The 133,330-nt window shown below is 33.6% G+C and overlaps 2 protein-coding genes and 1 long non-coding RNA gene across 10 annotated transcripts; 2 read left to right on the forward strand and 1 right to left on the reverse strand.

Moving 5' to 3' along the window:
- The first annotated feature begins 3,627 nt into the window (after positions 1-3,627).
- LOC136269792 (uncharacterized) lies at positions 3,628-91,742 on the forward strand. 4 transcript variants are annotated; one of them, XM_066064988.1, is made up of 5 exons: positions 3,628-3,894; positions 6,975-7,142; positions 7,328-7,440; positions 7,542-7,560; positions 8,069-11,453. In XM_066064988.1, the coding sequence occupies exon 5, from the start codon at positions 8,610-8,612 to the stop codon at positions 10,860-10,862; it is 2,253 nt and encodes a 750-aa protein (XP_065921060.1). In that variant the 5' UTR covers positions 3,628-3,894; positions 6,975-7,142; positions 7,328-7,440; positions 7,542-7,560; positions 8,069-8,609; the 3' UTR covers positions 10,863-11,453. The 4 variants fall into 4 exon arrangements, with proteins under 4 accessions (XP_065921060.1, XP_065921061.1, XP_065921062.1 ...); XM_066064991.1 differs by lacking the exons at positions 6,975-7,142; positions 7,328-7,440; positions 7,542-7,560; positions 8,069-11,453 and adding exons at positions 46,955-47,099; positions 63,956-64,103; positions 83,536-83,558; positions 90,930-91,742 and having other exon boundaries at positions 3,702-3,894; XM_066064989.1 differs by lacking the exon at positions 7,328-7,440.
- On the reverse strand, positions 27,764-42,612 carry LOC105336415 (uncharacterized). Of its 4 annotated transcripts, XR_010707607.1 has the most exons (7): positions 42,545-42,612; positions 38,045-38,298; positions 37,816-37,954; positions 37,533-37,698; positions 37,048-37,112; positions 34,318-34,375; positions 27,764-28,844 (listed from the first exon to the last, which is right to left on the reverse strand). It is a non-coding gene; the product is annotated as an uncharacterized lncRNA (long non-coding RNA). The 4 variants fall into 4 exon arrangements; XR_010707606.1 differs by lacking the exon at positions 34,318-34,375; XR_010707609.1 differs by lacking the exons at positions 34,318-34,375; positions 42,545-42,612 and adding an exon at positions 42,265-42,524.
- A 17,648-nt stretch (positions 91,743-109,390) lies between the features above and the next one.
- LOC136270139 (uncharacterized) lies at positions 109,391-111,121 on the forward strand. Of its 2 annotated transcripts, none has more exons than XM_066066768.1 (2): positions 109,391-110,774; positions 110,942-111,121. In XM_066066768.1, exon 1 carries the CDS (start codon positions 109,412-109,414, stop codon positions 110,636-110,638), a length of 1,227 nt encoding a protein of 408 aa, XP_065922840.1. In that variant the 5' UTR covers positions 109,391-109,411; the 3' UTR covers positions 110,639-110,774; positions 110,942-111,121. The 2 variants fall into 2 exon arrangements, with proteins under 2 accessions (XP_065922840.1, XP_065922839.1); XM_066066767.1 differs by having other exon boundaries at positions 109,392-110,769.
- Positions 111,122-133,330: the final 22,209 nt, after the last annotated feature.

Genomic DNA, 133,330 nt, shown 5'->3' on the forward strand with positions numbered 1-133,330 from the left:
ACTCTGGAGATTTCCAATAAAAAAAACTAGTTTCGGTATTGCTCGATAACAAATTTGCAAACTACTACCGTGTAAGTGAAAACATTAACCGCATTTTCGTCACGATCTAGATAAGAAACAACATTCCTGATCTGATTGGGGTTTTTTTTTAGCTCACCTGGGCTAAAGCTAAAAACGGAGAAAACCTCGAAACTGTAGAAAAAGGGGGGTGCATTTTAAAAAATCTTCTTCTCAAGAACTACTGAGTCAAATTCAACGTAATTTTGCATAAATAATCCTAATGTAGAGGAAAATATAAATTGCAAATATTATCCGCGAATTCTGTTTCAAATTTGAGTAATTTACGAAAATAAAAATAAAGAGATAACCGCGGTCAATCAGTTTATAACTTCGGGTTCGGTATTCCATATCGCAAACGAAAGTTCTTTGTATAAAGCAGCCATGTTTGAATGTTGACGCATGACAAACGGGTCCAACTGACAAAGATAAGTTTGCCTGTTGTGCAACAGTTGACGTACGAAGAAATACTTGAAACATGCTTAATATATTTGTGCCGATTTCGTGAAGTGAATTGAGCTTAAATTTTTCAATGCGTTGACATTTTCACTCGTGACCGTGTTTTTTCGTTGTTTTGAATTTCGTTTATGCTTTATAGAAATATTGCCTGTATTTTGGAATTTTTACGTATCGAATATAGACTTAGGTAAATCAGACAGTTAATTGTTCACCTGTGCAAAATGAGCCAAATCTGATGCACTTACCAGATATTATATTATAAATACTATACATTCTATTGGTAATTCGGTACAATCTCTACGTTATAATTTGATTATAATAAAATGTGTTTTGTTAAGATGCTCTGCATTTTCAGTCTAAACGGAGATTGTTTTTGCTGATAGAAATATATAGGTATAAATATATTAGGAAAAATCAATTGTGCCCTTTCTTTGTTTTTAATTTAGTGCATGTTTCTTTTGTTTTAATTGTTTACAATTTTCTCTTTACTAACCATATTCAGCTGTGTCAAGTTTCGAATTATAAGCAAAATACAGAGCTTTGCTTACAGAACTGAGGCCATGCTTTTGTTCATTCTGAACAGGAAAAACCAAGTTATGTATCTTGCTTATAGTTCTACGATTGACGCTGAAATTTTGATTGATCAATAGATATGTCATGCCAAAAGGATGATATGCTGTAACTAATTTCTGGTGCACCTTCAACGATGAATTGCATTGTATCTACACAAAGAAGATTGGTGAATAAGGCGTGCAAAATGCCTATATAAGGAATGATTAGATACTGCAAAATTAAAACATCAATAAATCTAATAATTGTTTTAAAAATAATTAAAAACAATGTATATTTAACGTAACATCGGTTTGTAACACTTAAGTATTTTAAATACTTGTAATAGCTAGGTTGATTCAAACTGGCGTATGTGTCTCAAAACCTCCAAATAATGTCATTTTTATAACTTCAATGCCTTTTCTTTTATAGAGTGGGTCTGAGCTTCATAGTTTTGGTATAGTCTAAATGCGGTTTAATGGAATTTACACCATTTTAATCAACAAAAATGTGGAGAGATGACCCACTATACTTTAAAAATGTCATTTTGTAGCCCAACAATTTTACGTTTTAGAAAAATAATACAAGTCCGTAAATTCGTGGCCAACGTCTCATTAAGCATTTAAACAACACCAGACAGAGCACCAGACATTTGGTGACTTTATAGAACATAGGTTTTTAGGTTGTAGGTTCGATACCACCAAAACTTTAGGATTTATTTTTATTTTTTATCATTTTTTGAAAATTTCAAACTGAATATAGTTAGAAATTACCCTTTTGTAAACTTGTATCATAATAAATCAAATATATTTAATTGAAAAAAAATGTTAAATTTGAAGTTGTATTTTACGACTAAAGCAAATGGGCAGTTGTACCATCTTATTCCCCCATCTTCTTTTTGATAGTTTTTCCAACACAAGTATATGAAAACGACGCCTTTTAAAGAGTTTCCATAGTCCTGACACATTTATTTTATTATTATGAAAATAAAAGCATTATTGCTGTTCTTAAAAAATTATTGCAACGGAAAATCATTTTTGTTTGTAGACATTTGTTGTTTTTTAATAAAGATGAAAATAATGGGTGGGCCTAGGTACAATAGAGCGACATGCCTGCCAATACATTGATTCGAATTATAGCTCTTTTCCATATGTGACAACATTTTTCAGTTAAGTTTATTCTTCAATCAAGTGAGTAAGGATATGAAACCTAATACGAAATGAATTCATGCCTAGTAAATGACAATCGTTTATAATGGAGAAGGTCAATTAAATTTTTCAATGTTTTTAATTTGAGGATTTGAGCGCATTTTTTCTGGTGCATTGAAGTACATTTTTAAAGCGCTAAGCATAGCTCAGCGCTTTATTGTCGTTAGACTTCTATTTCCGGTGCAAGGAATAACTGCCCTCTATGAGCAGAAATATACATCATTTAAACTGGTAAGAGGTATAGGGAACCAGTTATCTGGGTGAAGGAAATGGCCGAGTAGATACGAATGGTTTGCGGGGCTTACGTACATCAGCACGGGATGCTACGCAGTGATGAAAAAATAAAGTGCGTATTCAGAAGCTAAAATATAGAAAAATAAAATCGATTCTTTGCAAGAAAATGTCAAAAACTGTGATAAATTACTGTTCAAAAGGTATAATTTGTGATTTTAACATATCTTTTTTCAGGCAAGTATCCATATACAAGTCGTGTTCAGCTTTAATTCACATCATCTTAAGAAAGTAACATATATTTAAAGAAATCTGGCCTTCGATACTTTAAATTGATATTCATTAAACATAAACCAAAATTTCAATAAGGCTCATTTCCGCCTACGCTTGCACACAGTAAATTTTCTTAGAACCAAGCTATGTTAGCGCTTTTCAGTACTTTCAGTACTTTGATTCTTCTTTCACATACTGTGAGGTAGCCCTCGCCCACAATTTACATCTTCAACGAAAACTAATTATAAAAGATTAAGTTTACCTACTTAAACTGAAAACTGACGCATCCATGAAATTACATCCCCACGAATAAGCATATCACCCACAATCCACGAAAATTGGCTCCACGAAATAAAATGATTCCACAGTATAGGATTTTTGAAAATGAAATACAATAACTAGTAAGTAGTGGAGGGAGAAAATGTACCTGTATGCTCTCATGTACATGTATTCAAATCTGTTTATAAAGTGATGGGGGAGCTAAATTAAAGGGAACTGAAAGTTATCCGTGAACACCAACTGAAAATTTAGTTTTTTATATTGCATATAATCTTATTTTCGGTAAAAATGGTATTCCATAAAGGTTAATATGTCAAAGATTAAGTATATGCTAAAATAAGTGTAAAATTCGGATATTCATTTTTGGTTAATCTACCGAGGGGCCACATTGCACAATATCCTTTGAACGACCATATAACGCCAGTGTTGCTTAGGTGAGCGATGTGGCCCATTGGGCCTCTTATTCAAATTGCGACGCAATTCATCATTGATCCCTTTCATATTATACAAAGCATAGCTTCTGAAACTCTGGAGATTTCCAATAAAAAAAACTAGTTTCGGTATTGCTCACTACCACATTTGCATAATATGGTAACTTTGTGTTATTAGAAACCAGTGTGAGTATTAAGAACAGTGGTTAAATATAGTGCAACTGCGACTACTTTTTAAACCCGAGGAAATTACTATTTTTGATTTCGCAAGGACGAGCTAGTTTCGATATTGTTCACTAAAAAATTACATAAAATATCCGCGCATGCGTAAACCTTTTATAGGCTTTAAAAGAATTTTAGTGAAGTCAATCTTAAGGCCCATCTGTTTAAAGTGACTGCGCTCAAAGGTAAGTCAAATTCAAATTATAACCCATTTATTGGCATATCTGGTATTTTTTTTATCGGATATTGGTATTATACATTTAATATTTACAATTCTGTATTAGCTCCCAAAACAAAGTCTTCTCTTACATTAAAAAATATAAAATCAGTTTAACTTATGTAAGAGCATAAATCCGTTTTTGAACAATGAAATAATATTTTAAATATGATAATGTACTTTAACGATCCATAAAATTTCATGGAATATCTCTTACATTATTACAAGTAATGGACTGAGTTTTGGTAAAAAAATTGAACCGTGGGTTTTGTTGTTGTTTTTTTTTTTGCTGAAAACTGCACTGACAAAATATCTATTGACATGTACATGTAGTTCAAATTCGTTGTGGAGATTTTAGGAGATCAAAATCTAACTGATCAAAATATGCCATTTTATCTTTAAACGATCCAATTTTCTTTTTTCTTTTTGAGGTTCGGTTAGGTGTTTAAGTGGTTTATGAGCATAAGCTGACGTTGTAAAACAATATCTAACTATTAATTTTCCCGAAATTTATCTTACAATAGCTAGAATGAATGTTTTTTAATTAGTTTAGAAGCCTTTAAGCAAAAGCGTTTATGTTCTAAATGTCGAACCTAATTTAAGTCATCCTTAAGTTGTATGCGTTAACCGATAAAGGTGACTTTACACATTCCTTATTGCGCGTTTAACTTCAGTTTTCTTTAAGTGAACAAGTAACAAGCTACAAGTTTTCATTTAAATTATAGTTATAATGTGATTTTCATAAAATTTCCCTCTTTTTGCATTTTGATTGGACAATATATAATGAAATAAACACACTGGTACAACTGTTCATAATGACTGATTTTTAGACGCGGTGACATGACCCCGTCTATTGGTTTACTGTCAGCCGAAGTCTCAAACCGGAAGGCACGCGTAGAACACATGAATTGAGTCTACGCGTAAAAAAATAGTGCAGAAAGTTTTCATGCATTTTAGTAAATATGTATTATAAAAACACGCATTAAATCTTTTTAAGTCCTCTGTGTATAAACAAAATTCTATTTAGAAAATAAACAAATAGTTTTATTGATCAAAATATTCTTGCTCGGGTTCAAATGTGAAATGAGTAACGTAACTGAATGCACAGCGCCGTTGACGATTCAGTTGGTGTACGAGCTCATTAATCAATAGAAGAGGTTGATGGTGGAATCGAAATTAAAGTTCCCAAACGCAATTTGCCATTTTTGAAAAGTTGTGAATTTTATTTTGAAAATCTTTCACCTTAATACTACCAAACTTCATGCGCAAGCCGAAGTTAAAATCGGGACGGTTTATACACAGATGTTTTACAAATTAAATAGGTGTTTCATTTGCTTCCAGTCTACTTGTGGCATGACTGCTGTTCGTCTCTAAAGGAATTTTGCACAAAGAAAAATAAAAACAAGTCTGAATTTGCCTTCTCGTTCGTTAGCTCTTTAGTTGATTAAACTGAATTTAAATTTTAAACAATGTATTGTAAGCAAAGTCTATAATAGATTATACATTTTGGAAGACTTATACATCATATAATATATACACTCTTATCGATTGAAGAACCAAGTTAAATGTTAATGTTCGTATTTTCCGCCTTAGTTGGAATCAGGCTTGGGGTGAATTACATTGTAAAATAATGCATTACATTACCATTACTTCATGAATTAGGGCATTTAAATTACCATTACTTAATTTCTTGAAGTAATGCATTACATTACCATTACATGAGTAAAGTAATGCATTACCATTACTTTGTGAAAAGTCAATACATTTTAAAAAAGTAATTTAAAAACTAAATAGAGAGTTTTGTAAATATTTCATAAATAAAACATGCTTAAAATATTTACAGGTTCATGTTCATGTTTACTATCAGGTTCAAATGTAATGACTTATACAAGATTGCTGTTGCACTTGTAGTTCTCAAAATAAGGTTGGTCCCGTAACATTTCACGCTAATGGCGGAGTTGACAATCTCTGTTATTTATGTCTCTAATTTTCGGAGTATGATTTTTAATGAAAGGAACGGTTGTATCGTAATTCGTGTAGGTGATGCACAATTTTACACAAAAAAGGAGCAAGTTGCGAACGGATTTATTTTTACCTATTAATGTTGCATGAATCGCAAATGAAGAAAATCGTGTCAGATAAGTCGGTCTTAAAAATCAAAATGGCGACCGTGACACATCTTTTTATTGTCAAAGTTCTTGGAATCTTATTGTAAAAAAATATTTCTAACGTCAGGTGCCTGTGTTTGTTATCGGTATACAAATGTTCACTTTGTTTGTTAACTCAGCAGTTTTAGAGTTTTCGGGGTTTTTATAAAACTTTTATTACAGATACCGTCCGACTTGTAGATTTTCCCTTGGATCACAAAATTGAATAAATCTAATGATTAAAATTATCTACTTTGATATAGTTGTTTGATATTCCCGGTTAGTAGTATTTTTTAAAAATTTTCTTTGGGGTCTTATTTTACATAATATACCGTTGTGTCAATTTTCTACAATTATGAAGGCCGGAATAGAGTAAAATTTAGATAAAGTATCAGACAATTGCAAAAAAGCCGAATTAACATAGGGCCTAACAAAAAATATTGTGTGTTTCGGGTAACCCAACCTAACCTACGAAAATGCCCCGATCCTACCATTTTTATAGGTGTCCGTTTTTATCCGATTGTGATTTTCAATTTTTTCTATAAAAAATCCGTTTTTATCAGAATATTAATTCTTGTTCTTAACGACGTCTTCAAAACGCTTAGTAAACGTATACAATAACAGTGATTACGATCAACTTACAAGCGTATTAATGACGGATCAGCATGGCAGGATGCTCAGTAGTTAACATTTGGTGCAAGAAATGTAAACACAGAGAAGGGACACGCATCATCAGCGCTGTGAGACATAAAGAAACTTTCGAAATGTTTGAGGCAAAGTTTAAATGTCTAAACTCCTTACTAAACATATCGTTAAGCTCGACAGAAAATGGCCCTTGGTCAGCCCTCGATGATGAAATTTTATCTGATTTGTATCAGGCATCTATGGGTGTTGTTTTTAGAACATTCCCCGACACAAAATACGTCAAACTTGAATGTATTGAAGAACCAGAAGAGGAAATACAGGACCAGGCGATTGGTGTAAACCCCCCAAATGCATTTCAAATATTGATGTCTAGTAGTGCTGGTGCGACAACCAAACCTCGAGTCCCTAGCAAAAAACGTTCCAGGTATGTGCATAAAACAAACTCCTATTAAGTGTTTAATGCATGTAAATCAAAATTTAACCATCAAATTCGAAAACGTTGTTTATTGTACATTACATCATGTGACATGTATCATTGTGTGCCAGCTACAGGAATTTCTAAATTTAAAAGATGGTACAGATTGAAACAAATAAATAAATTAATTATAGTTCCTGATGGTTTGTCGAGCAAAGATGAGTTATTTAATGATGTTATCATGTGGATGGAGAAGAGAAATTTACTATTTCTGAATGCAGATGTTGAAGGAAAATACTTTGCTCAGGTAAAGATGCATGTATAGATAACTATATAAGTTTTATATACAAAAAAATTGATGATAAAGAGTTTTTTTTTTTTTAAACTTTAATGGTTGAATATTTTTAGTGAGAATCCAGCAAGTCAGGTACAGTCAAATATATACAGTTGTGTATGAATTACCTTTATAATATTAATCATCTATGCATATAGTTCTCTATGCTTAAAAATGTGACACTGACTCTGGGTGGTATAGCTTTTAGTACACACAATTTCCTTTCACCTTTAATATCACTTTAATATAAACCTATTCCTGTCTTCATATAGAGAATTGTCTGCTTGCACGTTATAAAAATAGTAGTATCACCATAAATCATTCTATATTTCACTCTGTCGCTATAGCATTCATAGCATGAATACTTGGTATTGTGTGCTTGTGTTATATTTTTCTGATATTTAAGAGAAACAAAAATTGACTCCAAAGATGATGTTTTGAAGTTGAATATGTCTTTATAAAATATGTCTGGCATATGCTGAAATATGGTGCTTTTCGCATTAACTCTTGTTTATTCTAAAATCGGTGTGTTACCCTTTTTTCAATTGTTGCATGCTACGGCAAAGATACAAGAAAGTAAAAAAATCATAATTTTTTTTAGGTCTTGACAAATGCCTTGTGGTACATAACAAACCAACATGACACCATAAATGACAGAGCCAGAAGGGAGAAAGAAGTATTGGGAGTCCCACCAGAATTTGACAAGTTCAAGAACTACAATGACAGAAACTTGGAACCCTTGAAGCTACACTGATGAAGACACACTCAGAAATTTTATTGACTTTGTGTTGTAAGCTTTATATGAGAAGTTCACCTGCATGGGAACAAGCTTACCATGACATAAAACATTTGTCAGAGTGTATATTATCTTATAACACATACTTGAAAAAACAGAATGAGAAAGTTCAGTGTAATCAAAATTTAGACCATCCAGTTCGTCAGGTATCAGAAGATGTTAGTGTCAGGTGTATTTTGAAAAACATGATTGGAATCCGTGAAGAATACAAGCGTATTGACAAAGTTGTTTCCTTAGCAGATTTTAATGAGCCAGTATTTTTTGATGAAAGAGAACATTTATCAAGCCCTTTTCAAAGTTCAATGCAGAGACTTAGATTTTTTGAAAACTTTCTGTCAATGTTGACATGTACAAATACAGTCCTGGTGGAAGCATTGCTACAGTATACTGTTTGATTAAAGTTCAAAGTAACAGAATTGAGAGTGACAAATGCTCACAGATTGCATCTAACCTTCTGAAAATTAAGCCAAGATTTCCTGAATACCACACTAGAGAAATGAAAAGAAATTTTAAGGCAAGGGTGAGAAATGTTGCATGTGTCGAACCAGGTCTGTTAGATACCATATATAAAGAACTCACACTAGATGCATCCAATGAAGCACACCCAATTACCCTGCAGAGAATTCGCATGATATTTTTGGGAGAAACTGGACTATTACCTGATCTCAGAAAACTCAACCCAGGAAGACCATCAGGGCAGTATGATTTATTCTTTGAAAAGCTGGGAGAAATGATTGAGGAGTACACAGCGGCAGATGATAGGAGACACAACATCTCTCACATGTCAGAGATTTTGTCCATTAAAGATTTAATTAATCAGACCAAAGAACAATGCCCTCATGACACACTAATCCCATCTGCTGCAATGGTACGTTTACAGTTCTGCCCAAGAAATCCTTACTCTCATGCTGCCATGACCTTCACATCAAAAATTCCAGTTCAATATAAAATTCAAAGACGTCAATTACGTATTTCTCACCCTGACGACCATTACTGCAATGCTTTATTTAAATATGAAAGATCATTAGCAGTGGAGCTTGGAAAGGACTGTGTGCTATTTTTTTATGATGACAAAGCCAAAGTACAAATAGGAGAACCTGATGTTCCTATGTCAACTGGGGTACGTGGGAAGAAATCAGTAGCATTAAGTAGTACTACACTTGCTGCTACTGACCATGATTTGCACCACAAAGGCAGCTTAACACCTTCTGTATATATGCAATGCGATGTGCCAGAAAGCATTGATAAACCTTTTTACAGAGGAAAGGTCACTGTGGTAGTCAATGATTCAGTGTTTCAGTCATCAAACCCAATGAGACATGCTACAACCCTACTTAAACAAATTCAGATACTACAGGACAAACCAAAGGTTGTTCTTAAATTCAGTGATGGTGGAACAGATCATCGAACCAACTTTGAACATGTTAAAGTATCAGCTATCTGCCTGTTTAAGGAACTGGACTTGGATTTGTATGTAGCAGCCAGGTGTGCTCCTGGTCAATCCTGGACAAATCCTGCAGAAAGGGTCATGTCTATATTGAATATAGGGCTTCAGAACTGTGCTTTGTCAAGAGAGAAAGGGTCAACAGAACTGGAAAAAACACTTTCTAAATGCACATCAATGGAGAGCATCAGATCCAAACATCAGGAAATTGGAGAAGAATGGGAAGCTTCTATAGAGCCCGTACGAAGAACAATGGAGAATCGATTCAGAAAGCTAGCGTTAAAGGATCAACCTTTCCAGATCATGTGCCCAATGCAGGAAAATGAAATTGACTATTTGTCAAGGCACATTGATGTCATGTTTCCCAACATGGACAAGACAAAGCTTGTAAAAAGTCACACAAGTAAAGTTAAGGAATATAACGAGTGGGTGGATGTTCACTGTAGACTGAGACACTACAGTTTCCAGATTAGAAAGTGTGATGACATTGAGTGTTGTTCCCCATCACAGGCGAATCGTAATTGGCTACCTGATCCAGTTCTTGATGTCAATGGTAATCACTACAAAAGCTTTGAAAGTACATATGGAGTGGTGGAGACAACAGAGGATGACAGACCTACACTGATTAAAAAACCAGAAGAAGCAGGACCAGCTACCAGGAAAAAGGATCAAAAGAAAGATAAAAGAACAGACGTAATTACGAATTTAGTACCAGAGGACCAACTTTTACAGGGTGAAACAAGTGTTTTTACAGCACAAAATGCTAGATATACAACGATGTGTATCGAGTGCGACAAACCTAGATTAATATATGGCAAAAGTAAATTAACAGAGCGACAAAAAGTACAACTTGCTCTTCTTTTGTCTAGTTATGATTTCACATGTGGAAGTCCATTGACACCACCACAACACTCCTTGCATGGTAAACTTGTAACAAAAATGAACATCAACTGCGGAAGCCCAATGGAGATTGCATACTATAGTTCTTCAACTGGCAGTAGAGACATCTGTTATTACTGTGGCGCCACTGAAGCAGAGACAAACATGGAGCTAAAAAAAGAATTTAAAACAGTCCTACCACTATGTAAAACTTGCAAGGACATGGGACGACAAGTCACTACCTTACGACCCTATGGCAAAGAATCAAAAAAATAAAAACATTATTAGCTTATTTTTGCAAGCGATAGATAATATTTTGTAGAAAGAACAATTGGGACAAATTTCATATAAATGTTAATTTTTATTTCAAATGATTCAAGATATTGAAGTACATGTATTTTTAATAAAAAACAGAGATATGTTGAAATTGAATGTTTTTATATGTTAACACATGTTTTCATATATATAAAAATATCAAGGATTTGATATTGTGAATTTATGACACTGTCTAAATTTCAAGGAAGGATTTTTTAAAAAAAGAAGAAGAAGGATTTAAATTCTGAATGTCACATATTATTATAGAACTTTTGATTTGTAATGTTTGTATCTGCCATGTCATCTTCATAAGAACTTTGGAATAATACCATCATTTATATCAATAACTCTTTTGGAAAATAGTTCACTGTTTCTGTGATATAGAGATCTTTTGACATTGCTGAAAATGAGAGAAATGAAAAATTACAACAATATAGAACAATGTTAATTTTGTTGTCTGCTGTTTTTAAAATCCAAAAAAATTGGGATTATATGACACAAACATTCTTATGATTTTATATTTGTATATGTGTTCTCGCGCATAAAAAAAAAATAATAAAATAAAAAAAAATCCCTACCTACCTAACGTAATTTTCTCATCAGTGTTACCCTAAACACACAATTTTTTTTGTTAGGCCTAGATTGTAACAAATTATTTAAACTCATAAATTTTGGAAGCATATTCGAGGACACCCAGGACAATTACAAATTCAAACTTTGAAGACCCCGTCTTTCAGTACTCTCAGTACTTTGATTACAGTATCCCCTAATGAAATAAACTTGCATTAGTGGTCAAAATCCTGACCATTAATGATATGATTTTTTTTTCATTAACAAACTACCTCTCTGTAAATTTATGATTAAATTTCAAAATTACATCATTAAGGGTAAAAATTAACTTTCAATAATTATGTAAGAGAAAAACGCAAAATAATTACAATCAGTACATGTACGTCTCTCTCTCTCTCTCTCTCTCTCTCTCTCTCTCTCTCTCTCTCTCTCTCTCTCTGTAAATAAAACAAAATATTTGACCATAAACCAAATATATTCGTAAAACCCAAAGACCGAGGGTCACGCCATAGTCCGGTGGACTGCCACACCAAAGTCAGGTGTCATGGCCACGGTCATTGGTGACATCGCTGCTATCTATTCAAAGTCAACAACGAAATAAAGTGATAATGGTAAAGGTATTTTTTCTCCAATGTAATGGCCTTTTGTAAAACCAGACTGAGGTTCTGATATCAGATAATTTAAAACAGATTTGATTCTACAACTTAGACATCCTGATATCAAATAGTATAGTACATTCAACAAGGTAACTGGACGCCAATTTTGCATACATTGTCTGTAATTCCTAGCCTTTGTGATATAGGGAGCTCTTTTCTTAACAAAAATATGGTTAACAGCAGAAACAATGTAATGTTTAAAATCCTCCAAGAAAAAATGTTTTAAAACATTCAACAGTAAAACCATCGCTTCCTGGAGATTTTTTATTTTTCATGTCTTTCAACACATTATAAATCTTACTTTCCAATATGTCGCCTTCAAGGTAGAAGTAGATGCATCTCCTTCTTCTACCCAATTAGCCTGTGATCTTTTAATGACCTTGTATATTTTCCTTTCTAACTTTTTCAAGTTAAAACTGTTTGTTTCCTGCAAAAGCTCAAAATCAATATCAGACAGTGACTCAATATTCTTAATATCTTTCCATAAGATATTTTCATTTTTAGGCGGGGTCACGTGACCCCGTCTATTAGTTTACTGTCAGCCGAAGTCTCAAACTCGAAGGCACGCGTAGAACACATAAATTGAGTCTACTCGTAAGAAAATAGTGCAAAAACTTTTCATGCATTATATCAAATATATATTATAAAAACACGCATTAAATCGTTTCAGGCCTCTATGTATAAAGCAAATTCTAGAAAGAAAATAAACAAATATAGCTTTATTGATCAGAATATTCTTGCTCGGGTTCAATAGTGGTAGTGATTTGTGGAATGAGTTACGTAACTGAATGCACAACGCCGTAGACGATTCAGTTGGTGGACGAACTCATTGATCAATAGAAGAGGTTGAAGGTTGAATTGAAAGTAAAGTTCCCAAACGCAATGTGCCATTTTTGAAAGTTGTAAATTCTATTTTAACAATCTATCACCTAAAAAATACCGAACTTAATGCGCAAGCCGAGGTTAAAATCTGGACGGGTTATACACAGTGTCTCACATATTAATTAGATGTTTCATTGGCTTCGAGTCTATTTGCGGTATGACTGCTGTTCATCTCTAAATTTTGTACATACATAGAAAATAAAAACAAGTCTGAATTTGTCTTCTCGTTCATTGACTCTTTAGTTAATTAAACTGAATTTTAATTTTGAACGATGCATTGTTAGCAAAATCTATATAGACTATACATTTTGGGTGACCAATAGATCAAATAATATATACAATCTTATCGATTGAAGAACCAATTAAATCTTAATGTTCATGTTTTCCAGCTTAGTTGGAATATATAATCATGTAACTTTTTTAATGTTATGAGACATAAGTTTCCTTTTTTTTTATACTTTATAACGGACAAAACCAGTCATATTCATGATTTAAAAGAATTTTTCATCAATAACTTAATGTCTCTCATCAGAAACTCAGCTGATCTTTCTCCCATCGGTAAATATCTCGCACCAATATTAGACCTATGAATTCAGAGATAATGCATGGTTGTTGTGTTTTAGATTTTTAAATTACCGTGTGGTAGTACATGTAAAAAAAATAGTACTTATCTCAATTTTAAGAAGAAATAAAAACTGCAATTTTTTTCGTAGTTTAAAAAACTGATTTACAAATCCTTTATTGTAGCTTTTCGAAAAAATTAAATCGCTTTCGAAATTAAGTTCATTTTTTCAAAGACACGCAAAAAAATGTGCGCTTAATAGACGAGAGGGTATTGAAAGGACACAGATCCCTGAAATGACAATGTCCTACACCATTTGTTAATTTTGCTGTTAAAAGCGTTAACTTTGCATATTTTAGAAATTTTAAATCAAATAATTCTGAATTAATAGCTTAATTTCACAATTTACAATTATCATACAATAATTATTGCTTTATCAATTGTCATTTAAACAAATTACCACCATTTTTCCTAGACATGAAACGAATTCTCCTTCATTAGCACTAAGTAACCGATCTGGACATTTTCCTTATTTTTTTTTCTAACCAGCTGTCCTTTAACTGACTTATCTCTGTACATTAATCAGTTTAAGTCTTTTTTTATTCTGTTGCTTTATTTTTAATGACATATAACAGCCAGAAAAGGTCTAACCCAAAATATGACGTGATTCATTCACATTTTCTAGTTTTATCGATTTGAAAAGCAGTTGACTGAATTCGAAGTATGATTTTTAATGAAAGGAATGGTGTATGTAGTCCGTATTGATTATGCATGAGTTTACACAAAAAAGTTAGTCAGTGGCGAACGAATCTATTTTTACCTATTTATTTTATACGAATCGCTGCAAGAAAATCGTGACAGATAAGTCGGTCTAAAACAGAATGGCTACCGTGACGAACTTTTTTTTATTGTTATAGTAATTTGAATAATCTTTTTGTAAAAAGATATATTTCCAACGTCAGGTCCCTGTGTTTGTTATCGATATACAAATGTTAACTTTGTTCGGTTATTCAGCTGTTTGAGAGTTTTCGGAGTTCTCATAAACCTTGTATAACAGGTACCGTCGGACTTGTGTATTTTCCTTTGAATCACAAAATTAAATAAATCTAATTATTTGAACTACATGTATCTAGCTGAATATAGTTGTTTTGATTTTCCCGGTTAGCTGTAGTTTTTAAAAATTTTCCTTGGGGTCTAACCTTACATAAAATACCGTTGTGTCAATTTTCAACAATTATGAAGAACAGTCCCGGCCGGGATTTAGTAAAATTTAGACAAAAAATCAGACATTTTGCAAAAAGCCGAATTAAAACAAACTAGATTGAAACAACTAATTCAAACTCATAATTTTTGGAACATATTCGAGGAAAATGTGGACACTTTCAAGACCCCGTTTTTCAGTAGTCTCAGTCCTTTGATCTCTCTCTCTCTCTCTCTCTCTCTCTCTCTCTCTCTCTCTCTCTCTCTCTCTCTCTCTCTCTCTCTCTCTCTCTCTCATGAAGATTATGAAAAAGTAATGTTACATATCTCCATAAGTAAAACTTCAAGAAAAATACTATAGTTTATATAATCATCATGCATCTTTAAAAATAGTATGTTTAAACTTTTAAATTTAAGTTTTATCAGTCAGAGGACTGTTATTGAACTTCCAAAGCCAACGACCCCTAATAAATTTATAAAATTTTAACTCTGAAAGTACTGTAGAGTGATCTTCTTTAACCAAGTTTTATAGAAATTGTTTCTACCATATTTGACAAGTTTCAGATATAAATATATCATCAAATTAGCATTGTCTTAGAGGATTTCTTTTTCTCCAAGTAAATACTATTTTGCATAGATTTAGAATCCTAAAGTAATCTACTAATTGTTAATTCTTCATCAGTTCAAGAACCTTATGCCTTACTTTTGAATTATTGACATTGCTATAGTTTTCTGTATCCAACAGTGGATTTAAAGCAAGGTTAAAATCTACACACAGTATGAAATGGTCAATTCCTAGGTTCAAATATCTCAGGCTTTTTCGTAAAAACATGGATTGTCAAAATTTGGATCACAAATTTTAATTTTAGGAACTCGATTTTCCTCGATGGTTATGTCGATCGCTAAAAGATGTCCTTCATTATCTTTAATTACATTGTGTATTTCAAATTCAAACTTATTGTTAAAAAGGAGACAAACACCTCTTGAGTTTGACCTATATGAATTGAGTATACATTTATATCTTCACTGCGTTTCAATAAATGGTTCAATTTCTGGTGTATGCCTTGACAATTTACCGATGCTGTTTTTATCAAATCAGCCATTTATTTTTACATGAAAAGTAGCAAGATAACTTATGTAAACAACAGCATATCATAAATACCTTTTTTAATTATATTTAATTATTCTTTCACCCAAACTCACACATCGCAGTTTCACACACTTACAAACGCAAAAACAAAAGTTACAATATTTTATGTGCATTCAAGGACTAACAGGGTATTTTAGAGCTTAAAACTTGGTGTTAATAAATGTGTAATATGATCATGAATAAATACATGCCAAAGATCGTTTTTTCAAGCATTTAATTTTATAATTAAAAAAATATTTTTGTAAATCAAAATTGTAATTCTTTAATATCTTTTAAATCTATGGATAAAATTTAAAGAATAACGTGTAGTGACATAAAGTACTAACTAAACAATGATACCATTTTGCAAAGAAATTGATACAAAAATGCTAAATTTTCACAACAAAAAATGCCATTATTAATCATTAGATTATTAAATTTGAACCAATCCCGATTGAAAAAAAATGATCCCGATCAGAATTATTTTAAATTTGAAATTTCACAAAAATGCTGCAGTAATTGATATGAAATATATATTCATTAAATGCCAAAATCATTTTACAGCGTAAAACACTTGAACGTTTGGCAATAATTGTGATATATTCTACCTTTATATGATTTCGTTTGGGATCAGTTTAATTACAATCGGGATCGGTTCGATTTTAAGATTTTCCAAGTTTTCTTTAATTTCACAATTTCGTTTCAATTTCTTGTTGAAATATGATTGTACAGCAATTGTATAATACCAGTAACAGTTAAGTTGCAGGTTTTATTCATAGATTTAAAAAAGAAATCTGCTTTTCTTGTTTTTAATTTTTATAAATATTTTTAATTAAAATACTATAAAGCTTATATGACGGCCTTTGATATGTATTTACAGATTATTATATTGTGCATTAATTGATACCAAACTTTTAGCTCTAAGATATCCTGTTCGACGATACAAGGATGTTTCCAGTTTCTATCGAAAAATACCCCTCAAAAATTATATAGAATAATTTGAAGCCGATATCGGTGTCATTTTTGTATAAACTTTTCTCAAATATGTTTCTTTATCGATCCATCAAATAATGTATTGGTGTGGCGAGCCACCTTAATGTTCTTTTTTGGGGAATATTTTAGTTTTTGATCTGCCAGTTTTAAGGCATCTTAAGAAATTTCTCTTCAGAAACTAGTGTTTAAATACATGTAGTTCTTCATGTCCGTAGAAAGTACTACCACCAGTCTTGCGTCACTAGCAAACATTGCACATACATGTGCCTAAATAGTCTACACGAGTGCGGAAATATGTTGCAGGTTTTTCATAACTATTCCGTCATTTAAAAGAAAAGAAAAGATAAAACCCACTCTTATACAATATATAATAAAAAAAGACTGTGATAACTAACGAACAATAATCATGCAAGTAATAATATATTATATTTATTGTAATAATACATTTTAAGTAATATTCATCCGAAAAAATTGTCAATGAACAATGACCTATATTTTCGTAAAAAGGACTGAAGAAGCAGCTGGCGTAAAAATTTGAATACTTCTCATTTCGATTTCTTTTGGAAAAGCAATTTTTAAAAAAATTATGTTTATTTTATATATATATATATATATATATAATACTCATTGCATTTAATATGAGAAATTATGATAGTTCCGAATGTCAGCGAGTGAAAAACGTTGCTTGAGAAAGTGTTGAATTCTTCATTAATATGAATTAAATTTTTAGATGAAATGTATTTACAGCCTCAAAATGGTTTGTTATGAATGATTTGACTGTTATTTTCAATGCAGCTTCAATTATTTTCTCCAAAATCATTTCGGAGCGATTCTGCAATTTTTTGCTACATTACGGGTATATGGGAGGCATTTTAACTGTGGTATAGGCCTGTCCCAAGACACAGTTAGATTATTCTAACTAGCAGAGTGTAGTGAAATTAATAGCATTATTGTAGGCTTAAAGCTTTATTATGTGAATGGCAACAATACGGTGTGTCGATGTATGTATTTCGTAAATGTCCGATATCATATACAATGTCAACCCGTGCACGCCCGGGTCAAAGTCTAGTTTTTGCTATTATTTAACTCCCTGGATGAAATTTAATTATTAAAACCTTTTGCACATCTATAGGACAGCCCTTATCATATCCTAAGATATGATGTGTCTATTCATTAAACCATAAGAGGATCTAGGTTTTTTTAGGAGTGATAAACGTTAATTTTCTGCTACTATTTGACTCCTTGGATGAAATTTAAATTTTTTCAACCTTATTGCACATCTATAGGACGGCCCCAATCATATTCCAAGAGATGACGTAGCTACCCCAAAAGTTGTAAGAGGAGTTCTGTGAACCATACTTTTCTGCAAAAAAACGTCATACAGACTAAACTCTCTAAAATTACTATTATTGTGGAGGTGCTTAGCAGATGTTTTTTGTTGAACATAACTCAAAGCCTATTTTTGCAAGGGAAATCAGCTATCAGCTATTCTGATATTTTCAGTGACATCGATAGAATGATATTCGCTACAACTAAGTAATAATGTTTTCACAATCCTCTAAATTTGGAATTACCAGGTCAAAATAAGGACAGAAGACATTTGCATTTTCTACGGTGCTTGCCAGTGGCATCTGTTGACAATATCTGTACAACTACATGTACGCTGAGATTCCTTTGACACTAACGTCCGCTTTTAGATTGCACATACAATGATATATAGTATGCTCTGTTTGTGATTTATCAGAGAGTTTTCTTTTAATTTCTTTGGGCAAAAGAACGGTCTTTAAATAGATAATACTAGTATTCCTTATTTCAAGATTTTTTTTCAGTTTAGAGCAAAGATTTTTGATAACCTTAGACTGATATGTTTTGTAATTATTTTCAAAGGGAAAGAAAACAATACATAATTATATATTAAAACAATACAACCAATTTACAACTACTTTGATTATAGATGTTTTAAAAAAAACAACAAAAAACGCCTGCAACAAGAATAGAACAATGAAAGTCGATTGTTTATTTCAAATCCCCACCGCTTTAAGAATAGTCATTAATATCTGACGTCAATCTATCATTTCCGGGTTGTTTTTTTTTACGAACATAGCATTAGGATTACTAATTGTGATACTCGTTTTAAGATGACAAGTTCTTGAAAATGTGGAACAATATCTATATAGGACGGAAGCGTTTCGGGGCCGACACTTGTTGTGTAATAACATACATTGTCATACTTTTTATCGTCTTATCAACATATAAACTATTATGTTGTTTTAATTATGCAAATATTTTTCATCGTATTGAGGTGAGTTAACATAATTTAAATCACTCTTCTGTAATTGATCAGTTTTCGTGCTATCTGCTATATCGATTTAACATTGAGTTAAAATTGATAATGTTAGGGTACGTTTTAGTTAAATCGAGAAAGAAATGTTGCCATAGAACAATGTAAATGTATACATTATAGGTATATAGACATAAATATGTTTTCATTTCTTAGAATCATACGGCAAAAATATTGTTATTGAATGAATTTCGCGGGGGGCGAGAGTTCTGATGGTGACGTCACCTTCAGAACTCCCGCACCTGCGAAGTTCATTCGATAATATTTTTGCAATATATCCCCTAAAAATGAAAGCATATTGATATCGACATTCCTATAAAGCATTTATTTTATTGTTCTTTGTCTAATTTTCTATCTCAATATAATTAGTTCACATTCATAAATCAACATTTCAAACTTCATATTTTTTAAAGTCGATAACGCAGATAGCAATAAAACTGGTAAAATTCAATAAGATCATTTAGATTATAAAAAAATCACAAAATACAATTCAATTGATTTACATAAATAAGAGGTCACAATACTTTATATGTTGACAATATGATAAAACGTTGGACAATTTATGAGTTAAAACACGACAAGTGAAGGCCCCGATACATGTACGCTTCCGTAATATAGGACTCTCTTTCGCCTCTCACATTCCGCTAAATCAAAAATCAGTTGCATATAGCGCATGTGCACGCGTGTCTTATCTAAAAGCGGAGGGTTAGCATTTGTTAAGTGTCATATGAATCTCCGCGTAATTGTGGGAATTGTCAACAGAAATCAAGCATAATAGGAAATGTCTGTTCGGGAATTCGAATTTAGAGAATTGTGAGTGTTTTAACATATCCCGATTACATTAATCATACTCGCTCAGTTGTAGCGAAGAATTGTAACTTTGGTTAAAAATTTACATGGGGTCATATTTCAACAGTGAATATTGAAACCAAATGTATTGAATTAAGATCCTTAGAATCATTAGTTGTAAATTTTGTGGCATTGTGAATTGATTTCTTTAAACAAGTTCTGATATTAACAACATATAACAAACGCGTATAAATAAATATATATAGATGTAAGAAAATTCTCTCGATGGCTCGAATTTTTATTGCTCAAAGTAAGTCTAGGGTCCCGATTTTTTTTCCTGGTATAACTAAGCAAATTTACTCTTGATCTCTCGAAACCCTTAATCCCTCCCTCAAAGTCAAACTGTAGTCCCGCTGTTCATAATCTATAGTTTCTTACTCTCGATTCCTCGAAGTCGCTGTGTATCTCCAAGCGCTACACCTAATTATCACCTACTTGGTCATTTGAATGGCTCCAGGCGTTAGACGCGGGACCTGTGTTGTTTATTTGGGCAACACTTGTCCCGCAAGGTGATAATTGTTTGATGATTGACCATACCGATACCTAATCTATATATAATCAACACCAACCATTTTACGATAATTTGGAGAGGCAAGGAAAACGAGAAATTAATTTTTTATTCATTCATTCTTTATTCTTTAATTGAGACGAAACGATAATATTGATTCTTGGTCAAATTTTTAAATTATAAAACTGTAAAAATTATGGTTATCAGCATCATTGTCAATATAATGATTAATGCTGAAAAATGATTAATGCTGATTAATGCTGAAAAATGATTACTTGAGTAACAGAAATGCATACATCATCGTTTAATACAGAGCACTTTGTACATTTCCCAAGTAAAACGGAATAGATAGTATGATTAAAATTGAATTGTTGGTTTTTAAAACAAAAAAGTTCTACATCATGTCAGCAGAGGACTTCAATTTCTCTAACTTCAAACGTGCATTAAATTTAAAGTTCAATCATAGAGATTATCTTCAAACAGTACTCATTTAAACCACTCTATTAGCTTAAATGTAAAATTTCTAGGACTATCCTTTCCCTTCAATTGAATCATTGTTCCGGAGTATCTATTTTTAAAAATATGATCTACAAGTAGATGTTAACTAATTAATTTAGTGTATTGCATGTGTATTGGTTTTCCCCATTCTAACATATTTGCAAATTTATATAACGGTTTATCATCATTAATGCTACAATAAACATAAAAAAATAAAGATTGCATTGAAACATTCAGCCCTGTAGCAACCTCTAATGATACAACGTCCACTAATGATATAATGTTTCATTAGTGGTCAGGATGTTGACCACTAATGATATAATTTTATCATTAACGAACAACCTAACCGTCCGCTAATGATATAATTTCAGATTTGTATCATTAGCGGTCAAAAACCGTAACCTCTAATGATATGGAAAAAAACTGAGAAATAAGTACTACCTTGACCACTAATGATATACATTTGCACACATTTTCAATTGCATTAGTGGATGGATTTGAAACCTTTAATGATATAACATGATAAAAGATTATATATATATATATATATATATATATATATATATATATATATATATATATATATATATATATATATAGGTACTTGACATGGTTTGCGGGTCATGATCCATAAACATGGGTTGTGGGACCCTGCATTTGTGGTAGGCTTATTACAAAAGGAAACGCATTTTTAGGAATAGTTTTTGATGAAGAAGCCAAATATAAGATGAATATAAAGATTACTCATATTTGGTTTCAAAGTTATAGATAACGTTGTGGGTCACCACATTGTGGGTATACATACCCACAGTGATATATAGTAGATAATATATATATATCATACTTGTGGGTAGGAACCCACAAACCATGTCATGGCAATATATATATAGATTCTTTATGGGATATATCCCACAAACCATGTATGGGTGCTAAAACAATGATATATAGCATACAGCTGAATATGATTTGTATAGGAGCACAAAATACAAAATATCATTTTATCAGACTTATATATATATAGGCTTTTTTTAACCCTTTCGCTGCCACGTCAAAAAAGACGTTATTACGCTTCAGTGCCAAGCATGACGTTATCAAATTCATGTTTTGACGTAACAATCTGACACAACGCGCCGTACCATTTTTTAGCGTTGCGGGATGCAGTTTTGTGTTTAATCAATAATTTCTAATGTTATTATCGAAAACAATGGCTTTTTATCTTTTTCTCTGTCATTTCAAATAAGACGTTACGCCATTCTTTTTTTTTCTTTCTTTTTAAGCGTCGCCAAATGAAAAAGAAATGTAAAGAAAACCACGTCTTTCAAAAAATATGAATTACTTCATTAATGATGCATGTTCCCAATCTTTAACAAATACGTGCAGTTTTTAAAATAATCACGTTCTTATCCTGTCAATCTTAATTATAATCCACGCATACATGTGAATTTTTTATCATTGAAATTACATGTAGTTCTATAAGATATAATGCATATATCTCTTATTTCTTTGTTTGCACATATATGAGACATAAATTTCACGATAAAAAAGCTATCTTATTCCTGAGAGAGAGAGAGAGAGAGAGAGAGAGAGAGAGAGAGAGAGAGAGAGAGAGAGAGAGAGTTTAAGTAGGTTGACTTAAAAAAATCATAAATTATCGGATTTCTTTTTTGATAACCTAATGACATGCAATGCAAACTTAATCATGTTTTTCACACCAGAAATTTCCTCAAATTGTGAAAAATGGAACTGATGGGGCGGGATTATCACGAAAGTATATGGTCTAAATAGCAATAACTGAGTTTTTCCCACGAATAATTTGGACATTTATTTTTAAAACATCTTCATTCGGCCTCGCACCGTATGGGATTTACTGACCATGTACAAACCATATTAGATTAACATTAAACTATATGTGTAATTAAGCAAAGCACCAAATGTATTAAAGCGATTTTATATAACCAACTTACATTGTTTTAGAGCCTGTATGCATCATTAATACGATATTTTTGTAACAATCATTGTCATTAATAGCGGATAATTTTCAAAAACTAATTAATTAGTATAACGCAAATATGTTAGTGGTCAAGAGGCAGGTATTGCTGGCTGCAGCTGTAAAGGTTTATCATGATGCAGTTTAAGAAATTCGCAAAAGGAATTGGTTTTTACTGTGTGTTAGATATGCAGACAGACAGACAAAGAATGACAGTGCTAGATTGGTAAGCAATTCCTTGTTCGTTTTAATAATCATTTCTATGAAATCGCGCAAGCATAAACGTCCATCCAAGTTTATGCTCGTAAAGTCATTTGGGGGAAATTTCGAATCACCCCGCGTTCCGTGTTTTAGAAAGTGTGGTGTATCACACTGCAATGTACAAAACACGAACAAATGAAACTCTCCAACAGTCACCACCTGCAATGTAATTTACATAGGCGTCGGAATCGGAGGGGGGAGGGCTAAGGGGGGCTTAGCACCCACCCCACCATTTTTGCAAAGTTAGACCTAACCATTAGGCACATAGCATCATAGAAGGTTAGCCTCCCCCCCCCCCCCCACTCTTTCTCGCAGGAAACATATTTGTTCCTAAATTTACCTTGAAATGATTAAATTATTGAGAAGTTGAAGTCATAGGCATACTATTCCCCCCCCCCCCCCACCCCCACCCCCCCGGATTAGGAATTTCATGATGTGGGAATTTTTTTTATTTTGGTAGGTAAGATTTTTTTTGGAAGTATAGGTATAGTACTACCCCCCCCCCCCCCGGATTTTTTGGGAATTAGTTTTTTATCATTTTTTTTTTTGCTTGTCAATATTTTTTAGGATTAGTCTAGCCCCCCCCCCCCCACTCACTTTCAAATTGCTTCCAACGCCATGCAGTGATTTATATATAGAGAGTTTAAAGAAGAAATGACATACATTAATAAATTATTTTGTTATTAAAATATTCTCGCTAACCTCAGTAAAGAGAATTTATGTGTTGAAAACGCTGCTCAATATTCATTTCTCATTACACTGTATGCTATTGCTTTATTCAGCGAGAAAATTGATATATTGTATGTTTGTTACAGCATGCGCGGATCCAGAAAACATTTCCAGGGGGTGTCCGAGGGATAATTTTGTTTTCCAATGTTGGAGAGGGGTTTAGAGGCCTGTTTCGGGAATTTTGCTATAAAATCTTTTTAATTTGATTTCCCAAGAGGTGGAAGGAATAGTCCATGCACCCCCTTCTAGGTCCGCACATGAACGAGTATGATCTTTCTGTTGGACCAAAACAACGAACTGTATTAAACATGCGTATTTACACATATTTTACAATCAAGTTGAACAAAAACTGTTATTCAAAATACCCCAAATGACTTTAATGATTTCGTAAATAGAATAATATATAGGCTTATCGTGAAATTTTTAAAGCTGCTATGTTCGATTTTATACGATGGCTATGCTAAGTATGAGTATCATAATAGACATTGCAGTAGTTTTCCAGGTACATTAAGCCATATTTTATTGAAAAAGTGATGTACACAATTTATTTACAAAAACAAACGACATAAATTGTATTGATTTCTTTCGTCTCATAATAAAATTCGCTGCTGAGGTCAAGGCGGGTATGGTTGTATTACGACTTTGAAAAAAATTCAAATCAAAAATAAACGTCGGTACATTTTATTCACTAATATTTGGGGAAGTGTTTTGTATACATGTACAATCGATACATCACATGCGGGTTGAATAAACCCAATCATTCGGGAACAAAACCAAGCGGTTCCCGTTTCTAAACATTCCCAAGATGGAGTTGGTTTGTTTTGTTTTTTGTTTTCTCATACAGAAATTTTTTATGTACTTTAAATAATACAAACTTTGAAAGGAGACGGATTTTGTTTGTGTAAATAGGCATTTGTCTAATAAATTTGGTCTGTATAGAAAAATATTTGATACTCCCATAGCCAAAAAAAATCGGACTATGTAGCTTTAAATTATCTGTATGTTTTAAAATCTTCCTTTTCTCGGACAGGTGAACACTATCTTAATTTTTACATTTTATTCCATACAAAGTAAAAACTTTTACCACATCATACGTGTAAAATTGACAATCACGATCGTCAGTTGTAAACGTTTGAACTCTCGGAAAAAGATGTATAATTTTGTTCTTAATGTTCTCTAATATCTTAGCTTATTTATCGATACAACTACGATTGTGATTTATATTATAGTTCTAATATTCAAAGAATAAAAAACAATATAGACCTAAGAAAGTTAACGATTACACATAGTTCATCATCATACGATGAAATATAACAGTTATGAAATGCAAAACATTTACGATTCTATATCTCGATTAGATCTAAGAAGTTTTTTTTACCAACTTGTGGTCTTACAGTTTGTTTTAGTGATTAAATCCGCTTGACCAACTGAGTTGTCTAAAATATAATAATGATAAAATTTTGTGATTACATATTTTCATGAAGTATATTACAGTCCTAGAAATCTTTCCTTCTTTTACCGCTATATTTGCACCTTTACACAGAGTAGATGCTCTTTATGACCATAAAACAGGTAATGAAAGTCCGTGCGGTCAGAACCATCCATGTGAAAATTAAATGTCTATGATATACGGTATCCAATTTTAGAGACACGGTTGAAATTTAGTTTCAAGAAAAAATGTCTCTGTTTGAAATGCTCTGAAGAAGGAGACAGAAGATACGAAAAAGGTATCAATAGGACTTGAAGCGCGTACGCAGGGGGGATGGGGGGGTTGGGCACTAAAGTCTTAATCTCGAACACGGTCGAAGCATCACCATTATCTCCAAATAAGTTATTACATGCAGTTCTTGTTTTTCTGTCCAAAGATTCAGTATTGTTCTTTTACATGCATGAAAACTACAGTAAAATGTCACAAGATGGACTTTTTTTAAATGTTGATCATCTGGCTAAAATTTTGTTCTAGGATCATATCAAAGTAATTTTTTTCAGTGCCCCATTCCTCCTTATTTGGCATATCGCAGTTTATATTGCCGTTCATTAATTAACTCTGAATAAAAATAATACATATAAAGTACATGCTTCCTTTGGTGCTTAATATTCTCTCGATTTCTTGCAAATTATACAATACCAGAGAACGATGCTGTATGTAGTAGCTTTTTACCCGATTAAAAAAAAACCGCATTGATATTACCGATGTGTTTTATTTGATTTTTTTAATCAGCACTAACGGCAGCATAAAAATAAAAAAGTCGCGCACACTCGAATTATACTCGGCCTTCGGTGGTGGACTAAAGTATTAGCTCTCGCCATGTTAAAGTTGGACTTAAGACCTGTATTTTGACAGTATTTAAGATTATCCTATTAAGATATGACAAATTTATGAGCTATGGTGAGATCTTATGAAAAATATTTGGTCTTTTAAGATAGATTTTAGTCAAAAGTCGGTTATATGTTAAACGAGCCCAGGGTTTATATGGCAGAGTAGGAAAAAGTAAGATTGGTCGTGCTCTTGTGGGGGAGGGGGCATTTCCTTTGGTCCAGGTTGTGCATTAGGACAGATATTATTTTCCCGTTCTGACGGAAAAGTCCTGGGGATGTATTCACAAAAACCATACGCCAGCCATGGTAAAACGCAGACAACGAGTTTGCGCTGTGTGACGTAGTGACGTCATGATTATGATGTCATTTTTAACGTTGTGACGTTATCAGCAGTATTTCACTAAACACATAGATCATACGATGTATATTGATACAAATTTTAAAAAATTAATAATGAAAAACAGAACCTGAATATATTTAATATTTTTTTTTATTTTAATGTATATTTTTTCAAATTGCCATAGGCCAAAATAGGCCCTGTGGCACTTAACGTAGATATTCAAATAGGCCCAAATAGGCCCTGTGGCACAGAAATGGTTAAGGGAATTTGTTTTATAAAAGTAACCGAAGAATTACTAACGACTTGTCTCCTAATGGCAACAGTGCATAGTATGGGGCATTCCTGAAAAGGTGGCAGCCAGTGATGCACTGAAGAAATTTACTTTGTAAACCCCTTGAAATAAAAAGATATAGATACTGTGCTTATGAATCACAGACTTATGTAATTTAAGTCAGAAGCAGCATGCAAAGCATGCTTTGAAATGATCATATACTAGTATATGTTAATGCATCTCAGGAAGAAGTTTGGTCTGTGTACCCCTTTTGATAAGATGAACATAGATCAAAACATTGTCCTTAACCGGTGTCAAAGATAAAAAAAAAAATGTCTTCAAATACATTGTTTTCTAAGTTTGGTTTCTATAATTATCTTCAAAGAGAATATGGTAACAGACCAGAAAACCTCTTCACTAAAATCATTGACGACTAAAGTGTCAAATGCCATTGGTTTGAAACTACTTGTAAAAATTAAGGTGTGAACAACTTATCTCGGTTATAGCTTAGGCCACATCAAAATGTCCTATACGCTTTTCCTTGTGACTTTGTATTAGGGTAATACCCCAAATCATTATTTTCCTTGTCACCTTGTCCATGTACTACCACGTCTAGGTCATGACGAATCCCTACATGACCATGACCATCTCTGTGTCAAATAAAGGCAGCAGCAAATGCATAACCCCCACCAAAAATATTGCTATGGCATAGCAATCCATCCTCAACACTTGTAATGTAGACACAGATTAACAGACAGACAAGGTAAATCCTTTATACCATGATACCTTTATTTGCAGAGGTAAAACAATATTAATAAGGGAACACTTTTGTCAGTTAAAGATTATATATTCTATTTCTCAAAGTTAGAAAAATGTGTCATGCATGATTTCAAACACAAGACATGTATATATATGTGAACATTCTTGATAGCTGTAATAGTAGTAGCATTTGAAAATTGTTCACAGAGAGACAAACAGAAAGCTACACAAACAGATCATCGCATACACTCTTCTGGTCTATGGCCAGCAGAGCTAAAACCCACAGGTGTCATGAGAAATTGAACGTCACAGATGTCCTCTGCAAACATAAGGGGAAATATACACTACATGTAAATATTAGATATAAATATGATTGTCCTTTTTTAAAAACGTTAAGTATTCTAAATTACATTGTAATATACTTTTAAAATATATGCAATACATATTTCAATCATGTTCACTTGACCTTAAACATAAAAGTAACACATAAGAAATTACAACATCTTATTGCTGATATTAAGATTTTAAAACGAATAAAAACTAAACCATGAGGTTACACCACAGGTACACATGTTGCAGATGGGAAGCAGAGAGAGTAATACAGATATAACACATACACATTCAATCTTCAATCTAAAACATGAAGCATACAGACGACTCTTGTTTATAAATAAGTCCAGGGTATTTCATGAGGAGATTATCTTCCAATTACTGTTGAAATTTAAAGGGTTTATTACAGAATCATTTGTTACTGCAAGACCAAACGTCCTAAATTTGCATCCTCATCTTCCGCCATTACGTTTAACGGGGGCTCATTGGATCAGCTTTCGTATCTGCTGATTAAGTCTCAGCATATGTTGCATTTTACTCTTTTTCTGATGAATACTTCTATCAGCAAGAAATTTGCAATTGTTTTTTACTTTCAGTGGTTCTGCCTCTCTTGGTACACTTTAATCTTTAAAGTCCATATAAAATTCAAATGTCCTATTCCATTGTCCATTTTTTCTTTGATGGTAATGTGGTGCATGATGGTTTATCCACTGATTCTATACCACTTGGGACATTAATCCTTGTGTTCTTCAATAGAATCTGTGAATCAAATATAAGAAAGGTTCAGTGAATTAAATTCTACAATTGTACATGTAAGTTAAAATAATAGTGTACGCAACACATTTTCATAATATGCTAGTGCTTGGTATTCAATTTGTATACACACTATGCTGCAGTAAATTGTGACCACATCTTTCAAGTAATAATGCTTTAATGTTTAAAAACTAAAAAATTATCTGCGATCACATATCAATGTATATATTTAAGAAATAAACAACGTTATTTAGTGAACATGGCGTTATGAATAGCAATTGCTCTGTTGGCATATTCCATGATGCACGCTAGCACATCATGGAAAATATGCCAGCAGAGCAGTTGCTATTCATAACGCCATGTTCACTAAATAATTGTTGTTTATTACTTATATTGCATTTTACCACTCGCAAATACCCTGTATTAGCCTAGACCTTGACATTTAGCTATTACATCAAAAGTAAGCATTCAGACTGTAATGTATCTTTTTAATTCACATAGATTTGTTAACAGAATCAATGATATGTTATAACAGTAATTCCTTTAAAATGTTATCAAAAACATGTTTTAATATTACATATAAATACGTCAATTTTAATTGAGTTGGAGAAAAACACATGATGTATTGTATAGTGGTTTAAATCTATATATAACGTCATGGAAAAGTATATATAATGTTACACCTTTTTGACGTCATAGTATACAGACAGAGCAATTGCGATTATAGAGAAATAATTGCAGCTCCTCCGTATGGGCTTACAGTGGGAAAAAACAATGGAAATGCAAATATTTGCATATAAACATATGTCTAAACTTGCAATATATATATGTACGCATATGAACAGTCAAATATCTGACCTCAAAGACACAAAAAACTCATAAACAACCCACCGCAAAAATATTTGAGCAAACAATCTATGACAGTGACCAACATCCCATGTACCTGGTAATTATGTTTGCAAATAAACAGATAACTAAACTCAAAGACACAGTAATAAACTATAGGAAAAATGTTAGAACAAATAATCTCTGACAGTGACCTACAATTCATGAATAGACACAAACATTTATACATGAAAGAGATTCAAAAACCACAAGCATTCCAATACATATTTTTCATTGTACATATGTACAAACTCAATATGTATGGACGCATATATCCAGTATACAAATGTCAATTAAGTAAACTCAAAGACACAAAAACTCATGAACAATCAACTGAAAAATGTTAGAATAAGAAATATATGATGATAACCCACAATTCATGAACAGACACAAACAGGTATACATATACATGACAATGTCCCACAATCCATAAACAGACCCAAACATGTATATACAAGACAATGACCCACAATCCATGAACAGACACCAACATTTTTTTTTACAGTACAAATAGTTCATCAAACAAATTAGGTAAAATTTTCTCCAGCATTCTATCATACTAATATCAAAACTCGTGTGACAAAAATCAAATTAGAAATTACATGTTAATCATATATGTACTAAGTAATGGAAATAAAAGATTAATGTGAACAATTGAAGATCTTTATAGGAACATGGTTACAGTAACATTTTTTTCTAGACTAAATGCTCATAGTATTACATTTAATCATATGTACTAGAGTTTATAACTGCGTAAACATTACATGTAATTTGTATATAATTTGTTATTGTATGGATTTTACATGTTTATCAAAAACAACAGTTGAATTTTTATTGAACCTGTTATTTTCCACAGGATTCGATGTTGGGATGAGATGTTAGTAGTGTTTGGCTGGGATGTTCGGTAATGAAAAAAATGTAGAAATACAGATAATTTATTAATCATGTAAGCCAATAAGTCATTTTTGTATACCCTTTAGATGAAGCAGCTAGGATTAACAACTAGGCAATTGTTAATAAAAAGATTTCTGCGAGTATCTTAATTTGTACATTTTTTTATCAAACTATGCCATTAATTTATCACATTAATTTTGAAGATCATTTAGAGCTAATATTATATGTTTATCATGAACATCATTTATCCTTTCCTCTGGTGTATCATTCCTATCGTATCTTGCATGTACACTTTTCAATGTACATGTATAACATGCGTCAATCCTATCATATCGTGCGTGGTTTCTATCCTATCATTTTATTATCATGTTAAATTCATTGCGGGTACAGTATAACAGAGAACCAAAAATTAACATAAAGATCAAATATCTAACTCAAAGTCACAAGAAAAATGTTCGAGCAAACATTCTATGAGAGTGACCCACATCCCATGAACAGACAAAAACATTTATATATATGACAGCACTCCAAAAGCAATGAGCATTCACATATATATCTTTGAATTTACAAATGTCTGAACTCAATATGTATGAATGCATATACACAATTGACTAAACTTGAAGACACAAAAAACACATAAACAAATAACATGAAAAATGTTTAAACAAACAATATATGATAGTGACCCACAATCCATGAACACTGATACAAACATATATATATGGTACCCGCATCAATATTTTTTACAATCTTATACTATCATATCATTTATCAGACCTATTGATCAAGCATACAGATCTATCATCATGCACAAATCCAGTAGTACCGAGTGTTAATCCTAGAAAGTTTATCATTTAACTTCACGGTTTTTCTGTGTATCCTATTATGTTAATCATATCGTTCCTTTCCATAAGCAAGTCATTTTATTTGGAAGTTACATGTTGTTCAATACGCCGTTAAAGCAAATATTTATTGATCAGTAAACTCAAAAACATAAAAACTCATGAACAATCAACTGAAAAATGTTAAAATAAGAAATCTACAACAATGACCCACAATCCATGAACAGATCGACGCCAACATGTAACATATTTAAACAATAAAATGCTTTCTATAGTGATTCATTCGGGATATGAAGGTAGTGACATTGCAGGAAAAATACATAACCTGCTAAATAACCAGTGTTAGCGGGTTATGTAAATTTTTCCTGCAATGATCGCTACCTTCATAACCTGCATGAATCATCAAAGAAAGCATTTTATTGTTTATATTAACATCTTTCTTTAACTAATTAATAAATTGATTATGAAAAGTTAGTAAAATTTACTAAATTACTGTTAACGTACACATGTACGTTAGCTAAAAGAAACAGCCAAATCGTCTCCTGTGAGACTTTTAGTCTGACATCATCATGATTATTTCATGCAGTCCGTGATTTTACTTAGGTCGCTGTAGGTTCAGATCAATCGATAAACAGGGCGTGTTAATTTCAGTCCTGTCACTTTCAGCCGCTGTAGATTTCGACCAATAGTTAAATGGGGCGTGTAGATTTCAGTCTGGCTGTTTCTATAGAGCTATGAATTAACTATAACCTTTCGTAAGAAATTGAGGAAATTATACTTAAAGTTTGTAGATGTAAATATACGACAATGACCCACAATCCATGAACAGATACAAACATGTATATACATGACAATGACCCACAATCCATGAACAGACACAAACATGTATATACAGTTCAATAATTCATCAAACAAATTAGATACAATTTTCTCCAGCATTCTATCATACTAATATCAAAATGCTTGAGACCAAAATTAAATAAGAAATTACTTTGCTATGTAAACAAATCTTTTGTTTTAATTTTGAATGTTGAAGCAAAAATTCCAGTTATAGACCTAAAATGAATGTATTAAATGTTAGGAACTGTTTTTTTATTCTTAAAATGAATAAAATGATAGACAAATCAGCTTGAAAAAGACTTGTATATTGAACCTATGTAAATAAAAAAATAGGGCACAATCCTGGTTTACATGACAAAGAATTGTGAGCTCTGTATCTTGCTTGTAACTCAATGACTGACTCTCAAATTTCATTTGATCATTAGAAATATATCCTAAAGCATTGTAAATAATGAAAACAGAAAAACAAAATTTGACCAAAATCATGACAGTGCCCCTTTAAAATATTTGCATATATACAAATGTATAAACTCAAAGACACAAAAAAGTCATGAACAAACTACCTGGTACAGGAGAAATAATACAAAAATTAACCTACGATAGTGACCCACAATCCATGAACAGACACAAGCATGTATATATATGACAGTGATACACAATCCATGAACAGACACAAACATGTATATATGACAGTGAACCACAATCCATGAACAGACACAAACATGTATATATGACAGTGAACCACAATCCATGAACAGACACAAACATGTATATATGACAGTGAACCACAATCCATGAACAGACACAAACATGTATTAGTATAGCAACCTTAGAACTATAAGCATTCACATATATATACATATACATGCAAACACAAATAAAACTCAAAGAAATGGAACACCTCAACTGCCTTATGTAGATAATGCCCATAATATGCTGATAGTTCAACATTTCATGCTGATCATCAATCAACATTACATGCTGATACATCAAGTGAACTTTACATGCTGATACTTCTTCATTATATGATAATTTATCAATTATCATTACATGCTGATAGTATAACATTACATGCTGATAATTTTTTATTATATGATTATACCTATTCACTATATGCTTTCACTAATACATGCTGATATTTCATAAAATGATGGTATTACAGTATGCGGTGATTCTAAATTCGCTATAAGCAGCAGGATCGTGATTCGATAAAACTCAGGGATATTACTAAGGAGAGAATAGACTAAATTCAAGCTACATTGTACCCAACAATTTAAACAAGCTTCTTTTATGCTTATTTCCTTATATAAATATGGACACCCCATTGGTTATTATCAAAACTTATATTCCCAATACTAGGGCTTGTGCCATTCAGCTGAAACTGGATGCTGGAGGGAATGGGGGCACCATCACTTTTGATTACATTTGTTGGATCGAACTTGCGCCGAAATCTCTGTGTGTCAAACAACTCCATAGTCCCCTTATTGTAACTCGTCTTTGTTTAGGCGCCTTCAAACTGGATGCCAATTTTATGAGTACGTTTTATGTTGTAGGTTGATTGTTTTAATTCTGCAGGCAGGCGCCCTCAAATTTATTTTACCCCCTTTGGATTGGGCATTCTACGCCATTAAATAGCAATTTTACTTTCTGTCTTAAGGAAATCAGAGCATGAGCAATCATCCATTAGATCCCAGCGCTTCTCACAAACTATCTTTTATTTAAGGGGGGGGGGAGGGGGGGTGGTGGTGGTGGTGGCAGACCTACCCCTCAATCACAAGTCAACAAGTAAATATAAAATAGGGAATGGGGGGATCCCGTATTTTACAATATTTCATCTATTGATCTACATATGATCGAATTTCCATTTTCATAAAATTATTGTAAAACTACATACAAAGGATAGAGCATTGCGTCCTCCAGCTTGGAATATCTTACATGAAGTCAGATGCTAGGGACTACGTGCGCTGTTGAAACTGATTTTAGCAGTAACTGTACTGTTGAAAAAAATTAGTGCTTACATTGTCCACTCCTTTACGTGGATCTCCAGGGAAAGTCCACCCATAAATCTGATGTAACCTGAATGACAGAAGTCTTTGATTAGGTGCTATGAATACTTTTAGCGGTCCACTTTGACCAAGCGCCATAAACTTGGGTTCACTTCAGAATGCACATTTTTGGACAAAAAATCCCCTGGGGTACCTCGAACCCCCTGATTTGTATGCACTGATGGGGAGCGCCAATGGTTTTCCCAAGCAGGCTTTCTTTAAATATAAAATGACTCTGTTAAAGGACAACACATAATCAAGTGGTATTATTTGTTGAGTATCTTGATCTATTAAACTAGTCTCAGTGGACCTTAGTAATATCTGATCAATCTCCGAAACAGAGAAAAAGCCCAGTGTTAAAAACTTGTCAGGCATCAATGAGTTCTGAATTTTAGTGTATTTCAATCTCAAGATGACCCTTCCCTATTTTTAGAATCACCGCAGAGTGAAGTACCATCACATAATAAAGAAGTATCAGCATGTAACAAAGAACTATCATCATATAAAGACAAAGTATCAGCTTGTAATGTTAAAGTTTCAGCATGTGATGTTGAAGTATCATCATGTAAATTAATGTTGAAGTATCATCATCATCCACATAAGGTAGTTGAGGCGTTATGTACAAAGACACTAAAACCTCATGAACAAACAATCTGTTAGAATGACCCACATCCCATGAACAGACAAAAGCATGTATATATGACAGCAACCCAAAAATCATTAGCATTCACATATATATTTGCACTTACACAAATTTCTAAAGTCAAAGACACAAAATAGGCGTGAACAAACTACAGGAAAAATGTTAGAACAACCAATCCGTGACAGTGATCCACATCCCATGAACAGACACAAACATGTAGATATGAGAGCAACCCAAAAACCATGAGCATTCACATATATATCTTTGACTAAATATGTATGCATGCATATGCACAAATGTCTAAACTCAAAGACACAAAAACCCATGAACAATCCACAGAAAAAATTGCAGAACAAAAACTCTATGACAGTGACCCACAATCCATGAACAGACACAAACGTATATATATACGAGGGTTGTCCAAAAAGTTCGTGGACACATGTAATTTTATTCAAAATAGAAGCGCCATTTTCAGGAAAGTATTATAATATTGTAATAAACAGCATAATAATGTATATTTTTGTAATGGAGTTATGAATGTATATACATTGCCTATACAGGCCGCACAGCCCAGTATGACGTTAAATTATAATGACGTAGTACTGGGTTTATTGAGAGTAATATGCCGCATTCACCGTTTGGTCAGAAGGTACAATCGCATATTCCATCAACATATCACTTATGCCACTTGTGGATAAGTTTCCTTAATCATTTCATTCATTTCAGTTTTTTACTTCAGTTGACACAATTTTTTTATTGCCAGCGGTCAGATGAAGTTGCTTTTTCATGCGTTTTTAAAGACATATTCTTGCCGTAATATCTTTTAAATGTCCTCTGCTGGTTTGAAAATATTTTTAAATGATGTATGAAAATAATGTACACAATACAGACTACATCACAATAGAAGATTATGAAAACAGTAAATATACATATCTAAAAACTCAATTACAAAGTTTGGACAATTTTTGCGCTGGGACGTGCATACTTTCTGCGAGCCTTTGATACATTAAAATTTTACTTTATTTCTATAGAAAACAATAAAGACCACTTTGGTTTGATCTGAAATTTTATGACAAAGATTTAGATATATAATATGAATAAATTAACCCATTTAAAATGATAAAAATGCTATTGTCCACGAACATATTTGGACAACCCTGGTATATATAGTATATATATATGACAATGACCTACAATCCATGAACAGACACAAACATGTATGTGTGACAATGACCTGCATTTAATCCATGAACAGACACATATATGAAAATGACCCACAATCCATGAACAGACACAAACATGTATATATGACAATGACCCCCATTTAATCCACGAACAGACACAAACATATACCGGTATATATATATATTTATATATATATGACAATGACCCACAATCCATGAACAGACACAAACATATATATATATGACAATGACCCACGTTTAATCTATGAACAGACACAAATACATATATTTGACAGTGACCCAAAAACCATGAGCAATCACACAGTTATATGTTTGCATATACACAATGTCACAAAGACACAAAAAAAATCATGAACAATCTACAGGGAAAATGTCAGAACAAACAATTCCATTTCAGAGAAAAAGCTGTCATTGTCAAAGTTAAGGATAAAGGCTGATTAAAAAGTGGTGACAAAATATAACTAAAACAATAACGAAATTAAGAATCCTCGACACCCTGTGACTTCTACTTTTAAGACAATACGTCACATCATGGCAATTTCAACGCGATGTGAAACAGTTTATATCGCCAATAATTGGTGTTTTAACTATCTCTGTGCAGCTATGGGTTTACCCTCAGTCTACCAACCCACAGGTTCTGAGTGTGAATACTGGAGGAGCATTTATTTTAATGAAGAGAAATGAAATTTAAAGTCCCCCCTTTAAAAACTGATTATAAGGGGGTGGGGGGGGGGGGGTAATTTTTAAGTCAAAACACATGGTAAAAATCAATATCTTTAATTAAGAAAATGGGCTTGTATGCAGAACTTTTAACAGGTGTTGAGGACCCTCAAATAATGTACCTGCATGTATTACCTTCACTGATAGTTCCTTCCAGACAATGCTGATGCTACTACCATTACAAGCTTCTATCTCATATTCTGAAAAGAAATAAAATGATTTGGTGATTAATTAGTACTCGGATGGCATCCTTTAAGGAGGCTGGGTGGTTAATAAATTAACCATCAGATCTTCTTTAATTTTTTTGATATGATTTGTCTAGCTATAAACTATCATTTACAAAAGAAAAAAATCTAAATATTTTAGCTTTAAAATCTTATTACTTTTCTCTATCTTTATACATAGGTCTTCTTATGAAGGAGATAAAAATAGTCCAAAAATTGTTGCGCCAATCGAGTGCTCTTAAAAAGATCCTAGCACTAAACTATGCGGTATATGCAAAACTGCTGCTTCCAAAATGCTTCCTATAGTATACAAAGAACAATGATATTCTAGTGAAGTCCTGCCTTGACAAAAATTCCCTATCATTCAGAATACATGTATTTGTGTAATAAAAATACCTGTGCAAGGCTGTTGAACATATTCTGCAACATGGTCCTTTATGACCTGTTGAATCTGTTGAACAAGTATATACGGTAATTATGTGCTGCAACAGATCTTCACTGTTCTGCAGAATCTGTGGAACATCTGGGTGTGCTTCAACAGGATTTGCCTTCAAATTCCTCCCTAGAGTACAGGCAAAGAATAATTGTCAATGAAATTTTAGTTGCTTAGTTACTACAGGTCTACTGTAGTTACTGAAATGTTCCCCTATATTTCAGAAAGAGTAACTTAAGGTAATACCTGTAGTAAAATGCCAAAGCTGTTGAACATGTGAAGTTACATGGTCCTGAGTAGACTGTAGTATCAGTTAAGAGCCCATCTTAACTAGTTAGTGGAACATCTACATGAGTTACCATTGTGTCCCTCTCTAGAATGCTCTCTGTTATAAATTTGAAAAAGATTTCATTGTAATTAGAGTTAAGCTTGTAAATCATGTGTTGAAAAAAGTAATGTAGTTAATGAAAAATACCTGTTCATGTCTGACATCTGATGAATCAGTGCAGTGTTCAGAAGAATCTATGGAACGTGCATCACAGTGCTGCAACAGAGTCCAAAGTCATATCTAATCTCCTACTGTCTATCAATATTCCTCCATGCAAAGAGTCAAAGCTTCCATGGGTAGTTGTTCAACATTAATTTCATAACAGCATTATTTTTGGGCTTGTCTGAGGTTGCATCATTAATGTGCTTTCCAAGCTTTTGGAAGATTCATACTTATCAATGCTGTAAAATAATAATGAAAACAATACTTAGATAAAAAGTCTAATGTTACATATAAACATAAGCATTCATATGATGAAATATTATGGTTATATGAACAATGCATGCGTTATGAAACAACAATACATATCACAATATAGTGGTAACGATATATGAATCACAATGTATTTTTAAAAAATACAAGGGCACCGCAAAGCAGAGCATCCCCTCGCAAAATGAAATATTTGGGGGGGGGGGGGGGGGGGAGGATACATTATTTAGAATATACATGTAATTAAAAATAACAAATAATATTTATCTTCATAAAACCTCTTTAGATCAAAATATTCCTTTCCCCATGCAAGCTCTTGGGGGGGGGGGGGGGGGGGGGGGGGGGGAGAGAGAGGAGGTAATAATTTTTTTTTCTTCATACAAATAAAAACCTGAAACACACTACTATACCAGCTGTATGTTTCTCACACGCTATACAGTTTTTACAATACGTTCCTAGCATAGCACGGTTTGCTTTTTGTACGATATGATAAATGTTACTCGCACTGTATGGTCTTTTTTCACATGATATGATATCATAATGCTTCCTGTATGAAAAAGTGTATAGAAAAAGTGTTATTGAATTTCATGTATCTAGCTGCAATAATGTAGCCCTCTCCAATTTTTATATCTGATGTTTACTGAAGAGGGCTACAATTCCACAGGATCTCCATAATGGTGCTAAATTAATTTTTTAATGCAACTGACTTCGGTCTAAAAATTTCGATTTTATATTTGACTTCCTTTAGATAAAATGATTTTTTAATTCAGGTTGAACAAACTAACCGTATATATATCAAAACCAGATAAAACACATAAGCATGTTTACCAGTCGTCTTTTTCAGCAGCCATGACAGTTCTAGCGTGATTGTATGGGATCTACGCTTGGAGTTTTGATGGGCTTGATAACGTGAATGACAGAGTAAATAATCGATCTTTCCTCGTTCTATCACTAAAACAAAGTTTCAGGAAATGGTATATAATGGAAAATTCATATTTACCGCGTTAATTATGTTTAAAATAGGGGAATTCCTATATTCAGGTAAAGATCCGCTCCTGAATTCTCTGTGACGGTCAGACCGGTTCGAATACCGGCGCCAGATAGCTCAGTTGGTAGAGCACCTGACTAGAGATTCAGGGGGCCCGGGTTCGAATCCCGGTCTGGTCCGTCATTATTTCTCCCATCCCGGTACATTTGGTGCCGTGACCAACCCCTGGAACTGACAGGTGAACTCCTGCCAGGGGAAGAGCCTGGGGTGATCTTCGGGGACGAAGATCATTTAAGGGGGGAGGAATGTGACGGTCAGACCGGTTCGAATACCGGCGCCAGATAGCTCAGTTGGTAGAGCACCTGACTAGAGATTCAGGGGGCCCGGGTTCGAATCCCGGTCTGGTCCGTCATTATTTCTCCCATCCCGTTACATCTCATTGGCTGTCCCAAAATAAAACTGGTCAAGGCCAGTAAACATGGCGGACAAATTCAACTTGTGTTGTTGACATACACGAAAAATAACCGATATATGGACTATACTTGATATTTTTGGATTAATTTATGCCATAGACATCTACAATGTTTGAGTTCTGGTAAGAAATGCAAATGTTATTTCCATTGATGTACGATTTGAGACGAAATTGTTGCGGGAGTGAATCACTCACGATTTGCTCGCTTTTCACACGCTTTTATCCTGATCGATTCGGGTCCTCTCGGATTTTTACCCTGACTCTGTTAGTAAGAATTAATTTTAAGAAAAGCCGAAATAATAGAAATACTGATATTAGAAACATTTATGTACATAAGTATTGAATTGATCAATTAAAATCAATTATAAACATATTTATTGCTTAAAAGAAATATCCATGATTCTAGTTAGTCCTGTAAATAATAAAAAATCCAGAGAAAATATTCAATACCAAAAATAAAATCCGTATGATTACAAACTGAAATCGGTTTTTCAGTATTCGGCGGGATTTGTTTTTTCTTCTCACATTAATATTTTTAATGGTTTCAGAGAATACGATGTAAAAATACCAACTGTTAATAAACCTGTAATTATTTACATTGATAATTTTGAAAGTTATTTAAAATTAAATTAGTCACATAAGTTAGAAAAATGCTATAAAACAACCGATTAATTTTTTTTTATGTCAAATCAATTGCGTAAATAAATGTTCTGTAAATAATATCACAGAGAAAATCAATGGATGAAACAATAAAGAAAGTTGTCATTACTATTTCGGATTTCGGAAAGAACAAAAAATGATTTAGATTTTTGTCTCAATATTCGTATACATAACCGGCGCCCCGCATAAGGGTGTACAATATATCTATCATACATGTAATTTATTTGAATTAAGTACCATGCATATAGATTCCCATAATAATCAATTGCATGTGTACATTTTAGGAAAATTGCAGTGTGTTAATTATCTGTTGTTTTACGTTATCAGAGCTTAAATAAATAAAATAATAATTTGTAGAAATATTTTTAATCAGGATTCAGAAGAATTTACTTCCCGCAATTCATAGAAATGAACAGTATATTTTCTTTCTATGTTTACATTTAATTTTGTTCAAATTAATGTTAAATAATCTATCATTGAAATTGTGTGCATCATCAAATACTGATTCCGACTACCTTGAAGTCATTAAATTTCTATTGGCTATTGACAAAAAAAGAGAGACGCGTGACTACCCAATGAAAACGAATACACAGAGTTTGATTGACAGATTCAGCCGGTGCAGGTCTTACCCGATGTCCGAGGTTATGTGTACTGGTTGTACACAGCCGAATAGTCTCAGTAACTAGTCTTCTTTCAATACGCGAACTTTTCTTTTGTTTGTTAAAAATTAGTTCAATTTATAAGTGTATCATTTCTTATAGATTTTTTCCACAAGATTATCTCAAAGGAGTTTTGCCAATCACAAACAGTTAAAAGTAATGTTTAACACGAGCGCTATTTTGAAACAATTAAATTGTCAGAGAGTTCCGAATGAAATCTGATGAAGATTCACACGGTTCTCGCACGCTTTGCCCGAAACGATTTACACGCTTTGCCCAAAACGCTGCACGCTTTGCCCGAAACGCTAAACGGTTTACACGAAACGCTTCACGAGTCACACGAAACGCTAAACGGTTTACACGAAACGCTAAACGGTTTACACGAAACGTTTCTCGCACGAAAGTTGCACGCTTTTTTGGTGTAGTAGTACGTTTCAGGGTCTGTAATTAAAGGAGGAAAAAATATCGCCGGGTAGATATAAAAAGCTGATTTCTTTTTATAATAGAACACATCTACAAGTTTTTTTCTGGAGATTCAAAATAAAACTCTCAATGAAATCTAAACCAGGTGTCTCTGAAATAAGTCTGGGTTGGGCCTACTTTGTTTATACACAGTTGAACTCTCGGCACGTGCTACTCATGCCCGCAGTCTTCGAGAGGTTGACTCATTATATACACAATATAAAAGTCACACAGAGGTGTGAACGATTATCATGATTAAGCACATATATAAATTATTATTGTTTAAGCAATACGGTAGGATATATCCAAATCTTAAGGAATACATGTAATTACACTGACGATAGATGGACCGTAACATTAGCGGGTGAAATGAAATCTCCGGTGAACTATTTCATATACAGTATTTTATACTACTTTAGACTCGATCAACAACAAAGACACAGGGTTGCATGTGCTACCGTATATATGCCTCCAGGCTAGGTTACTATCCCCCAGTGAACACCAGTTTGTATACATGGCAGGGAAGTGATAAGCAAACGATCTTTAATCAATCCGGACGTACAAATTAGTGCATAACAAATATAATTTAAGGAAAAAATGTTCAACAAGTCCCGGGGTTGAGTATTGGGGGACTCTCTACTTGCACCTGTAAACAATACATTTTTATGTATGCAAACGAACAAAAAAGTAATCTAACCGCTCAAGACAAGTTTTCTGAACTCGCAGACTTGTTCCCCATGTACTGTACAGCTGAAGAATGACACTTGCATTCCGAATCGGTGCATGGCAGCCATTTGACATTTCAGCATTACGAATCGGTGCATGGTCAAAAGGCAGCCGTTTGACGTTTCAGCCTAAGAGCGTCCGCCATTTTTTCTTAATTGTACTTTTAGTTCGATAATCTTTGCTTCCTCGTCATATTTTTATAAATATGACCTACTAATTACTGCTAATAAGAAAATATATTCAGTACTTACCCAAGTTACTGCTGTACTCCGCCATTGATATCCAACAATGCATTGCGTGCATCACAAAACCGTTTTGTCATTCGGCGCACCTCGGCCGATTCCGGTATCCAGATGAGGTACGAATCTGCCGAGGTGTGCCGAATGCCGTTTTGTGGGACACCCCGCTGGATGTTTATAGATAGACAAAATGTTCAAAACTAGTAGCTTTGACGCGATGTTCTAAAAATAGATTTTGAGTTCTGGGACATTTTTCAATATATCCGTGTGGGTCAAAAAAACATTTTTTTTTGTTTTTTTATGTTAATAATACCATTTTCAACCTCCCTGTGAATTTTGAACTACATGGTTTATGGGTCAAAATATAGATGACCCATAAACCACCTAAGGATCCCACAACGTGAGTCTGAGGTATATGAAATAACCCACAACACGGATTTGTATAACTATATATATATATATATATATATATATATATATATATATATATATATATATATATATATATATATATATATATATATATATATATATATATATATATATATATATCTATCTATCTATCTATCTATCTATCTATCTATCTATCTATATGGGTTTGTTAATTATAGATTAGAACAACAAGGAATATCAATTAAAGTTGGTTGAATTAAAACTACTTAAACAATAGGGATCATGTCGTTGTAACAAAGAATATTAGCCCAAGTTAAAAATTGGCCCGCGTTTCATTTTTCAACATTGATTATTGATTCGGGGAGGGGGTGGGGGTGGGGGTGGGGGGCTTTTTTAACGTTGAAAACTGAGACCAAAAGTCGTGAAATGTATACCCGGATTTCATTTTTCAACATTGATTATTGATTTGGGATATTGGGGGGCGGGGGGGGGGGGGGAGGAGGGGCGGGGGCTTTTCTAACGTTAAAACTGCGAGCAAACGTCATTTTTCAACAGCTCAAAAAATTTTTTTTTTCTAATCTCTGATGACCTCACACGTTGAAAATTGACCAACTACAGGTTTTTGAACTGTCTCTGAAATGGAACTTGCTCTACCTAATTATTTTGTATCTGATAAAAAATTTCAGCTCCATGTTTTAATTCCTAATATTGTCCGATATTCATGCCGATATGGATTTTTGTTTTTGTTTGGGTTTTTTTTCCCGATAGCAACAGTTTGTTATTAAGACTAAGAACTCTGTCTCTTGTTGTTAAACTGTGTAGATAGAGCTAAAAAGAATATATGTCAAACAACATCGTCTCAAGCCATGGTCCGGTGTCCGTTTATATATATATCTCTCTCCACCATGATCGTTCATGTTGACCGTGGTTTGCTAAGATTGTCAAACCAATACCGGCCGTTTATGTTATATTTCCGGTAAATCGCTTCAACTTTAATTTATTTTGAGAAGTCACGATAATTAACTGACAGCATTTCATATTTTTATCAGACAAGTCGCGATCAGTGATTATTTAATTAATTCAACTTAACAATAACTTTTCTTAAACTTGCAAGATTAACAAAATTATGATTAATAAGCTACTTATCTTGATCTGACAGAAAAAAATATTGTGTTCAATACAGATACAAACACTACACAGTAACTTTTTCGTGGGTGTGTTTAGGGAGTATTGGACATTTATGACGCATTCGCCGGCGTAACGAGGAATCTTGACCCGGGTTGAAATTTGACCCGGATATCATTTTTCAACGTTGAAAAATTGATACCAAAAGTCGTGAAATTATACCTGTGGTCAGTTTTCAACAGCTTGAAAAATATTTTTCAAACTTCTAAGGACATCGACACGTTGAAAACTGACCCTGTTGAAAATTGACTCCGACTTCAGAGTTTTGAACTGTCTTTGAACAGAAGTGTAACTTGCTCTTCACAGTTTAATTGTACATGTGTGTACTTAAAAGTTTCGGTTTCAAAACTTTAACTCTTTCATACTATCCGCTATATTTGCCGTCTTGGGTAATTTAACATTTCAAAGGTTGATTTTTCTGACTTCAATCATTTAATATTTCATTTGACTGAAAACGTGGTATGTAGCAACCTCTTTTATTATACTTTCATGTTAAATACTGAAATCTGATTGGTTTAGACGCAGTTGATAATTTGTTCTATTACCCTCAGCGTTAGCAACACACTTGGCAACGGGTAACACAACGAATTGTTACATGCGCGTAAATTATGCGCGTACAGTTCGCCGTAGAATTCACGTCATTTCTATACAAAAGCAGAAAAATTTCCTTAAAATTAAGACATTCAGTATAATAAAATAAATAGTGCCTATTTGGGAGGATAACAGATGAGATTGACACCCCTCGAAAACCATTGTCAACCTCCGCTTCGCGTCGGTTGACAATGGTTCTCTCGGGGTGTCAATTTCAACTGTTACCCTCCCAAACAGGCACTATTTATATAATGATACATTGTCCACTAACGATATAATGTTGCATTAGTGGACAGAATGTTGACCACTAATGATATAATTTTATCAAACCCGGGTCAATTTTCAACCCGGGTTAACATTTTTTGTTACACCGACATAATCACCATTGTTGAAGTAGTTTTAATTCAGCCAACATTATTTCATATTCTTTGTTGTTCTAAGGTATAATTAACAAACCCACATATTCAACTTAACAATAAATTAGTGATTCAATTGTGCTACAGACCATAATAGCAAATAGTCTTGTGTTGTCTATGGTTTAATTTTAAAATTCTTCAGAAATATTTTTTTTACAAGCTAACCACTTTGAGTTTAAGGTCAGACGACACGTTCCTCGAGAATCTTTTTTGTATCTCCTCGTAATAAAGAGTTCCAACAAAAAAATTTAATTTTATAATTACTTTTAAAATGATCAAAATTTACTTGTATTTGGTTATATGCCTAGATGGTCGAGTGGTTAGAACCGTGGCCGCTCACTGTCAGTAGCGTATAGGTTCTAGAGGTCGTGAGTTCAAAGCCCCGCCCCGGCGGTAATATAGTTCTATTTTAGAGAATTTAGCTTTGCTGTAGATGTATTTATTTTCATATCAGCAATTCAAGTGTATCTTCAAGAAGATTATATAGGAAATTGCATATTCTAGTATTTTGCAGAAATGCCTGGTAAGGTACCCTAATTTTTTGCAAGAAAGCTTGTCAAAGTAGTTGTAAACCATTAACAAATTCCTGGAAAAAGTTATCTAAAATTGAGGAACGTGTCGTCTGACCTTAATATACCCGGTAATCATTTTTGGTACAAGTTAACTATATCTGGTCAATCACTCACTTCCTGTCAGCCTTACTGACCAGTCCGGTCTCACTTTGTCAATCGTCTTCAATCTTGTTAGATGCGTGCCTCGAACCACTAAGTAAGTCTTTTTTATTGAAGTAATTGCTCAAATTTGTTAGTATTAAATTGTATTTTTGAAGTATAGTTACAGATGGAAATTTATTTTACAGATAAAACATTCTTAAAAGTATGGCACACCATTATGGTCTTTAAAGTAATTTACAGTTAAAGGTATAAAGTTAAATTCTATATTTTCCTATTTAGTAATTTGTTATTTCTATTTGTTGTAGTTTTTTACCAATATTATTCATGACGGCAACGTTTCCACACAAAATAAAATATGAAACCCGTGTGACTTTTGTTTGCGTTGTGCAACCTGCACCAAGCAGAATAAGTCTTATGAATTGGACCTTTTTCATGTTAATAAAATCCCGCTAAAAGTTTATCAATAATGTTTTAATATCGTAAAATTGGTTTTCTTCAAACTTTCTTCAACTAAAAATATTTAGCACAACTCCTTTTTGATTAATGATAATCAATTTGGATCTTCAAGTAAACAGACGAAGTCATAAATGGTATGTATTTTGTCTGTATGCGACTATTTCAGTTCAAGTAAAAAGGCAAAATATCAGGGTAATGTCAGAATGGTGTATTTTAAAGGACAAAATACATGTATATGATCAAATAACGCCCCCCCCCCCCACCAAAAAAAAAAATTAACCAATTCTTATGCAGTATCGTATGAAAATCAAATCAAATATATATATATATAATTTTATATTAAATTATATCATATTATATCATTAAAGGTTGCAAATCCATCCACTAATGCAATTAAAAATGTGTGCAAATGTGTATCATTAGTGGTCAAGGTAGTCCTTATTTCTCGTTTTTTTTTCCATATCATTAGAGGTTACGGTTTTTGACCGCTAATGATATAAATCTAAAATTATATCATTAGCGGACGGTTAGGTTGTTCGTTAATGATAAAATTATATCATTAGTGGTCAACATCCTGACCACTAATGCAACATTATATCATTAGTGGACGTTGTATCATTAGAGGTTGCTACACAGCCCATAAGCCTAGAAAATTAAAAAAAAAACCAGCCATACAAACAACTGCAATGTAATTATTTGTATTTAAGGTTTATTGTATAGTACCTGAACATCAAAATGGATCATACTTCACAGCCTCGAGTTAGCAATACAGAGGAAGGGGCAAAGGGTAAACCAAAAGATGAATCAAGTCAAATTCTAGAGCAGTTGAAGAAAGGTCTGCATACCGTCAAGGTAATCATCAACTTTTTGAAATCTCTCTCTCTCTCTCTCTCTCTCTCTCTATCTCTCTCTCTCATATTAGGCCTTTCCACCTTTCAGGTTTGTATTTCGTATGTTTTTATTAGGTCTTTTCACCTTTCAGGTGAAAGACTTTTTTTATTTCTTATGTTTTTTACTATTTAAGGTCTTCCGTTTCCAACGGAAGACCTTATTGTTATTGCTTTGTTTCTTTTTCCCTTTTATTTTTTTTTTCTTACGCTTTTTTGTACAAGCGATGTTTTGAAAACGACTTGACCGATTTTCGTGAAAATTTCAGATCTTGTAGATATTGATAAAAACCTTATATATAATTTTTTATTTTAATGACGTCATTTCCGTTCGGGAGATATTGACGTTTTAGTGATTTTTAGAGGGTCATTTTGTCCTGCTATCTCCTCCTAAACGAAAAAAGATATTGAATTTAAATTTTCAGGGATTGTAGACAAAAGATTGTAGATGTGTTTAAAGGCATTAATTTTGTGGTTGTCTGGCTTCAAAGGCGTCGAAGCTCGCCTGGACCCGAAAATCGAGTTTAAAAAAACGACGTAATTTTTAATGGTTTTTGTTCTTTATCTCCTTTCCTGAAAATATTTTACCATAACATATAGAGCAAATAAAATTTATATTTACAGGATCTTCCGTTTGATAACAAGAAAAAGGGGCTGGTCCCTTAAATAAGGGGCCAAAAGGGCTCTAAAGTCTTTCTTCAATAGCACTTTACTGAGAAATATTTTGTCATATGTTTAAGAAGCAAAAATGTTCATCTTTTACTAATAAAACTATACATTATAAATTTTTTATTATACGTTACGTAATAAGGGGTTTTAAGGGGCCAGAAATCCAAAACTTCGATCGAATATATCTCAAAAAGGAGAAATATTTTGAAAAGCAATATAGAATAAAAGATGTTTAGAATGATGTTTTAAACAATATTCAATCATAAAATTTTCGTTATCTGGCCCCAATAAGGAGATTAGGGGTCGGCCCCTAAAACGTCATATCCCAGATAGCTCAAAAACGGCAAAGAATTTCTAAACACTTGTTGAACAAAATATGTTTAATATCAAAAGAACTTTCGTATGATGCCAAGAAAAAGGGGCTGGCCCTTCAATTTAGGGGCCAAAAGGGCTCTAAAGTCTTTCTTCAATAGCACTTTACTGAGAAATGTTTTGTAATATGTTTAAGAAGCAAAAATGTTCATCTTTTACTAATAAAACTATACATTATAAATTTTTTATTATACGTTACGTAATAAGGGGTTTTAAGGGGCCAAAAATCCAAAACTTCGATCGAATATATCTCAAAAAGGAGAAATATTTTGAAAAGCAATATAGAATAAAAGATGCTTAGAATGATGTTTTAAACAATATTCAATCATAAAATTTTCGTTTTCTGGCCCCAATAAGGAGATTAGGGGTCGGCCCCTAAAATGTCCTTTCCCAGATACCTCTTAAATGGCAAAGAATTTCTAAACACTTGTTGAACAAAATATGTTTAATATCAAAAGAACTTACGTATGATGCCAAGAAAAAGGGGCTGGCCCTTCAATTTAGGGGCCAAAAGGGCTCTAAAGTCTTTCTTCAATAGCACTTTACTGAGAAATGTTTTGTAATATGTTTAAGAAGCAAAAATGTTCATCTTTTACTAATAAAACTATACATTATAAATTTTTTATTATACGTTACGTAATAAGGGGTTTTAAGGGGCCAAAAATCCAAAACTTCGATCGAATATATCTCAAAAAGGAGAAATATTTTGAAAAGCAATATAGAATAAAAGATGCTTAGAATGATGTTTTAAACAATATTCAATCATAAAATTTTCGTTTTCTGGCCCCAATAAGGAGATTAGGGGTCGGCCCCTAAAATGTCCTTTCCCAGATACCTCTTAAATGGCAAAGAATTTCTAAACACTTGTTGAACAAAATATGTTTAATATCAAAAGAACTTACGTATGATGCCAAGAAAAAGGGGCTGGCCCTTCAATTTAGGGGCCAAAAGGGCTCTAAAGTCTTTCTTCAATAGCACTTTACTGAGAAATGTTTTGTAATATGTTTAAGAAGCAAAAATGTTCATCTTTTACTAATAAAACTATACATTATAAATTTTTTATTATACGTTACGTAATAAGGGGTTTTAAGGGGCCAAAAATCCAAAACTTCGATCGAATATATCTCAAAAAGGAGAAATATTTTGAAAAGCAATATAGAATAAAAGATGCTTAGAATGATGTTTTAAACAATATTCAATCATAAAATTTTCGTTATCTGGCCCCAATAAGGAGATTAGGGGTCGGCCCCTAAAATGTCCTTTCCCAGATACCTCTTAAATGGCAAAGAATTTCTAAACACTTGTTGAACAAAATATGTTTAGTATCAAAAGAACTTTCGTATGATGCCAAGAAAAAGGGGCTGGCCCTTCAATTTAGGGGCCAAAAGGGCTCTCAAGTCTTTCTTCAATAGCACTTTACTGAGAAATGTTTTGTAATATGTTTAAGAAGCAAAAATGTTTATCTTTCACTAATAAAACTATACATTATAAATTTTGTATTATGCGTTACGTAATAAGGGGTTTTAAGGGGCCAAAAGTCCAAAATTTCGATCGAATATATCTCAAAAAGGACAAATATTTTAAAAAGCAATATAGAATAAAAGATGCTTAGAATTATGTTTTAAACAATATTCAATCATAAAAGTTTCGTTATCTGGCCCCAATAAGGAGATTAGGGGTCGGCCCCTAAAACGTCATATCCCAGATAGCTCAAAAACGGCAAAGAATTTCTAAACACTTGTTGAACAAAATATGTTCAATATCAAAAGAACTTTCGTATGATGCCAAGAAAAAGGGGCTGGCCCTTCAATTTAGGGACCAAAAGGGCTCTCAAGTCTTTCTTCCATAGCACTTTACTGAAAAAATGTTTTGTTATATGTTTAGGAAGCAAAAATGTTCATCTCACATTTATTTAACAACATATTATAATTATTTTATCATGTGTTCCGTATTAAGGGGTTTTAAGGGGCCAGAAGTACCAAACTTTGATAACATACCTCAAACAGAACAAATATTTAAAAAAACATTATTTTGAAAATCAATATAGAATAAAATGCTGAGAATGATGTTCCTAATAAAATTCAACCATCAATTTTTTTGTTGTTGCCCCAATAAGGAGATAAACGGTCAAATATCAAAGTCAAGGTCATATAACCTTCAAAAAATCGCACGGAAGACCTCCTCGTTGCTCGCAACGAGATCGTGTCTAGTTTTTCTTCTCTTTTTTTTCAAGGGACAGCTGTTTTATTTCTAGAGATATTGAAACCATTTTTTCTTAATGTTATTGACCATTAAAAGTTATGGTACCAAATGACCCTTTGCTTGATAACTCCCAGAACTTACAAAGTTATTGCCCTTGTGTACGAAAACCTTGTTATCGCTACTCCTCTAAAACCATACGAGATAGACACTTAGACGTTTTACCAATGTCTTTATTACACTTAGAGTGTTCTTCAATCTATTTATACAAAAAGGATTTAAATTTTCACAAAATCACTTTCAACTTTTTTATTATTTACCATAGAGACTTCGGACCACTTGGGATAAAAGCGTCCACCTTGGTCAATTAAAATGACATAAAGGTCAAAGATCAAGATCATTTGGAAATATGTTAATTAATGAGTTTTTATATCTCTTTTGTTTAGGGTGGTAGAGAAATATTTTTTCATGTATGTAGTAGAACATCTCAAGACAATTTAAAACATGGCCCCTTGGCTTATACTTTGGAAAAATTAAAGAGTTATTGCCCCTATTATACAAAATTCTTGTTATCGCTACTCCTCTGAAACAATGTCTTCATTACACTTACAGGGTTCTTCAATCTATTATACCGAAATGATCTGAGGCCCCCTTCTATCAGTTATTGCCCCTGAAAGTTTTTAACATTCAATAAAACCAAGTACAACATTTTTACCATACCTTGTAGAGACATCATACCACTTGAAATTAAATTGTTTACCTTTGCCGATCAAAGCGACATAAAGGTCAAAGGTCAAGGTCATTTGGAAATCTGTAAATTAATAAGTTTGTACATCTCTTTTGTTTAAGATGTTAGAGAAAAAAATGTTCATGTATTTAGAAGGACATCTTTAGACATTTCAAAATATACCCCTTAAATCCCTACCTTGAAACAAATATAGTTATTTCCCCTACCTTACAAAATGCTTGCTATCGCTACTCCTCATAAACCGTTAGAGATAGAGACTTGAAACTTTCTTTAATGTATTCAGTACATTTAGACACTTCTTCAATTTTTTAATGAAGTAACGCGGAAAAATACTTTATTCTATTGAAGAAATCTTATCTTAAACATAAAACACAATAAGGTGGAAATACTGTGTGAATTCAAAATATTTACATGCACATCAATGAAGAGAGGAAGAAAGATATCATGTTTCTACATGGCAGATATAAGGAGGCTTATTGCTACCAGTTAAAATAAATGTTAATTAAGTCGTACGTACGATATACTAAGTCCTCATAACGAGATAATAAGTCGTATGACTTACGAGATAATAAGTCGTATCTGCGAGATTATAAAAAACACAATGGACATAAACTAACTCGTAAAAACGAAATTACCTACGTCGTACGAGATCCTAAGTTGTTAAAACAAGATACTTAATCGTTATAACAAGATAATAAGTCACACATACGAAAAATATGTCATACGTACAACATATAATAACGACATAATAAGTCGTTATAACAAGATAATATGTTTCACACACGAGATAATATTTACGGAGACGTAGAACCGGATTGTGTCGTTGGGATAGACCGCGATATATTCTCATAAATATATTGTCAAATATAACTGTTTTATTGAAAAGTTTTGTTTATTTAGTTATGACAACAAACTAAGCACTCTAATCTATCAAAGTTGAACTCCACAATGTCGCACTGAAAAGGCATACATTGTATCAATTATGCCGCAAAAACTAAATGTTGCAAACATTACAATTGCAACATATGATAATAAGACGATCTTACAAGGCACGGAGCTTCAGGAGGGACAGGGGGGTTTGCATTGTCCCCTCCCACTTTATCTTGCAACACTTTTCTTAAACATCCCCAAGCGAATTAGGATTTGAAAGATTTGCAAGCAGTTTCACCTGCTTCTCAAGATTTCGGTCAAGTCTACCCCCTTTCAAACGTGCCTGCTTAACAAGGTGACTTATCGAAATCAGAAAAGATGTCATTCCAATTCACCTGCACACAAAAACTAGTGTACCTTAATTCATATGTAGATATTGTAGAGTTGAAACTATATGCATTTGAAAGTAACACATAAATGATTGATTGAATTTAAATCTGCCCACATACTCCCCTGCTTTGAATTTTATCGTCCCGATAAAAATAAAAATATACACAAGCTAATTGAAATATATATATATATATATATATATATATATATATATATATATATATATATATATATATATATATATATATAATATTCAGATGTTAAATATATGTTTGTCACATTCACAGTCTATGATTTTTAATCCCATATACTCTTCTGTTTATCGCGCAATCGCAAACTCCGACGCAGACGCAGAGATAGGGGTGGATTAATGGCACATGCGGTGTAATTTTCACTGTTTGTATATTTCGACGGTATGCGTTTGATATCCCATCTATTGAAGGTACGCTGCTGTCCAGTGTCTGAAACAACTGTATACACACTGTCTTTGACTGTTTCACACGGTATCTTGTTGTACTCCAAAGGTCTTGAAGTTTATGTCTTCCTGTAAAACCTCTGTTTCGTATAAAAACTTCGTCACCAATTCAACTTCAATCGGAGGATTTTTTGATTTCATTTTTCATTTTTGCGTCGAAGCGCTCTTTCCTCAGTGATGCAAGATTTCTTTTAGCATGCTGGAAAAATTCACTAATATTCTTTTTGTGCTCTTGAATGAATTCATCATAAATCACATCACTATCCGAGACAGAATCTGACACTGTTTACGACACAATAAAATCGACTCGAATTTTGGGTTTACGACCGAAAAATAAATAGAAAGGACTGTAACCAGCACTGGACTTTGGAGACACGTTGTACGCAAAAGTAACATCGGATAAATGATCTGACCAGAGTTTCTTTTTCTGTGGTGGTAGAGTTCTGAGTAAATCGTGAAGTGTGCGGTTGAAACTTTCTGTCTATCCATTGCCTTCTGGGTGGTAAGCTGTAGTTCTTGACTTTTGTATATCGTAGATTTTGCAGAGTTGTTTAATAATATCCCTGATCGCTATGAATTCTATCCGGTACACCATCGTGATGAAACCATTGTTGAATCAAACACAACGCAACAGTAGAAGTTTTCTCATCACGGGTGGCAACTGCTTGTGTGAGTTTGGTAAAAAAAAACATCTGTCATCACAAGTACATTTTCCTTATCCTTTGATGGTTCCAACACTGTGAAATAAATGGCTAGAATTTGCGGAGGTCGGTTTGCTTGTAAGTGGTTCATAGCTGGTCTAATCTGTTGGTTTTCTGATTTGGCTACACAACAACGTTCACAGTTCTTGCAATATTCTTTGATCTCACTGAACATTCCAGGCCAGTAACATCGATCTTTAATAACACTGAATGATCTTTCAATTCCCTGGTGATCAAGGTTGTCATGAAACTGTTTAAGAATTTCCAGTTACAGTGAAGATGGCAAAACGTATTGTTTGGCATTAACCGGAACACAGTTCTGTAAAGTATTCCGTTATCAATACTTAAACGGTTCCATTGCCTGAGAAGAATATTCACAGCCTTTTCAGTTTTTCATTTCTTCTTTCTTTGGATAAGTTTCCATAACTTTAACAACTAAAAACTGATGAATATCTTTGTCCTGGGACTGTAAGCGTTTCAGACCACTTTGGCTGTAAATCACATCGAATGATTCTTGACACAATCTCAGTTGCACACACATAACATCTTTTTGAATTTCATTTAGACGACCAGAGGTTTCCTAGACTGGTTGATGAGGTAAGTATTCCTTCTTCACACACTGATTAACGTGAAAGAGCATCTGCATTTTAATTGTGTTTTCCACTGCGATATTTGATTTCCAAGTTGAAGAGAGCCAACTGAGCCCCAGCGTTGTTTGTATGCACTCAATTTGGAAGACTGTATATACACAAGCGGATTATTGTCGGTATAAACGGTAAAAGAAGAGTTCATAAAATAATCCCGGAATTTGTCGGTAATACTTCAATACAATGCTAAAAGTTGCAGACGTCGTGAACTGTAATTCTGCACATTCTGTTCGTTGGGACGAAGTGATCTGCTGGCGTACGCTGACCATCTTGGTGTTGTGACAATACCGCTCAGAGACCGTTGAGACTTGTATCGACTTCAAGCACAAAAGGTTTTGTATAATTGGCATACCTAGAATTGGTGCACTGGTAAGTAATCTTTAATGACACAAATGATTTTCACATTCATTATTCCACTTTTCACAGAACAGCTTCTTAGATGCATTCAGAAACTTTGTGATTAAATTGTACATTGGCGCGGCAACTTTCGCAAAAGACTGAATAAAACGTCTTTGACGCCAATCCAAGAAATGAACTGTTTTGGTGTTGACGGTGTTGCCCAGTCACTCACAGCTTGCATTTTTTGAGGATCTGTGTTAATTCCGTGCTTTAAAACTATGTGTCCCAGGTACTTTACTTCCTCTTTGAAAAAATCACATTTAGATGATTTTAATTTAAGTCCAGCTGACGAAGTTTTTGAAACATTACTTCCAATCTTTGAATTTGTTCTTCTACAGACCGTGAAAACACAATGATATCATCTAAGAATGCAAGAAGTATCTGGAAAACTTCATCAGGGAAACAGTGTTGCATAAGTCTCTGAAAGGTGGCGGGAGCGTTACACAGACTGAAAGGCATGCTGTTAGATTCATATAGTCCAAACTTTATAGTAAATGCGGTCTTCTCTTTGTCGTTCTCTTCTACTTCAGCTAGTTTATATATTTAGGTCAAATGGTCGAAAAATAACGGGATCCACAGAGTGTATTATATGATTCTTCAACACGGAGGATATGCGTCTTTAATTGTCTTAGAGTTTAACTTCCGATAATCAACGCATAGACGTAATTCACCATTCTTCTTGCGAACGATTACAATTGGTGATGCGTACGCACTGGTACTTTCTCTTATAATATCCCTATGTAATAGGTGTCATATGTTGTTTGACCTCCTCAAATTGCGTTGGGAGAATGCGTCGATACGGTAGATTGACCGGTACTCCGTCTCTCAGCGTTATTTTGTGTTTTACCGTATCTGTAAATCATGTGTCTAAATCTGAAAATACGTCATGGTATCTGTAAAAAAGTGTTTCTATGTTTTGTTTTTCTTGGTCTTTCACTTCAACTCTGTCTGGAATATGGAAGTCTGGATCACAAAAACGTTCTGTAGTAGAGTCAGTCACATTACACTGCACATATATTTCCTGTACTTTGCCACAATTGGAAAATTGCACAGGGTTACGGATTTCATTGATAACTTCTTCTCCTTTTGATAATATAGCAATGCGCATTCGAGGTGAAATCCAGACGTCAAAATCAGTTATGTTCGCTAGCCGCAAATGGAAATGGCCTTTGATAACTTGAACGAATGTCCGAACTATAACAATGCTCTTACTCGGGGTTCTAAGATGGCGCTCGTGCTGGTTACAGGTGCGTGAAGAGCTCAGGAAAAAATAGTCAGGATATCTCGATACCGGCGCATTAGTGATCCTTTTCGGACTTACAATTCTCACACCTGTGACTTTCAAGGTATATTTTGAGAGTTTCATCCTATATTTCCCTACATTTTGTGTTTTATGAACAAAAACTGTTTATTCTCTCATTACCGGTGAGTAGTGCTCTGGACAATCGACCCATAACAAATATACGTGGCCCATTGTGTTTACTGTGTTAACATTTATCCTGAACTTATCCTAAGCAGTGTTTTTGTATATGAATACACTGGATATATTTGTTTAAAAATGCCATCAAAAAAATCTGCTACCAAAGAAACTTGAAAATACTCCCCAAGAGACCAGTGATAACGGCAATATGTCCGAGGTAAACAAAACTCTAATTCTCATACAATAGGACATCAAAGAGGTCAAAATTGAACTTCAAAAAACAATTAAAGACGATAAGCTTGAATCTTTGGTCTCTTCGATTGTTAAACGGATCGTCGAACAAATTAAAACAACAAAAAATAGAAACTAAAATTAAAGACGAAATAAACAAAAGATGTAAAGAACTAGAAAAACGTTACTGTAACAACACAAAAATTGTTAGAATAGGAAAAAAACATTGAAAACCTTGAAAAAGATGCCGAAGCTCTCAGTGAAAAGCTAGCCAGTACTAACAAAGAACTGCGCGAATCGAAGCAAGTATTACATAAATCAATCAAACTTTTGACACTCATAATTATATAACTGATGGATATTTCTTCTCCAGTTATCTTATTCTTCAATACTCCAGCTCTTGGATCGAAAACTCCTGATTTGATAGCTAAGGAAGATTGACTTCTCTCCCAGTTGTTGGATCTAACACTGAGTCACATGTTAATAATCTAAAAGCTAAAGAAAAATTGCTAGAATTTATGAGCGACTTAGGTCTGATTGACTACTATCGTATTCTTAACCCTGATAAAAAAAGCTTGCACATAGGGAAAGAGAAATCCATTTAAACAAGGGAGACTTGACTCTATATTGATTTCAGGAAATCTTTCAAATATTGTTAAATATGTCTCGATCAAATCTGGGTATCTGTCAGATCACTCTGTTGTTGTATTTGAATTTAAATTTAATACTTATTCAAGAGGTAGAGGGCTATGGAAATTTAAAAATAATTTATTTCGGGATAGAATCTATGTTGAAAAAGTTAAAGAAGTCATTCAGTCAGTTAAAGATCAATATAAAAACTCCATAGATGGGTCGCATTTTTGGAAATTCTTCTCATGGAAATAAGGGGCTTGACAATTTCGTATTCATCTTATAAGAAGAAGAACAATGACAATATAGAAAAGCAGCTGATATCAGATATTAATGAGCTAGAAAATAGTAATGTAGTTGATCTTTCATCGTTAGAGGAAAAACGAGCAGCTCTTGAAAATTTGAGAAAAGATATATTACGAGGACACTTATACACTCTCGTGCAAAATGGGTAGATGAAGAAGAAATACCTATTAAATATTTCTGTCATTAAGAGTCAAGAAATTTTCTTAATAAAATTATTTTAAAAGCTGTAGTATCAGAAGAGAAGACTTTATATAATCAGTTAGAAATCATGGACGAGGTGAAATCTTTTTATGAGGAGCTTTTTAAAAATGCAGACTATGAGTTTTCTGATAAAAATTTACAATCTATCCAGCCTCATAATATTCCAAAATTAGATAAATCAACATCTAAAATTTTAGATAAAAACTTCATTGAAAGTGAAATATTAGGTAAATTTAAAAAGCATGAAAAAATAACAAGTCGCCTGGAAGTGATGGTTTCACAGCTGTATTTTATAAGTTCTTTTGGGCTGATCTTAAAAACTATATAACAAATGCAGTTAACCAAATATTTTTAGGTGAGAATTGCCAGTGTCTCAGAGGATAGGAGTTATATCATGCCTACTTAAAGGTGACAGACCTAGGCAATTCCTAAAAAAAAAAAACTGGCGACCAATTACACTATTGAATGTTTTTACAAGTTAATATCTGGATGTGTCAGTCTTAGGATAAAATCTACTCTGGATTTACTTATTTCTAATACTCAGATTGGTTTTATACAGGGTAGATACATTGGTGAAAATACACGATTTATTTATGATCCTATGTCTTATACAGAAGTCAACAATATCCCTAGATTACTCATGCTTATTGATTTTGAAAAAGCCTCCGATTCAATTTCGTGGTCATTCATTTATAAGGTTTTTTGGATTCGGAAATCATATCATCTAATGGGTAAACATTCTCAATACAAATTTTAAAGCAGCCGTTCTCCAAAGCGAATTTCTGTCACAACAGTTTGAAATACAGCAAGCATGTCGTCAGGGTGACCCTGTAGCCCCGTATCTATTCATTCTTCGTGCTGAAATATTGGCTATACTAATTAAACAAAATAAAGATATAAGAGGTAATTTTGTGTATGATGGAGAACATAAAATATCCAAGTATGCAGATGATACATCCCTTATCCTTGAAGGTTCTGCTTCATCTTTACTTAATGCTCTCGAAACTTTAGAATTATTTTCAAAAATATTGGAGTTGAAATTTAATAGCTCAAAAACAAAAATTATATGGTTTGGTTCCAAAAATTTTTTATCTGAAGTCTTTTATCAATCTAGATGGAATTTAGATTGGGGAGCCACTGAATTTGCATAATTAGGTATTTATTTTTTTGTTGACATGGAACAAATTCCAGAATTAAATTATAAATATTCAAATTTCGAAAATCTCTGTACTCATCCAACTATGGGAAAGGCTAATTCTTACTCCCATTGGAAGACTTACTGTACTTAAAATTCATATTATTCCAAAAATAAACCATTTACTTATTTCATAACCAAATCCAAGAAAAGAAACCATTAATTTTTTAAACAATGATTTTTTAGATTTATTTGGAAATCCAAGTGTGATAAAATTAAACGCTCAGTCGTGACACAAAATCCCTTTGAAGGAGGTCTGAATATGGTGAACTTGAATAATTTCATAACTTCTTTTAAGTGTTCTTGGATACAAAGACTAGTGCAGGCGGGACAATCTTGGTTGAGTATTTTTAAAGCAGTGTTTGGAGATATTGTATCTCGATTGTTGGATTTTGGTGACGCTTTTATTGAAAATCTTTTGAACAATCGACCAACACTTTTTGGAGAGATGTTCTGAAGTCATGGCTTATTATATTGAATACACATTTTAACCAAAGTCTAATTTCAAATGATTACATAACATCTTCTCCAGTTTGGTTTAATTCTAAAACTAAGGTGGATAAAATGCCTGTGTTTTATAGAGAATGGTCAGAAGAGGTGTTAAAATTGTGAAAGACTTTTTATTTGAAAATGGATCATTTCTATCAAAATCTGATTTTGAAAAGAAATTCAATTTTAAAATGTTTTATTCATTACAACAGTATGATCAGTGCTGTAGCAAAGTTTGTAAAAGGTTCAAAGTTCTGTAAGGAAACTCACAGCTATATCATTGGTCCTTTTGTTCCTTATCATTGTGTTGAAATTCTTTTATACAGGAAATGTACCAAGCATATTTACAAACTAATTAATACAAATATAGTATGTATTGTACCAACATCAATTAGAAGATGGAATTCCACTACTGTACAAAGAGGATATCCTGAATCAAGGATGTGTTTAAAATGAGTTTCAAGGTCACCATAGACTTTTCTATACAGTGGTTACAATATAGAACAGTACATAGACTTCTTCCAGTTCAAGCTTACTTAAAAGATAAAATTAGTTGATAATAACACTTGTACTTTCTGCAAGAGTGATGTTGAAACCATTGAACATATTTTCACATCTTGTCCTACTGTACTTGCTATCTGGAATAGTTTGAGTTTGCATATTTACAATACTGTCTCAAAGAGAGTTGGTTTTAATGTTATCAATATATTATTCGGAGAGGCTCCTCACTCAAAGTCAAATTTAGTCTTTAATTTTCTAATTTTATTCACCAAACAGTATTTTTTTCAATGTCTTTATGATAAAAAAGCAAAACATTGCTGGGCGTATGTGTCATTTACATTTTAGATATGAAATTGAAAGTTGTCTAGCAATAAGAAATTCTTCTTTTTACAAGCATATTATAATATGGTCTGAATGAAAAAATCTTTTCTGTAATATAAAATATATACAAGATCTAGAGCAGAAGTCATGTAGTTTTTTTTAGGTCACCTGAGTCACTCAGGTGACCTATTGCAATTGGTCTTCGTCCGTCGTCGTGCGTTGTGCGTCGTGCGTTGTGCGTCGTGCGTTAACAATTTTACAATTTTAACTTCTTCTTGAAAACTACCAGGTCAATCGGTACCATTTTTGGTGTGAAGCATCTCTATGGTAAGAAGAATCTAAATTGTGAAATTCATGGCTCTACCACCCCTGGGGTGCCACGGGCGGGGCCAAATATGCAAAAAAAAGCCAAATTTTCAAAAATCTTCTTCTCTACTCCCACGCATGTGAGGAAAAAACTGGTTGCATGATTATGATGTCCATGAAGCCCTCTACCTTAATTGTGAAATTCATGACCCCTAGGTCAAGGGTTCAGGCTCTAGGGTGGGGCCAATATGGCCAAATAGTAAAAATGTATTAAATCTTAGAAAATCTTCTTCTCTACTATCATATATATTTGTTAAAAACTAAATGCATGGTTATAATGTCCATGAATCCCTCAACCTAAATTGTGGAATTCATGACCCCTTGGTCAGGGGTTCAGGCTCTAGGGTGGGGCCAATATGGTCATATAGTAAAAATGTATTAAATCTTAGAAAATCTTCTTCTCTACTCCCATATATACCGGTATTTGTTAAAAACTAAATGCATGATTATGATGTCCATGAGGGCCCCTCTATCAAAATTTTGAAATTCATGACCCCTGGGTCAGGGGTTCAGGCTTTAGGGTGGTGCCAATAGGACCAAACAGTAAAAATGTTTTAAATCTTAGAAAATCATCTTCTCTACTCCCATATATATTTTTTGAAAACTAAATGCATGGTTATGATGTCCATGAAGCCCTTTACTTAAATTGTGAAATTCATGACCCCTCGGTCAGGGGTTCAGGCTCTAGGGTGGGGCCAATATGGCCAAATAGTGAAAATGTTTTAAATCTTAGAAAATCATCTTCTCTACTCCCATATATATTTGTTAAAAACTAAATGCATGGTTATGATGTCCATGAGGCCCTCTACCTAAATTGTGAAATTCATGACCCCTGGGTCAGGTGTTCAGGCTCTAGGGTGGGGCCAATATGGCCAAATAGTGAAAATGTTTTAAATCTTAAAAAATCTTCTTCTCTACTCCCACACATGTGGGGAAAAAACTGAATACATGGTTATGATATCCCCAATCTCCTTTACCTAAATTGTGAAATTTATGGCCCCTGGGTCAGGGGTTCATGACATGAGGAGGGGGGGGGGGCAATATAGTGTTAATGCATATAATGTTTAAAAATCTTCTTCTCTATTCTCACACATCGGTATAAAAAAAAACACTGACTAATAATTATGTTTACCGGGAAGTCCTCTACTAAAATTTTAATTTTCATGTCCCCTCAAAGATGGGTTTTGACTCTGGGGCAGGGCCAAAATGGGTGTATAGATGTTAATGCATATAATGTTAAAAAATTATCTTCTTTACTCCCACACACCTGAAAGGAAAACTGAATTCAAGATTTTGTAGACCAGATCTTTTAGTTTAGTTTAGTTTCACAGTTCTTTTTGAAATGTGGTCGTCATTACAAATTTATGATTTTTCTACTCCAGTATGAAACCTAATTAATTAGATGCATAGACTCCATGACAAGTTTGTGTATGGGATATATGCTACTCAGGTGACCGTTAAGGCCAATTGGCCTCTTGTTCTGATAAATAATAATAATAAACATTTGATTTCAACTCCAAACAATTTAACATTAACTGTAGGGCTCTGACCAAGAATATGATTGATACAAGTGGAGTTCTCTTTATTTCCTACTGATGTCGGGCTTTGTTTATCAGAAGGATCTATTTTCCCGATTGTTGGTAATTTGCCCAAGAGAGATTTCGTGAACACTTTCTTTGGATATGATTTTCGCTTTTACATGTATAGCAACGGCGGCGGTTTAACTGTGGATTTTGTAATCGGTATTGTTTTTGGGTTTGGGAAAATTCTGCCGTTCAAATAATTTGGTAATATTGTCGATGTTTTGTATCTGCCGTTGTATGACCTCTAAGTATTGTCAATTCCGTGAGTAGATTTCTCTGACTTCTGTGATGATTCCGCAGCCTGTTTTTCTGTAGTATGTCTGTCTGTTAAGGACTAAGTCGTTTTAATTTTCTACGTAATGAAATATCATTCACATTTTGCGTAAATTGTTCACACACGGTCAAATTGGGGTTCGGAATAATATCTGTGTTTTTGTTGTAATTTTCTTGATGAGGTTCATCAGAACGTAACTGTATTCACGTAAAGATTCCCCCTCTATCTGTTTTCGGTCAAAGAAATTGTTCACCAACTCAATCCACCTGCGCACAAGAACTAGCGTAACTAAATTCATAAGTAGATATTGTAGATTTGAAACTATATGCATTTGAAAGTAACGAATAAATGATTGATTAATTTTAAATCTACCCACATTATCATTAAATTTTATTTTCTTTTTTCTTTCTATAGCACGATACATGTACTTTATCTGCGTTTATTTACAATTAGGGACCTCTTAGCAACTATAGAAAGTCTCGCGTGATGCGATTTCAAAGGTCGTTTTATGCATCAATTTTCTTTTATTCTATGGAAAACATTAGCACATTTTCCTTTTAAAATATAAGAAATATGTTATTTTACTTCATTTTCGTATAGCATCTTAAATAAGATGATAAAATATGCCGTGTCCACAATGACGTTAAAATCGAGTATTTATTTTCAAATTTTCAAAATTTGCGTTATCCTCCCACAATAACGACTGCATCGCGTAAAACATCCGTACCAACGAGATACATTAATATAAGAACTTGCTTGTTAATGGTTTTGAAATAATAAGTTCAAGAGACAAAAAAATCATGTAAAAACATTGCTTCTGTTTATAGCAAATGAATGTATTCTTCTTGTTGATACGGATCTGTTTCATAAATGATTAATAATTATTATATTCAAAATTGAATGAGATATAAGGAAAACTAAAAACTGATTTTAATTTCATTGTGCACACGGCGTATGTGAGAATTTCATTATCGTAATTATGATCCTATACGGGAATGAAGTAAAATGACACAAACCTCATTGTTTAAAGGATATTGTGTTAATGTTTTCAATAGAATAAAAGAAAATTGATCATTAAAGGACCTTTGAAATCGCGTCAGTCGAGATTTTCGATAGCTGCTCATAAGTCCCTGGTTGTAAATAAACGCATATAATGTATCCTATTATAGAAAGTAATCTGAAAATGAAAATAAAATTTAATGATAATAAAGTAGAAAAAGCGTCTATAACTAATATTGCTCGGACAACTGTGAGACTTTTTTTCAATTACTATACAAGTTGAAAACTGGAACCTAAGAGTTTAGTGTGTATGACCTAAAAACAAGAAGTAGAAAGGAAATCAATCTGCTTTTTGTAAAGACAGCCAATACCAGCCCGATACGTCAACTCTTCTGCTATATATACAAGTGATCCTTTTTTACATGTCTGGTCGACCGGAGGCTTATCACTTGTGTCTGGAAACTTATAATGATTTAGAATATAACCTCTTTCTCCCGTCCCCACCTCAAACCCTTTCTCTTTCCCCATCTCTCTATCTCTCTTAATTTGCATTTTCGTTACCTCCTTTAGAATCGCCTCAGTGGTTGTAATCATAAAACAGACAATATATCATTGTGATACATGTATCCAAATTATTTATCATAATATCATAGTTTTAATAACTATTAACATGCACACTTATACTCAGTCTAAACATATAATCATGTACAGTCATACGATACATGTACGATGTAAGACTTTTTCTCTAGTTGTTTCATGTATACAATTCTGTTTATGTTGTAAGCAACTATTCTGTTTTCAAAAACTGTGATTCTTGTGTGATTTCTTTAAATAGGTATCTAAATTTGACGCCACTGAAGTTCAACGGAAATTAGAGGGAGAGCTATTTGAGAAGTGGCACGAAAAATGTGAGACGATAAAGGTTCTAGATATTCCTGACGAAAACCTTGATGATTTTCTGGACCACATGAAATTTGTTAATGGTAATAAAGCATAACATTCTTGCCTTCCATCACATAATAAATAACGATACCATAATTCTGATTACAATGCTTGAACAATTAATTGCTACATGGGAACTTAAATGACGAACAAAAAAATCATAGAATCACTGTAAAGCTTCGTACACTTAGCCCTTGCAGTACTCGCTGCAAAGCCTTGTAGTCATTAAATACTGCTTTAAACTTCCGATAATACAGTAAATAATATTACTAAAGTAAGGGCAAAATATTTAACTTACAAGCATTGTTTTTATTGATATTGTCGAACTCTCACTTACAATCATTGTTATGATTGGTATCTGCGAACTGTATCAATAAAATTAATTGAAATTTTAAGCAAATATCCTATTTATTCATGTAGCTAATAACCAAAAAGAATGCAGTAAGGACTGGTTATATTTGTACCTTAAGCAACCGACTTTGTGTTTAAAAAAAACTATGAAAATTATGCAAATTATTTACTTTAAAGAAATCCGTTAAGCTTGGGAAGAAGTTGAGATAAAGGTTCCATTATATTATCAAAACGACTTTGGTGTGGTTTCAAGCTGACCTGAGCTGAAAGCTCAAGTGCGTAATTCTGATCACATTTTTGTCCGTCGTCCGTCTGTCCGTCCGTCTGTAAACTTTTTACATTTTGAGCTTCTTCTCTAAAACTGCTCGGCCAATTTCAACCAAATTTGGTACAAAGCATCTTTATGGGAAGACAAAAATAAATTGCAGAAATGAAAGACCGACCTTTAATCAAAGCTGAGAAAACCTCGAATTTGTAGAAAAAGGGGGTGCATTTTAAAAAATCTTCTCAAGAACTACTGAGTCAAATTCAGCATAATTTAGCATAAATAATCCTTATGGGAAGGAAAATATAAATTGCAAAAATTAAGGGCTAATTCTGTTTCAAATTTGAGTAATTTACATAATAATAATAAGACAGAGAGAATGGGGGTCAATCAGTTTAACTTCGGGCTCGATATTTCATATATCGAAAACCAGTTTAGAGGACCAGTCTATGTTAGAAGCAGCCATCTTGAACAGAGATGAATTTGCTTGTTGTTCACCAGTTTACGTGCGAAGGGAATATTTGAAACATCCAAAATATATGTGTGCCGTTAATGTGAAGTAATTTGAGGTTAAATATTTCAATGCGTTGACATTTTCATTTGTGACGGTGGTTTTAACTTTTTTTTATTTTCGTTTAGCATGTTTAGTTTCTTTTTATTTTAACCAAGAGGAACCATCGTCTTTATTTTAGAATTTAAAACATTTACGTGTAACGTTAGACCGGTAAATCAGACAGCTGATTGTTGACATGTACCTGCGCAAAATCTGATCACTAACAACATATTATAAAAAAAACTATTCATTCTGTTGGTACGTGTAATTCGGTACGATCTCTACGTAATGGTTGATTAATGCAACATGTTTTATTACGATGCTCAGCAAGTTCAATTTAAACGGAGATTATTCTCGCTGCTAGAAATATATAGGTATATAAATATGATGAAAAATAAATTGTGTTTTTTTCCTTTTTGTGCATTTTTCTCTTGTTTTAATTGTTTACAAATTTCTATTTACTAACATGAGAGTCAAGCTTCCAGTTATAAGCAAGATGCAGAGCTTTGCGCACAATGCTACTGTATGTTTGTACACAAAGCCGAGGTCATGCTTTAGTTTGTTTATATTTTAAATGCTTCTATGTTGAATAGGAAATACCAAGTTTAAAAATCTTAAGTTGAATGTAATAAACTCATGTGAACAAAAAACATGACTCAAACCAAGCTATGTATCTTGCTTAGAATTCTACGATTGACGCTGGAATTTTGGTTGTTCAATAGAAATGTCTTGCTTAAAGGATGATATGATGTAACTACTCTCTGGTGCCTCTTCTTACACGATGAATTGCATAAAACATACACAATTTTTGTTATTGTATTTAAAACACGAGTAAATAAAAACTTTTAAACAGTTTTCATAGTCCTGACACATTTTTATTATGAGGATAAAAGCATTATCGTTGTTCTTAAAAAACATTTGCAATGGTAAATCATCTTTGTTTGTAGAGGTTTGTTGATTTTTAATAAAGATAAAAATAATGGGTGGGCCTTGGTACAATAGTGCGATATGTGTTACATTTAAAAGTTTACATTTAAAAGTCGCTAATACATGCTATTCTTTGTCGACATATCAACTATTTTCGCCCACGGTCGCCTCTTTTTGCACGTTTATGTCCAGTCGCACATTCCAGCGATCTCAGATGAAAACCAGTTTTAACGAATCTTTCTGCACAGTGAATAATATCACAAAGTATCGCATGTATTTTCCTTTCGTTTTCAATTCAGCCGGTTCAGATTTTAACTCCCTATTTGTGGTTAATCCATTAAATTCAGCTCAATAGCTCTGAATCAGCTGAAGGCGCATCCATTTTTATATGTTTTGTATTCATAGGCGCCGCTTCATTTACATTTATTACATTTTTTATCAATGACACTTCACATTTAATGATTGAAAATGTTTTATTAAATGATAAGAAATTAAAATAATAATTTTTCCATTGATCGACGTATTAAAGAAAAAATTGACCAGAAAACTTTTTCATGAAGTTTTCCGGTCAAATTTTTCTTTAATACGTCGATCAATCGAAATTTTTTTATCTTCATTTCTTAAATAACTGACGTCACAACGAGAAAACACACTAAACATGAACCCAATGCAAAATAGAAAATAAATTTTGTTGTGATGATTTTTCGGGATTTATTCCCCTTAATTAAATTATTTTGTTTATTTAATACCATGTCATTAATTATGGGTGGCATTGTCGAGTAATGTGGGAACTTTGGGTATGTGAGCTTCCTCACTTAAACTTTTCTTTGGATATATCATAAACTTGTAATCAAACATCAAATATATTTTGTATATAGCAGAAACTACGACGATATTACACTGTACCCGCATGGCGAAAAACGGAATGCACAATAAAATATTTTTAAAAAAATTGCAATTGAATTACTAAAAAGGTGGATGTAGAATGACAAATGTTAAATATTCATTACAAGTAATAGCTTTCCAAAAAGCTTGCCTGACTAAACAAAATTATTCAATGGAAGCATGCATGTATCAATTTGGCTATCTTATCAGAAATGAATTTTAATTTTCGCTGCTGACGTAAACGTAACGTGCAATTTTAAGACGAAATTTCAGCCTTTTCTTCGATCTAGAACATGAACATATATTATATCATTTGAAATCCAAATAATTTATTATAATTCAATTTTTTTTAGGAACGTACACATAACATATCAAAAGGGGAAGGGGAATCCGTGATATTTCCATTTATTATATAAAGTTAAGAAAAGTGCCTGCAGCAAAAAAAGTGGGGAGGGGGAAGCAGCCCCCCCCCCCCCCCTCACCCCGATGCTTCGTGCCTGTGATGTAAATACACGGTGTGCTCTGGGGTATTCGCATGATCCCAACAGACTCGTCCACAAATCGGCGCGCGAAAGCTATGAGTGAGACATTATGGCGCGAAGTCCTGCTTTACCATTCATGCAACGGCTGAGATATCTTGATCCAATTGATTGAATGAACTCATCCATTGGCAGAGATGCATGTGGAGGGGGTCAAATGAATTTTTTGACATTTGTTTTGTACCAGCTGCATACATGTTTATTATAATTTGGATCGGGTGTTTTGGAAGTAATCTATCGAATTAACAAACACACTTGATTAGTAATTGTTAAATGTAGTAATGTACATTTAGTAAGACACGCGAGTTATGGTGACCCCTTTTGAAGATAATGAAATCGCCCAACTGAACGAAAATCGGGTCACATCCCACTTTGGCGATTTAGTTCCTCCAGTAAACATTCCAGCTGTACAAGTAATAGCTTTCCAAAAAGCTTGCCTGACTAAACAAAATTATTCAATGGAAGCATGCATGTATCAATTAGGCTATCTTATCAATAATGAATTTTAATTTTCGCTCCTGATCATAAATTTATAAACGGAACGTGCAAATTTAAGACGAAATGTCAGTCTTTTTTTTTTTATCTAGAACATGTACATATATACTAGTATCACTTGAAATTCAATTTTTTTAATAATTCAATATTTTAAAGGAATGTACACTTATCATATAAGTGCATGTAAGCTTGAAAGCTGGAGATTAATGACTTGTCCACTAATCGGCGCTCAGAAACTATGAAAGAGACACTATATGGCGCGAAGTCCTGCTTTACCATTCACGCAACGGCAATCGTAACTACTCGGCCATTTCCGCTGGCCAAAAATTATTTTTCGCCAGCGGAAATGGCCGAGTAGTTACGATTGCACGATTGGCTGAGATGTTTGAATGAACTCATCCATTGGCAGAGATCGGGGAGGGGGTCAGATGAATTTTTTGAAATTTTTTTGTAACAGCTACATATATGTATATTATTCTTTGGATCGGATGTTTTGGAAGAAATAAATCAAATTAACAAACACACTTGATTCGTAGTTGTTAAATGTAGTAATGTACATTTATAGTGAGACACACGAGTTATTACCCCTTTTCAAGATTAATGAAATCGCCCAACTGAACGATCATGGTGCCGTTCCAGTATGTTTAAATATTTAATTGTATACATGATTTTTAGACTATCAATTCTATTACAAACAATATTACCAATTACCGGTGACATATACTGCATGTGGCAATTGCAAATAAAGTATACATACATGTACATACAATTGTATGATGTACCAGGCCGGGTACGTGACATATTTACCCTTATACATATATTTGAATAATTAACCCCTATTTTTGATCACCGGTAAAATGATTAATTAGCCTCAAGATTTTACTCTTGCATAAATGTATCTTTGATTTGTAGACGTAACATTTTTAAAACCTAGAGTTAGGAAATAATACTTTGAAAATGAATTATAAATGTATAAAAACGTTTATCATTCTAAGATTTCAACGCCTTTAGAAACCGTGACGTGCACCTGGGCACACGACACACCTGTTGTGTATATTTTGTATATTCTGTGTTAGTTCCAGGGGTTTTCTTATGTTGGACAAACAATAGACTCTAATTAGATGTACACAAACGTGCACCTGGGCACACGACACACCTATTGTGTATATCTTGTATATTCTGTTAGTTCCAGGGGTTTTCTTTAAGTTGGACAAACAATAGACTCTAATTAGATATACACAAACGAACAAAACTATGTCTAGACAAACAAAGCAGTAATATCCTGTCCGATATATCAAAGGCAGTTGAGAGTCTTTTCATATTTAACATGTATCTAGCAGATCTAGAATTAGACCTAGAAATAATTAAAATTGAAAAAAATACATACCTATTACCGATTATTGAATTAAATCATGCATTTTTAGTTCATTATTTTTATTTTGTTTAATAACCGGATGAGAGAGAGAGAGATAGAGAGAGAGAGAGAGAGAGAGATTTAACCGATTAATTTATAATAGGAAACAAACATACTTTAATATAATTTCATGCACAGATTTAGATACAGAGACTGCGCTCACCCCTTCAATAATTTTGAAACCAAAAAAAAAAATCATAAAGAATTTTATAAAGGCAATCTGTGTCCATCAGAGCGGTGTTGATGATAGCGATCGTGTTTAATGGAGCGACAATTAAAACCGCCTGGAACACCCCTCCTCCTTCCTTGGAAATTATATCTGATTCATCACTTGAATCACCCCCTCCCATCCCTATAAGAGAGCTTTTGCATTTTGATATATGTTTTTATTGTTCAGCTTGATCAAACTTGACTTAAAGGGAACTTAAAGATGGTGTAAAGACAACTTAAAGGGAGCGTACATGCCACTACGATGCTTAAAGGTGGCTTAAAGGTGACTTAAAGAAGTTTGGACATTAAGGACCTATAAGCTCAGCTTAAAGGTGGCTTAAAGATTGTATATCCTTTAAGCCACCTTTAAGGACTTGCTTAAAGATTGTTTTTCGTCCTGTGTATGAGAGCCGGTGTAATGAAGAATAATGACCCCCGTAGAATAATGACCGGGGGTCATTTTTCTACGTAGAATAATGACCCCCCTAGCTGAAGAATAATTGGATTTTTCTGAAGAAAAAAGACCCAGGGGTTATTTTTCTTCATGTTTAACATGAAGAAAAATGACCCCCATAAAAAAATGACCCCCCCCCCCCGTAAACATGAATAGAAATTGGTTACCCCGTATCCAAGATATGACTTTGAAATTACTTAATTTTTCACTCTGTTCAACTGATTTTGAAGTTATAAACACCGAACTTGTAAATAAATCGCTGTATATAGTTTTTCATATCCGTAGCAAGTACACGCAAAACACTCTGACATTGCCACAAATTGATTGTTAACAGTTAGTAATACGTTACTTCTCTCGTCGACATACGACGGGAAATGACACAAATAAAGAAAAATTCATACACAATGAGGATATTGTGTGATAATTAACGAACAATAATCATGAAAGAATAATTGTTGTAATGATATAAGCAATATTCATTGGTGAATGAATTGTCAGTCGAAAAATGATACATGTATATATCTTTATGGAGAAAGACTAAGGGGGCAGGTAACGTCGGAATATGAATACCTCTCATTTACATTTCTTGGGGAAAGTGATTTTTAAAAAATCATTCTGCGTTAGTTTTGTTTTCTTCTACGTAATACATGAACATCAATATTCTAAACATTTGTTGAAATGTTGTTTTGTGATCATGAATGTACTTTATTCTTTTAGAGCACATTTGTGAAGAGTTCCTGACTATAGTAAATCTTAATAGATACTAAACACTGATCGATTATAATAAGAAAAGATTGTTTCTAAAAGCGTTGCTAAGAGGTTAGGGCCCATGTTAGGGGTTTATATCCCCCTTGATTTTGATCACACGATCTTTATTGTATCCAAAGTTACCAATGCTCATACAAACTATTGAAGCATTAATCATCTTGATATTAACTAAACTTATTAAAGTATTCCGAGGATAAAGTAAAATATATTTTCTGTACGAGTACTCTCAGTACTTTGACGATTTTCTTTATTGGCCGTTAACCTCTACTGGCGTAATGGCTGCTGTCAGTGCCAACTAACTTCAGCTTGGCTATAATGCCTAACAGTGGAGTAAACTTTTCATAATTTTGGTTTCATCATTAATTCTGGGTGATGAACTTGTATACCCAGCAGTTTGTATTGTGGAAATCCTCAATGCAAGTATAATTCATGAACAATATGAAGAATATAGAAGATGTGACGGCGAAGCGCGATGATACAAAGACGAAAGTGCTAAGTTGCCAAAGCGAAGAAGTGATACTACTATCGCTTCTTCGCCTTTGCAACTTCGCACTCTCGCCTTCGAATCTTCGCGCTTTCGCTATTTTAGCTCACCGAGACGAAGTCAATGGGAGCATATGCTATACCCCCGGTGTCGGCGTCCGAAGCTGGTTAAAGTTTTAGTTGCAGCTCCTGTATCTAAGCTATTACTTGTCCTCTCTTCACCAAAATTACATGGATAATGCATCTGGACCTACTGAATCTGGTTCCTAACTTTCAGATGCTGGAGGAGGTCAAGGTTTTTGGAGCAGGTTAAAGTTTTTGTTGCAGGTGCCCTTTAATAGCGATATCTAAGTTACTGCTGGTCCATACTTCACCAAACTTGCATGGATGGTGTGTCTTATGATACTGATGCACCAGACAGGCTTGGGTGCTGAATCTGAGCTATAGGTTTTTGGATCCTGGAGGAGGTTAAGGTTTTTGGAGCTGGTTAAAGTTTTTGTTGCAGGTGCCCTTTAATGATTATATCTTAGTTACTACTGGTCTTAAATTCATTAAACGTGTATGGATGGTGCGTCTTATGATACTGATGCACCTGACAGACCTAAATGCTGAATCTGAGCCACAGGTTTCGGATGCTGGAGGAGGGTAAGATTTTAAGAGCTGGTTAAAGTTTTTGAAACAGGTGCCCTCTGATGATGATATCTTAGTTATTACTTGTCCTAGCTTCACCAGACTTCCATGGCTGGTGCGTCTTATGATACTGATGCACCTGACAGTCTTGAATGCTGAGTTTGAGCCATAGGTTTCGGATGCTGGATAATGTTAAGTTTTTTGGAACAGGTAACATGTTTAATAGATAATAGTAATATTTCAAACTTGCATAGCTGATTAAACTGTAATATAAATGAATCACTGATGTAACTTCAGATGCAGAGCTTGATCTCCAATATTAAGGATGCTCAAAATATATATCTTTAGAGTAAGTTACTTCATGTCCTAACTTCACCTAACCTGAATGGATGGTGTGTCTTATGATACAGATGCACCTGACAGGCATGGATGCTGAATCTGAGCCATAGGTTGGAGATGCTGGAGGAGGTAAAAGTTTTAATTGCTGGTGCCCTCTGATGATGATATCTTAGTTGTTACTGGTCCTAACTTCACCAATCTTGCATGGATGGTGCGTCTTATGATACTGATTCACCTGACAGGCTTGAATGCTGAATCAGAGCCATAGGGTTATGATACTTGATGAGGTTTAGTTTTTTGGAACAGGTCACATGTTCAATAGATGATAGCTTACATAGTTGATTTAACTATATTATAAATGAAACGCAGAAGTTGCTTAAGAGCCTGATCTCCATTATCAAGGATGCTAGAGAAATCTCCTACCTCACTCAAACCTGCTTGATAGAAAGATGTGGTTGTTGTTAAATGATATAACATGATTCCAATGATATAGTATTGTATGATTTGAAACACTATTTTTTTTAATAGGATACAATATAATACCATATGTTATATTGTTAAACGTTATATGATACGATAAAATATTGTATCAATTGTTTTGATATTTTATGATATAATATTGTATCATGATATTGTTATGTATAGTATTGATTATTATGATACAATATTGTATAATATTATATTGTATTATTTATTAATTATTTAATCACATGATACTATTACATATGATATTGCAATATATAATATTGCATCCTATGATATTATATTGTATATTCTATGATATTGTATCATACAGTATTGTATAATATGATATTGATTTCTGTAATATAGAATTATATAACATGAAATTGTATATATGATATTGAAATATTATAAAATATCGTATCATACGATATTGTATAATATGATATTGGTTTATATGATATAGTATCTTGTTATACTTTCATGTTAAATACTGAAATCTGATTGGTTAAGACGCAGTTAATAATATTTACTATTACCCTCAGCGTTAGCAACGCACTTGGCAACGGGTAACGTTAAAAAATGTTACATGCGCGAAAATTATGCGCGTACGGTTCGCTGTAGAATTCACGTTATTCCTATATAAAAGCAGTAAAATTTTCTTAAAAATTTTAAAAAAGACATTCAGTATAACAAAATAAATAGTGCCTGTTTGGGAGGATAACAGTTGAAATTGACACCCCTCGAAAACCATTGTCAACCTCCGCTTCGCGTCGGTTGACAATGGTTTTCTCGGGGTGTCAATTTCAACTGTTACCCTCCCAAACAGGCACTATTTATATAATATCACATGAAATTGTATTTTATGATATTTAAACATATAGTATTGGATTATTTAATACAATGTGTATAATATGATTGTATTATATAATATTTTACTTTATCCCATGATATTGTATCATTTATATGATACAATGTTGTATCAAATTATATTGTAATATGTTTAACGGTGCGACCGTTGGGGCGAGCGCAGCATGTGATCAAACAAAAAATTATGATAAATTCCATAAATAAAAAAAAACAACGTAAATAAATTTGATTGCAAAATAAAACAAACAATAAATTTACATTATTCATAGTTTATAAGATTTTTTATTTATTTATTTATTTATTTATTTAAAAGTAGAACAATAATTCAATCTCAGATACAATGTTGTTGAAAAATAAAGATTTTAATATAAATTTTCATTGCACTCTATCTCCTCTTTTAAAGTGATTGTAACGTATGTCAGTTCATCCCATTTTTTTGCAGTGTGCATTTTTTCTTAAACTTACATACAAAAATTGACTAATCATAGAGCGCCCCCCCCCCCCCCCTCTCCATAGAAAATCGACTTATCACGGAGTTGCCCCCTCCACTTTAAAAAAAAATTAATATTTAATTTTTTTTTTAATTTTCGCTTTAAAAAAAATTGCTTATCATATAAGACAAAGAAAATGGAGCCCCCCCCCCCCACCTTGGGATTGGGAGCATGTGATAAATGGAAGTGAAAGTAAAGAAACCATTGAAATGCTAAAGAGCTGAAGGATTAGAATTTTCATGATTTTGAGAATTATCCTTTTTTTTTTTTTGCTTGTAAAGATTTTTTGGATGAGGCTGCCATCCAGCCATCCATCCCCCTTAAACAAGAGGCCCATGGGCCACATCGCTCACCTGAAGAACAATAGGTATGATAAAATCAGCTTAATGGAGTCATAATACAAACAATCTGGACAATGTACAATAATACATGTAGATCCTGTATAAATAAAATCCACTTTTCCCCCTGGATATTCTTATGTTTATAATCATTAGTCCCTTTTCTAACAGGATGATTTTATAGTCATATCATATGTTGAGTATTGCAGTTCTCAAAAAGATCCTTAACAATTGTTTATATATGGGATATAAAGCTACATCAAACTCTGAACCTTCTTGTGAGGCCGAAGAATTGTCCTGGAGCCAAAGTCTTAAGAATTATAAAGAATCATCGGCTGATTAGTTTCTGAGAAGAAGATTTTTAAAGATTTACTCTATATATTCCTATGTAAAACTTCGACCCCCTATTGTTGCCCCACCCTACCCCGAGAGGTCACGATTTTCACAATTTTGAATCTACACTTCGTGAGGATGCTTCCACACAAGTTTCAGCTTTACTGGCTGATTAGTTTCTGAGAAGAAAATTTTTAAAGAATTACTCTATATATTCCTATGTAAAATTTCGACACCCCCCCCCCCGATTGTGGCCCCATCCTACCCCCAGGGGTCATGATTTTCACAACTTTGAATCTACACTACCTGAGGATGCTTCGACACAAGTTTCAGCTTTGCTGGCTGCTTAGTTTCTGAGAAGAAGATTTTTAAAGATTTACTCTATATATTCCTATGTAAAACTTCGACCCCCCCCCCATTGTGGCCCAATCCTACCCTCGGGGGTCATGATTTTCACAACTTTGAATCTACACTACCTAAGGATTCTTACACACAAGTTTCAGCTTTGCTGGCTGATTAGTTTCTGAGAAGAAGATTTTTAAAGATTTACTCTATATATTCCTATGTAAAATTTCGACCCCCCCCCCCATTGTGGCCCCACCCTACCCCCGGGGGTCATGAATTTCACAACTTTGAATCTACACTACCTGAGGATGCTTCAACACAAGTTTCAGCTTTCCTGGCTTTCTGGTTCTTGAGAAGAAGATTTTTGAAAATTTCTCGAAATTTTTTTTTAATTTCTAATTATCTCCCCTTGAAAACGGGTGTGGCCCTTAATTTTTTACAACTTTGAATCCCCTTTGCCTAAGGATGATTTGTGCCAAGTTTGGTTGAAATTGGCCCAGTAGTTCTTGAGAAGATGTTGAAAATGTGAAAAGTTTACGGACAGACGGACAGACGGACGGACGGACAGACGGACGACAGACAAAATGTGATCAGAATAGCTCACTTGAGCTTTCAGGTGAGCTAAAAAACGATGTACGTCCCTGGAAATTAACGTTACCGTAATTATAGTGAATAGAATAAATGTTAGCGTTCATTCAAATGAGTGCAATTTACAACTGTTTCCTATATCTGAAGAAATGTCCTCATTCTTTAGCTTTGCAAGATTTTGAGAGGATTTTCAGCAGATTTACAATAACTTCAATTAGAGTAATTTCCCCTTATTGTGACGTCATAGTTCACGTTGGTTAAGTGTCGTCTGACTCTTTAAAGTAAGCAAAGTATACTGTTTTATTTACTTAAAAAGCATGATGTTCTTAAAATTACACATCTTATATACATGTATATGCTTCTTAAAACTTTTACTTTGATTCTCGCGAGAACGTGAGGTTGGAAACCATTGGTACTATGAATTGTGGGTCAAAATTTACTGACGCCGAAAAAATCTATCAGATCAATGTGTAAACCTTTGTGACGTCACTCGATTATCTTTGATTGAGAGTGTACTGACGTGAACTTTAGAGGTACCATTGACTGTATGTCGTATACATCGTTATTGTTTTTATTGTCTTGCTGGTTCTCGTGAGAGTGTGAAGTGATAAAAATTGCCATGATTACAGGGAACTACTGGGACGATTAAAACAATGCATTACCGGTCCGATTTACTGACGCCAACAAAATCCGTTGAATGAATGTGCAACTAGTCCGAATTTTCTATTCACGCACGCCTTGCCGGTAGAGCTCGCTTCGCGCCGGCGCTGTGCGCCGGCGAGCTGCGCTCGCTATTATATTATACAATATCATATTATGTATCAAATATGAAACAGTATCATACAATACAATATCATATATATAATATTTACATTCACTTTCTATCCCTCTCTTTAATTGCATTGGTTGATTTGAGTGATATTTACGCACAACACAGAAGACCCAATCACCAAATCTGGTGCGTATGAATACATTTAGTATTCCTTCAGTATTTCTCGAAGAACAAGAACTGACTCTTCTCGCGACTTCAAACCGGATGACCTGATATTATACTTACGCTGATAAATATTTCATTGATGTAAATATATTTTGACAGTTAAATGAATTCAATTGATTAATTTCTTAGTTTACCAAGAGTAAATTCATAAATCACAGAAAGAAAAATAAAATTGTGTTATTAGAATTTAAAACGCTGTGCACATTTTTTGTCAGCATATTTCGGCTGTTCCAGTGGTCATTCCGTTACTCGTTGAATAAGACAGAGCTTTTTTTAAAAAAAATCATATTTGCGGGAAAGAAATACACTGCACATGTTTAAAAAACGTAAATATAAGCATTGATTCATTATTTGTTGAAAGATGAGGTCTTATAACTGCAACGATGAGTGCAAACGCATTTTCATAACGCGCCAGCGCGTTATACAATTTGTGTACACACACTGTTGCAGTTATAAGACCTCATCTTTCAAAAAATAATGATTCAATGCTTAATTATACAATATAATATCATATATTTCAATGTTATGATGTATTATTGCAATATGATATTGTTTCATATAATACTATATGGTATTATGTTTTATGATATTCTATAATTTGATCAAATAGAGTTATAATGTATAACACATTACAATGCCATATCATACGTTACAATATCATATCATGATTTTTTACGGTATTTTATGGTATTATATGATATATATTGTAAGTATGATAGGATGCAATTTTAATTTTATATTATTGTATTGATTAACATATGATTATCATACAATTTTTTAACAGATGATATACGATATTGTTTCAAAACATAATCCATGAATATCGAAGATGATAAAGGATGGTTTTCATATAATATGATAAAGGTGGTCTCATAAAGGTGATGCCTCGTCTCGGTGAGCTTTGTAATCTGTGATTACCTATGTTTTATAATTGCGGAGCTCTCCATCGTTTTAAGGGTTCCGAGGCATAATTTAATTTTTTTTTTTTTAAATTAATAAAATTAAATTATCTAGGGGGATAAGGTCCGGACTCCCTCTCCCGTTTTACTGCGTAAAATTAATAATATTGAATTTTCCGGGGGCGGACCCCCTCTCCCCCATTAGATCCATGCATGAGCAAGGAGTGTCACAAAATGAAATTAGAATGTTACTGTGTTTGGTTCACGGTAAACAGACGGCTGGTAAGTGACAGGAGTCTAGAAGTGCATATGTACACATTATGGTGGACATTAAATTTTGTGTGGAGTAGCTGGTAAACATATATGTTACATGTACACATTAAAATATTTATAAACATTCATAGTAAGCTAAGCGCGATGGCCTAGCGCATGCGTACTAATAATAGCATGGATTAATCGGAAAACCTTGGCGAGTACGGTGCCTGTATTAAAATCTATATAATCGACCGAGACTTGCTGAATGCAATCAAAAAAGGCGAAGGTGCGAAGATGCGAAGGCCAGAGTGCAAAGTTGGGAAGGAGCGCACTTTAGGCATCACATCTTCGCGCTTCATCGTCGCATCTTCGCACTTTTGCTCCTTCGCCTTCGCACTATTGCCTTTGCAACTTAGGTCGAAGTGGCCCTATCAGAACACCATAGACATATGTAAATGTAATTGTTAAGATGACAACCATACCCCGATGCTATACGTCAATATCTTGTTATAACGGAAGAATTTTTATTTTCTAAGATATACCCCTTCTTTTACTTTAAATTTATTTGAATATGAATTATAACTTCTGTTATTTTTTTTAAACTGCAGCAGTAAAAATTACAATACATGTAGTGTAAAGACTATTTCAGAAATAATAAAAAAAAATATACTGAAAAACTTAAATCTACAAGGGGGTCAATATTATACAGGAGTCACTTTTCTTTATGTGGAGTGTGCTCATTTTTATGAAAATGACACTTATTCTTCAGGCAAAGGGGTCATTTTTCTACGTAGAATAATGACCGGGGGTCATTTTTCGGCGTAGAATAATGACCGGGGGTCATTATTCTTCATTACACCGGTCAATAAACGCCCAACTTGAAAATATTCATTAGCACTTGATGTGACAAGCTAATTTTAGAACGTACACAAGAGGTCACGCGGAAACCCGTTAGCAGGGGAATAACGCGTTCGAAGAGAAAAGAAAGAAAGAAACAGTTTGACAGAATTTTTCATAAAATGAGAATCTATATTGAAGTCCACTTTGAGCGGTAGACACGTGTTAAAAACGTCGTGTTTAGCTATGGGCCTATAGACAGTAGGTCACAAAGCGGTGTGTTTTCATTGTTTAATAAGATATTTACTCATTAAGGAAAAGATGCCTATGTGTATGGTACGATATTCATTGTCTGAATATGATAAAACTTGTATAGCTATCAATCGAATACTTAAAATCCATAAATTGTGTAAGTTTTAAGTTAAGGGGTCCCAGACGGGATAATTTTAACGTTCTATTATGATAATACGTATACATGTTGTCAATGTATGAAAATAATGGTCAATTGCAAAAAAGCTCTCATCGATTGTCATCGACACCAATACGCAACCATCCTCATAAAGTGCAGATGACAATATCTGATATTTTTCCGTTAACAGCACCCAAACCTGTTTATATGAATTCAAACAAAATTATGTAAACAAACCTGTCGCAAACCTCGTTATGCATAATTCCCACGCCCATGCGCAAATCCATCTCAAATGTTAATCGTTTATGAAAATACAAAGGTAAATCGCCGTTATTTATTTTCAAATTATGGCTAGTACATGTACCTCGTTAATACTTATTTAAAAAATTGCAATTTTTTTTATAAACTTCTTTTTCATAAATCTAGCCATGCAGACAACATTTGGGTCTGGATTTCAACATTGCAAAAATGCCTTTTTAAACTCAAATCTATTTGATTAACGACAGACATTTACTGTTTACTTGCAGTTTAAAAAGGAGTAATGATCCTTAAAGAATAATAACCTGGTTATTTTACGATGACAAAAAATGACTCTTAACCTTAAAAAAAAATTGGATTATGTTGTAAAAAAAAAATAAATAAAAGACACATGGTCAGTTATCTTCATGTTAAACTTCCAAAATATTACCCCATAGAAAAATAACCTGATTTAGCGTTAATAAAATTATATCATAATTTAACAGGATTAGTGCAAAGTGTCATTGTATAGGTAATATGATATTTTATGCCTATACTTTGGTTTATAGATTAGGAAAAAATGTGGATGAGTCAGTTAGACAATTGATAACAAGCATGAATAACTGAAAATATTCTGTAATCTGACCCTTTTTTCTAATGGGCAAAGATGCGAGAGTGCGAATCTGCGAAGGCGAAAGTGCAAAGATGCGACGGCGAAGTGCGAAGAAGCGAAGGAGACAGTGCGAAGTTGCGAAGGCGAAGAAGCAATACTACTATCGCTCCTTCGTCTTCGCAACTTCGCACTCTCGCCTTCGCATCTACGCGCTTTTGCTTTCGCCTTTTTATCATTGCGGAACTCTCTATCGTTTAAAGGGTTCTGAGGCATATTTTGGAAATTTTATTTTATAAAATTAATGAAATTAAATTATCCAGGGGGACAGGGTCCGGACCCAATCTCCCCTTTTACTGCGTGAAATTATTAATATTGAATTTTCCGGGGGGGGGGGGGGGGGGCGGACCCCTTCTCTCCAGATTCATGCATGAGCAAGGAGTGTCGCATAATGAAATTAGAATGTTACTGTGTAAACAGACGGCTGGTAAGTGACAGGAGTTTGGAAGTGCATATGTACACATTATGGCGGACATAACATTTTATGTGGAGTATATAATGATTTGGCATAGCCAGCACTGGTAAACATAAATGTCACATGTACACATTAAAATATTGATAAACATTCATAGTAAGCACAATGGCCTAGCGCATTCGTACCAATAATAGCATTGATTAATTGGAAAACCTTGGCGAGTACGGTGCCTGCATCAAATTCAATGAAATCGACCGAGACTTGCTGAATGCAATCAAAAAAAGGCGAAGGCGAAAGCGCGAAGATTCGAAGGCGAGAGTGCGAAGGCGAAGAAGCGATAGTAGTATCGCTCCTTCGCCTTCGCACCTTCACACTTTCGCCATCGCATCTTCGCACTCTCGCATCTTCGCCCTAAAGGTGAAGGTCGAAGTGGCCCTATTAGAACACCATAGTATCGACACAACTTCTGAAATTGAGATATCTTAAAAAATAACAAAGATATTGCATTTTAAACAACATGACTTAATTAAACGTGTAATGAACTTCAGTGAAGGGCATGGAACATGACTGCAGATATTTTCCATGAGGTCTCTCAAGATTCTGTAGCTCAACTCTAGCTTTTTCCGTACAAAGCTTGTGAAAATCACGTTCCTGTTTCGCCTGTTCTACATGATTCATATGTCGCTGTAATTTGATTTCTTCTGTAAAGGCACCGGCTATGTCTTCTCTTAGGTCATGACAGGTCTTGCACAAGTCAGTTTTTGGTTTGATAAATTGTATGTAAGGAACACAAGAGTTCCACGCCTCTTTGAAGGTCGTTAGCTCCATGAAGGGACTTCCAGTTTCCAAGCACGCCTCCTTATATTTTCGCTTTACTATCACTGCATGGCAACAGTACAGGAGGTGTGTCGTCACGGGCTCTTGGGGCAGCAGGTAAAGGCAATCCAAATTGATCCGCATATCTTATTATAAACAATACAGCAGCTTCTACAACACAAAATTGGTGACCGTGATTTGATTTTTTCCCTGTTAAGCCATGAACGCGGGGGGATACACCATTTTCTTTAAACTGTCTTTTCAAATTCTTAAATTCTGAACGTCCCAGTTCAAACAAGGATCTTCATGCACTTTCACAGATTTCTACTCTCTGAAAACAGTAGTGAAATCGCTGCCGTTCTCTTTTTCCTCCACTTGTTCCGACGTCCTTTGTGATGAGCTGATCTTCAAGTTTAGACAAAATGTATATATCTCTTTCACCTTTTGTATATTCTCGAAGTCTTAAAATCAAGGAATATGCCTGATCTTTGAAGTAGGCAAGTTTAAGGAAACACTTCTCCGTACATCCGCATCCGCTTTCAAACGTCCGCTCTATGTACCCCATCTCCTCATTCGTGTCCTCGCTTTGGTCTGAGACTGTCGCGGTAGGCCGATCGGTGCAGTATTCACCCACTCTGTTTCTTATATCATCTTCGTCAACTTCATCTGTATCAGCATCGTCATTCTCTGAGCGACTTAATACCGACGGTGTTGCAGAGGGGGGAACATACTCATGAAAGTACTGCTAAGAAAGTTATTTTGTGATCAAAACTGAGCGAATTAAAATCACATTCTTTTTTCATTCTAATATGAAAAAATGTTATTCAAATATCAACATTTAGTACTTTAAATTTCTAAAACTGGATTTTTTATTAAAGGAAGGGGCTAATCTGCATCAGCTAGTTTACATTTTTGTATAGGAGTATAAGAAACATGTGTTGCTCTCACACACGGGCGAATCCACAAATTTCCGAACCGGGGGGGGGGGGGGGGGGGGGGGGGGGGGTTGTTAATCAGTGGTACTTAACAAAGCAAAATTGGGAAGGGAGATCAAACTTACCCCAGACATTATTGGGAAAAAAATTGTAACAAGACAGGAAACATCAAAACTCTTAGTGAAAGTGTCTTACTATCATAGTGGTATATGTAAAACAAACGAAAATACAAAAACAAAAAATGTCACCTATATTCAGCCTTTTTATAAAACACGCTATGTATCTGTCGAATTTTAACGCAAACATGTACATGTATCTTCTGCAATATTACCTGTATGCTGTTATGTAAAACTTTCGATTTAGATATACAAGATTTTTTTTGCCATAAACAGGTTAATTACGGGTTTTATATAATTGTTTTTAATAAATTTTGAATTGTGAAGGAAAACGTTTTTAAAGCTCTAGATTATCATAGATAGGTATGATATAAGTATTCATAAGAGGCATAGGCGTCGGAACCGGGGGGCTGGGGGGGGGGGGGGGCTTAGCCCCCTTCTTTTTTGTTAAACCTAACTATTAGGCACATAGCATCATAGAGGGTTGAGCCCCCCCCCCCCCCACTTTTTCGCGCCGGAAAAATGTAATTGTTCCTAATTATACCTTGAAATATTGAAAAGTTGGAGTCATAGGCATACTACTACACCCCCTTCCCCCCGCCACTGATTAGGATTTTCATGCATGATTTGGGGGGGGGGGAATAAAAAAAATTGTGGAACTATAGGTATACCCCCCCCCCCCCCCCCCCCCCACGAATTAGGATTTTCATGATTTTGGGAATTAGGTTTTTTTCTTAATATTCCTGAGGATTAGTCTAGCCCCACCCCCCCCCCCACCCCCCACTTTCAATTTGCTTCCGACGCCAGTGAGAAGAACACTAGTAGGGAATGTAGGGAATGCATCAAAAGATCGAAGACGAAAAATTTCACGCAGACAAAACTAATCTTCTACATATTATACAGAATATTAGCACCGTTTCATGTTTAAAATATGACAATTATTAAATAACACATTTATACCCCCCCCCCCCCCCCCCACGATGCTACGTGCCTGTTAAAGAACTCACTGCATGTGAGCTCTGTATCTCGATTATAACTCGACAACTGATATTTCGGTAATTTATAGTCTAAGATATATCATAATAAACATTAAATATTGATAAACACCAGAAATCGTGAATATTCCCTTTCATTTCGTATGTTGTAGTTCAAAGCTCTGGAATTGTATGGGTGAGCATTTTTTTATTTTTTGTTTTGTTTTTGTGGAACATTCTATAAATAACTGTTGTGCATATTATTTCTGACCAATATATAGCAATTACATTTTATTCTTTTTCCCCATGAAATCATCAGAAATTCAGAAAAAAGTAAAACCTATCATGTCTATGTATTGTAGTAACTAAATGCGCCCATGTAGTTCTACACATTCACAGATGTTTATTGTTCGTCGACAGGTTCATGCAGTCTGTGTTTATTTTCCGTCATTGGACTAAATTACACAAACAAAGGAAAAGTATCGTTATGTATGCTATGGAATATGTAATTCTACTTACCTAATATGTGAAATAGATTTATAATTCTTTATCGCTGTTAATCATCTGTCATAGTCTTGTATCTTCTGCTATTTTATTTAACGTCGGATTCGGTGTTCCGTTAGCTTCTGTTTACATACAACCATGGAGACGGGGCTCAAAACGGGGAAATAATAAAACCACACGTAGCATATACCAGTTGACATGTTTGAAGTCTCTAAGCCACATATGCTCTTTTATAAGTTGTGTTTCAAAGGATAAATGAATTCACACACGTGTTTACATGTCATTATTTACAACATACATAAAAAAATACGCTAAAAATGAAATGTTTTATTTCTTCGTGGTTCTCATTATGACGTAACATGAGATAAGGTTGATTTCTATCCGTCGCGGAAACATTTCCCATGCCTCATTAAAAAACTTTGGTGGTTATTTCAGTTTTAACTTTTTTCGTGCCCCCTTTTTCATAGTTAGAAGTCTAATATCTCGAAAACAGTAAAAGATATAAAAAAAAAAGTTGTTGTTTACGACTTTGTAAATCATACCGCCAATAAATAAAAGATAATCACAACACGTGTTGTATGGTAAGAGAAAGTTTACTAAATGCCGGAAATCAAGGTAGCACTAATAACAGAGAAAATGGGGTAGCACTAATAAACGAAAACTTAGGAATGCCTGGCGCTACCACTTTTCTTTTCTTTTCTTATTTTTTTTCCTTTTTTTTTACACACACACATATATGTGAAAACCTTCATTAGGTATACTACCCTTAGGTTTTAGGGATTTTTCTGCCCTTTATAACGCAAATTAAGTCATACTATGCGATAAAAATGTTTCTAACACAAACTTAGTGTCAATAAATAAACAACAGTTATAAAATATTTCACAAGACAGAGTTGGTTATTAAAACATTACGAACTCATCAAATTTCTTAGGCAGTGTGCGGCGTCGTGATGGCCGGGTCACGACGGTGTCTCTGTCGGGTAAATCACTTGGAATGGGCTCCTCTGTGTCTAACTCGGAGTCTACCGGTAATGCTGCTGGTTCCGGGCAAAAGTTCTCTGGAGTCTCGGTTAAGTATACTGCCGGGCTAGGTGCGATTATCGGTGCATGTTGTTGAGGAGAAGGCACTTCAGATATTGCAGAAGGAACTGCTGGTAATGGAGAGGAGTGGGGAACGTCGTTGCTCTGCAGATCTTCTGGATTCTGATCATCCTCATCTGTGTGGGAGTGTGTTGGTTTGGTTGTCACCTCTGGATAATCACTTGTGACTTTATAACAGTCTGTATACTTTACACGATACGAGGTGGTCTGGCGTAGTTGGTTGCCGGCAAATTTTCTAATGTTACACCAGGGTGGGTCGACTTCAGCAACATGGTATCGGTCACGTGACTTACTCTTGTTAAGGTCACATCGGAGATAAACTACGTAACCCACGCACAAATTAGGGAGTGCAGGAAATCTGCCAGATGGGCATTTTGCTCGTTCACTATGAATATGGTTCTTCTGTCGGAGCTCTTGCTGTGAAAGAATAAGCTCATGGTCAGCAACAGGTAGTTGGTTGTTAGAGAACTGATCTCCTTGAGTCCACATTTCCCTGGATGATAAACCGCGGCTTCTGATGCGGGTGTTGAAGCGGGCTGTGATGAGGGACAAAGACAAAGGTGGCAAGGCAGAGTTAGACAAATTAGATCGCAGAGCTTCATCCTCAAGTTCTTGTATCGCTCTCTCAGCAACTGGATTTTTGTTTGGGTTTTTGACTCGGCCAAGTTCGATTGATAAGCGATGACGAGCTAATAGTTGGTCACTAACAAGTGCTTTAAATCCGGGTGCTGGGTCTGTTCTGATGATTGCGAATGGATGCACTTCAGCAAGGAGTTGTATGAGAGCATCTCTAAGGTCCAGGTGGTGTTCACTTTCTTTGAGCTTTGTGAATGTGAAGGATGTGACGCATTCACGAATAACGAGTATCAGCTGCCGTTCACGTTTTAGTACATCAGCGGCAAAAGTAGAACCTACTGTCTCTGGTGGATCGGATGAACCCTGTTCAACGCAGACATTTGGAGTTTTCAACAGCGATGCACACTGATGGCAAGTGATTGTAGTTAATTCGGCCTTTTCCAGATCCAGAGCATAGAAATACCGGCTTACAACATTCTTCAGCTGATGACAAGAAGGGTGATCTAGCTTAATGTGTAGTGAAGTTAGCAATCCGTTCAGTATCTTCCTTGGGATGACTATACATTCCTGAAAGGGGGTGAAGGGCAACTGTTTCTTGACAACCAATAAGTCATCCCGAGCAAGTGTTGCAACATTTAAGTATCTCTTGACATCTCGTATGTTAGTGATTTTCTTGGATGGGCGTGTACCTTGCCGGAGGTGTGCTAGTGTACGTCGTATATCGGGGCATTCATTTTGTATGGATAACCATGCAGCTCTGCTCGTAAACGGCAACTTTAATTTACCACTAAGGACATCTTGTGTGGTTATATGTCGCACAACCGAGTCCTCTTGAAGGTGGATGAAATTGCAGATTTGGCAGGACGGGTGTTGCAGTCTGGGGCGTTGCTGCTGGCAAAATCAGAAGGCAGCATAGCCTTACCTGAAACATGCCGTATGGATACTTGGAAGCGGCTAGCTGTTGCTAAGAACGTAGACACTCTAGGACTTGTGGATAATTCACCTCTACAGAGCTTCTCGTACGCTTGGACGCAAGGTTTGCTGTCTATGAGTACACAGGTTGACAGTTTAGATTGAATGATGAATGGGCTATAGTGTTTAATTGCAGCAGCAATAGCAAGTGCCTCGATCTCATAATAACCATTGACGCTAGTTCGGTCTGAGTTTAGCGCTGAAAAAGCCGGCTAAGAGTGGTTTCCCCTCGCGCCCTACATAAAAAGTAGCTCCAAGTCCCAATTTTCGCAAAGCTCCATCAGTCACTATCCAGAGTTGATCACTAGGTCTGGGTAGGGTTATGGCTTTGTGTGTAGATAGAGCTTTTTGGACCTTGTCGAATGCTGCAAGTAACTCGTCGTTCCAAACAATGGTATCCTTGGCATTCCCGCCTGCAATTTTATCCTCAAGTGGAGCTATAAGGTCAAATGAGTTTTTAACGACTCTGGATAGGACCTTGTATGAGCCAATAAAAGAATCTTAGTGTCGTTACAGTCTTTGGAGGTTGGCAGCTAGCTAAAGTGGCTATCCGATGAGGGCTTGCTTGGATCGTTCCGAGGTGCCAGTGCCATCCAAGGATTGTTGCGTCTTCAGGAGCTATGATAGTCTTCGAAGCTGACAGGTTGAGGCTGCATTTGTGTAATGCGATGAGGACTCTTTCCCAAAGCTCTTCAGGTGTATGACCTCCGCAATACAAGTCGTCTGCAATCTTGGCTACCACCCCTTCCTGTACCATGTGACTTAATACACGACAAGTAAGGTCCTCGAGAGCCGTTTCCGAGCCGGACATTCCCATGGCGCTTCGGAGGTAGACCCGCACTCCTTGGAATGGAGTAACTACGCCGCAGTATTTCATCAAATCTCATGATAGCGGAATTTGATAGAATGACTTTGTGAGGTCCGAAATAATGATGTACTTCCATTGTGCAATCTGTCTAAGAGTGGAGTCTACATCGGGCATAAGAGAGGGCTGAGGCTTGCTATAACGACCCACATCAGCAAACGCAGTAACTAGACGAAAACCACCACTAGGTTTCTTCACAAGGAAAGAAGTGTTGATATACTCCACTGAAATGCCCAAATCTTCCGGACGTTTGAAAACTCCAATGTTTTTTAGTTCATTAAACATTTCCTGTAGATTGCAAAGTTGATCCTTTGAATACTGTGGGACTCTGCCTTTCCTTTGGTGAGGTTGTACGGGGCCCATATTGACTTTGGCTTCAAGGGGTCCAACGGCACCATTATAGCTACTGAAGAGGGGATTGAATACGTTGTCGTATCTGTGTAGCAACTCTTCAAATCTACTCTTTGTTCTGACTGGGAGCAAGGAGTCGGGATCAACTCTCACAGCATCTGAATTGAACACACTTGAACTACCGGACTTGGTGGGTGTCAGTTTTGAACAAGTGGACGGTTCAGGCACAAATGTTGTCCTAACTTGGCATAAATGTTCATTTCGTCGCAGGACCAAGGGACTGGCGGTAGTGTTAGGGATTCGGATTTTCCCTGAGACGTCTGAGACAATATACGGTTCATGCCACATTACTGACTTGTCACTTAAGCTATGAGGTTCTACAGAGAATGTGTTGTCAGAACTTAGCATATCTTCAGGTAAGTCAACTTCTATAAAATCCCCTGGCCACAATGTAACTGACTGAGGTGGAGCTCGTACAATGTGTGCTCTAAATACAGTATGTTTACGAGTTTGGAAGGCAGATGATCCATACGTATACACATATTTGTTGCCTATACACACTTCACAGCGGGAGGGACTAATAAATATGTCGTTCATCTCCATAAATGGTATGCCCGCCAGAACCTCCGTGTTTTCTACGACAAGGCCTTCAAAGTAGAGTTCATGTCTGCTGCGGGTGAAGTGAAGTCTTGTTTCTCCTAGAACTGTAAGAGGCGATGAACCGTCTGCCTGATGAGCAGACTGGAAGCTTCCAGTAATCTTGGCATTCAGTTTGGTTGCAGTAGACGCTCTCATCATGTTTCCTGTGGCGCCGCTGTCAATTGTAAGTCTAATAGGAATATGGCCATGAAAAGTGTCCACATACGGTGACTGTCTTACCTGGATACGACTGGAAGAGACTGGTTGGATACTGTCTGCAGTGGAGTCCTCAAGGTCCTCAACATCATGAATTTCTGAGATAGCGCGTGCTTTGGCCATGAACTGGCGGTCCTGTAATGGTAGAAAGGTACACTTGCTGAGAAAATGGTTATCAGGCCGACCGGCTGTTTTACAAAGGGGACAGGATCTAGAACGATAGGATGTGGTGTGTTGTTTATTGGTAGTCTTAGAAAACTTATTCACAGTAGTTCTCATGGCTTTAGCATCGTCAGATGTCCTGAGTTCCTCCAACAATGAATCAAGTGCCTGTGAAATCTTTGGCTTGATAGACGCCAGCGTCCTTGCTGGAAGTTCTGTACCGTACCTCTGTTTGACAAGTTTTGGAAGCTCAAGATGGAGCAACCGTAACCACGTTAATACCACGAAATTTTCCATTGACGGGCTCAGTTCCTCATCGTCCTCAGGTGTTTGGCCATGGTGAGTTATACCGATATCCTTACGCAAAAGATTGTCCTCAACAAAAGCTGTTAAACGCTGGAAGAGGTCCTTAGGGCGCTCGCTCGGGTCGTATCGTATGGCGTCAAAATCGATGAAGTGGGCGCCAGTGGTTTGAAAACGATAATGGAGTCGAATTGTCTGCCAAATTTGATCAACTGATGTAGAATTTTTAACAATTTTGTTCCTAGAAATAACAGGACAATAGTTTGCAATCTGGCCCAACATAAGTTCAAGCATGTTAACTTTCGGCATGCGAGTGAGACGGCTGCCTTCGGGTATTGATTCGTTGTCGTCGGCGAATCCGCGGAATGCAGTATTTTTGGTCTTTTTCTCCCACCATGTTCTGGTAACGAGGAATGGTGCGAAGTTTTTATCAAGGGACAGTGTATATAACAAGTTCTGTCTCCAATTTTCAAACGTGTTGACAGTCTCAATCTTTGTAAGGCACCATTGTTTTTGGCACGCGAGACGTACTAGCCATGTTTTGGAGTAAAGCCAACACAATATCCAATACACACACGTGTCCACGGTAATAGATAATTACGGTGTGACTAAAGTACCTTATTTTCTCTGAACGTGGGGGTCGAATACCGCTGCCACCACGCCAATAAATAAAAGATAATCACGACAGGTGTAGTATGGTAAGAGGAAGTTTACTGAATGCCGGAAATCAAGGTAGCACTGATAACAGAGAAAATGGGGTAGCACTTATAAACGAAAACTTAGGAGTGCCTGGCGTACCATGAAGTATCTAAATCCAAAATTTCTTAGTTTATAATAAAAAAAATACAAACAATACAAGGGTCCTTTAAATATTTTTATTTTTCATGTGTAACCCGGAAGTATAAAGACCAGAAATCCAAAAAGAGATATACATGAGAACTAAACAATTGCTAAAAATATTTAAACATTAAATTTTTATTTTTTTCTTCCGTTTTCAAAAAATCGCCGACAAAACTTTGTCGAGAACAATAATGATAATAAACCAGAACGAAAACAATAGGTCTTTTCGACCGAAAGTCGAAAAGCCCAAATGAAGTAGAAAATCGTCCATTACTTATACTGCTCGGACAACGACTGTGAAACTTTTTTTTTCAATCACTATACATTATGAGAACTAGGTCCCAATAGTTTACTGTGTATGGCCTAAAATCAAATGGTGGAACGGAAATCAATATTCTATTGTTAAAACAGAAACCAATACCGGCCCTATAAGTCAATTCAATTGTAATAGACAATTGATCTTGTGGAACTTTGCCGCTTTCTGTTGTGTTTGAATGAATAAAGTTTTGCGTTATTTAATGTGTACTGTTATCATCATCAGTTTCAGAGAGTGGTGATATGGATTTGTGTGGTAATTCGGTAAATCGGATCACATTCAGTAAAATTAAGAGTATCAAGAAAGAAAAAAATGAGTATATGATAAAACGTGATACACGTTTTCCAATGTAATAACATGACAACTTGCTACGGCAGATAGCAATCTTAAAACATGTACTACGTGTAAGTGTTATATTATTACGAGAATTTCTTTTATGTTTTAGTTTAAAATTGCTTTTCTTAATCATTTTTAATGTTTAATTAATTTTATTGCTATCTGTCATTTACTTCGTTTAATTGCTTCCTGTCATTTTCATTTATTTACAATATTATCTTTTAAAACCAAATATCTGTACGTCAAATGTGCTTATTTTGATGATAATGAACCTTTTTTCTAAAGGCAAAATGTGTGAAAAATATGACTAAGTTTTCATTAATTTTTATATCTTATACAAGTTAGCATTATGTATAAATAAGTTTACACGATGTTTTCTTCCTCAGGCATGGACGATGACACGATAAGGAGGGCGAAGGCCATCAAATTTTCTCGCCGTGGTCTAGAAATTAAGGTCGTTGAATGGAAATTCAACAAAGACGAAAAAGTAGACAAATCGGGTGCTCGATATGGTATGATGGCTCTTTGTCGTTCCGCGGATCAGAAGGCGGTTGACTGCATGTACGTCATTTACTCGATGGATTTCAAAATAGCTCCTAAAGAAATAGTCACCGAAAAAACGCATAAGTATTTTTGGGGTTTATTTTCTTATACTACACAAGACGTCAAAAAGGTGGAGCGCAGTCTTGGGGTAAAAAGCATCAAGTCTCTTCAAAATTTCTTTCGCATGAAAGCTCTTCAGGGTTTCTACAGCGAAGGTCTTATTGATTCAATAAATTATGTCCCCTCTATAGAGGATATTCCAGATTCGGCTGATAAGCAATTCTAGACGAAGCATGGAGGAAAACGAACAATCAGTTCGGAAAGAACACTTTATTGGCTTCTTAGTTTTGATTATTTTGTTATGATCCTTACACGATTTTGACTACTTTAAAATATATATCATTTCCTTTTCCTGGATTTTTTTTTTCATGTATTTTGTTTTTTATGTGTAATAGTTATTATAATAACATCATCAACAACAACAACAAACCGAAAGACAAAAAATGAGAAAGAAAACCACACATTTGTATATTATCAATGGCTGAAGACTAGTTTTTACATTGTCCCATACTATAGAATAATAAAGTGTATGTTGAATGAATATTTTTCTTGTTATTTTAGACATTTCAATAAATAAAAAAGTGAAATTATCATGATTAATTTTTCTTAATCAATTATCCCCTCCCCCCAAAAAACCCACTAAGACATCAATCTATCTACATGATTCTATCTATCTATCTATCTATCTATCTATCTATCTATCTATCTATCAGCATTAAATCAGAATGATGGTGTTCATGAATGTTAGCCTTCAATAGCTTCTTAGCTTTTGTTCTGACAAAAGTGATAATAAAAACTAAATTGAAAAATCATAACTCGTAACCATACGTACGAAGATTAACTAAACAATAAAAAGAGTCATGGTATGAGGATATGGGTCATTTGACATTTAATTAAAAAAAGAGAGAGAGAGAAATTTTGATCGATTTTTACATTACAAAAGAGAGATTACAAAAGAGGCGTAGAGAAATAAAAACAAATTATTAATTTTTTAATGAAGTTTATTCATAATTACTAATTTTCATAATCGTTTATTAATATTTTCAATCATTACATTAAAAAATTCTGTGTTTGTTTAATATAAAGCCCATTTTTCAGGAACTGACTTCAATTCGATTTATTTTAAGCTTTTATAGTATCAAATATTTTTCCATACAAACAAACTATCTAAGAAAGTTATAGACTTTCACATAATATTATTTATACCAGCAAAACCGGTTCTAAGGGCGGCGAAAAGAGTAAAAGAGGCGTTAATGCAAAACGAATAAATTTCAAAAAAAAAACATGCTAAAATATGAAACAGTCCACTTTAACAACTAAATATGTGCCGTCTTGTAGCCGGAAATTTTTATCCGATACGGCTTGGTTTTTTCTTTTGTTGATAACTTTCCATTTCCTAAGAATCATACTAAAACACGCTAGCCGACGCTTACCGGGAAAATCACGCCTGCTGAGAAAGCCTTAACGCCTTAAATACTCAAAATAATGGTTTGATATTGTATAAAAGTTAATTTTAATCGACTATCTTAAGAAAATAATACAAATCATACCCATAAATAACTCAAGGCTGAAAAAATGAAGGTACAGCATATTTTGATAATTTTGAAAACTATATTTAAAGGTGTTCATTTGAGTTTTGTGCAATCTTGCTTTCCATCATTTGAAAATGTGTAACTTGTGTTTCGTTAATGGTAAAGACCTGAAATTTGGAAACAACCTTCATTAGACTTAATGTCCACTAAACTTCATTAAAGGTCATATTAGATGTCAAAGGTCAAATATAATGACGTCATGTAGGATTTTTATCAATTTCCACCTCTGTCAAATATACTTAAACCTCCATTGATTTAAAACTGCCGGTCAAATTTTTATTGTTTTGATATATTTTAACTACGGGTCATAACAATCATTCTGCGAAATTTTATTTAAATTTAAACAATACAATTTCTTTTTAGAGACTGTTAAGTGTTACAAATTTTCGAATAAAAAGATGATTTACAAGTGCTATAATTTACCTTACATTACATTAGAAATTCCTTAAGTTACCAGTCAGAATTTATTTAACAAAAGGGTCTCCTGTATAAATAGGAGTACAATCATTTGTAATAAATTACTTTTTCGAATAGAAAAAATACTAACAATGACCTTTTCTTTTCATACTACAATAAAAGAAAATTTAAGTGGTAGGTTTTGGGCGATGTGGGCAAAAAGTGTGAGGTTGGATTTTTAAAAAAAAATTTACATACATACCCAGTACAGGCAACGCGGATCCCGTATTGGCCCGCGTTACCGTCACGGTATTTTTATCGTTCCCGCGATACACCATCGCGGTTTTTGATCGCGGTATGGATTGCGACCGTGATGACATCGCGGCGGTGTGATTAACCGTTATTCCTGCTGCTGCTTGTTGTTGTTACTTTACCTGTACTGTACATTACAGACAATGCGGGTCGCGTAAATCCACGTCAAATATGTGACTTCAGATTTAAGCATAACAGCTGCATTGTAAATAAATTGTGGTCCATATTATTATAAAATTAATAAATTATATTTATGAAATAGAATTTCATGAAATCGGAAACTACATTCGAATTACAACATAACATGATTATTACGCTGTTAAATTTTGTGATGTGTAAATAAGAACACATATCTTTGTATTTGACGTGCTTATTTCAGTTATTATTTCTATAAGTTGATAATCCTGTTTTTATAACAATCTTAAAATCAAATATTTTCATAGATGAACTCGTATCAACGCAGAGCAATTTCGTCTTCTCATTTTATAAGTTGACACGCACAGCGCCGTAAACTGTAAATACATGTGTATGTTTTAAATTGAGAAATGAACAAATGTCGGGAATCAACTAACAAATCTATTTTTCCATTCAATAATAAAACTATCATTCATATATAAAGTTGGTGCTGCGTTAAAGCACATGGAATCATAACGTGTTTTCAGTATGCGTTTCCTGTGTATACATATAAAGTTTAAGTCATGATCATTTTCTGTGTATACATGTAGTGATTAACAAACTCTGGGTAGAAAACGGCATGCCCTTGAGGGTTTTCAAACCTATCTACGACAAAAGAAAAAGTCTATATCGCGTACGGCTTCGTTTAATCGCACAACACCTTACAAGAGAGAGAGAGAGAGAGAGAGAGAGAGAGAGAGAGAGAGAGAGAGAGAGAGAGAGAGAGAGAGAGAGAGACGTAATTTAACGTACACTTATGTAAAATATACTAATATCCAATACTAAATATTCATAAAATTAGTATTCATAAAAGAATATGGTACACTGTGATTGAATCCATCATGCAATTTCAGATTTGAGTCCACTTGCTGCACCTGTCAATCAAATCAGTCCGCTAGCTCTACCACGTGTTCCCTCCATGATAAAGTTTCGTTCTATTTGTTTTATTTTTAATAAAGAAAATAAGAAGTATGTTTAACAGATAAGTTTTTTACAATGTTCGTGATGCATGATATACTGTGTTTGGAGAGTTTAATTCGTTGTGTTTTTTCTCTATTTCTCGTTTGGTTTATAATGGAGGTTTTTTGCGGGAAGGAACATCTTAAACACGTTTAGCGGTTAAAGAACGCAATAAAATGAATCACTTATTTGATATAACTATTAGTAAAATTGTTTGATTCTTCTTGGTCAATTGTTACACAGATTATCTACCTGCCACATTCCTGTGTATTCTGTGCGTTCAAGCGTAGAGTGATTTCCTGTCAGTGCGATGGTTTCACACTTTTGTGTAAAACAATTGGGACTAAAGTCAAATAAAGTTAACTTCGACAGTCATAAATATAAGCTTTGTGGTTGGGGGGGGGGGGGTAAGGTTACGATAACGGGAAACGGGTTTACATATTTGTAGTAGCTTTATATTCAATAAGATTACATGTACATGCACACATAAAATGATATCAATACATTTACTGAAATGTTTAAATTTTGTTTATCGGCATGAAATATCAACAGCAAAACGAAATGTGTAAGAACATAAGAACGGTTTAACAGCATTTCCTTTTCAAAAAAATTATCCAGTTACAAGAGGGAGAGAGAGAGAGGGGTGGGGGGGGGGGGGGGGCTCGGTCGCGAGCGAACACTAACCTCCGTCACGGTGGGTAGCTGGTACACCATCACGACACCACGACAAGGGATACCCACAATATCTTTCGATTACATAATTTTATGCAACTCCGGGTATTTCTAAGGCTTACTCTTTATTTGTTATAATTCAATTAAGAGAGATACACTTTAATTTGATTTTTCGCAATACGATGGGGCGTATTCGAAGGTGGCAAAGAAGTTGATGAGGAAGGAGAGGCTGGTAGACACTCGGTATCTTCCATCTCTCGCAGCTTGGCCCTCATGTCCTGCTCACATCCAGCATGCAAGACCACAGCTCGATCGACTTCCTCAGGCTGGCCCCACTGAACGTCATACTCGTTTCCACACTGAATATTCAAGTCAGACTTAGTCTTGAAGAACACACGGCTTCGCACTTAATGATTGTCGTCGCAAACGTAACGCACTAGAAAGTGGGAATCCTTGCGCAATGACAAACGACGAGCCATACATGTACCTAAAGTAACGCACAAAAATTCACTAAAACGTGAATTCACAAAAAATGTTCTTTACACGTAGAAGACCCTGTTAGAAATGAACGGAACGTGACAAAAATACCGGATTGGTAATTTTATAGGAAGCCCTAATTTTTAAACACTAGTACTCGCTCATCATTAGTTGACACGCATGGACTTCAACAACAAACAATACAAATGTAGGCGGAACAATTAATTGTTAAGAAAACACAATCACACTGCGTACACATTTATTATTTTATTGGCAATTAAAATCATTTCATGATAATTTTTAATTTAACGACCTTCTGAAAATATGATAATGGATTCGAAAATATTTTATTTGCAATTACTGCACAAGTATTAAATTAAATACTTTTATAATTTATTCAATAGCTATGAAATAAAAAAAGAATAGTGAAAAAGACTACAAGTATTTCGATTATAATCTCTGTCAAAATCTGGTTAAATATCGTCATTAAACAATTTATTTGTCATTCGGGGAGATAACTCCCGCTTGTATACGATAATTTTACCGTGGCGGGGACAGGTAGATGATGAGTTTACCGTGATGGGAACGCGGTATACCTGTCTCACCTGGCCGATCACCTCGATGTCTTTATACCGTGACGGGCGCGGGAAACATGGGATCCGCGTTGCCTGTACTTTACCAAGAGATTTCATTCCAATTAACAAAATATCAATATTTTAGAAAAATTGAACTATAGGAAAGTTTTAGCTTATCTGTTTCGTAAAAATGTTAATTCTTAAGCAATCTGAATAGGTTTATATAAATCAAATTGACATAAATAAAATGACAAACGTACATGCATTTTAAATCGAAGTCGTAGAAATTCTTTGAAAGAGTTTACTCTTTATTTTTAAGCCCTTCGCGCACCCCCCCCCCCCCCCAATTTTGCGTAATGAAATTAATAAAAAGTTGCATTCTTATCTCCATTTTTTAGTACAGGGAAACAGAATACTTAACTAAAAAAAATTCAAATTATATATCAGGTAAACGCCAAGTGTATAATAGCTTTTCTAGGCAGACGTGTGGATTCTGGTTAAGAGTTATCTACTTAGTACCCGTTTATTACTAATTCTGGGTTGATTAATGAATATAAAGTAACTTTATTTTTATTATCATTTATTTAGTTAAGTGAAAGAAATATCCAAGAAAAACTTAAAATAGTCCATCAAATAAACGGCAGGTGTATAGGTTTTCTCTGCTATAGTATGAATTCAGCATACATGTAAGTCTTAGAGTTATCTATAACGAACCCGATATCTAATAATTTTGTGTTAATTAATGAATATAAAATCAACTTTTTATTTCTGTAACCATTTATTAAGTTAGGTGAAATAAAATATCCAGGAAAAAATGAAAATGATCCATTAAATAAACGGCAGGCGTCTAAATTATCTCGGCAAGCGTGTGATTTCTTCCTTAGAGCTATCTACTTACCTGGTTTTTTTTTACTAATTTCGTATTAAATGATAAATATAGAGTCAACTTTTTATTTCTATAATCATTTATTCAGTTAAGTGAAATAAAATATCTAAAAAAATAAATAAAAACAATTCATCAAATAAACGGCAGGTGTATAGATTATACTTCAGAAAGGTCATAAGATATAACATTGCAATAGCTTCCAATAATAGCTCTAAATGTAAGAAAATCAGCTGTTCGTAGCCTGTATACTACTATAGAAAATTTAGACTCGCCCACTCTCAGGAAACACCTGAGTGACCAAATCGATTGCTTTCAAATTTAGCTTGCGAGGTGTGTAGTCGATGTGTTTTTCGAGCGCGTTTGATGGCTCAATTACAGCTATCGTCGCCATACTCTGAGGGAAGGCAGACTCATCGGGACCAATTACGACTTGGTGTTTCCGAATCTGAACAAATGGAGACGGAAAATGAATTTTCAGGGAACAAAAGTACTTACACGCCAAGAAAGGGCACTAGAACACGTTCGCCAGTTATGGGCACAAGTAAAAACACGCCATTTCGGGGAACGAGGAAATCGCCTATTCCGGGCACTAGAAACAATACAGACTTTGGGGTAAGAAGTTCGTCAGAAAGTCCAGAACGTAAGTACAAGGAATCCAGTGACGAAGTTCAGATAATTTATTATCAACAGATACGAATAATTCTAGCAACTACAAATCGGATCTTAATTCGGACACTTATTTTGATCCTTCCAGCATTATAGAAAAAAGTTCCAAGGTTCTTCAAAAAATACAAAATACCTTGCTAAGTATACAAATCAAGGTATATAAAAAAAGATCCGACAGGAAGTCACTAAAAACTGTGGAATTCCAAATAGAACGCAATTACAACCTAAGCAAACTGACAGATTTGTAAATAAAATATTTAGAAAAAAGTTTAATCAGCCTCTATCAGATAAGAAAGAAAGAACTATTATCAATACTCAGTCACGAATTTTAGACGCAACAGGCCCGTTGGTGATTTTATGGAATGAAGGTTAAAAAATTAAAGAAACGGGACAAAGGCTTTGATCCCGTTGATGTCATCAATATTGTTCAACGTGCCTTAGTTTTAATTAGGAATGTTCAGTTTGTTTCCATGACAAATAGAAGAAATGGTCTTTTGAGTAGAATTTTACTAGACTGTGTAGATTTAGTTGACGACAGCATGGCTAAAGAGCCTTATTAAAGTCAAAAAATTATCTGTTTGGCAAAAAAATTCGGAAGATTTTAACAAATGATGGAAAAGATTACAAAGAACTGTACAAGATGATTCCCCAACGCAAACGGGTACCTGACAAAAATGTTTCTTTTCGTAAAAAGTCTCATTACAGCTCAGAAAACAAGCAGCAACAACAGCAGGGTTTTTTACGGGCCCCCAAGCAACAACTTCCGGTTTGGGGGCCATACCAGCAGAGACCGATATCAGAGAAGTCTTGGCAACGAGATCAGAACCAGACAAGAACGATCAAGAACTCATACAGGTAAGAACAGCTTGTTTATTTCCCAAAAACCCAGAACAATCATCACTGCCACTCGCAGGGAGAATAAAATATTTCTATCAGAATTGGAAAGTTCTTACGAGAGAATAATGGGTATTGCGTGTAGTCAAAAGCTTAACTTTGGACTTTGTTCAAACCCAATTTCAAAACCACCTCCTTTTCAACCAACTTTCAATCAGATCAAAACAGATCTAGTCGACCAAGAAATAAAATCAATGTCAGAGAAAAGAGCAATAAAAGTAGTAAAAGGGTTTCTTAAGCTATCTATTTATGGTACAGAAAAAAGGAGGGGGCAACGTCTTGTTGTAAATATAAAGGAATTAAAGGGGTTTCTGAAATACCAACATTTCAAGATGGAAGGCATTTATTTAGTAAAGGATATAATTCAGGAAAGAGATTGGCTGGTGAAATTGGATCTAAAAGATGCATATTTCACAATACCAATTCACAAAAAATTTTCAGAAATTTCTACAATTCAGATGGAAAGAAGAAATGTACAAATTTACATACCTTTCATTTGGAATATCGGCAGCACCCCTTGTTTTCACAAGAATGATGAAGATTCCAATCAGTTGCTTGAGAAAAATGGGTGTATCTGGACGACATTCTCATTATGAATCAGTCGATACGAGGAGGTCTGACCGATTCCAAGTGCGCGATAAATGTATTGGAAAGCCTGGGTTTTGTCGTAAATTACGAAAAATCAGTGTTAGCCACACCCAGTGTGATGAAATATCTAGGATTTACAGTAAATACAATAGATCATCTTCGCTAGCCAAGGGTTTTCGGTCCTACACTGTCACTTCCAAAGCAAAAAATTCAAAAGATAAAGGAGTTGGGTCGTCAAGTTTTTCAAAGCAATCATGTGTCGATACGTTTTCTGTCCTAACTGATAGGGAATTTAAATGCGTCAATTCAAGCGATATTCCCGGCTCCGTTGCATTATCGCCACTTGCAATCAAAGAAGAATATGGTCCTAAGACAGGGTGGGAGATACAACACAATTGTGACGTTATCCGATCAAGCCATAAAAGAGGTAAACTGGTGGGTAAATCAGGTAGAGGTGTGGAACAGAAATTCCCTTATAAATCCCAATCCCGCAGTTATAATTCAAAGCGACGCAAGCAAAAAGTGGATGGGGTGCAGTATGCGAGAAAGTGTGCATAGGAGGGTTTTGGCTGCCAGGGGAGTCTCAAAACCATATAAAAGTTTTGGAACTTTTAGCGGTAATGTACGCGGTGAAAGCATTTCTCAAAGAAAAATCAAATCTGCAAGTTCTAGTTCAAACCGACAACAAGATCGCTATGACGTATATAAACAAAATGGGGGGGGGGGGGGGGGCAATCCGCTCAATGCAATCATTTTGCCCTCGATCTCTGGGAATAGTGTCTTCAAAGAAACATAAGAGCAGATCATATACCAGGTCACCAAAATCTTATAGCAGACTGGGAATCGAGGCATCATTTGGATTCGAGCAGTTGGATGTTGAACCCAGAATTGTTTCAGACACTTTGTCAAATGACCATAGATTGCAATGTAGACCTTTTTGCCGATCGAACAAACGCCCAGCTACCGACTTACATGAGCTGGCTCCCAAATCCCCATGCAGTAGCGTACAATGCTCTTCTCCATCCATGGAACAATATCAAGGGTTATGCCTTTCCCCCGTTTTGTCTTATAGCTCGTTGTCTCAAAAAGACAAGAATGAAACTGACGACGATTCTATTAATCGCCTTTGCTTGGACAACACAACCATGGTACGTAACTCTCCTAGAGATGTCTGTACAGGACCAAGATCTCCACCCGAGCCACTCGCAAACTTTGATAACCCCGAACGGTCAGATTCACCCACTTCTTCAGAACGAATCCCTACAACTAGCAGGCCGGGTTGTTTCAGGGATAATCTTAGATCGTATTCGCTATCAAAGGACACCGAAAAAACTTCTTTTCAGTTCCTGGTCAAAAGGAACACACAGTTCTTACGACTCAGCCTGGAATAAATGGATACGCCAGTGTCTTGAAAGGCAAACTGATCCCTTTTCGGTATCTATAAGTCTCCTGGAAGCGATGGGTATACCGCTGAATTTTTTAATTTTTTTAAAAAAAGATTTCAGGTGTAATATCCCTCTGATAAGAGAGATAACTTCTGTAAAAAATAATCTCACTTTGATTCGGTTAACTCACAATAATTAAGGCATGTAGCAACAAAGGGAGGCAGTGCTGGACCCTAATTTATGTTGGAAGGCGACATTTATTTAATATTTAATTATAAAAATAAAGAAAATTTGAACAAAACGATCTGAACCCAAACTTTTGCCAGAGGAAAAAAGTAAAGAAAACTTTTCTTTTTTTTAAAATGCAAGAAGCGAATCATATTTATCAAAATCATAATATAGCAATATCTACATGTATACCCCTTCCCCCAATGGATTAATTTTTTAAAAAATATAATTAAATTTTATATACTAGTTCAGTACATGAACAGTACGTGTTTGATGTTTTAGGCCAGAGAATTTTAAAAGAAAGTTGGCTCTCTCTCTCTCTCTCTCTCTCTCTCTCTCTCTCTCTCTCTCTCTGGTTATATTCCTCGAGAACAAAGGTGAATGAATTATAATTGGGAAAAATGTGATTAAGACAATTGCAAACTCTAAACTTAGTTATTGTCGTTTGAAACTTATAACATTTTAAATGCTTAAAATTGAATAAGGGTTTTTTTTCTATCCGAGAGAGCAGATATGGGACAACAAAATTAAAAAATACAATGTAACAATATAACATTTTATTCAAGACAATATATCCCTATATTGAGAACATACCAATTACTGGAAGATCATTCATTTGATCCCCTTTTTGTGTTATAACAAAATGCTCTCACGACTGGTTTACATTTTTAGCATTTTTAAAACATTTGGATCCATTTACATGGACTATTATCTTATCCAAATTTAATAACAGAAAACTTTTCTGATAAATAAGAAACTGTGGCAATTTAATATACTGTATGTAAAACATGTATGTTAAATCTTCAATAGTCTATGATAAAGAAAGATAACTCTTGCTAATTGAAGCTATTTTTGTTACGAACCTAAACAACGCTAACAACAAAGTGCTATTCTATGCTTTTTAACAAAGTGCTTCATTATGTTTTGTAATATGAATTGGCAATGTATATAACTATATATTATTTTCATATACAGTTAATATTTTTAATTTTATGCTGCGATGATAAAATTTTGCTTTTTCTATTCACTTTGTCTAGTTTTCTTCACATCATGATTTGACACATTATCAATTTTTGAAAAATCTCGCAGCGCTTCATTACTTCAACTTTGTGTCATTTAAATCTATTGATATTGACTTTCATGAAAATTAATATGAATTTTTTTTTAAAAATATATGGAAAAATTAATAGCAGAGGGATATTACACCTTAAAACATTTTGTTGTAGGAGCAATTAATTGTATTTTTTTCAAAAAGGAGCTCCCCATCTCACAAAGATTTGGTGTTATATCATGTTTACCAAAAGGTGATACATGTAAGCCTAGACAATTTTTTAAAAATTGGCGACCAATTACTCTCTAAATGTATTGTATAAAATTATTTCAGGATGTATAAGCTTGAGAATTAAAAAAAGTTTTAGACTCGCTGATATCAGATACACAGTCTGGCTTTCTAAAGGGTAGATACATAGGGGAAAACACTAGATTTATCTATGATATAATGTATAATACTGAATTAAAAAATATTCCAGGTCTTTTAGTACTTATAGATTTTGAAAAAGCCTTTGACTCTATGTCTTGGTCGTTTATATATAAAGTTCTGGAGTTTTTTGGTTTTGGAGACAATATTATACAGTGGATAAAGATTTTAAACACCAACTTTAGGGCCACTATATTGCAGAGTGGCTTTTTATCAAAACAATTTGATATACAGAGGGGTTGTAGACAAGGAGACCCTGTTGCTCCGTATTTATTTATCCTATGTGCTGAGATCCTTGCAATACTGATTAAGCAAAAGGTATTTGTATAAATAATAAAGAACACAAAATATCACAATATGCAGATGACACTTCACAAGTCCTTGATGGTTCACCTAAATCTCTTTAAATGCAGCTTTAGATACTATTGATTTTTATTCCGGTTTTTCTGGCTTGAAGATAAATACTTGTAAGACAAAAATAATATGGATTGGTTCTATAATATTTTCTGATCAAGTTTATCATCATACAAGATGGAAATTGGATTGGGGATCTACAACTTTTAATCTTTTAGGTATTCAGTTTTCAGTTGATCTTAACGAAATTATAGATATTAATTTGGGGCTTCAAATCCTAAACATTATTGCACTCATCGAACAGTAGAAACGAAGAATTCTTACTCCTATTGGCAGAGTTACTGTTATTAAAAGTTTGCTTATCCCAAAATTAAACCACTTGTTTATTTCACTGCCTACTCCAAAAAGGGAGTCAATTTTATACCTTTATAAGTGTATCTTTGAATTTTTGTTGAAATCTAAGGTAGATAAAGTTAAGAGATCAATTATAACACAAGACTATTTTTCATGGGGTATGAAAATGGCTGATATAAACAACTTTATAACAGCCCCTAAATGTTCATGGATTAAAAGGTTAACAATATCATATAAACCTTGGATGGATATATTTTACACCATCAATGGACATGATTTTTTACAGAAATTATATGATTTTGGAGACGCTTTTGTATTAGAATGCCTACATAAAGAAAACAACGCTTTTTGGAAAGATGTTCTCTATTCTTGGTCATGTTATGTAAAAACTATTAATAACCACCCAACCATTAAAGACAACATTTTAAATGTTCAAGTATGGTATAATTCCAATATAAAAGTAGCCAACAAAACAATTTTTTATAAATCCTGGTATAAAAGTGGGGTAAAGATTGTGCAAGATTTTCTTGATGAGGATTGTAATCTTTTAGCTTTTGATGTATTTAAACGCATATATAACCTCAATGATATATGTATTATGCAATATAATATCATTACAACATCAATTTTTAAATATTTGAAATTATTATCTATTGACAGGAGTTCTGTCAAAAGAATTCATAATCCATGTATGCCGGTTTTTTACAACCTGTTTTAATATCAGAAAAAACGTACTAGAATTATTTACAACTATTTGAACGAGAAAGAGGATGTCCCAACTGCTATAAATAAATGGAGGACAGAACTAACTCTATATGGTGTTGATGATGTTTCAGTAAATGATGTTTTTAAGATTTGTTTTAAAACAACTTATGATTCTTCTGTTCAGTGGTTACAGTTTAGAATTTTACATAGAATTCTTCCAGTTGGGTATTACCTTAAAAAAATTAATATCAAGTCTTTTGACAGCTGTGGATTTTGTAAGAAAAATGTAGAAACCATAGTCCATGTTTTTTTCTTGTGATATTATTCACACTTTGTGGAGTGAACTGAGTCTTCATATTTACAGAAAGACTTACTGAAAGGATTGAGTTTAATGTATTAAATATCATATTCGGTGAAGTTCCATTGACATGTCATAACAAAGTTATTAATTTTATTATTCTATCTATGAAACAGTACTTATTTTCTTGTCTGATGTTGAACAAGGTGCCACACTGATTGGTTTTCTTGGTCATTTAAAGATAAAATATAATGTTGAAAGATATGCTGCAATTCAAAGTTCTAAAGTGCATAAATTTGAAAAACAGTGGGATAGTTTGAAAGAAATATTTGACTGATAACTTTTCTCTCTGTTTCTTGTTTGTTTTATGTTTTGTTTTTTCCTCTTGTGTATTATTAACTTTACAGCAATTTTTTTCTTTTCCTTACTTTTTTTTTTGTTGTTATTTGATTTTACTTTTTTTTCAAGCAAGTAACCACTGCTTAGCGCTTTTAAAGTGCATCTATACTTAAAGCTTATTATTTAAAATTTGATGGCGAGCGTGTGAGTTGGTGTGGTTTTTGTGGGTGTAATTGTGCGTATGCTTGTATTTAAAAAATAAATAGATTATAAAAAAAAAGTTCCGTGTTAGAATTCTTGAGCTGGTTACATCATAGCGGTTATCAGTATTGTACAATTAACGTTCATATGTCAGCTATTTCATCCATACTTCTGTTTGTAGATAATTTACCTGTTGGTCAACATTATCTTGTCAAACATCTTAAGAAGGGAATTTTGAAAGAAAACCCGCCTTTGGCAAAATATACCGTTTTGGGGAATGTAGATCTTGTACTCTCATATTTGAAAGACTTACCAGATGACAAAGATTTATCTTTAAAAGTATTATCCAAAACATTAGCTATATTGTTAGCTATTGCAGTCCCAAAACGTGTCTCTGAATTGGCAGATACACGTTTTATGAAATTAACACCTGGGTATGTTGGTTTTCGTTTTACAGGTATCAAAAACCCAGAAGGACTGAAACGCTAAAGAAGTCTCCTATGGCAGATTTTCTGACGAGCGCATCTGTGTTCTGGAGAGTTTATGTGTCTATTTGGAAGTCACAAAAGGTTTCAGGAATAGGGACAATGCTGAGGTAAGCGATCCCTTGCTTAGAGCAGTAGTCAATCCTCATAAAGGATTAACACCAAACACCATTTCAAACTGGATAAAAAACATTATGATTTTATCTGGAATACATACTGCAAAGTTTCAGGCGCACTCTGCGAGAGGGACCTCCACTAGTAAGGCTATTAAAAAAGGAGTTTCTTTAAATGAGAATTTGGATATGGCTGATTGGACAAATGTATCAACTTTCAATTTATAGACGGGGTCACGTGACCCCGTCTATTGGTTTACTGCCGGTGTAACGAAGAATTTTGACCCGGGTTGCAAATTGACCCGGGGGTCTTTTTTCCACGCTGAATATTGAGACCAAAGGTGTTGAATAAAGACCCTACTCCGTTGAATATTGACCCGCATCGTGGAATTTTGATCATGAAACCGGTTCAAAATTCAACAGCAAAGAAGCTAAATTAACGAATCAATATTATAACTTGAGTTTTTTTAATTAAAAATTATCAGTTTTTATATATGTTTTCTTTAGATTTACATGTTCACATGTTTCAACCGGGGGGGGGGGGGGGGGGGGGTTAAAATGATCCCTTTCAATATGTACATGTAATAACTATTTTATTCATAATAAACTTTTCGCGTATAATTGCTGTGTGTGATATCTATATATTTTTAAAGAAATGTATGTTTTTAAATAATATTAGTATACATGGTTACACGTTAAAATATTCAATTCAGTAAACTCTTTTTTTTTTATTTGCTGGAGAAGTGTACAAATATAAATAATTTTAAAAGATTACAATACGTCATATTATTTAATTTTGGTTTTACGTTCACCCAGTAAATTGAAACTTTGATATTGTTCATTGTAAATTTTCTGAGTGGGTGTAAATTTAAAAAAAATACAGTATGTCATATTGAGATTTTTGTGTTTGCACCCACTCAGTTTGTTAAAACTGTGACTATCTGAATTTTGTATTCACACCCATCCAGCCAATAATAGTTTACAAAGTGATGATATGCTAACATGATTGTACTCTTTCATGGTCAATGCTGTAGTAACTATATCTTGAAAGCCGAATTTTGGTGTTTTGTTTGTTCCGTTAGAATAACTTTTGATGTAACTAAATATCATCAAATTGCTAATTTTTCTAGGCATTAACAAATCTGCTTCATGGAATCTGTAGCAAGTTAGCAACCTAATTTTTGTGCAGGATGACAATAGAATTTTACTTTAAAGTTTCTAAATTGCTTTGATCACAAAAACTTATCATAAAGAAAGTGTTGCAAAACAGTGGGACTATTCCCTAACGTGGAAAGGACCTTTAAATATCCGTATCGCTTGAGAGCCACATCTAAATATAGAAACATTACGTAGATGACTATATCTACATAAAGGGTATGTTTCGTACGGAGGCAAAATAAACAAACATTTTACGCGCATTTCTATCGAACACGACAGCCACCAAATACAGTCAGAAAGATAACAATATACATGCTTTCTGTATTCGAATGTTAACATCTCTCAATTTGATATCTACTGTCCAGCGTGTTTAAAATATCATTCTTGAGATACATGAATAAATCTTATTCTGGCTCAGAGTTGTAATTATAACCATCCTATGTTTCTATAGTATCTAAATAAACGCTAAGTCTAGTAAAAAAGTACAAATTTTTCCGAACATATTTTCAGTAACCTATTGCTTCGTCACCGATTCAAACTTTCTAAAATGATTGTGTTTGCTTTTACCAACCTGTACATGTATCTTTGAAATCAGCTTACCCATTTTATTTCATAAAAAGGGTGAAAAATCAACTTTCTACATTGATGCATACTAAGTACATTGTTTTAAAATCTCTTGTTCAGAAGAAAATGTTTATCAAGTTTATAACGGAGACTTTAATGTTGAAAAAAATAAGCAGGCATGCAAACTATTACATTACAAGAGTTTAAATAAATTTATTCAGACATTCTTAAATTATGTAAAAACATTACCTTTCCATGCGATTAAAAGAATTAAAATTTAAAAAAAAATTCCAACTTTTTCGGGATTCGAACCCAGTCAAAAATACAAGACACAGTTATTGTCTAAACTATCTGCGTTTGTCTGTGTAACCATTTCTAAAGAACTTGATTCAGTTGATGTGATATTACGCCCTCAAATTTACCAAAAAATTAACTGCACTCTTGAAAAATAAATTGTACCGTAAATATATATTTAATATATGTATTATTTAAATATAGAATAAAATTTTGCCGATATTGCCTCGAAGGTGATTTTTTTACGTGAAATTCTCCGGCGGAATTAGAATTTCCGGAAAAAATTGGTAAAATCGGCAGTATAATTCAGCATTTTACTGTGTGCGCATTGATTTACCAAGTTCTTACTTTGCCAAAAAATAAAACTCTATAGGAGCGACTTCCATGCCGAAAATCACGATGGTAAAATTCTGCGCACTATGTTAATTTCTAAAAAAAAAAAACAAATTTTTGAGTTGTTTCCCTTTCGCTGTGTAAACAGTATGACGTCACCGTAGTGACAAACGCAGACGAATGATCGAGGTGTCCGAGTTTAATTTGGAGAAATCCAAGACTGCCACTTTTGTTTGTAGGTAAGTTTAAATCCATAGAATTGTACAGTGTCAAACTGCCATGACAAAAAGAACTAAACCTGTCCCTCTTCTTCATTTTCATGTAGAGACGTCTTGAACACAAAATGCACACAATTAAAATCGTCTCCTGGTACTGTAACACTATGTAAGCGATTTCACTAGTATTTAGTAATCCACCTACATTGTGTAACTAATACACTCATTAAATAGAACATTTTATTCAGTATGTTTACATATACATGCATTTTTAATGGTCAATTTGAAGGTTACAGATGTACATGTAATGTATATCGATATGCACTCGTACAGTACTGGTACGCCAGTAGCAGTTTAGGGTAGGCCTATAACAATAATGGACAATTTTCGTCGTCAGTTGTGAATTTGTGGACTTGATCACAGTTTATCAATGGACATTTGGTCATATTTTTTACAATTTGTTCATTATGAGAGGTATATAGCGCATTTCACACATGCACCGTGTGTTTCCCTATAAACAATTGGAAAGTACCTGTTACTATAAATAGATTTACTTGGCGTATTGAATTTAGGTAGCCAACTTTATAAAATAGATTTGTGGAACTACTTTTATACGAACTTTGGTATGTGATGAAAAATATACTCATGTTTATGGTCCAATAGATAATTTGTTTTTAAGGTTACAAGTTATTTTACAGCTTTAAACTGTTAAAACTAGAATTATATCTGGATATATTTGCTAAAGATATTATGTCATATCTGTACGTGTGTATACCGGTACGTAGCTGTTAGAACACTTGATACAAATTATTTTTTATAGCTATATGTATTAACGAATGAAAAGACAAAATATTATGAAGTTTTGATATTGTATTGTCTATGATGTCCCATATTGAGTCATGTACATTAATTGTGTGAGCATTTTAAATAACATGTGAATGTACATAATGTTAATGTATGAGACACTTCAAAAAATATATCTAAACTTAAATTTGCTTTAATCTTGGCCCCTGGTAGGTTAGGCGATTAAAGGAAAGTTTGACAATGATCAAAAATTACATAGAAAATGAAAAAAGCCTAATAAACTGTTTATTTGGTTCATTATATTTATGAATTATAAAGTGCAATATTGGGTATTGTAGATTCAAGTTTATTCAATACATGACTATGGCCTAAGAAAGATATGACTGCCACAACAACTAGAGTACAATAGTTTCACCTAGGCATGGAAAAAGAACTCTTTAAGGTAGGATATTATTAATATAATTATTTTTTGTAAAAAAAAAATAATCTATAGGGTAATTAGGCCATTATTGAAGAAAAAAAATATAAGAATATAAGAAGAAAAAGTATCAAAAATACAGCAAGCCAATTAAATTGCATGACCAACTGAGTTGCTGTGGCCCATTGGTTATATACAATCTTGCCAATATTTAGCATTAATCATAATTAATGCATTATATAATTATTAGTACATCTGCTTACATATTTGTCAACAGACATTGGTAAACTTGCTTATTATAGTGGTGCACAAATTAATTAATTTACTACTTATTATATTTAATAGCATATGAGGAAAAGAGAATATCCTTGTGTTTGCTGTAAGAAACGAACAAACCAGAGAGATCGACGTACTGTGACGGCTGCACAACGACTAGTTCTCCAGAAGTGGACTGTAGGCGATGTGTCTGAGGATGAGGTGTTGTGTAGTTTGTGTCGAGTGAAGGTACATTCTCATCTTAAGCAGAGGAAAAGTGAACAACAAAACTTGGAGCATGCGTTAAGAGACACAGCTCCCTTCTCTCCTCCAGAGAGGAAGCAAATTATTGCTAGGAATGCTGCCATTCACAGTCCTCCATCAGTAACCCTGACAGTGCCCTCCACATCTTCCAGTCATTCCAGCTGCTTCATCTGCAGAAAACCTGGGCCAAAGTTGGTTGTGGTGTCATCAAATGAACGTCACTCTGTTTTTTTACAACAAGGAGTATTGATTCCGCCAGGTTCAAGATGCTGCACACGTCATCTCCCCAATGGAAGATTCACTGAAGAGGCACTAGAAAAAATTTCTTCATTTTCAGAAACATCTACACTTAACAGGACATCTATTGTTGATATGCTTATGTATCTAAGGGAGATTGCTCTGCTAAATGGAGGGAAAAGAATAGACTTTGATGATCCAAATGCATTGAGTGACCAAGAGTATGTCAACCTCACTGGAATAAATAAAGCCTCCTTTGATGATCTGCTATCAGCTGTAGATGGAAAGGTAAAGAACACATCCACTCGCAGTGTTAGAACCAGCCTTGGAATTTTTCTTCTTAAGATGAGATGTGGTCTGTCCAATGAAATGCTGTCAACACTATTAAATGTTTTAAAGTCAAGCATTCGTCGCGCCATCTCGGTAGTGAGGAGAACACTGATGGAGACATTTGTACCAAACAATGTTGGGTTTCAGCACATCTCCAGAGAGGATGTTATAAAAAAGCATACCAGGCCATTAGCAGAGTCTCTTTTTGGTGGTACTGGCACCCAAGCCATTCTTGTTTTAGACGGCACATACATTTATATACAAAAAAGTATGAACTTTGCCTTTCAAAGGAAATCATATAGCATGCATAAGGGTCGTCCATTGGTGAAGCCAATGATTGTTGTAACAACTAGTGGCTATTACCTCTCTGTTCTTGGACCATATGTAGCGAAGAACAATGATGCTGCAATCTTGAGCCACATCATGAAGACTAACAAAGAAGATGTGTTGAAGTACACTGGATCGAAGAGAGAGATGTGTTTGTTGTAGACAGAGGCTTTCGGGATTCCTTGACATTACTTGAAGACCTTGGATTAGTATCTGCCATGCCTGCATTTATGAAGAAAGGTGAAAAGCAAATGTCAACAGCAGATGCAAATACAAGCCGTTTAGTGACCAAGGTAAGGTATGCTATATATAGCATTATTCTAATTTAATAAGAAAGAATCAGGAGAGAGAGAGAGACAGAGACAGAGACAGAGAAAGAGAGAGAGAAAGAGAGAGAGAAAGAGAGAGTTGCTATATATTAGTATATTCACATAGAGTTGATCTTTTTTATTATTTATGTTACAGATACGCTGGGTGGTAGAATCTGCTAATGCGAGGATAAAGAGGTGGAAGTTTTTTGACCGTGTCCTTCCTTCGTCCCAGGTGCCATTCATTAGTGACTTCATCAAGATTGTGTGTGGAATATCAAACAAGTACTTTCCACCTTTGTCAACTGGTATGTATAAATGCTTTGAAAATGATATGCATGAATAATGGAACTTCTTTATATTTAAGTCACTTAATTAAGTCACTACAAGTATAATATTGTTCAGTGTACATGATGCTAGTGAAAAAATGTGAGTGTATTACAGTATTTTGTTTATCCCTGATCATCCGATTTTACTTGGTTTTGGGTATAAACATATATATCACCAATCAGTTTATTTTGTTTCATCTTTAATTGTGTGTATCAATTGTAGAGTATGCTATATTCAGTGTATGTTAGGACCCACGCTGTTAGATCCTTGGGTCTCTTAGTTTTGTGTTACATGTACATGTATATTACATTTCATGAATTATCTTTAGGTTGCACCGAGGAAGACTCTTTTGTAGCAGCTAAGATGCAGTACCTGTCCAGACAAATCAATCAACTAAAAGAGGAAGTAGAAGAAAGGAAACTGGATACCTGTTCAGCTATCTGGAAACACCCTGACGAGCTTCAGGATTTTCCTCGTCTTGATGAAGATCAACTTCGAGAGTTGACCTGTGGCACATATCAAGTGAAGCTTGCTAGTAGTTACGCAGAGGAACACTTTGGGAATGGATGTGATATCATGGTTCATAAAGAAGACCCGTCCTTGATAAGAGTCAGGATTAGGAGCCGGCATATTTCCTCAAAGTCTTACCTTCTTTGGATACGATATGATGAGGGAAGCGTGATTGGATGGTATTGTAGATGTCGTGCTGGGGCAAGAGTAGTGGGTATGTGTGCCCACATTGCCGCAGTTTTATGGTATATTGGTTTAGGACGTGACATGGAGTCCTTAAGATCTGTAAGGGACTGGAGCAAGTTCATTGATGATGCAGCTGTTATTCCAGATGCAATTGATGAGTCAGAATTAGAGGATGATTCCTCAGAGTGCTTGAATGAACAATAGACTGCCTGTTCTTCATAGATATAAATGTGTACCATACATGTATATACATGCTACCTGCATTGCCAATTGCCTCAATTTTTATTATGATCTATTCAGTTATTGTTTTAAATTTTCTGCAGTCTATTTTGTTTAAGTAGACTGAATTAATATTAACCTTAATTCATTTAGGGAAGCAGATTTACATGAAAACTTTTGTGTGAGTTTAATGTTGGATGCATGCAGAAATAATCTGCCCCAGATGTAAACAACAGGGTTTTTTTCAAGTAAATTAGCTAGTGTGGTTTTATGTCAAAGGCGGAAATTGGCCAACCATATGTATAGATATGCTATAAGTTTAATCAATGTCAATTAATTTTTTTGTGTAATTCATGTACTCAAAATATCTGATGCAGTTACCCAGTACATGTATTTAAATTGGAATTGCACTAATTATGGTATTACTCTTGAAAGTAAACTGTTTAATTACCAAATTAATTTTGTTAACATTCTGACAGTTTGTTATTGTCATTTTTCATAGAGGTATGATTTTTTTTTACAATTAATGTTGTGTGTGTTACAGAGAAAAAAATTGTAGTGGTATAAACTTTCTTTGTAGTTTTTCTTTAAACACGCACATTTCAACTAAATAATTTATTTGTACAGTGATAATTTTCTTGATACACTGTATCTTGTTTAATCCTCAGTTTTATGCATAAAATAATTATTTCATCCTCAAAGGTTGGTTCCTCATAGTAGTTTTGCTAGACAGTGAAGAAATCGAATAATATGAATTTATTTAGACTTTTTAAAATTCAACAAGACAGCTTTTTTGTAAGCATGTTAATTAAATTATTTTACAATTGGTTAGAAATTACAAATGATTTGATCATCTTTATTGAATATGTTTTTGGGGAGATGAAGCATGTTTGATTTATCTTTGCTATCACCATGATCACACATTTTGTAGTGATATGTGCCAGTTTAGGACCTAGCCTTTCATTTTCATTCCGCACTTTGTTGGAAATATTTAAAGGATAATCACTTTTAGATTTCATGGATTATTTTGTTATATTACATTGTTGACTTCAGAGCAACATATACATGTAGACCGACTGTTTGTCCATTTGTCTATCAGAATTGATTTTTATTCCCTCATGTGACAGAATTCAAAGTTTAAATTTGTCATAATCTCTGATAAATAAATCTAACGAATATTGACTGTTATCGTTACTTTTCAGGCAATTCAACCGAGAGCTTTATTCGATAGGCACCTGACATTGTATATTTTTCTAATAATTAAAAAATATAACCTATATACTGTTATAATAAGTAACGGATATACATGTATATATTTATATTAAGACAAAAAGATATAACGTCAGGTAACTGTGCTTAATTTGAAGAAGTCAGAATATTTCCCTGTCAAAATAATAAATGAATGGTTGTCATATTTTTATCCAAAAAGTCGTCAACAGTTTTTATTTATGTTATACGACTTAACAATAATTTTTCATAAACTTGCCAGATACACTATTTTTGGAGCACCAGCCAACTCTCTGCATCTGCAAAGTCATAGTTCTTTTTAAAAAAAAAATACAATTCATCTCTATTATTTTAAGTTTTCAATTCCATTGTTTACCTGTAAATTAGAAACACAGGCATTTGACGTTATATTTTTTCTCATTATTAAAAACAAATGCCCTCTACAGTAAAAATGTAAACATGCGATTTAAAAAAGTAGGCTTACATCTACATGTACAGTCAGAGGATGATTGATTTAAACATATTAATGGTACATATGAAAAGGCATGCAAAAAGTTGAATAGATAAAGATTTCTCAAGCATACTATTGTTAGAGAAACACTTGTTAAAGTTCGACTTTTATCAGACCTAGACTGGAATATGGTGATGTTGTGCGGGGCAACTGTATCAAGGAAAACTCCGAAGTGCTTAAACATGACTGTATAAATTGAAACAACCAGGACATTAACAGGGATGAGAGTTCATTCTTCTAAAATCATTTGATATAGTGAACTTGGTTTGGAAACCTTACAATCTCAAAGGGATTAACATAAACTAATTCTATTCTGCAAGATTATAAATGGTTTAGCATTACAATACATGACAGATTTAATTCAGTAATATTTTCCAACTGTTAAAGTCAGATGACCTTTTTTACTATCTACCACTACGTTGGACTTCTTATTACAATAGCTTTGTTTCGTCTACATGTAAATTATGGAATAATCTTGATGCAGAAACGAAAATTTCATCAATTTAATCTATTTTAAGTGAAAACTTAAAAACCAATTATACCAAAAGCTTACAAACACTTCAGTTTAGGCAATAGGAAAGAAAATATTATTTTACTTCAGTTACGGAATAAAGTTAGTAATCTAAATGCTTACTTATTTAAGGATTTTTTAACTGATGAGAGTCGATCTTTATACTGTGGGTCTGAATCTGAAGGATTTGTGATTTTTTTCATGGATGTCCAAGATACACTCAACAAAGAGACGAACTTTTTAGACAACTTATTGACATTAGTGTACCTTTTCATATTAAGTTTATATTTTACGGTAGTTCTGATTTTTCATATAAATAAAATTTAAAATTGTTTCACATGTTTATAGTTACAATGTATATTAGAGCTCCCAAGCGTATTTGATTCTCTTGAATTACAATACTTTAACATATTCAAGTATTATATATGTTTACTCACTTATTATATAGTTCCCCTTTATTCATTGTTCTTTTCAACTGTGCTGGATCATGAAAATCTCATTCTTATGTTTGTATCTCTGCAAGTATAAATGAAGGTGATAGGTTTGTTAATGTAGATGTGAATGAACATGTCTACCAACAATATGTCTTACAATCATATATGGTAAATGTTCAGATAATTATTTAATATACAAGTATCCTTTGTCTTATATACACAAAATATCAATAATATTCTGTAAACTAGTAATATATATTCTTATGATCATAAATCATTTTATAACACCACTTCTTGAATTTGTATGTTTGAAAGGGTCGACATAGGCTATGACCGTTATCCAATCCATTTGAATTTCAATAAAAACGTTTAAATTAAATCAATAATGTAGGTTCTTGTGATGGGAAGGTCAACCATCTACATGGGAAGGTCAACCATCTACTCCAACGCTGATGTATGATCCTCTAGTACATATTTCTATTCAAAAAATGCAATTTACCAATTATTGACGAAAACAATTACTGTTAGTAAATTTATTTTAAATTTTTGTGATCAAAGCAATTTAGAAACTATTAAAGCAAAATTATTTTATGATCATCTTGTACAAAAATTAGGTTGCCAAAATATCGGCTTTCGAGATATATAGTTACTACAGCATTGTTCCTGAAAGAGTACATGTTAGCGTATCATCATTTTGTAAACTGCTATTGGCTGGATGGGTGTAAATATAAAATTCAGATAATCACAGTTTTAACAAACTCAGTGGGTGCAAAAACAAAACTCACATTATGACATACTGTAAATTTTGTATTTACACCCACCCAGAAAATTTGCAATGAACAATAACAATGTTTCAATTTACTTGGTGAATGTAAAACCAAAATTAAACAGTGTGACGTATTGTAATTTTCTTAATTATTTATATTTGTACACTTATCCAGCGAGTTTTAAAAAAGGAGTGTTATTGAATTGAATAGTTTAACGTGTAACCATGTATACAAATAGATGTATTCTTTTTTTAAATATAGATATCACACAAAACAGCAATAGGCGAAAAGTTTATTATGAATAAAATAGTTATTACATATTTAAAGGGTAATGTAATGTGTAATTTCGAAAAATAATCATTGAAGTCTCATATTTTGAAACATGTGAACATGTAAATCTAAAGAATGAATATGTAAAAACTGATAATTTTTAATTAAATAAACTCAAGTTATAAATATTGATTCGTTAATTTGTGCTTCTTTGCTGTTGAATTTTGAACCGGTTTCATGATCAAATTCAACGATGCGGGTCAATTTTCAACGGATTAGGGTCTTTATTCAACACCTTTCGTCTCAATATTCAACGTTGAAAAAGTGACCCCCGGGTCAATTTTCAACCCGGGTCAAAATTGTTCGTTACACCGACAATAGCCTTTTCTGTATATCCCGATTATGTAGATGACCTTATATGGAAAAACCATTATATTTACTGGGTATGACCTTTAGTTGGGACCTAGTTTGCAGCCCTGATGTACGGGTATAGTAGGACGTGTGTACCGATATGTACCGTTTAAAATTTTAAAACAAGAAAGGCAAATATTGAAAAAATAATTTGCTTATAATATATATATATATATATATATATATATATATATATATATATATATATATATATATATATATATATATATATATATATATATATATCAGGTTTGTGTTGGCATCTGTAAATCGAAGGATTGAATTACTTTGACCATGAGAGGAGACTACATCGTGAACTTAGATCAGCATGTTTTTCAGCTTGCTGCTTTTGTACAACTTTTTTAGCTGGTTTCGAGGCTGTTTTCAATAATTATTTCATAATATCTGTAGAAAAGAATGGAGGTTTAAAATTTTGCTGACATCAAATATAATGCAATTTTTTAAATAAGACTAAATATTAATTATTGAATATACTAGTAGAAATTTACACTTTGTACATTGTAAGAGCCACAGAGAGTTGAACATAGAAGATGTGAACTTTTTTTACAGGGCGATCCATGTATTTGTAACTTGTATGTCGATACAATCGATTACTTGATATGAGAGAATAAATGATCTTGAGTCATGTATCAAGCTTTGTTTATTGTGCATGTGGAAAATATAATACGATAATTGTTATTTTACGCCAGAAATGTATTTACGGTAATTGAAAAAAGGTAATGTTATTATTTTGAACCATGTTAGTAAAGTAAAAAAATCGATATTTCAAAAGTCAAAAGTGTAAATTAAGGTCTTGTTTTAATTTATATTTTAATGGGAATCTTTCTAAAATATTACATGTGTATATTGATATAAAACTGTAACAAACTTATAACATGATTTGCTATTATCGACATGAAAAATTTATTGAAACATACTGTGTACATATTTAATTTTAAATGTTTCCTATTTCTTTTAAACTGATATCATACTGTCAAACGTTTTCACATCTGATTCTATTAAACGTCTTATTATGTCTGTAAAATATATAATGCTAATAAAATACTTTATTAAGGCATCTCACTCCTGAATCTGTTTGTATCAAGAATTTCTCAAGAAGTATATATCATTAAAATCTATAGACAAAACATGAATATATAATGCAAAGAAAAGGGTAGTCCATTGTTCAGTATTCATGAACAGGGCGCATTAAATTTGAACTTTTTGCACTTAAATATTTTGACCGTTAAGCCGCATAACATTCTAGTTGAAATACCGATATTTACCAGGAATTTTTCATACGTGAATTAGTTTGATCGTTCCTTAAACGATTTAAAGATAAGGCTTAGTAAATGTTATAAATTTCCTACCACAAGCCAATGGGATGATTTAGATGTTTCGACAAGGGATGGACAGGACAAAAGAAGAAGCTATTTGGGATGATGTGTTATACTAATGAATCTTTAAATCATTATATGTGCATTCTAAATTAATGAACAAAATTAACCAAAGGCTGAAAATCTTAAGAAGTCTTTGTGTTAAAGCTTGTGATTTCTCATTTGAAAAATGTAAGGATGTCCCTAAACTGGAATCTGGGTTATTTGTAACAAGAAATATAGCAAGGAATTCAAATTTAGCATATGAACTGTTATAAATCGAATAATAACCCCTTTTGCTTTGTCATTTACCTTAACTTAAGGTGCCTCACTACACCTTGAAATAGTTCCTCAAATCAGCAGAAAATTACTTGATTATGATATATAGCATGATGGATAAGAAGTATATGTGTCAAATCGGCAAAAAAATGTGCAATTTTAGATTAAAAAGGATATTTTCAAAAATTTCATTCAGTATACATGAACAAAAACCCCAGGTGGAATCGAACTCATGACCTGCGGTTCAGAAGCCTGATACTTTAACCACTGAGCTATTACGATATACATCCGAATCGATTGATACAAACAATTGAACAAAACATTTAAATCGCCATCTTGTGACGTAGTGTCTTAAAAAGTATAAGTCTCGGTGTAGTGAAGTACCTTAAGCACTAAAACCTTAATGGCACTACCTTGTGTGTAAATAACTAAAACACCATTTTCATACAAAAAATATAAGCTAATAGCGACAACTCTTTTTTCATATAAAGTTATATAAGCTAAAATAATTCTCTATTTAAAATGAATTAGACTGAAATAGTTCTTATCAAGGTATGGCTTCAATGAGACAAAACCAGTGTTTTAAAAGTTCTGACACATCCAGCAGGATTTAGAATTTATGGGTTTTTTTTATTAAATTAGAAAAGATAATGGTAATTGAATACTGTAGTTCTTATCAATAAAAATTGATTCAAATGAAGTTTTAAAATGTAATTTCAAAGCTTTTTAAAATTTTATCACAAATATTTAGAATGCCATGGTTTTCAGCATCGTCAACCAATCTAGCCTGGGGTCCTTATTTTCTCTAGCTCCCCTTCCTTGATTTCTCAAGTCCTGCGGGGAAAAGTTGCTTGAGAAAAGGAATCAGTTTTCGAATGCGGAATTTTCTGATTAAAATATAAAATTTTCATTACGTTAGTCATAGATTTAATCTTTTGGTAGAAAAGTTTAGATGAATATATACATATATGCAAACATTTGAGTTCGGAAATTATATTCATTAACTTTACTAAAATTTGTTTTGTTTTGAACATATTTTATTGACTAAACAAAAGGATCAGAAACAAGTTCTAACAACTTACAAGTTCCTCTCCTTAAATATAACAATAGTTGTCATGCATATGAATATAGATCAAAAGAAAATATAATATTGATATACACAAAGAAATATTATTTAAATCTCAAGGATTCGTCGATAAAATTTTGTACAGAAGCAAAATTGCTTTTGTTGATATGTAAAGGAAGGTTGTTGTTGCCATATAAAAGTAAATCAGTATCAATATTGACTAAATCTAACATAAACAATTGATCAAACATGTTGTTTCTCGCTCTAGAGTATTTTTTACAAGAAAAAAAGAAATGACACACATCTTCTGTTTTACCACATAAACACAACGGATTATTTATGATATTACGTTTACAAAGATCATAGTTTAATACACAGTTATGTCTCAGCTTTGTATGAATAATGATGGTACAGCGTTTACCAAAAGAAAAATAAATAGGGGGTTTCGTAACTTTAGGCATATGTTTGCAAAACAAATTGATTGAGGTGGCTGTTCTGGCTTCTATATTTAGTGAATTCCATTGATTGACAGCATTGGGTACAAATGATTTTTTAAGTAAATCTAACCTGCACTTAGGAACATTAAACTGATCCTTGTTTCGTGTGTTGTATCGCGATATATTTTCCCTCTTGTTAGGAATAATATCACATAAATAATCAGGCAGACTCCCCATGTTAAATTTGAACATAGTTTTCATCTTGGCGATGTATCGTCTGGTTTGTAAAATTTCCCACCCTGTTTCTAAGTAAAGCGCTTCCCTTGGTACAAAAATTGGCAACCCAGTGACAATTCGTGCAGCACACAATTGAACCTTTTCAAGTTTGTCTGCATCATGCACAGAACAGCCATCCCACACAATCGAAGCATATTCAAGGGTAGATCTAATGAATGAAATGTATAATTTAGAGAGATGCTCTCTACCCAATTTATACTTAAGTTTTTTTAAGAGTCCTAATTTTTTGTATGCAGAGTTTACAATACCATCAATGTATTCAGACCAGCTGAGATTTTGCGATAATAAAAGTCCTAAATGGCGATGTGTCGAGACAAACTCTAGTCTATCGCCTTCAAAAAATAATTTAGGTAAAACAGAGTTATGCTTCTTAGTAAAAAAAAAAAACCTTTGTTTTTGATGAATTGAATTTAAAAAGCCACTTTTTGGACCACGATTTCAAAATTTTTAAATCATGATTTAAAATATATTCAATGTTAAGTATGTTGTTTGAAGAATATTGAAGCGAACTGTCATCAGCAAATAATCTACACAATGATAACATATTAACCGCCACATCATTGACATATATCAAAAATAAAAGAGGTCCTAATACAGATCCCTGGGGTACACCTGCTGAAATTTCTGATTTGCTTGACAAAAGATCTTTTTACATAACTTTTTGGAACCTTTGACTTAAGTAACTAGAAAGCCACTTAAGAAGATCACCACATTCTCCGTAGGTTTGTAACTTGAATAAAAGGCCGCTATGCCATACTCTGTCAAATGCCTTTGACAGATCACAAAAAATCATACATGAAAATTTACCTTCATCAATATTTTGAACAATGCTGTGATACGTTTTTAGTAGTTGATAAACAGTGGAATGACCTGGTAAAAAACCGGCTTGATATCGATAAAATAAATTGTTCCTATGAAAATAGTTGTACACATGTTTAAAAACGATTCTTTCCATAATTTTACTAACACATGATGACAAAGATACCGGTCTATAATTAGAAACCAATGACGGATCATCTTTTTTGAATAGAGGAATAACGTGAGCAATTTTCAAAAACATGGAAAAGTATTATCAACAAGTGATTTATTAAATAACAATGTAAGTGTTTTTACAATAGTAAAAAGGGTTGCCTTCAACATTTTGTGGCTAACCAAATCAGGACCAATTGCTTTATTAACAGGTAATATTGAAATAATGTCTAACACTTCTTGTTCATTTATATATATATTACAAAGTGTTTCTCTACATAAACTATACATATTAGGTAAAGCCGCATTCTTATTGTCTACAGAAGAAATAGAAGAAAAATATGTATTAAGAGATTCGATCTTCCCAATATCTGAATAAACAAACTTGGTTGTACCGTTTACATTAGAAATTTGAATAGGTGGTAATTCCGTTGAAAGCTTCATATGAAATGAGTCTTTCATCAGCTTCCAGTATAACTTAGTATTATTTTTGCTTGAATCATCTAAATCCGTTTCTATATTGTCATAATAATTTGAGATAGCGTATTTTTTCATATTGTTAACTGAATTTCGGACCTTTCTATACGCAGACCAAACAGAATCTTTATTCGTTTCAATTGCTTTGTTACGCAGTCGATCTCTAACTCTGATCGTTCTCCTTAATACAGAGTCAAACCATGGCTTGTCACGAGGCCAAATGGTTATTGTTTGCTCCGGTATACATTCCCTAACAAACGAAAGAAATTTTGTGGTAAAATTATCAACTGCTATATTAACATTGTCAGCTAAAATTAAAATTACTAAAATTTCAAACTCAATGGAATGCAGCATCAACATGTTTTATAGATATAATCCTCATTCTTTTTTGCATTATCTCCGCAAAGACGACCGACACTTAGAGCTTTTTTTCTAAAATAGAATCTGTTTGTTTTCTAATTCGTTTATCAATAAATTGACAAATGAGTCATACCAGTGCGGTGTGCAATGTTTAGTACATACTATTTAAACATTATTCCAACACCCAATCTGAATGAGGTTTTTTCCCCCCACAAACAACTTGGATTATTGAGACCTAATTACAACAATTTTTATCCTGTAGTCACGCTTATCCTTTCTATTAAATAATCAAGCTGCAATCTAATTTAAATTAATACGCTTTGTGTAGCGAGTAAGCGAGCGGATCTAACATCTAATTTTAATTAGATTGATCAAGCTGTTAACTCATTTCCTTTATGTATGATGAAATCTTAAATAACAGAGGTCAACTCACTGAAAATCTTTAATTAATTTAATAAATTTAAAAATATGGACACACGTATAGCCAACACACGTTGAAAGGGGAAGGAGGAGGAACATATTAAAATTGTATGACAATAAAAGATCTATTTTATATATCTTTACAAGCATATACTAAGTGTTACATTGTATTATTAAATATAAGCTTCTTATCCCACTGCACCCCACCCACCCAACTCTCTAACCTCTAACCAAACATTTATCTTTTATTAAGATATTAATATTAATATTTCTCTTATAATTGCATATAACGTATACTTGATAAATTAAAAAATTGCTTAGATTCATTGGATACAATTTAACATTATATGGTAAAAGAACGAGGTATGCAGGTCAATACAGCCTCTCATGACAAAACAAATGTAATGAAAACATCAACATGCTAAGTAACACATATTTTTCTTCCGTAAACATTGGGGGGCAGCCTGTTTTGTTACATTATCACTGATAAAGACAAGAACCATAAACCTTTTTGTTTTGTTTAAGTGCCAAAATTGAGCAAACGTGTGTCATTTTAGGAGTTTGATATCAAAACAAGTTTAAATTCCCATTTTGAAAAAAGGGAAAAATTGAACTTCCCATACCTCTCTTGCAGGTCGATCGTGCAGACGGAGAAATTATGCAGTGTTTTGATTTATTTATTATCTGAAACAACCACATTTTCCACAGAAAAACGTAAACATTTAGAAAAGCCAAATATGTTAGTTAGTCTTACATTATCATTTGTATCGTTGAAAACGAGGATTGCACGATTAAATCCTATTTATGTTTTCTCATGCTGCACAACCTCACCGCAGCTCTTTTTTTTTTGCTGTCTGATAAATGAACTCAACACTTGTGCATGATGAAATATGTCAGTTATTAAAAATGACAGACGTAAAGAAAAATATAAACAACATAGTAGGGGATCAGACCCCAAAACTGTTGACACAAAATGTTAAATAACTTATCAATATGCTGATCCCCTTAAATTACAGAAAAACAGTATTTTGTTCAAAATTATATATAATATATACAAAACAAAAAGATGGCACCTCAAAAATAAAATATGCCAATCCTACTGGCGTTCCCCTTAACTACAGAACAGATATTGTTGTTTTTTCAGTAAATCCGTCATTTTAATAAAAAAAAAATAAACTGACAGGAACATTAAATTGAAACAGTTATATTAAAACTTTAAATTCTTATAAAAAGAATAAAATAACAAATAACAGCCCCCAAACATCAAACACAGTGAAGTACCTAGTCATATTTTAATAAATAATAGGTTCGGTAAAAATACCTGTAGTAAAATTACTTGATACAAACAATTGCAATTAGTTAACACGTCTTTTGTGCGGTTAATGAACTTGAAACATTATCAAAAGATTTAAAACATGCAATGGTCGCCAAGACACTGCAATAACATCGGATGTTTATATCACATATGAATGCTTAATATTTGATTTGTCATTATGCAATTATATCGCACCTGATGGCCATTAAAGAGTTGAATCAAGTTAACGACCCACACATATTAAAAATGTTTATACATTACTACATATTAGATAGATCATTTTGTTTATTTTTCATTTTTAATTGTTTTAACACACCACAACCCACTTTTGCTAAGTGCAAAAACCAAACCCAATCCGATTGAACATATTTAAACATACACGTGCTCTCCTGTACGAAAGCCGAGAAGGATCATTCGAGATTCGAGATTCAAAATACGAGATTCGAAATACGAGATTCGAGATTCGAAATTCGAGATTCAATATCTAAATTAACCAATCAAATTATGGATCTGAAACCTGTATCCTAGCAACATCAAACTGTTCTTAATAAAGATCATTCGTATATGCTCTTTCCTACAAATAAATGTCTTAATAGCTCTTATATAGTGGTTATAAAATGGTTAAATTAACATTGATGAATTAATCCCACACAGTATAAACAATTAAATTAGAAATAACACTGTTGGCTTTGCGAATCTAAGTAGTTTTGTTTGCCCTGTATGTATTTCCCCCCGAACAATTTTAACCCGAAGTGTATTCGCCCCAACTGTGTAAAAATCGGCTCGCGAAGAAAGATCTGTTTAATCTAAATGTTTTAGCTATGAAACGAAGCTTAATGAAATAATCGACATGTCAAAATATAGGTTATGATAAAGTTTTAAACCATAGAAGATATAATGATTTACAACCTCAAAAACAAAAATCCAGATAAGAATAGTGTATTGTAGGGTATGGCAATGCCATTGTCGATATGAGAGAGAGAGAGAGAGAGAGAGAGAGAGAGAGAGAGACAGACAGACAGACAGACAGACACAGAGAGAGTTTTGTAGTGTCAAATTCAGTTTTGATTTAGAATTTGAAATTGATTTGATTTGTTACAAGCATATATAGACAATAATTAGCCTCTAAAAGGAGAAAAGAGAGGAGGTAGCTAGGGTAGGGCAGACCAACTAGCAAGCTTTAATTTTAACGGTGTTAGCGCACCTGTGATTTACATCGACTCACTCTCTCTCTCTCTCTCTCTCTCTCTCTCTCACTCTCTCTCTCTCTCTCGCTCTCTCTCTCATCACCTAGCATTTCCTTTTCCGTGAGGGGGTTTGGGGTATTTGTGATGTCTTACATTAGCTAGCGAAAATGATAAAAAAAACATGAAATTTTCTTTAAATTGTGTGCGGATGTTGTACTCCAATAATCTGTTTTCAGTATATACATTTCAAGGGGGGGGGGGGGGGGCTATATAGTCCTAATTAGTTTGCCAGTTATTCTGTCCCCACTTTGTTTTCTCCTTGTTTTCCAGGGTTTTTTTTATTTGACTCGGCAAATTAATATAAAACTTTCTGTGTAGCCCAATAACGATGCACTGTAGATAAATTATGAGTAGTTTTACTTTTGATAAACAGGTACATATCCGTACTTGATTTTTAATTTGACTCTTATAATCGGATTTAATATTCCAATAAATATATTAGGGTAGGAAAGAGTAGACGGGACTTTTTTGCGCATATCCTACTGTACCATTCATTTAACACAGGTATTAGCACTCATCGAGTTCGACTTGCTTTTCTTTTTTTCATCCACTGGATTTAAAGCTATTAATTTTTGAAAATATTTTGAATTTATGGCCTGATTATATATAAATAAGAGCTGCGCTGGTGCTGTACATAGCTTCTATCATGGATTTTGACCCGAGCGATAGTTTAAAACAATTTTCAAAGCATTTAATGTAATTCAACCGATCGTTTTTGAAATTTAATTTTCTGGATCCCCGCCTGATACGTCAGCCTTCTTGTATATTAGAATTACATGTACGTTGACCATATGTACACATTAACTTAATCGGCTATGTTATGTGACGATAACATTTTTTATCAATGTATTTGCAGGATATGTAACAAATAACAGTCTATTTGTTGGTTTTTGCACTGATTATTTGAGATAATTTGCCGCCATCTTTTATGCATTCCACACACCACTCACAGTTTCTTTATTTGGTGTTCTGTGTGTATGGCGACGAATTGGTAAATTTGCACCACTCACCCCTTGTAGCTTCATCCTGATTCCATTTTATCTGGCTAACTGTAATGTAGTAGTATATTAAATACACACATCTCTGTTTGCAGTGCTTATTTACATCTTTAGAGATTTACTTACAAAAAAGTAAACATTTGTATGACTTATTATTGTCAACTTTGGTGCGGGGGGGGGGGGGTAGGAAACTACAGAGAAACTTAACTTGGCTGTGAAACATATGCTTTTATTCTTTCTTGTTGATATATCAATGAATGAATTATAACAAAATACATGTACATCAATTAATTTTGAAATATTCATGCACAATCAAATTTTTAAAATGTTTTACTGTTCTCTGCACTAGAAATCGGCAATGTGAACAAATTGGCACCCTATCATCCCTACCTTTAATTGTAGAGAGTAGGTATCCTTCTATATTGAAAACAATTCCAAAAGTAAGACTCATAATAAGTTGTTTACTGAGGAAAAGGGAAAAAATGTATTTATTAATAATTCCGTATGATGTGATAATATCTCAATGATTTGTTTATAATCATAGTACTAGTGTATCACTGTATGCATACATAAAAACGATAAGTAATGCTTATATTTATTAGTGAAACAGCACAGATTATTTATATTTAGATTATTTAGATACATGTACTAATCTTCATGCGGGGATCTAGAAAGGAGGGGGTCAGGGGATCTGGACCCCCTCCTCGGGAAAATTGGAGCTTATTAAATTTACATAGTAAAAATTATTTAAAATTGGCCTAGGACCCCCTACAGAAAAAATTAGCTACGCTTATGAAGTTCTCTACCATAACCGCATTTTTACACAAAAAGGGTGAATAAACCCGGGTTTTAAACTATTACTGGTGGTGAAATACCCCAGGGTTCAAACGCATCAGGTGGAAATGCACCAGGGCAAACAAAATCACTTAGATCCGCGAAGCACACTGCATTATTACTAGTCTACTTAGATATTCTGTGTAAAAGTAAATACACATAATTATTCAGTTAGGTAGGGAGAAGTGAACATAGCATTTATTAAGAGCTATTAAGACATTTATTTGTAGGAAAGAGCATGTACGAATGATCTTTATTTAGAACAGTTTGATGTTGCTAGGATACAGGTTTCAGATCCATGATTTGATTGGTTGATTTAGATATTGAATCTCGAATTTCGAATCTCGAATCTCGTATTTCGAATCTCGTATTTCGAATCTCGTATTTTGAATCTCGAATCTCGAATGATCCTTCTCGGCTTTCGTACTCCTGCATGCATGTTCACGAAACTTTCCTAAGATATGACATGTGCAGGGATAAATCATAAAACATTTCGACGGGTTAAAGTTATACCTGTACATCAACACTATAGGCCTAAAATCAGAAATTTTAATTTTCATACATTTACAAAATATACATTTACTCAATATATTTCAGTGACCCATAACAATTTAGTTCAAACCAAAAATCTCAGAAATCCAAATAACCTCTATTTTTTTAAAGAAAATATAATACATTGGGACAGCTTTTTGCATACAAGCCATAGTTATTTTAAAATCAAATGTTAAATTAGCTGAGTGTAAATTAACATTTGATTCTCTTGTCATTCAAGTAATACATATCCACGTGGTCTTTTTTATAGAATTTAATGTTAAAAACACAAATTTTCCCTTTGGTCTGCAATTTATAGAATACATGTGCAGGGTAGATAAAACAAAATCAGTTATAAACTATCTCGAAAATACAGTTCATTCAACATTACGACATTTTCTTTAGATTATATTTTCAGAATGAAGTGATAAAAATTAAGAATGATCATGCGTGGCTTACATGTATATAAACAGGTGTAGAATACTTTAGCCAAGGACATTTGAACAATTCGATAGTCAGTAATCAAAGAAATGTATGTACATGTAACTTACTAAGTGAAGTTATTAAAAATAAGTGAATGAGTTTCATCCTTCGCCAAACAGAGACAGAATTTATGAAGTAAATTTAAATTCGTACACATAATTGGCAGGCAATCTGCAACAAAGAAGGAGGAGAGGTCGCGGTCCCCCTCTATATATGTTTAAATTAACGTACATGATATAAAAGTTAATATTGTAATACATGTAGAATAAATGAGTATCCCCCTCCCTCCCGGATTAGGAATTTGAGGTTTGTCGAAAATCCGGGAACTGTAAAAAATATTACCTTATTCTACCGGTCCAAAAAAGGCATTACAACATACAGTACCAAGATCCCATAAAATGTGATTTTACAACCTAAGGATCGTCATAGGACAAGATAAGTACTACCTTTAATTTAAGAAAAATTATGGCTGTTCCTAAATTAGGAGAGCTTCGAGAAACAGACTTAAGACATACCCTATGACGCTTATTTTGAACATGCCTGCAGGTATTATACAATACTGGTATTAATTTATTAAATATAAAACAAATGTTAAGAGATGCCATTACATTTTGTCACGTGAAGTCAAAACATCCAATTCTTGATTATGTAAAAGTCGGTAATGGAACATCAAAATTACATATAATGATATATTTCGAGATCATGTTCATTATTTTTCTGTTAAATATAGACTTATCATTGCCTCCATTTTACGACGTAAAGAATTAAGAGCGAAAAGTTAAGACCCAAAATTTGTCGGCTTCATTTAACAAATACAAAGTAAAAACCTTTAATTAAAATTAGTCAGTTGTGTAATCAACCTCGCATTTATTACTTGCAAACTTCACAAAAATGTACAGCACATTCAATGTATTTTTTATTTATTCCTGTCAAGGAGTACGATCACTTATCGGCAAATCTTGTCCTCGAATATTATTGCTGTTGCTTATGTCAATACGATGATTTACCTACCCGAGAAGCAAAATATTCACTGAGCCGGAGGCGAGTTGAATATTGTACTTCGAGGGTAGCTAAATCTTCGTATTGATCGAAAAAAACAGCAATAAAATTATTTTATAATATGATTCAGCGACGAATTTATCAAGCGAAGACTTAAGTTTAAAGCCATAACCGAAAAAAAATTGAGAGATGCGATATTTCTTGAACGATCTATTTTTAGTCCAATTTAGAAAAAATCAAAATGATATATATTGACATCCTAGGTCGCGTGCAGGTGAATATAACGTTCTATTTTTTCTAAATAGTTGGATATGAGCCAATCAGAGAGCTAGGAATTAATCAATCATATAATAATATTTTTGTTCTTTTTTTTTTATTTTGGATTTTGTCAATGGTCCTTCAATTATTTTAACCACTGGCTATAAATATTTTATCCATGTCAACAAAAATTGTCTTAATGCTAACGTCTTTTTCATTTACTTTCATTGATGTTATTATTTAAATAAATGCAACAAGCTTTAAGTCCATAAATTGTTTATGAACACTTGTAAAATGTTTCGGTTTTGTTTGTGTTTGTTGGATTTTTCAGATGACTTATTACCTACCCACCCATCCCCACACACTATTGTATTCATGTATGACAAGGTATAACTATGCAACAACATAACAATTGCCAGTTTTCCTTTTAAGCTTCATTAACCAACTAAAAGTTTTATATCTCCTCCCTCCACTAATGCGTCCATGGTATATAGTTATCAGATCTTCTCAGCCAATTCCATACTTCAAATGTACATGTATCTCATTACAAGTAAGTATTACTTTAATTATTGAATTTTCTAAAAAAAAAAAAAAAAAAAAAAACCTAAAAAAATTTGATTGATATTACACAACGCTTAATTAAGCATACTCAATTTTAGATAACAAAATTTTATAAATAAATTTAAAATTTGTATGAAGAAACATGAAACATTAGACAAAATATGCATGCGCTGTAAAAAAAAAATCATGGTTTAAGATTAATAAATTAAAGGTGGTGTGGGGTTTTTTTCAGACTCTAAAACAAAATGAAGATTGGAAAAAAACTATTTTTATTTATGTTGCTGCAGCATATGTGTTTGCCACAGAAACTTTTCTTCAAACACTCACCCGCGTCTTTTCTTGACGAACTTGCAAAATCAAACAAAAAAGAAGGTCTTCTTCACTTAAAACCTGCGCACAGTCAACAGAGTGTCATGAGGAAGAGGAGGAAGAGGAGCGGAAGGCTCTGTCGATCTGTTTGTGGAAAATGTGAGCAGGTTTTAGGACAGTCTTGGTCCCTCAAATGCCATCACGACTGCTTACATTGGGGAATACCTTTTCGTGTGTGCTTAAAAGTAACGTCTTACAAAGATAACAGATAGAATGCAGCACGGCACCTTATCGCAAGAAAAAATCCCGCAAATTGTATTCAAAACTTTGTAAAGGAGTGACGGTTTTATAACAAGCTGTGAAATTGGAATTGATGATCGATTAAATACGTTATGTAACTGTTGCAGGTGTTTTTATGAAATCAGATTCTTTGCATTACAGTGATTAGAAAAATTCTTTGATAATATTAACCAGCTGGTTCTTTGAAAAATAAAGTAAATTAAGTTCGAGTTACACGTAGCACATTCTGCTTATTAAATTTGGTTTCATAATTCCCAAATTACCTCAAATATGTCCTTTATTTGATTTATCTCAATTTATCTGTTATCATAAGATATAAATTGTGTGGTAGATTGTTATTTTTAATTTGTTTTATTGAAATAATTAAATATCAAATGCAACTATTAATTTCTATAATTCGCGTTTTTGAATATCTGCGATGTTTGGACTTTCCGTAATAAATAAAAGAGTTCAATACTTTTAGTTTTTTATTTTACTTATACATATAAGGTATGAGGGTAGTTTATGAGATACGTGTTTTTCATTGGTTGAGAAGGATTCCCACCAAGTTCCTTGTGCTTGTCAGGGATAGAGCAATAGTTTTTCAGCCAGTTAAGAGGTTAGGGTTGTTCCTGAGATATTTTGACTACCTGACTATATTTATACATTAATTAATCACGAAAGACTTCAGGACATCGACTGTAAGTTGACCTTCCTTTTCTTACCAATTCTTTATTTTCCATTAATTAATCTGTTTCTTACTTTTAATGTAATTTTGATGCAATATACTGAGTTTCAACTAATAATGATCAAATTAATCTCTGATTGAATCAAAGTACATGTATATCACAGTTTTTTATATCAGTGTTGTATGTTTATTATCTGTCGTTCAGTATTCGCCCATTAATCGGGTATTGCATCAAATTGGAACCCTGATCCATAATCTGGTTATATATATATATATATATATATATATATATATATATATATATATATATATATATATATATATATATATATATATATATATCTGTGATTTCATTAATATTCAAGGGCATCAATTTTTATGGATGAAGTGAAAATCGCAGTTTCAAGGATACGTGAATTCGTTGCCAATGACCCCATCAATACAAAATGTTAATGTAAATTGCACTTCAATGAACATTTAATTTCATGGAAAAACTTAACAACGAAATCCACGAAAATTAGTACTTAACGAATATTGATGAAACCACAGTTCATTATGCATAAGAGCTGTACAACTCATATGATTATTATTTATAAATGTGAATATGATCTCATCAATGTTCAAGTTCTCATATAAATACGTGTATATCACTTTAATATAAGAGGAATAACTTTCATGGTTCTTTTGCATTTACTCAGTATATATTGTAATCTTTTAAAAGAAATTAATTCGTGTATACTTCTTTGAAAATATCATTGTATTAATGTAATATGTTTGTTGTTATAATGAATGCGTAAATTGCTATTGTTAACCTTTTTACAGGGTTCATAATGAAATGATAATAAATATAGAGAACCTGAGACCTGGCGTTTTCGTTGATATGATACAAAGAAAACACAACTACAATTATTTTTGCTTTTTAAATACTTAGAACCATTTTAACAAGAGCTTGGACTTTGTGTCAAACAGCGATGTGACGTAGGCCTGTCTATATAATTGCTGGCCACTCAGCCATGGTTCTTTGAAATTAACACGATTTGTCTGGCTTTTGAGCCAAGACTACGCAATCGCTCAATATCTTTTATAAAAATAACATCTATTTCTAGTTATAAGTGAACAAATTCTCAAAAGACTGAACGTTCATTAACCTCGCCAGAGAATCTCTCACAATTCATAATATGTATTAAGGTGGAATGTCCCTCTGATAAGAGAGATAACTTCTGTAGAAGATATTCTCACTTTGTTTCTGATAACTCACAATTAATACGGCATGTAGCAAAAGGGTAGGCGGTACTGTACCTAATTTAATGCTGGATGGCGACATTTATTTAAATTCAAATTTTAAAAGATGAATTTTGAACGGAACGAACTGAACCCCAAATTTTAAAGGGGGGGGGGGGGGGTGGGGGGTAAAAAATTAGAAAAGTTTTTACAAAAATTTACAACAAACTATTCATATTGATCAAATTTTAACGAAGTTATATTTAACCCCCCCCCCTCCCTCATTATAAAGTACTAGTACAGTTCATTAAAAATACGTGTTTGATGTTTTAGGCTAGAAAATATATAGATTGAATTTATTTTTATTTCTCTCCTAATTGCTTGTTCACGAAGGTAAAAAAAATTATAATTGGGGAAAACATACTAAAACAATTGCAAAGTCTAGATTTAGTCATCATAATTTGAAACTTATAACATTTCAAATGTTTAAAATTGAATCAGATGGTCTATATATCAGATATTGCTGTTGCACTTGTAGTTCTAAAAGTAAGGTTGGTCCCGTAACATTTACACGCTAATGGCGGAGTTGACAATCTCTTTTATTTATGTCTCTTATTTTCGGAGTATGATTTTTAATTAAAGGAGCGGTTGTATCGTAATTCGTGTAGGTGATACACGAGTTTACACAAAAAAGCAGTAAGTGTCGAACGGATTTATTTTTACCTATTAATTTTGCATGAATCGCAAATGAAGAAAATCGTGTCAGATAAGTCGGTCTTAAAAATCAAAATGGCGACCGTGACAAATCTTTTTATTGTCAAAGTTCTTGAAATCTTATTGTAAAAAAAATATTTCTAACGTCAGGTGCCTGTGTTTGTTATCGGTATACAAATGTTCACTTTGTTTGTTAATTCAGCAGTTTTAGAGTTTTCGGGGTTTTCATAAAACTTTTATTACGGATACCGTCCGACTTGTGGATTTTCCCTTGGATCACAAAATTGAATAAATCTAATGATTAAAATAATAGGGACATAAAAAGACTTGGTTAAATCTCTAATATTTAATAAAAAAAACCACACGTATATGTAAATTCAAAATTTTGATTAAAGTTTAGTAAACGGACAATATCACCTTCTAAGAGATAATTTGACCACATTTAAACATGTGATATCTTTATTTGTAATTTGAATATTAATTTTCCAAATAACTTTAATTACTTTGACGTATTAAACAGGGGGTAATTAAGAGGAAAATTTTCGTACATTAAGAAATTATTGTAAATAACAAAATGTATACATACATGTGCTATAAGCTTTCTTATACGCACCACACTAGATAACTGATATCGATGTGATTAAGTATTCTTAGTCTGATTTTGTAGCTATTAAGGTCCAAATGAAGTAGCCCTCATCCCAAATCAAAACTTTTTACTGTTGCCTGTGGGATGTGAAAATTTATGTTAACCCTCTAACAAATAGTTAGTACGTTCTGTTTTCTCTCATCAGTTTGCCCCCCCCCCTTTTTTTTTGCATTTACGGATTCAATTCAATCTAAAACTATCCATGTATCTTGCACTTTTAAAAATACATAAAAGAACATCTAATATCTAATATTATTTTCCAGAAAAACTATCAGGGTTAAACGTTGGTGGATCACAATAAACAAAGGAAATTTTCATTTCTTTTATTTTATATAATTTTGATAAGTATCAATATTGTTTACTATTTTATTTCCTCCTCTAAATTAATATTAAATAAATGTAATGA

This window comes from Magallana gigas, chromosome 7, assembly GCF_963853765.1.
Source record: "Magallana gigas chromosome 7, xbMagGiga1.1, whole genome shotgun sequence".
Classification (NCBI taxonomy): domain Eukaryota; kingdom Metazoa; phylum Mollusca; class Bivalvia; order Ostreida; family Ostreidae; genus Magallana; species Magallana gigas.

Excerpts from the sequence above, each read along its gene's own strand:
- LOC136269792 (XM_066064988.1), top strand. The coding sequence starts at position 8,610 with ATGTACAAATACAGTCCTGGTGGAAGCATTGCTACAGTATACTGTTTG.
- LOC136270139 (XM_066066768.1), top strand. The coding sequence starts at position 109,412 with ATGAGGAAAAGAGAATATCCTTGTGTTTGCTGTAAGAAACGAACAAAC.